The 112,214-nt window shown below is 42.9% G+C and overlaps 1 protein-coding gene across 11 annotated transcripts; it reads left to right on the forward strand.

The window, feature by feature from the left end:
* Positions 1-11,969: 11,969 nt before the first annotated feature.
* PIK3CB (phosphatidylinositol-4,5-bisphosphate 3-kinase catalytic subunit beta) lies at positions 11,970-101,061 on the forward strand. 11 transcript variants are annotated; one of them, XM_085587525.1, is made up of 26 exons: positions 11,970-12,114; positions 15,411-15,715; positions 32,216-32,384; positions 51,708-51,825; positions 64,226-64,411; positions 65,418-65,643; positions 68,342-68,565; positions 71,297-71,479; positions 71,732-71,902; positions 72,357-72,434; positions 74,986-75,237; positions 75,554-75,650; positions 76,444-76,574; positions 79,474-79,527; positions 80,216-80,404; positions 85,107-85,228; positions 86,099-86,242; positions 87,217-87,316; positions 89,359-89,537; positions 90,183-90,292; positions 90,595-90,673; positions 96,107-96,274; positions 96,702-96,825; positions 97,880-98,025; positions 98,838-98,970; positions 99,434-101,061. In XM_085587525.1, exons 5-26 carry the CDS (start codon positions 64,259-64,261, stop codon positions 99,569-99,571), a joined length of 3,201 nt encoding a protein of 1,066 aa, XP_085443651.1. In that variant the 5' UTR covers positions 11,970-12,114; positions 15,411-15,715; positions 32,216-32,384; positions 51,708-51,825; positions 64,226-64,258; the 3' UTR covers positions 99,572-101,061. The 11 variants fall into 11 exon arrangements, with proteins under 11 accessions (XP_085443651.1, XP_085443652.1, XP_085443650.1 ...); XM_085587526.1 differs by lacking the exon at positions 15,411-15,715 and having other exon boundaries at positions 12,096-12,114; XM_085587524.1 differs by lacking the exon at positions 11,970-12,114 and having other exon boundaries at positions 14,372-15,715.
* Positions 101,062-112,214: the final 11,153 nt, after the last annotated feature.

Below are 112,214 nucleotides of genomic sequence, written 5' to 3' on the forward strand. Positions count from 1 at the left end.
TTCCAAGGTTGAACCACTTTTCTCCTTCCACAGGACCTTCAGAATTTTTAATTGATGAAGCTAAAATGAGCACCTTAAATAAGCCCACAGCTTCCAGGGTTTCTTTTTTCCATTGCAATTCAGCCACTTCTCAGGCCAAGGTACAGGAGGGTGTGTCCCCTCCTGAGCTCCAGTCCCATGCCAATGCCCCTGTCCCAGGGACGCAGAGGCAAACTGGGACAGGGCTGCAGAGGGGCTGCAGCCAGTCCAGCCTCCCCAGGTGAGCGTTAGCTTTAAGGCAGCTGGAAGAATGGAGCCTGGCGTGTGTGTGACCCAGCCGGGCACAGGGGCCCAAGCTGTCCCATCCTGGTGTTCCCGAGCTGTCCCATCCCGGTGTGCCTGGTCCCATCCCGGTGTTCCCGAGCTGTCCCATCCCAGTGTAACTGCACTGTCCCATCCCGGTGTGCCCGGTCCCATCCCGGTGTTCCCGAGCTGTCCCATCCCGGTGTGCCCGGGCCGCCAGTGCCGGCCGCCGCCGCCAGGTGTCGCCGCGGGGGTTCCCTGCGGGCGGTGCCGGCGCTGGGCCGGGCCGGGCGGAGGGGCCCGGGGGCCGGGGGAGCCCGGAGGGGCCGGAGGGGCCCGGAGCATCCCCAGGGGCTCGGGGTGTCCCGGGGGAGCCCGACGGGCCCGGGGGAGCCTGGGGGAGCTCCGAGGAGCCCGGTCCCGGCGCACCGGCCGCACCGCCTGCCGGCCCGATCCCTCCGTGCCCGTCCCTCCCCGCCGCAGCCGGGCGGAGCGGCGGCTTTGCCGGCACGGAGATCACAAAGGGCGCGGTCAGGATTTCGGTCCCGGCAGATCTGCGCCTGCAGGGGCCCCGACTGTGCTGGGGCGGCTGAACGACAAAACACCGCGAATCCGAACCCTCGGTGAGCTCCGCAGCTGTGAGGAAACCTCAGCAATGCACAGGTGTGCGGTCCCTGTGCCTTACCTGTGCACACCCACTGCCACCTGTGCACACCCACTGTCACTGTGTCACCCGTGCACACCCACTGCCACCTGTGCACGCCCACTGTCACTGTGTCACCCGTGCACACCCACTGTCACCTGTGCACGCCCACTGTCACTGTGTCACCCGTGCACACCCACTGTCACTGTGTCACCTGTGCACACCCACTGCCACCTGTGCACACCCACTGTCACTGTGTCACCTGTGCACACCCACTGTCACCTGTGCACGCCCACTGCCACCTGTGCACACCCACTGCCACCTGTGCACGCCCACTGTCACTGTGTCACCTGTGCACACCCACTGTCACCTGTGCACGCCCACTGTCACCCGTGCACACCCACTGTCACTGTGTCACCTGTGCACACCCACTGTCACCTGTGCACGCCCACTGTCACCCGTGCACACCCACTGTCACTGTGTCACCCGTGCACACCCACTGCCAAGGCTGGCGGTCAAGTCCCGAGGGCGCTGTTGCCGGCTGCAGCAGATCTGAACTTTCAGCTCCGTCTCTTGCTGAGGAGAAATCAAGTGTTCAAGTGCAGCCCTGGAGAATTCCTGCCCCTGGGTGTATCGTTCCCATGGCTGACGTCCTTAGGGCTGCTGGCACATTCTCCACGGAGATTAAAAAGGTTCATTTACAAATACCCAATTGAATGTTTACTACCCTGGCCCTTGGTGGAATCGGGCCAACTAATAAATACAAGTACGATAGGTCTTGGAGGAGTCTCGGCTCAACTGAAATCTTGTGGGAATGGGTTCCATAGATTAATTATGTGCTGTGTAGGAAAGAATTTTATAATTGTAAATGTTGCCTTTTAAATTGCATTGAAGTCATGTTGTTTTTGTATTAAAAGAGCGTAACCGGTCAGCACAGAGCTGACAGCAGGGCTTATTCAATAGGTGTTAGTGCCCAAACGTGTGAAGTGTAAACAAGACTTGGGTTACTGTCTACTCTTGTTTATGTCCAGGTTTTCTCTAGACTAATTTGAAATTTTGCTGTGAAAAGGTATTTTGTTTTCCTCAGACTTGTGTTTTCTACCCTTTCCATTTCCTTCTGTAGCCCTGTGTTCAAACATCTGGACAGGAAAGAGCCAGCCTGCTATCTCCTGCATTGAATGCTTCTATCAAGTCTTCTTTGACTCACTTGTTCTCTCTCCTGGGAAATCCTGGCCTTTCAGCCATCATTTAAAATTCCCCAGGCCCTGTGTCATCAGCATGTTGAGAAGGTGAAGAAGCTGACAGCTTCAGGGCTGGTGTTTCATTCTGAAGCAGGCAGGGCTGGAATCTCCCTCGCTTCCACTTAACACTGCTAACAATATTTTCCACAAGCTAAGGAGTAGTTGTTATAAAAATAACATAATTACAGCTGTACAGTGCTCACATACCTGCCATGCCTACAAAGATTTTTTTATTTTTCTGTCCTATACCTCAAGCATCCAGGCACCCTCCTGTCTTCATTGGCCACACTCATTCCCATGACAGCTCTCCAAAGCTCTTTGCAGCCATACCCAGGTAGATTTTGTACCATCACCATTAGCTGTGAGCAGCAATGTCTGACAACAGCTGTGCCTTAGTGCTTTACTGAAGTACAATTATCTCTTAAAATGCCCAGACTGGGCTGGCCTTTATTTTATCCCTGTAATTGAAATTTGGCTTCAAGTGTTTCTAAGTACAGCCAGCAGATAGAGGCAAAACCCAATGCCTCAGCAGTAGTTCATTCACCCATTGTCCAGCAATGTCTCCAGTGATTTATTTGATGAGTGTAGCTTGGCTGTGGAGGAGATGAAGTGAACAGTGGGGTGACAGGAGCTCTGATGAAAGGGCAGGTTCAACTAAGAAGCAGCTAAAAAATTTGGAGAGTGCATGGGAGATGAGTGTGTGTTGGAGATTGGAACATACATTTCTCAAAGGACTAGGAGGGGACAGCAAAATGTGTATTTTTAAATAAGCTAGCATCCAAAATTAGTTACCCTTATTTAGGGTTATCCCAACAGGCCAACTCTCAGACTTTATTGAAGTTTGCCCTTGTAATGTCTAGATTTTTTTCCTCTTTGGATTTTGTCCAGGAAAAGTAGGGAGCAGCTATCAGTGAGTTTCCAGTAGTGCTCTGAGTAAAGGGAATGGCCAGGACATACAAAAATATGATAGCATTACTCATTTTAAGAAGTGGCAAAATCTGGCCTGCAGATATCACTGCTATTTTCCCACTTATCCAGAGTATTGGTCATATGCCAACAGAAAAAGCTGCCAACTAAAATGTTTCAAAAAAGGAAACAGTGTTTGAAGCCTGGCAGTAAATATTTTTCTTCCCCTGAAATATGTGCTGAACATATATAAAGAAGGAAGACTCAGGAGTATCTAGTGAGGTTTAACATTGTGTAATCATATGGATGAATTTGTTAACATTTTCACACTTTTTTCTTTAATAGATGAACATTGTAATTAATGGGTTTTAGTTAGAAATAGTACTTAAACACTGAAAATGAAAGTGCAATGCAGTTGGATAAATCCATTAAAAAGGCAGTGCTATAGCATTAAAATGCCAACACCATGAATTCCTTGTCAGTTTAAAATTCCTGTGCTGTTCTGCCACTTTCTTTGTTTCTCTATGCTCCTGTTTTTCCTTGTAACTGAAAACATCAGATGACCACGAGGGCTGAATGTGCAGCGGTGCTGCCTCCCAGGCTGTGTGGCTGCAGTCTCTAAGCCCAGTGTTACAGCCAGGATCCACGTGGCTGATTGTTTTGCAGACATAGTGGTGGCGTATTTCTGTATTTCTGAACTTGTTTTTCAGGCTCGGTGGCCGCCTGCGCATCGTGGAGCTCGCTGCTGAACAACAGAAATCAAGCACTTGTCAGGCAGCAGCAGCACGTCAGAGCAAAATGGAATTTGCAAGACTAAAGTTTACACGAGGCAACAACAAAATCTACTGTGCCATTCTGTGAGGCAACAAAGGTAATTTGTTATGCAACATAATGAGGACTTGTGTGTGATAGGCAGCAGTGGCTCTTGGCTACAGGGCGTTGACATCAACAAGCACATGCAGAGCTCACATATAAGAGAATTGCTATACATAGCACAGAATCCACAAGCTTGGTTGTTATTACTGGTTTTTTTCCCATCTAAAAACTTGCAGAATAAACAAACACATTGAGATTAGTCCTGCAGTCTTTCTATTTATGGGTAGGACCTTCCTCATTTCCTTTTGGGTTGGTCTGTGTCTCAGACTTGACTGTCAGCCTGGGGACCATGAGGGCAGGGTCACAAGTGTCACACATTTCATGTGGCTCTGACACATTTGGCAAGCCTGCCACCCACACAATGACAGGGGAAAGGCGAGGGCAGGGGGAGAAGTTAGACAGTCACAATGCTGTTTGCTGCTGCCCAGAAGTCTGTGCTGTGTGATCCCATATGCTCCACTGCTGCTGTTAGCACATCACTCAAGGCAGTTATCCCTTGTGGTGGGAGGCAGGGGTGCTGCACCTGCTTTGCAGACAAATTGCAGTATGCAGTCTGTGCACAGAGCTGGGAATGGAGCCCTGTCCTGGAGAGCAGCAGGGCTCATCTGCTTTGCCATTTCACCTTTCAAAGCACATCTACCTGCTGCTGTGATGGGGCCTCTGCTCTCTGCCTCCAGAGCTGGAGCTAGACCCAAAGATCCTGTTTGCTGACATTCCAGTAGTGTCTCACAACTGCTTGTGTAACTCACTGTTGGGTATGTGCTCTCCTGGCTCACGCTGAATGTTTCCCTTGTCATCCAGCTGAAAGAGTCTGCAAGCAAGCTCTTCCTGAGAGCTGCAAGGGAGAGAGTGGGCTTGAGCTTCACTGATGAATTAATGCAGGAGAAATAAGGAATCAACTCTGCCACATGGCCTGCAGAGGACTGAGCCAAAGTTGTGTTGGTAACATTTGTCCTGGCAATCTGTGGGGTTGGTTCTTTTTCTTCACTGTATGTGTAACACTGTACCTTGCTCATGACACTTAGAAATAGTCATAGTTAAGCAAACAGTGTAGTTCCACAAGTGCTGTGTTAATCTGGAGAAAATGCTTGCTTTTTACCTCAAAACCTGGTTGGCCAGACCACACCAGGGGAAGCTGCCCCTGCAGGAAGGTCAAAGAGCCCCATTGCCTGGCATGCTGTGCCTTAAGCATCATTGCCAGTGGCAGGATGCAGGAGTCCTTCTGCCTGTGCCAGTGACTCAGCAAGGGCCTGATCTGTTTACTGCTGCTCAGACAGGAGCCTAACTTCTTAGCACAGTTCCAGCAGCAGTACAAATACAGGTAAGCCACTGAGTTAACACTACCTTGGTCAAGTTACTTTACTTCTCAGTGACTTGGGGTGTACAGGATGATCATCACTGTGAACTTGCTCTGGTGCTCCAGGGATTACACACTGAAACAGCTAAAGAAAAGCAGTGAAACAAGCACTGCTTTAGTGCTCTATGGTGTAATGTTGGACATGAAACTCAGGTCAAGGTATTCAAACTAGAATGAGACTGAGAAAAATGTTGCTTTTGGTGATGGAGAGGGACCTGTAGTAGGCCAAGTGCCTGTCATTCAGCAGTGGCTCCTTGCAATAAGAGGAAGATAGGTTTGTCTGGCCCCATTTTCTAATGCTTTTTTTTTTTTCACAGCCTCTTGAACAATAGGGATGTAGTCCTGACTGAAATATTTTAGGAGCCACTGTGACAGAAATACTTCATGATGACACTGGTTATTTTAATTTAAGACATGCTAATTTAATTACCAACCAAAGTAATTAAATTAAGTCTAACCAAATTAATATTGCATCATAAGAAGCACTAAGATTCCATACTGTGAGGATAAGAAGCAAACCAACCAACCCTTTGATGCAGAAGATGCTATCTGGCATTTGCATAGATATTGTGTCCGTAATTAAAGCCATCCTTAACGTGTAATGCTCTTATTGCAGCCCTTGCTATTTTGTAGCAGTTGGTAGATCTTATAATGAAAGAGTATGAAAATATCGCAGGGACTCTAGAAAGCATTGCAGTGACTTTGCAGACAATGATCCTCTTAAAGTAAGCTCCACATGCACTCTTGCTTTTTCCCAAGGAAACTCCTTTTTAGCATCCACCAGGATGAATGCCACGGCGCCTCAAGGAAGGGCTGATGCCAGCAGAGTGAGGGCTGGCAGGTGAGCCCCGGCTGGCGCTGTGTGCGGCGAGGGCAGAGCGTGCAGAGTGTTCTCCGCAGAGCCGGGGCTGCGAGACTGGGCCGCGGGCAGGGCAGCGGCGGCTCCGGACAGCCCCGGGCCGAGGGAGGCAGGAGAGGGGAGCCAGCCCCGGTCCGGTCCGTGGGGAGGGGAGGAGAGGGGAGCCAGCCCCGGTGCCGGCCGAGGGGAGGGGAGGAGAGGGGAACCAGCCCCGGTGCCGGCCGAGGGGAGGGCAGGAGAGGGGAGCCAGCCCCGGTCCGGTCCGTGGGGAGGGGAGGAGAGGGGAGCCAGCCCCGGTCCGGTCCGTGGGGAGGGCAGGAGAGGGGAGCCAGCCCCGGTCCGGTCCGTGGGGAGGGGAGGAGAGGGGAGCCAGCCCCGGTGCCGGTCGAGGGGAGGGGAGGAGAGGGGAGCCAGCCCCGGTGCCGGCCGAGGGGAGGGGAGGGGAGCCAGCCCCGGTGCCGGCCGAGGGGAGGGGAGGGGAGCCAGCCCCGGTGCCGGCCGAGGGGAGCCAGCCCCGGTCGGTGCGCGGCTCCCGGAGGGTTCGCGCTCGGCTGCGCGGCGGAATTGTGCAGCGGCAGCGATCCCGTGGCAGACGTGCCCCGGGCTTGTCTTTCCGCCTGAGTGCAGCTGCTCGCTAATGCCCTCTGCTCCCTCGCTGCAGCCCTGCTTTCGGGAGCATTCCAAGGTCAAGGCTGTTCGCAGCGCTGTGAGCGCGGTGCTGCCTCACTCGGCCCGGCCCTGGAACGGGGTGGTTATTTCCAGCACACCTGGTGCGCTGGAATGTTTTCTCCAGAGCTTGCTCCTCCGGCCTAGCAGCAGCACAGTTCATGTCACTGTGGTTGAGCCCTGCTGCCTGTCCCCCAGCATCAGGCACAAGATGAGGAGCGGCTTAGTAAGGTTCAGCTGAATGAAGTATCACACACGGAACTTGCACTGTTGCCATCAGCAGATGACCAAAATGAGTATGAATACAACTGTTCAAAAAGCGAGTTAAGAGGAATTCTCACCTGTAAACATTTGGACTGAGATCTGCTGTGACAGCAAATGGATGTGTGGAGTTGTGTATTTTAGGCCTCTACTTGTGTTTTTAAGGCGCTGTGTTAGGGTCAAGTTCATCTCAGCTGGGATGGTGGAATTTGCTCCTTGGAGTGAAGGCTGCTGCCTCATTTCTCCCAGTGTAGACATTTTTTGCAAATGATGTGTCTGTATTGCTTTAAAGTCAGTGTTGTGCCAAACTGCACCTATAGAAAAGCCTTTCCAAAAGTCAGGAATTTTCACCATCACAGGATTTGGTTCTAACCACTAACAGAAGCAAAACCCAATAGATATTCCTTTGTTCTTCTTGCAGCAGATGTTGCAACAGGTGACTGTCAGAGACAGGATGGGTGTGGCTGCCAGGGACTGACAGGTGACCAACCAACTTAAGTTGACCAAATGGGTAGTTTTTATATTGTAATCTAAAGCCAGGTTCAAAGCAGCTGTGTTTGAGGTATTTGCCAAGTGTTAGGGCTTGATAAGTGCTGTGAGTAAGATGAAACTGAATTAACCACTTTGAAAGTCATAACAGGTCAAGTATCTAATGAAAAATGAAAGAACAAAATTAGTGGGAGCAGGAGAGTTCCCACCAGGGCAATGAGAGATCCCTGAGAGCAGTGGGCAGACCCTGCAGGGGCAGCTTGTGTGCTCTCTTCTCACAGCTGCTTGCGTCTTCTCCTCTCCTCCCGAGTCTGTGGCTTGGCTTTGCTTCCACTGTGTTTGTTGTCAGTACAAGCTGATTTGAATAGTCTGAGTGAAAACAGTTACAGTCTCAGGATCTGCCCTCAGGAGTGTTTCTGTGTTCTCAGAAGTGGTCATGCAAACAGCTCTCTCCTGGTAGTCAGTTACCTCCTAGCCCAGTTTTTCTTATTTCTTAGCTACAGAGCACGAAATACTCAGAAATCTGCTGCATTCACATTGTGCAGAGCTCACTCACTGGAAGGGAAACGTTTCAGAGTGATGTACAAGTTATCCAGGACTTGTGATTGGCACAGGGTATGTGTTCTCCTGGGGTCTCCCAGGCAGCCTTGGCAGCGCTGCGCCTCGGGCTGAGCCTCTGTGCCCGGCCTGGCTCAGCCCCGGGGCTCCCTTCACGCTCCCTGCACACTGCTCACCACCTGAGCGCTGCTGCTGCCCGAGGATGGGCACTTGGGGCTGCTTCTCCTCTTCCCACAGTGAAAGCAAAATGCTGAGCACCCCCATTCCCACAGCTGAGAGCTCCTGGGGCTACTGCAAGGCGTCAGTCTTGCACTTCATGTGTATTTGTGAGGGGGATCTTGGCTGCTCTGAGGTTTTCTTGTGAGGCTCCAGATCTTTAAAATTGTGTTAAAAAAGGAAAATGTCAACTGTAAAAAACTCAATACTCCCCTGGTTTTGGTCCATATAAAAAAAAAAAAGCAAAGAATTAAAATTAATAATATATAATTAAATATAATTTTTTCCCTATGGTTGCACAAAAAATTAGATGCAGTTGTAATACTGTAGGCAGAAATTAACTGATAATTAATAAGAAAAAAATCATACTTTAGAAGTTATTTTCACTATTTAAGTGCTAAGTGTAGCCAATATCATCTCTTGAATGACTAAATTCAAGATGGTGATACTGCTTCCTCCTCCAAATAACGTTATAACAATATGTAAAATATCTTTAATACTATTAGTTCATTAGAATTGGGCAAGCATAGACAAGCAGAAAATGCAGAACAGCATGAAACCAATTCCTTGTGGACTTCACAGGACCATCAGGACATTCTCACTGTTTATCAGAAAATATGTAAATAGCTCCTGACTCCCTTGCTTGCTCAGATAGATAGGCAAGATCTTTTCCATAAGCCTTCTTCCAGGAAACTCACCCTTCTCAAGGTGTGTGGTGAGAAATGATAGTAAAAAGAAAAAGCAAGAAGGATAAAAGGCAACACTAGATAAGGACAAGAATACAAAGGGATCCTGGGAAGCAGAGAGGGAGCGGCCTGGGTTGTCAGGATATGAAGAATGCTGAATACACTGATAAGGCTAGATGAAACCTTGGCCAGGAGTCTGTAAATTAGGCTGGGCAGACAAGCTGTCTGCAGGCTGAAAAATCCAACTGTGGCAGTGGACATACAAACAGGATTTCTTCATGGCAAGGGCAAGAAACTGAGCAAGTGGGATTTGTCTCTGCAGTAGCTCAGTACCTATTTTTACCCTTTCAGGTGATGCCGAGGTGCCACAGTTGTGTTCAGTGCATGGGGAACAGCCCTACTTGGACAGCATCATCTGTACAGGGATGGCTGGTACAGGGTGGAAAAAGTGAAGTGTTAGCCATGCTCTGTGGGAGGAAATTGGAAATTTGAATTAAGGAACTATTTCAGGAACACTTGGTGAAAAATTAGGGCCAGCAGTGCCTTGCTGCTCATTCTTCTCTGAAATTTGACACATTGGCTCCCTTGACATAGATGGTCATACCAGAATGCCCAAAGGAAGTAGAGTCCTTTCAAAGCAGGGTTTAACCTACACATGCCATAAAAGCTACTGATAAAGTGCTGGCAAAAGTCAGTCATGGAGAACTACACCTCCAAATCTGAAGACTCTGATGCAGATATAACACAAAAGCACCCAGAGTCACTGAGATTTACTGGTGCAAAACACCTCCTAAGTCCTGTTTTTCTTAGTTGCTCCTTCTCAGCTGCTTAGGCTTTATCACATCTGCCATTGATCCATACGGGTGTTAGCACAGGTGCCTGGAGGATGCCCCCATTTGGGTTATAGAACCACTACTAGATACAGAACTAAGTACTGTACTTTCTGTTTTGAAAAAAATCAACTGAACGTATCCTTTTTCCTTGAGGAAGCAGTTGTTAAGTCACAAGTACATTGGGAAAAGAAGCCAACCACCGTGTTTTAGCCTGGGTAAGTTCATCCATCCCACGTGTCCAGTGGGAAAGGAGCTGGCAGTGGTGGGAAGGCAGGGGTGACGCAGAGAGCACCACGAGTGGGCAAGGGAAGGGGGTGTCTTCCTGTGCTGTGGGTTTATGCCAGGTAAAATTGGGACTGAACTCTGACTTGTCAGTTTCTGTGACTCCAGGTGGAAACTGTGCACAGAGTGCCCCAAGCTCTCCTCCACACGTGAGGGTGAGGTTTCAATGTGCTGATGTACCTGGTGGGCACAGATGCTTATTCAAGGGGAGGGAACCAGCACCCTGCAAGAAACAGAAAGGAACCTGGGCTTTGTTCTGTGGTGCTAAGGAGGGACAGCTCTGCTCCTTCCAGAGGATAGGGGAAGAGATCTGGCACTGAGGATCCCTAAAGCACACCCATGTGCAAAGAGAGGAGCCTGGAAAAAGAAATTCCAGGAGGAGGGTGCTTCAGGTTCCTTTGTTCTATGACACTGTTTTTTCTGCCCTGCTCAGAACCTTATTTGTAGCTAGCACAGCTGTAGGAAAGGGTCCAGAGTTGCTACTGTTCATTGCAAGTTATTGCCCACACCATGCATTAAAAGAATGTCAGGCTTCAAAAAGATAATGTTGCCATGCTTTTAGCATATATTCCAACTTTGCAGATTTGAAGATTCTCATTAAACCTTTTTTGCAAGTACTGAAATTGACAAGAGATCATTAACACAAGTTACTCTGCTGCTGAGCACCACTCTTGTTGCTTATGGCAGACAATAAAATAAGAAAACAAGATTCAGCTTGCGCTGTGGGATGTTCCAGGCCTCCTACTAGGGTATTTTTTGGATTCAGGCTTTCCTTAGAGACCATGCTTGCTTTTGGTTCAGCAGCTGAGGCCACTCTTCCTGTGGGGTTTGCTCAATGCCCTCCTTTTAGCTTTCTAGTTGCCCCATGTTTGCTGGCAGATGCCCTGGCCTCCCCCCAGAATCCAAGCTGCAGCCTGCAGGAGCTTTACCCCCTGACACGTGTCCACCTGAGATGACTGGATTTGCATGTCTGTCACCATGGCACCTGAAGTTACAGCTTTTGATTTGTCAGAACACCATCTCCCAAGCAGTGGCCTGAAACTGGGGAAGGCTGGCACAAGGTGCCTGAAGTGCAGAGGAGAGTGAAGGCCTTTTTTTGGCTGGAGGTCAGCCAGACATCTGTGTGGGCAGTGGGCAGTGGTTTCTGCTGTGCATTAGAGCTGGCTTGGGCAGGGCAGAGCATCCCCTGATGTGCCTGTGGGATGCCCCTGTCTGCCTGCGGGCCGGCAGGGCTTTCCACAGCAGTTTCTGTGGCAGCTGTGGTGTTTGTGAGGAAGGCAGGCTCCGCGGCTGGCTGCCTGGCTGAAGGCCATGCTGGGAGCTGACCGAGGAGGAGGAGGAGAAGGATGGGAGAAAGCAGTGCCCTCGGCTGGCTGTGGCAGACCCGGGCCCTGCATCCCCCACATTACCTGCTGCTTTCCAGGCAGCTTCTCTGGGGGAACAAAGGCTGGCATGAAACAAAGCAGCAGATTTATTGCGGTAATCACTTTTCGTCATAGAAAGAGATAAAGGAACAGCTGGGTTAACATTTGGCATGACTCAGTATTTCACTACCAAGTGCAAAGTCATGGCTGAAAAGATTATGCTTGCAAACTGAGGGGGCTGCTGTTCCTCTGCCTGGGCAAAAGGTACAGTGTGGCTCTGGGGTACTGCCAGGCTGTGCGTGGCAGTGGCTGGTGGCAGTGACAGTGGCTGGTGGCAGTGGCGGTGGCAGTAGCAGGTGGCCGGTGGCAGTAGCAGGTGGCAGTGGCCAGCGGTGTCCCGGGACGTGGCAGTGCCCGGGGAAAGGAGGAGCTGTCCGGGCGGCAGGGGAGGGCAGCGGGCCGTGCGGGGCGCCCAGCCTGGCAGGGTCCGCGGGCCGGCTCCGGTCGGGCCGGGGCGCAGCGGGACGAAGAGGCGGTGGCGCCGGGGCGGGGCGGGCCCGGCCTGTCGCTGCGAGGCTGCGGAAGGCACGGCCCGGTAGGAGCGCGACTCGCGTTGTTGCTTTGCTGCTTTTCTGACCTCCCCCGAGCCCTCCGCAGGAGCGGGAGCCCCGACGGAGCCCGCCGGCCCTGACCAGGGCCCGGCCGAGGCTGCGGCACCGCCCGGAGCTCCCTCGGAGCTCCCTCGGCGCTCCCTCGGAGCTCCCTCGGCGCTCCCTCGGAGCTCCCTCAGCGCTCCCTCAGCGCTCCCTCAGCGCTCCCTCGGATCTCCCTCGGCGCTCCCTCGGAGCTCCCTCGGCGCTCCCTCGGCGCTCCCTCAGCGCTCCCTCAGCGCTCCCTCGGAGCTCCCTCGGCGCTCCCTCAGCGCTCCCTCGGCGCTCCCTCGGCGCTCCCTCGGAGCTCCCTCGGCGCTCCCTCAGCGCTCCCTCGGATCTCCCTCAGCGCTCCCTCGGCGCTCCCTCAGCGCTCCCTCGGCGCTCCCTCGGCGCTCCCTCGGATCTCCCTCGGATCTCCCTCAGCGCTCCCTCGGAGCTCTCTCGGAGCTCCCTCGGCGCTCCCTCAGCGCTCCCTCAGCGCTCCCTCGGAGCTCCCTCGGCGCTCCCTCAGCGCTCCCTCGGAGCTCCCTCGGCGCTCCCTCGGAGCTCCCTCGGCGCTCCCTCAGCGCTCCCTCGGAGCTCCCTCAGCGCTCCCTCGGAGCTCCCTCGGCGCTCCCTCAGCGCTCCCTCAGCGCTCCCTCGGCGCTCCCTCGGCGCTCCCTCGGCGCTCCCTCAGCGCTCCCTCGGAGCTCCCTCGGCGCTCCCTCGGCGCTCCCTCGGCGCTCCGCTCCCTGCCGGCTCCTGGGGCCGGACGCGGGCGCGTCCCCTCCCTGTCGCTGCTGGCGCTTTCCGTGCTGTGAAGAACTCCCCAGTCCCACTGCAGCGGCAGCTTCCCAGTCCTAGGTGAATCCCCACTCCCTAGGCTGCTTCTGGGGTCTCTTTCCCTTTTCGGGGTGAGGAGATGAGGAGTTAGGATTGAATAAGATCAGATGCCACTGCATCAGAAAGAAACCAGAAAAAAAAAAAAAAAAAAAGAAGCAGAAGAAAGAACAAAAAATGAAATTAAACCAAGCAAGGAGATGTGACTACAGTGGCTAATTTACCAGAAAGCAAACAGAGCCTCCCGTTGGGAAACTTTCAGACCTGAGCGAGGCCAGGCAGCCGCTGGGAGTGGGGAAGTGTGGCTGGCAGCGTGTCTGAGGCTGGCACCTCCTGCCCGCCAGCATGTGTCAGACCGCTTAGTGTTCATGACAAGAATTCACCAATTAAGCAACATTTCATCTTTTTTTCCTGAAATGTTTTCCACATGTGCTGTCCTAAAGAGCAACCTCAAATACCTCAATGATGTAAAACATTGATGTTGTCTGTCTTCCTCAGCGAGGTGCTTTCCTTAGCTGTGATTCATCACCCTGTTTTTCTTTTCCAATTAAGCTGCTCACTTAGAGCACTGAGACAATCAGTGTCTCATCCTATGAGCTGGGTTCAGCATTATCAGTGACTTTGTCCTTCAGAGTGGTTTCTTGGTAGACCAGAGGTGTTTTCAGTTTCAGGCTATTGTATTTTACTGGCAATTGTGACACGAGGGAGGTCAGTGATCTGGTAAAGCTGGAGCAGACTGGGAGGGGTCTGATAAGAGTGGAGCCTTGATTGCAAATGCTTGTGGGCTCTTGGGTTGCTTCTTGGAGCCTTCACATCCCCTCAGAGAGCTCAGGCAGTTGCCGAGGAATCACGTTTTGCTGCTAGGGCTGTTCATTGCCCTCAGACCAGAGTCGATATTGAAGGCTTACATGCAGTGCTCCTGTAAGAGTTTTTGTTCATTACACATGAGGGTCAGTGAGCTAATCTTTGACATTGTCAGAGCATTCCCAGGGAGCTCAGCCCTTCTGAGCAATGAGTGGCCAGATACTGGAGCTGAGATGCTTGAAGAAGGGCAGAATCCCCTTGCAATTCCCAAGCGTGGAAGGAGTCTGGCCATGGTGGGTATGGCTGCTGTTATTGGAGCCTCCAGTGTCCTGCTCATTCTGCTTTTCTGAGTGGCACTTCAGGAGTGCCCACAAATGGTGAAGAACAGACATGATCACCAAATATATTATTTTGCAGAAAAATTTAAAGACAAGTGCATTATTTTTGTCAACATTTGTAGTAGACTTTCTAAAATGGTGAATACTTTTGATTGACAGCTTTGACTCAGCCGCAGCCTGGCTTCCCTGGCCAGGCTGCATCTTCCCAGTGGTGTCATCACCTCCCCTCTGAGTGATCTCACACCTCGTGGGAGGTGTGCTCTGGCAACTGAACCACAGCTCCAGTGAGGCACCACTTCAAAAACAACGTTTTGTTGAAAACAAAAACATAGTAGGTCTTGGTGTTTTTAGAAATTAAATACTAGACCAAGTGAGGGCCTTTAATGGGAAGCTTTATGTTTTCCACCCCCCAAGGAGAAAGACACAATTTTCAATAGAAAAACACCATGAAGGGATTTTTTTTACTATCCCTGGGCAGCAGTTCCTAAAATCCAGTATTAGTGGAGGGATGAGGAATGAATGCAGTCAGTCTTGTCCATTTCTTGCCGTGACACCATCCATGAGTGAAGCACTGACTTGCCACGTTGTCCTGATGGGGCACTCTCTTCCCTAGGAGTGGGTGGATGTGTAAAACTTTCTGCTTTGCCCCAAAAGTCTGCATGCTGCAGGTGGATACTGCAGTCCTTTCATGCCTCAGTGGATTTGGTGCTGTTTGCACACCAGTTGCCCAGTTCCTAGGCTAGCAGAGCAGTGAGCAGTCAGGTTCATTTCTCACACTCTTGAGGTCTGTATTGGAGTTTTTTGGCTGTGGAAGTTCTGCAGGGATGCTGTGTGCTGCCCCAGGTGCTGTTTCCAAGGAAAAGCGCCATGAATGGGTTCCAAACTTGATAACCATGAGTGTCCTGTTCTACATAGTGGATTTTATTTCTTCCTTGTGTAGTGGTTGTCTAACTTGGCAATGAATTTTAGCCAAATATTTCTGGCTTGTCCTTCGGGAATCACATTAAAATCTGTCAAACAGTGTGGCTGGGAGCCTTTCTGTGCAGCATCTGGGTATGAGCAGTACAGGAAACAGGATCCTGGCAGAAACAAACCTTGTCTCTGAAACATTGTGGTTTCTCTAATGAGATCAGTTTGCCACCTGCATATCTCTGGGGTGTGACTATTTTAGAGATTTTGCAAGCATATAAACAACCTTCCTCCCTTCCATCTTTTGCTTTATTCTCCATTTCCTTCTCTTCCTCTCCGTCCTCTCTCACAGTGTTGTGTCCTTGCAGACGCTCCTTATTGCTGGTTTGAGGTGAGCATTGTTTCACAGCTATGAAAGAGCTTGCGTGTGAGACAGAGGCCTCAGGATTTCACAGCACCCCCTGAGCAGCACCATCAGCCAGGCTTTGCAGCACCCTGGTTCTCATCTCTGACTGCTGAGTGTTGGTGGTGGCTCAGCAGAGCTCAGCTCTGGAACCCTGACTGCAACATCAGATCTGCTTCTCGAGGTCATGAGCACAGTGGACTTCAATGAAGAGCTGTGAACAGTGAGGCTGAAATTCCCCATTGAGTCTGTGATCCAGGAACTCACAGGGTAATGTTGTTATTTCTTATTACCTTTCATGGAAATTGCTCAGATATAAGGAATTTATGTCGAAGGCCTAAATATTTGGGATTACACTTTATATTTATTGTCAACAGTCAAAACAACATTGGCACTGAACTTCTGTGGGAAGGTTGTGAACTATTAATTATTTTCAGTCTACTTGGCATAACATGAAGGATTATTAACATAACCAGTCTTACAGGTGATGATAAATTCAACAAGCATTATTTCTACTTTTTTAAGAGGTTGGTTTTTATTCTTATTAATCTTTCACATAGATGCCTTATTCCAGCTGACAAAAATTCCTTTTAGAGCAGACCTAAACCTTGTAATTTGCCAGGAAGTTAAGATATTTATTTAAGATAATTTTCCTCTTAATTTAGCAACCAGGGTTTTCCTTTTATCTTGTAAAAAGAGAAACATTGTGACATTACCTCAGTTCTGCAGACCTAACATTAAATTCTGTTTTACCAATCTATCTTAAGGGGAAGAACTTGTCTGTTAAATCTTTGTCTTCTCCTTCAATTAAGCACTTCCCTAGTAGGCCAGGAGGAAAGTAGTTTTCAGTTGTTTCTATATATTTACCTTCAATATTGAGTGTAGCACCCTGAATCACAGAGGTCAGCCTGGGAATGGCCGTGAGGCTGGTGAAGGGCATGTGCAGATTTTGGATTGCTGCTCTACCTGCAGCCTCCCGTGCAGGTTCCTGACAGCTGACCTGGTGCTGGCAGGGCAATGGGAGCACTGAGCTGGGAGCAGCTGAGGTTCTGTGGCTCTGGCTGTGCTCTGGATAATGTGTATGACTGTCCTGCTGGAGCACGGCATCCAGGCTGAAATGAAAGCCCAGCTGAGTGACCTTGCTGGTTTTACTGCCTCCACTGCATGTGTTCAGGGCATTTCCAAGCATGGACTGCTTTGCTGTGCAGTACAAAACCATGCTGACTCCAACAGTGTCCTGTGGGCTCAATGGCATTTCAAAATGGAGCAATGAAATATAAATTCATGTGAAAGCAACATGCCAATGCAAATACCTGTTATATTGACTGAAATGTATATGTGAGAAAAGTTAGCCTTCTAATAATCTAAATAGAGAGAATTTGTGTGTGTGTGTGTGTAGGAAAGAAAAAATTGTCAGTGTTATTTTTATTAACAGTAAGTATATTTATCTTTTTCCCCGGTGAGCAAGTGTTGAGTGTGTACTTGTAGTTAAAGGAAATTAATCTGGTTTTGCTTGTTACCCACTTTGTCTGGCACCTCAGAGAGTGAGGGTCACTTTCTATGGTTGGAAGTACTCAGGCTGTTTTTATACTGGGAGCACTGCTCTTCTGGTGACAACACACCTTTCAGTACCCCACCCTGATAGCTCTTTTATCACTGACTTGCTGGACTTCCCCTAGTCTAAACAAAGCTTTGGTGCTACTATGTGTGTTAGTTGTTTTTGTTTGAGACACAATGTTTTTTTGGTTTCTCTGAGAACTGCCCTGTGTCTTTCTTCTGATACAGATGGTTTTGTGGTGCTTGATGTCATCCAATCACAGCATCACAGGATGGTCTGGGATGGAAGGGACCTTTCAGAACCTTAGAGATTATCTAGTTCCAACCCCCCAGCCATGGGCAGGGACAACTTCCACTAGACCAGGCTGTTAAAAAAATGAAATGAAATGAATTTAATTTAAATTAAATTAAACAAATAAACTATCGTGAAAAATACTGTTTATACTAAGCTGAACTTAAGCACAGCCCTAGTGCTCAGAGCAGAGTGCAGGACATACCCTACAAGCACCTGTGTTATCTTCACCTGTCTCTAAGTCTTTTGGCTTCAATTAGACAGACAGAAATGTGTAGCAATGCAAGTAATTGCTTATATCCCTCTTTTCAACATGCCTCCACAATTACAATGCTGCAGACAAGTAAATGTCAAAAAGAAATGCCTATTTCTTTTCTTGACTTTTAACTGAAGTAACATTTCAATGGCAAAGAAATATCCATCCTGGCATTCATCTTTTGTGGTGTGGTCCAGTGAGTAACAGTGTAAACTGTATTTAAACATAGCAATTACAGAGAACAAAGGGATGGCTGAGGGAAGCTGGACATGTCTATGCACATTACCCGGCTCTTTCAGAAGGCAGCTGCGTGTCCTCTTAACTTTGGTTCCTAAAATACAGATTGGGATGAGTTTCCTTTGCGCTAATGCTCAGCTTGCAGCAATGGCTGCTTCCTCAGAAGGGCTCAAACCATCCTCGACACTGTAGGGAATTTTCTTAGGAATGACCTAGTGACTTCCTAAAGTCCCCTCTCAGTTTTTTTACTTACATTCTTCTTTTCAGATTTTCAGCTGCCTGTTTTACTTACTCTGTGAGACAGGAACACGGAAATCCCATTTTTCTTTCCCCAGCTGCACAGCCAGTGTGTTACAGTTCCACCTGTGCTGGCGGGGATTTCCTGTTTTAGAAGATTAATTGGAGTTGAGAAATTCTGAGTTCCTCTAAAAGAAACGATTTTTCTTTCCTGTGTGGAAGGGAGATTGCAGTGTTCTGAGGCTGTAAACTTGTTTAGACCCACTGATGTAGTAATTGGTACCAGTTAGAGATACTGGCTGGTTTCAATTCTGTTCTGTGACATCAATGTAAATCTAAGCAGCTGCTGTTGCTCTCTTTATCTCTTTAGAGGTGGTTGTTCTTGCAGGAAGAGTTTTTTTGTCCAGCCAGAAGTTTGTCTCTTGCCCTCCCTTCTCTCTGAGTCAAAAGGCACTATCTGTATTGTACTGTATCTCCAGAAATTATTGCCCTGGTTGACTTCAAAACCTTAATCCTGCAAGCAGAAGTGGTTTCTACCATACTTCCCAGTTTGGATGGCCCTAAGGATTCACGTGCAAACAGTTTTCACCTGTTTTATGTCTTCTTTTTTCCTCTTTTTTTTTTTTCCCCTTTTTCTTTGCCCCTTGTTGAGGTGGTCAAATGACCAGCACTTCTGCCTCACCCACTTAGCTTATCCTGCTCTAGTTCCAAAGCCAGAGGGTGAGGAAATGGCCTTTTTGCTTGGGAATTTTGATTTGCGAGTTTTTTGTTACATGCCACATTAAATTGCTTGTTTCTTGCCTTGCTGTGAAGTGTATTTGAACATCACTTGTTAAGGAGGGCTGGAGTCTGGCTTCATGCTCACTTTGCTTCTTTGGGGGAGGCAAGATGGGACATTCACAACTGGCAATTCCCAGATTTCCAGAGTGGCAGATCTCAGGCTGTTCATCTCTGAAGCCAACACAAGTGAGCCCAGAGTCATGGAGCAGGATGTGCAGAGAGGGGTGACAAGGGACAAGGAGGGACAAGAGGAGGAAGAGGAATAAAGGGGACAGTGTGTCATCTAAAATGAATAGGAGAACATGGGGAAACAGGAAGGAGTTCATGAGGGATGTTGAGGTTTCTGATCTTGTTTCTAATTTAGGCATGAGCTATAAAAATGTATGTATTCATATATTTCTCATATGACTTGCTTTGAAGGCTAGTAAGATTCTCCATGAATAAAACTCTTTGTTCCTCTCTCTGACCTGTCTCATTTAATCTTTTCAAACAGTTACCATTTAGCAGCAACTGTAAGAAGATATTTGAATTGGTCTTCTGATTCCACCCTGGCCCCCAGAACCAACACAGCAGTCAGAGGTTAATGAGAGCTGGGAGAAATAAACAATTTGGGTTGTGTGTGCCACAGATGCAGAACCTGCTGGAGATGGCAGGGCAGCAGAATGAGGGGTGGTCCCAATGGACTTTCAACAGACCCCATCAAACCCAGATGTGGCATTGTTGCCTTGAGACTACCGTGGATTTGAGACTAAGAAAGAAAGCAATTCTTAATAAACACTTGGGAAATACTATTCAATAGATTTTATTTTTCCTCCCCCTTCTGTTTCACGTCAAGGTGGAATTTTGGCCACAAACCAGACTTTTGTGGGTTTTTTTCCACTGTGTACTTAATCTCATGTCGTTTTAAGGAATTAGATTAAAATATGTCAGCTTAGCTAAAGAACATTTTTTTCATTTGATGTAACAAAAATAATTTGATAATTATTTCAAAATTCTTGCTGACAAAAATTGGAAAAATAATTTGACAAATGACCTCTGCTAAATACCTTTGCAAAGGTCACACTCAGCCAGTTTGGAGGAAAAGCATGGAAAGAAGTTGAGCTAAGGTAGTTCTTTAATAAATTTTCCTTTAATATCATTAACTGGACATCAGATAGGGAAAAAAAAGGACAGCAAAAAGATGAATTGGAAACTTTGGAAAATCATAATTAACTAGATGGAAAGACCATAAACAGATGGCATGAAGTGGAAAAGGGCAAAAGGCACAGAAGCCAACATATGCTGGGGGGCAGACTGGCTTGGAAAGATTGACTCAGCAGGATTTCTGTGTGTGTGAGGTTACAGGTGGGGGTATGTGGGAGCAGCCACTGCAGACCCAGAGTGCCAAACACAGCATGATTTTCCGGGCATTAAAAAGGCAGGTTGCTAATTAAGACACTCGGTGTCTGTCAGAAAACCTGCATGAGGCAAGCACAGTCACTGGGAGCTGGCAATGAACCTACCATGCATAAACCTGCCAGGCAGTGATGCCAGGCAGTGATGCCATGCAGGGATGCCAGGCAGGGATGCCATGCAGGGATGCCATGCAGGGATGCCATGCAGGGATGCCAGGCAGTGATGCCATGCAGCAATGCCATGCAGCGGTGCCATGCAGCGGTGCCACGCAGCGGTGCCACGCAGCGATGCCATGCAGCGATGCCATGCAGTGATGCCATGCAGGGATGCCAGGCAGTGATGCCATGCAGCAATGCCATGCAGCGGTGCCAGGCAGTGATGCCATGCAGTGATGCCACACAGCGATGCCATGCAGCGATGCCATGCAGTGATGCCATGCAGCGATGCCATGCAGTGATGCCATGCAGGGATGCCAGGCAGTGATGCCATGCAGCAATGCCATGCAGCGGTGCCAGGCAGTGATGCCAGGCAGTGATGCCATGCAGCGACGCCATGCAGCAATGCCATGCAGGGATGCCATGCAGTGATGCCATGCAGTGTCCATTGTAGTGTTGTCCTGCAGCAGCCTCCAGTGACCCTGCTGTGTTTGGGTAGCAGCACCCAAAACCTGTCCCTGATGTGCAGAGCAGCCATTTACCATGACACACTGCAGTGTCACCTGGAGCAGCACATCCCATCGGCCCGAAAGGCAGGGACAGAGCCCGTTTTTGGGTAAGGCCAGGGAGCAGCAGTGGTGCTCAGCTGGGCTCACTGCAGGCAGTGCCACAGGTGCTTGGGCAGGTGTGTTTGAGAGGTAAGAGTGAGTCAATCATCTCAAAAGGATTTATTTAAAAACTTTTTGCCCCAGACAAGAAGTGCAGCATGGGACACGGGCTTGTTCTCTTAAGCTACGCTGCAGAAGCCCTGGCAGGTACATCAGAGCAGGGTGTGGAGAAACCAGTGTTCAGAGTCCCACGTGCTGCAAGGGACAGCCCCTGCAGGAGCTGTCACCGGCTGCAGGAAGAAACACAAAGCTGCTTTTGTTGAGTCTCCCTGCATTATCATTCTAATTCGGCATTTACACAGTCCAACAGCCCCACTTCTGTCAGATACTAAGTAATTAGGATCTGTTCACATTTTTTTATCTTTTGAGGGAGGCTATCATCTGATCTTTACCAGCTTGAAATAACCAGCTTTTTAATAGAGTTCGTATGGCCAAGGCCACTATGGAACTGCATGACTGTTCCCCCAGCTGTTGTTGGAGGGGATGGAGAAAAGAGAAAACAGTAAAACAAAACCGTGCTGTTTTTCAAGGCATATTTTATGGATAATTTAGCTGAGCATCATCAGTTCTTAGGTTTGAAAATTATTAAGCCACAAAGTGTAATATCATGTTCTTTGATAGCAAACTTGACGTGCTGGAACAGGACCTTGTTTTTCATATCTGAGTGTATTTCTTTTTAAGATATATCTGTGATAATGACAATTTAAGATGTGACTAAGATTAAAAGAGGTGAAGTATGCATCTCTCTAATACTTTATTCTGACTTTGTCTGAGGAATATTTAGCATAAGAGCCAATATTTAAAGGTTAAATAAACATCTTTAAGTTAAAGTATCAAAGGAAAATACTATTGTTTAACAATAGTGTTTTAAGAGGTTATTTTGGATCTGTTATATGAAGGAATTAGCATAGGATGGTCTGGAAGTTTATAGGTGCTATTTCATAAATTGAGACTTTTTTCACTGGGATGTAGAGATTTCTTTTCCTGAACTGTTCCAGGTATTTGCTCTGTTGTTAATGGTGCTTCAGAACAAAGGTGCTTGAGAGCTGGTACTTGATACTTTTTTTTGCTGTTTTGAAACACCTGTGTAGTCCTCACTGTAACTGAGTCACCGTAACTGAAAATTGCACTTGACAAAAGGAACTCTAAATGTAGTTTAATGGCACAGTAAGGATGTCCTTGAAGTTTCAGTTTCAATGACTGAGTGCTGGTGTCCATTGAGTGGAGCACTAGAAGGCTAGGAATGATTTCTGTAGGACGCTCTCCTGTGATGGCCTCACGTCACAGCCCAGCTTCAGGAGCTGTCGCAGGGTGAGGCCTAGGTGGATCCCTGAGCTGACAGAGGTATGCCCAAGTGCTCTGCTCCAAGACGTGTGGGTGAGCACACAGCAATAAGGATGCAGACCTGTGTGCAGTCAGGTATGGAAGCATTCCCATATGCCAAATGTCTACAGCCTGTCATCACCATCCAGTCTTGGCCTTCCAGCTGGATGGGCATGTTCCCAGCTCCTGGTGGGATGTGGGATATCTGCAGAGAGGGCTGGGAGGCTGCTGCTGCCAGACGCTGCTTCATGGTGTGTGACACAAACTTATGGTGTGTGACAGGCTGAGGTCTGGCATTTCTTGCTGTACGGAAAGCCAAACTGCTGTGAAGTTGGAGGAGGTGTGGATTATCCTCATCTGTATGTGTGTGCAATGTGCACACCAAGGAGTCCTCTCAGGAAAGCCCCTCCTGGCTCTGTATGTCCTGCTTGATCCCACCTGCTGCTGCTGTGGAGGCTGTGGCAGATGCCTGCCTGTTCCCCCGGTCCTCTTCCCCCATGCCTGTCCAGGCAGGAGCTGGGTAGCACAATTCTGCTTTGGGTGGGTGGAGGGGAAAAAGGACAGTGCAAAAGCATTTCCTTTGCTGTCATCACATTCCTCTCTGCACCAGGAATTTATACCTGAGCTTCAGTGCCCTTAGTGCTCTGGATGAAAAATAAAGAGCTTTTCAGGTGAACTTTTCAGATCTTGAGAGGTCTAAACACCACTGGTCTTTCTGAGTATCTGCTTAGTTCTAACATTTTTAGAAGTCTGGAAATCAGTAATTTTATTAGTCTTTCATCAAAAAAGGTTATTTCCCAGCATAAAGAAGAATCAAGGCTGCAGTGAGTTACCCTTTCCTAGGAAAGCAGCAGTGGCTGCCCAAAGTTTTCTCCAAAGGTGTTTTTGGAGGGTTTGGTCTTTCCAGTAGTTCTTCTGTGAGGGAACTAAAAGCAGCAGGGAGTAGCATTTGGAAACCCTTCTTCAAATTGCTCCTTGCTGAGCACTGGCATTCCTGTGATAGCTGTAATGCAGTCATTACCCATCTCCGGAGCAATCTTCTGAGCAGGACGGGCTCCTTCTTGCATGGGTTTTGCTTTCTGCCTGTCCTGATTAGCCCAGACAAAAAAACCAGCATGTATCAGTTCCTGAGAAGTGCCCAGCAGTTGTCGTGTAACTGTGACCTGATTTTGCCACAGTAGGTGTAATCCCAGTTCCCATGCTCTCCGTGGTCTTTGAGCAGTCACTGGTGCTGATGTTGCAATTGTCAGACAGAGATGGGAGGCCTTGCTGGTGGGAGCTGGGATGTTGCCATTCCTTCTCTTCCAGATGTGTGAGATCAGGCACAAAAGGCTGCTGCTGTAAGCAGGGGGCAGAGAAGGCTTGGAGGAGGTTGTTCACTGGCATTTCTGCTTTCCATTTATTGCCCAAACAGGAGCATATTTCTTATTAATTTCAGTGACCTGGATTTAAATAGTGTTTCGTGCTGCTGGTGTCAGATCCTCAGCTAGGCTGCAAGTTCAATTGCCAGGAAAACAATTACGGAAAGGAACCAATCCAACTCAATCCACAGCTCTCAGCCCCATGCAGTTAACAGACATCAAATGAAATAATTTATACTTGGAAAAAGTTATAGAAAATCCATGAGGTTATGTGGTAGTAGCTCTCTGGCCACAGAGAGCAACACACAACTTTCCCAGATATTGTCCTGGCGAAGGCTGTGAGAAGATTAGAGGAAAGAATGATACATAATTCTTATCTTTACTTGTTACACTTGTAAACATGTAGAATGTGTTATGAAGATTTGTTTAGCAAAGGGTAGTTTCTTAATTAACTAATAGTGATAGTGTTTGGATTCAAGGACCAATTGGGTCCACTTGTATTGTGACTGTAAGGGCAATAGGTCCTTGATAAATATAGTATAATAGAGTGATTGATCAGCCTTCTGAGAATCATGGAGTCAATACTAATTATTACCCCTTCAGGAATGCCATGTTACAACAAGGTTACCTTCTTACATAACAGCTCTGGTCAAACTTATTGCCCAGGAATTTTTCAGAGTGGAATTTGGTGTTGTTCCCTGGGAGTTCCTTGGATACTTGACCCTAGGTCAGTCTCTCCTACAGAAAACCCTCTAAATACCAGTGGAAAATCCCATAAATTTCCTTGGGCAGTCCTCCCTTGGGTCTAATGATTCTCAGTCTCATGGAGGTGATTCAAGAGCCCATCTGCATCCCAATGGTATGATTAACCATGTCCCCTTTTGGTCAGTTGGCTCAGAACTGCCTTTGCCCCTGTTGTGGAGTGTCCCAGACAGTAAAGCAGATTGAAAATATAACAAATTGAAAAGAGCTGTGGGTCCCCTTGGGAAAAGATGTGAAAACACATATTCTCAAAATTGGGGTGGGGAACACTGTTGGGCAATGCACGACAGGAAGACAAGGCTCGTATAAAACATCCTTGGTGGGAGAGAAAACCCCCAGCTTGCTCCCATTGGAATTTGTCATCTGTTCCTGAGAGTATTACCAGAAGGGCAATTCTCCTGAGGCACCAGCCTTCCCCAGTGGATGGTGAGGCCAGTCAGAGGCTTTCAGAGAAGGCCATCTCTGAGAGGGCTGAGTTTTCAAGAGGTTTAAAATCTACTCTGGAGATGGGGCACGAGGAAGATTACCAGCCAACCTTTGGTGGGAAGTGCCTCATTAATAATAAGCTTTAGGTGCAGGAAAATTGAGGAAGATGTTTTTCCATTATCACAGGGGGGAAGCAATACCAGTTAAGGCAAGGCTTGCAGCAGAAACATTTACTGGAAGTGTTTACATGTTACTTAATACCTTGACATGCATTATTCAACTTGTGTAATATCAGCTGGGGTGGAGCAGGGAAGAATGACTTTGGCAGCAGAATTTGTTTGCTCCCTATGGAATATTTTCCTGGTGGTAGCTACCTTCTTTGGCCATGAGATACATTCCAGGAACAGAAAAAGTGTTCTTGAGCCACATTTTTATGAGCTGCTGGAATGTGCTCTGTTGTGAAGGTGACCTAGCCTTGTCCAGATGTCTGCTTCTTCTCTGAGCACTGCCACCGTGTCAGTCTTTCTCCAGAGTGGAACAGAACTGCAGAAAAAGCCCCCTGTGAGCCCTCTCCAAACAGGGGACAGGGCACTGAAATGGGTGCACTTCTCCTTCTGGAAATAAACCCCACCTTCCCTCACAGAGGGAGGCAGCAAGTGCACTCTCCTGGGCAAGCCACTTGGGCTGCAGCTCTCCTCGTGTGCCTAGAGGACTTTCTGAACTGCAGCCAAGTGAGCTGTGCCTTTCTGGGGAAAAGGCAGGCAGAGTTCTGCTCACATGAGCAGGCTGCAGGCACACCGTGAAGGAGAGGAGAAGGAGAAATAGGCTGGGGAGCGTGAAGTTCAGCAGGCATCTCTGCTTCCCTCATCCACACAGACAGCAATTTCATGATTCACCTGCTGGATGATTTTGTTTTGCTGACAAAGCTGTGATAAACAAAGACTTGCCATCATTTGCATAGTTGTTTAATCTAAGGGCATGTGACTCATAGAAATGAAACTTTCAACTTGTTGTGATAGACTGCCAGGCAGAGTGGGTGAAACACACAGCTTTTGATTTGGTTAATCAGTACCTGGAAACTTTGTAAAAAGTGATTCAGCACAAAGCTTGAGTTTCCAAAATAGTAAGGCAAGCTTAATTTCTGCTTTTGAAAGGAGTAATAATATACTTGAACTCCTATGCTGCAATATTTTTTTTTTTTTTTGCAATGTCATCTTGCCAGACTTAATAATTTTAATTCTTGTAGACAAAAAATTAGGATGATGCATCTGTAACTTGGAGAAGCTGTCTAAAATATAATTCCTAGAAATAACACGAGTCTTCCTGATTCAGGATGACTGGATCGTCTAGCAATGAAAGGCTAGAAAAATGTATTTTTAAAAATGTACTGGCATTTTAGGAGTATTCCAGGAAACTCTCCTGCACTGATTGTACAGTGCCCATTATAACTGTGCTCTGAAATGTTATTTTTTCCAAGGATGGGACTCAAGGCTCTGGATTATTGGAAGTTCAGTAGAACTTTGAGATTAAATTATTTCTGTCTGCTGCAGCAGGGAACTGAACATTCTTGCTTCTCAGCAATTTCAATGTGTGCTTGTGACTCTGTTTGCACTGATTTATTGTAGGACAGTTTCACAGAAAAATAAACGTTGCCATTAGTTATACATTAGTTAGTATTAGACTTGAAACATTGTTAATAAGACATCTGTAAATGCCTTTTGGAAGCCCATCTGCTATATATATGTATTTTTGGTAGTCCTTTTAAAAATAGAAACTCATCAGTAGTATTAAAATTACAACACAATCACCAGAGGGAAGTTAGAATCTAAGATTTTAGATAGAGATTCAAAATAATAGTCCATTTGTAGTTAGAATTGTTATTTTTGAGGAATGATGATGTATGTAGTTATTTGTCATTTTTTCTAGTGCTTACAGATTTTTTAAATTTCACAGCTTTTGTAGTTTGCCCTGCTGTGTAGGTATAGTGGTGATAAGCAATGAAATTATTATTTTGGTCACATTTTCCATTGGCTAGTGAAATGTTAATGCAGTACCTGTGTCTTATGGCAGCAGCAATATACCACATTTGCTTTTATCTCTTCCTTGGGTTTGCACATCACATGTAACTTGTGTGAGGTGAAGAAAGATTTGTGTTGGAGCAAGTTTTTCTTGATTTGCAAAGTTACATGGTCAAATTCTGAGGTGATGCCCACTGTGCCCTTCAGGTCAGTAAATGTGTTTGATCCAAATGATAACTACATCAGTGTACTTGGAGGGACAAAGACTCTGTTTTCTCTCTTGTGGCAGTTCTGACAAAACAAAGTCTTGCTAACCGTGACTTACACCATTGTGGCTGGACAATGATGTCCTCTAAGAAAACTTGACAAAACATCAGTTGAAGGTCTCCTCAAGGTGAAATTCTGAAATAATACAGTGTTTCATATCCACAGTCATTAAAACGTGTGACAGCCTCAATAGTGTTCCTAATCATTGCTGGTTTTCACAGTTGTCACATCTGCTCTGTTATCAGAATTGCCTTAACAAAAAGGCCAGCTAGAAAATAAATATGCAAAGAGGCTGAGAGAGAGATGGATTTCCTGTAATGAATCTCTTTCTAGTCTTTGCCTCTGGCTGAGAATAGTAATATGCTATTAACCCAAGAGATGTAAAACATGCCGTGCTCTGCTGTGCTTGGAAGGGTGTCAGAAACTCCTCCTGTGAGGATGAGAAGATATTTTATTGCTATTCCAGTTGTTGGTTAGCCTAATCATAGTAAATGTTTCAGAAAAAGGGAACTCCTTGTGAAGGCTGATGTTTGATTTTGGTAATTAGCAGATTGTAAAGAGGGGCTGGTAACACAGATTTGTTGAGGCAGGAGGAGCAGCTGTTACACTTGAAGTGCTGTCTCACACATTACAACCTGCTGGACATTGAAGCCTATTTTTAGTAAAAGAATAAATAAGCTGGCTGTGCCCTACTTTTTGTCAAAATGTGTCATGGGATCTTTGTATTTGATTAGAAAAGTTGGTAGAAATAACACAAGGGAACTCGGTACATCATCTAAAAACTGCCATTGCTAACAATCCAGTTATGTTAATAAAATGTTAATATTGGTTATGAGTTCAGGCCCACAAAGTAGGCAGAGGAAATGTTAGCTGGTGGGAGACTTGTCTGTGTGGGCTGTGAGGTTACACGTGGACAGAAATCCTGTTCTAGTAGGCATTGGCCTTTTGGATGAAAAAATTTGTTTTGTGTTGATGGAACTCTTTTTTGCAAAGCATGTGTTAGGAAACTGGAAAAATGAAAGACTTCATAGAGTTATTTGTATATAAAGGGTGAATATAGCAGGAAAGCCAGTTGGCCACTTCAGGATGCTGTTGATTGTTGTAAAGGCCTTACTCTTCCTAATTCTGAGCAGTTTTTTTAATCTTCACTTGCTGGTACAGATGGAGGTCCATGTACTTAATGAAAAAGCGGTCTTGTAAAGTGTGACCTTACCCAGAAACCAGAACAGATGCAGAAAAAGATACATTGACTATGGTATGGAATTAGTGACAGTAAGTATTTTCAGTCAGTTTCTCTATAGATTAGTGCTATTAAAAATGTGCTGCTCTATTACAATAGAGTTTGCATAAAGCAATCAAAATGCCACCATTTCAAAGTGCCTGCCTAGGAGCTCCTACCCATGGGTTTCTGTGCTTTGGAAGCAATAGGACCATGTGTCTTCTGGCTGTGGGTTTCCATGGTGGGTGGAGGTTCAGCTCCCAGCCCTTCCTGCCACAGCTGCAGCCTCGGGGCAGAGGGACTCTGCAGTTCCCCAGCCAGGGCCAGGTGTGGGGAGCTCCAGGGGAGCTCTGTGGGATCACCAGCACAGCCAGTGCTCCAGGAGAGCCCTGATGGGGTCAGACCTCCCTCCAGCTCAGACCTGCTGTTGCTCACCAGCTCACATAGCTTGTCTGAGCGGGGAAAAGCAGAGAGAGCTGAGCCCAGGAGTTCACAGCAGGGCTGAGTCTGCCCTGGTGGATGCATCAGCTGACTGCTGGTGCTTCTGGTGCAGCACAGCAGACTGGGAGGTCAGGGAGGTTGAGGAAGAGGCCCTGTACTTAAAGTGGCTCGGTATCACTTAAGTTAGGCTTAATATTTTAAAATAAGTGGCCTCAGACATGGAGTTCAGTGGGGGGAACAGAACAGTGAAGTGCCAGGATGGTGCCAGGATGCTGCAGTTGGATTTGAGGGGCTGCTGCAGCTGGCAGAGGGCTTTGCCTCTCTGGTTCCTGTATGCTTTAAGTTCTCAGAAAACTTTTCTAGTGAATTTTACTCATGTTAAATAACTTGGTTTAGCAAAGCACTGTTAAAAGCTGCTTGTTCTCTCTGCAGGCTGTTGTTCCATTAGCCAAAGCCAGCATCCCTTTCTCTGGTACTGCTTGGGCTGGTGGCCACTGCTGCTGCTGCTGCTGCTGCTGCTGCTGCTGCTGCCCCTGCACGGGGCCAGCTGAGACACCAGGGGCAGCTCTTGGAGACAGCCAGGCAGGGCATGGGGACCACAGCACTGCCCGAGCACCTCTGGGGGAGCGTCATGCTCACAGCACTGAGGTGGTGTGTCCTGCTCACAGCATCCAGGTGGTGTGTCCTGCCCACAGCACTGAGGTGGTGTGTCCTGCTCACAGCATCCAGGTGGTGTGTCCTGCCCACAGCACTGAGGTGGTGTGTCCTGCTCACAGCATCCAGGTGGTGTGTCCTGCTCACAGCACTGAGGTGGTGTGTCCTGCCCACAGCACTGAGGTGGTGTGTCCTGCTCACAGCACTGAGGTGGTGTGTCCTGCTCACAGCATCCAGGTGGTGTGTCCTGCTCACAGCACTGAGGTGGTGTGTCCTGCTCACAGCATCCAGGTGGTGTGTCCTGCCCACAGCACTGAGGTGGTGTGTCCTGCCCACAGCACTGAGGTGGTGTGTCCTGCTCACAGCACTGAGGTGGTGTGTCCTGCTCACAGCATCCAGGTGGCGTGTCACCCCACATCCCTCACCATGCCATTAGCACTTCTCCATGCACCCTGAGAGGCCCTGGTGGCAGTGGCCAGCCTGGATTTCTCAGGCTGGGCTGTCTAATGGCTGCAGAGATGGGGAAGCTCCAGGAGGTTAACTTTCATTTATCAGCTGAACTGGTGCAAGACCATAGCATCTTATCCTGTCATACCATTTCTATGTGTTTCAGTATTTTAACCTAGGGCATGAAATCATGTATTGGGAATCTCTTAGCATTTTCCCTACAGGAGATGAAATATAGTCTTTGACAGTTAAATCTGATTATTGGGATTTATTGTACTAAACACATGGTTTGAAATAGTCACAACCAGTATTATTCACTTGTTTAATAACACTATTTAAATTTCAGTGATTAATGACTCTACCTTCCAAATGGTAACAACCTGCTACTTTAGGGAATAGGGGACATATTTTTTCTAGTCTGGATGAAGGAGGGCTTTCAAAGGGGAGATGAAAGTTTTGTTAACAGACAAGCTACTTTTTAAATGTTACAAAGCAAACTGGCTTTCCTCTAGTGACTGCTGAGGAGAGTGACATGTTATTTGTCATACACAAGATGGTTTAAAGCCTTTTATTTGGACAGCAGTAGGCAGCAAGCTGGCAAAGGGATGACCGTGCAGTGCAGTGACCATTATTCTGTCTACTATTGCTCACACAGTTTTGAATATAACTTTTTTTTTTTAAGAAAAGAATTAGTGGTGAGAGATTCTTGTGCCATTCTGTATTCACCAGAAAACATTCCCGGGCTTTACCCAAAGCTCATTTGGTTTGTAGATGTTTCCATTGTATCACAGTTTTGGACAGTAGCAAGTTGCTATAATTTTTTAATTTTTTAAGTTTTCTAATGAATATTTTCTAAGCCCAGTATCTCCTGCCCAGTATTTTGCTGTGTTCTGTATCATTCTTCTTTAGATTTATTCTTTTTTTTTTTTTTCCTTTTCAGAATGGCTTTTTCTGCTTCAGGCCAAACATCTTTAACATGGCATTTCCACTTGCCTTTTTCAATGTCTGGGTCTGCTGTCACAGTTCTGTGATGTTTGCAAATACAGAGACAACCTAGTTCCTTTCTTCTGACCACTGCAGTGACACAGGATTCAAAGAGTGTAAACCCAAAAAACTGAAAATGACACATTTTCAAGCAACCAAGAATGTGCCCTAGGTGTACAGCTGTTTCACATGCAAAGACATGACTCAGATCCAGCCTTTTCAGACAAAGCCCTTTCATTATACTTCGAACACATGCAACAATAGCCTGGGGGGCAGAATAATGGAACATTTGTTGTTTGTGAAGGGGGGGTGGGAAAGCAATCTAAAAATAAGGAAATTGAAAATTAAAATTATATTTGAAGTCTGGTGGGTTTTTTTTGCATTCCACATAGGACATTAAAATGTTTCTTTAAGATGTTTCAAGGCAAGTTCCTTATCCGTGTCACACAGTCTGTAACAACTCCATGTGTGACAAGAACATAAATATCATGCAAGCTGATCAAGTGTAATCTGAAATATCTTAATAACTACTGACTGAGATCTCTTTATTCCCCTTGCTAAATCCTGATATTGTATTTGAAGGCATAAAATAGAAAATGGAAAGGAAATTTGAAATCAGGGATTCCAACCCTGGAGAAAAAATTGGCATGGTCAGATTTCACTGAAATCTATTAACAGAAATTGTCTATACAAGACAGTTTTAAAGTGCCTGGTGCTTTATGTGTGATAGACACCTCAAGGCATCATTACTCAAGTGAAAAAGGTGGCAGTACAATAAACAGGTTTTGAAGGCTCTGGATTGTAGCCCTCTGCTCAGTCCAGTAAGTCATTCACATCATACTTGGCTTATGCTTTGCAAAGACTGCACTGGATCCTGTAGATCAACCACCTAATCTCACAAGATCCAGTGTGAATAGCTCTTTTTCAAGAAACGTTATCAAGCCTTTCCAGTCACAAACCCATTTGTCAGTGAGGCCAACTACTGAGCCAAAGGTTCAGTGTCTAAGCCAAGACTATCCGGAATATTTAATGTCAAAACCACAAGTATCAGAATGATTTGAAAAACTGCAGATCTCGGGCTTTTTACACTACTGGATTTCATTAATGCCTTATTTCTTCAGAAATATATTTCAATTGCAATGTAAACTTTATACAGAAGAAACAAGTGGCTCGACATGTTGAACTAAACATTGTTATGTAGAACACGATCCATTTGTATGAGTGGCACATTTGCCTGATAAACCAGTTTCATTTGAAGTCTACTTTTTTTTTTTTTTTTTTTTTTTTTCAGGAGGAAGGGTGATCAAGGGAAGTTACTTCACTCTGTGGTGTGAGGTAGCAGCATGATGTTCAGGAGCAATGCCTGTGGTACTGAGCAAACTTAAGGAACTGGTTAAAAGCAGGAAGAGGAGCTGTTAATTGACACAGGATAGACAGGCTGTGAAGGCAACCGACACACGGTAGGCAAGATTTCTCATTAACTTCTGCCCTTCCACTGAGATTTGCCTAGAGGTAGCATTTGCATGATCACCATGCAAAAATCCCATTTGCTGAAGTAATAGGGGAGATCATTGTCCTTCCCAGACATTTCCAGTTAATTGATGTTGTGGTTGGTTGGGTGGTTTGTAAAAAACAACAAAACATTTCCTAGATATTTTCTAACCCAAATTTAATGGATTTCTAGTGCCTTGAGAATCGACAAGTGAAGTTGAGGAAGTAAATCCATTCCAGTTTTCAAAACTGGAATAGCTGGAAAAATAAACAGACTAAAATAGACAAGCTTAATGATACAGCATGATTATTAGCATAGGGATGTTAAAATATGCATAATATGATCATACTCTGTGGACAAGGATGTGCTACGCCTCGCCCTGTGTTCATTGAAGGCGGCAGGAATGTTGCTGCTGATTTCAGTGGGTGGGGACGGGCCCGCTGCATGCAAAAGTTGTTTCATTACCGGTTACATTCTACCTTGCCTTCCTTTGATTGCTTCTTTTAAGCCTTAGGAAACCCCCTTTTCCAGGTACTAGTTCCCATGGAATTATTCCTGACCGCTCGGCACCGAGACTCTTGAAATGAGGACGTATCGGTGACTTCATGGGCAAGGCAATAGACTGCTGTAATGGGCTTTTCCAGCTGATTGCCAGAAGGCGCTTCGGGAAAGGTGCTCTAGGACGAGCCTCTGCACCGTGCCTAGGGCGGCTGCCCCTGCTCGCAGCGCGACCGGGGGGTGCGGAAGCGGCTCCGGAGCGCTGCGAGTGCGAGCCGCTCCCGGGGAGCGCCGGGTGGCGGAAAGCGGAGCTGCGCGTCCGTCCGCGGCCGGCGGAGCGCTCCCGGAGCGCCAGGGGCGGCTCGCCAGGTGCTCCGCCGCCCGGCCCGCGGCAGGCCGGGGAAAGGCGACCCCGGCCCTGCCGCCGCCACCCCCAGCGCCGGCCGGAGGCGCGGCCGGCCCGGCCCTCCGGGGAAGGGGAGCGGCCGCAGGGGCGGGGACGCGCCGCGCCATTGGCCGCCAGGCGCGGTTCGATAGCGAAAGCCCGGCCCGGGTTGGCGGCGGCGGCCCGAGGGCGAAGCCATCGCCTTGGTAACCCCGGCGGAGCGAGCGCTCCCCGCTGGCTCCAGCGCCGCCGCGCTGGCTGGGGCGGCGCGGACACGGCGGCGGCCGCTGCCCGGGCAGGTGGGCGTGCGGGGCGGCCAGGGGGGCGAGCACGGGGCCCTGCGGGGCGAGCAGGGGGGCCTGCGGGGCGAGCGGGGCTGGCCGTGCCCGGGCTGCGCTCCGAGCACGCCGGGACGGGGCGGACCGGCGGCACCGCTCGGTGTCGGTGTGGCCGCGGCGGGGCTCCCCTCGCTGCCGGCCCGCTGCTGGCGGTGCCTCCCCGCCGCGGGCGCCGAGCTGCGCGGGAAGAGCGCTCCGATCCCCTCCGCTCCGCTTGCGACACCGCGGTTGCTCAACTGCGCGGGCGGCCCCGCGCCCTCTCCGCGCCGGGGAAGGTTCCGGAGGGACGCGGCCGTTTGGGGCGGAAAGGGGCCCGGGGCGGCCGGCAGGGCCGGGCTGGGCTCGGGGCTCCGGGCGGGCGCCTTTGTGCCCCACCGCGCCGGCAGCGGCCCCGCAACAAGTGCCCGGCGCGGCCCGGCCCGCCGTCCCGCTCCGGCCCGGGTCACCTCTCCTGCTGCCGGGCCGGCGGCGCTCGGGAGGGGCCGGACGGTCCCTGGGTGCCTGCTCCCCACGAGCGTTCGCCGGACAAGCTTTGCGCTCTGCCTAGGCGGTTTTCCTATTTTATTTTTTCCCGAGCCGAGAACTGTCTGTGATTGCTCTGTGAATTTTAAGTGGCGTTTCTATTACTCGATACTCCCGATTGTTTTCAGCTGGGTTTCTGAGCGTTGTTTTCCTTGGGAACCGCAGGAATTTGTATGGCGAAGCAGTATTTGGAAAATGTGTTTGCAGTCAGCTGCTCGCGCTGTGCAGGGCGGCGCACGGAGCGGTGACTTTGGCACTGCTGTCGTCGTGTGCTCTCCAAACAGACAGCCACAGACGAGGAGCTGCTTCTCTGTAAGGGGGGAATAAATCTTCATTACTCCCAAAGAGTTCCTGAAAGAGAAACGGAAACCTCTCATGCCAGACTCGCTGGTTTGTCTAGCTGCAACATATGTGTGCTTAGACTCATGCTGGACACTGTCCAAACTTCGGAAAGCTGAGTTTTTTCTTGGGGTGTACAGAGTTTTTTATTTGTTTTGGGTTGGTTTTGGTGTATGTTTTTTTCCCTGAACTTTATGCACTTACAGTCTTTTCTTTTCTTGTCACTGCATACACCGAAGTTTCGTTCATTTGGAACTGACAAGTGTAGCCATAACTGCAAATATTAGGTACGAAGTCTGTGCTGCCGTTGTTTTGTTGATGTTGAACTGCTTTCAGGCTTAGGAAGTTCCTAAAGCTGGAAGCCTCAACAGTGTATAATTTATGTTTTCAGGACCATAATTCAGGGTTTGAAGTGAGAGGAATGTATGAAGAATGTCAAAGAAATTTGATTGGCCTGTGTTTTGCAGTATGAGCTAGGGACTCCCACAGCTGTATGCCTTCAAAGATTAATTAAAAGGTGGAATAAAACTTTAGATCATGCTTGCTTTTAGGAAAATTGCATATAAAGGAATATTGAACATCCATGTGCTTGGCAGAGGGTTGTGAAGTCTAAGGAATGCATTAAGGCTGGGAATTAATCAGCTCATCTGGAAAGTTTGATCTGGAAGCTTCCCTTCAGACTGATGGTGATTTCCAGGTTTTGGGAGTTTCTTGCCAGCAAGCAGTGCTTTTCAGGAGAGTGGGGATTCAGGAATGGATTACTGTACAAAAATTCTTTAGTAACTGGTTTACTGGCCTTTTAAGAAATAATATCAGGGATATTGGTCACATCAAGAATGTTTTGATCTGTATTGCCTTGGAAACATGCTTTAGTGGGGGTTTTAACATTGATTAAATGTTTGGGGCATTTGGTTTTTGGTGTTTTTTTTTTTTTTTTTTTTTTTTTAATAAAAAAGACCTCATCTATACATGGTCTTAAAATAGTTTTGTTGTTTGTCTATTTAAGTATCTATTTTTCATGAGTAAAAATCACTTCCGTTCAGCCAGGTTTCACTTCCTTGGAATGTCTGATGTCATGAGTTCACTGGTTCTCCAATTGTGTATGGACTTTTGGCAGAACTCCAAATTCTAGTGTAGGAAAGCCTTCTTAAAAAAAAAGAAATTCTTTGACTCTTGTGAGGTAGTGAAGAGAGAACATGTCCTGTTCCACTACTCCTTTCTCTTTAAAGTTTGCATATGTCTCTCATATGCTCTATTTTGCAAATAATTTCAACCCAAAATCCAGTAAAAACCTGATTTGTTAGAACGCTGTATATAAGGGGAGGGTGCAGAGGAAGGAAAGTTGTTATTTAGAAGTTGTGTGGAAATGCAGGCTGATGTTTTGGCTGTTTACTGCTGTTGTGTTTCAGTGACCAGGGCACACAGTTCAAGTAGTTTAAGTGCTTTTTCACAGATCTAAAGATACACATGGAAGTGTTGCCCTTGGTTCTCTAAAGGTTGCCATCAGTTAACTTACCTGAAAATAAATGCAGGGCTTGTTGGGCTGCAGAATGTGATGCTGTATTTACTTATTGGTTTAGCTGGACTTTCCGACTTGCCACTCTTGGGAGCGTTTCCCAGCTGGCAGTTTCTGTGGAAGCAGTCCAGGACAGAAACATCTTAAATAAGCATAATTCACACGAGTGCATAGAAAAGCTTGCTTGTTTGTTTTGGTGGGGTTTTTTGTTTGTTTGTTTTTAGTGAATGTGTGTTTTCCTCAAAGCAATACTCTTGGGCTGACACACATGGTGTTACACACTGCCTCTCAAATCGTTTGCCTCTAAGTATGAGGACCTCGAATCGTGGAGGCCAGAAGTTCATACTGATTGCTTCAAATACTAATGCCTGAGTGCATGAAACAATTGGTTTTGTGGCAGTGTTGTTAGTGTCACTCGGGCGCGAAAGTTTCAATCTGCTTTGTTTTGATAATTAAATCAGATCTGGGGGCAAAGATCATCTTGTGTTAGAAATTTAACTTTTTTTTTTTGTAATTTATTTTAGTAGTAGCTAGTAAGAAAAAAGTTTTGGTTTGGGTTAAGGTGTGTACTTACAATCCAGGATGAACAGCAGGTAACCTTTGAAATAATCACAATTCAGGGAACCTTCAAGGTGAAGGGTAGGTGGATGTGGATAATGCCTGGTACTTTGTTGGCAACATCGACCAATCTGTGTTAGTCTATCAAATTTACATGCGTAAATCTTTTTATCCCAGCCTTTGGTGGAAGGAAATTCAGGAATGCGGTTTCATTTACATACATTTGGAGCTGCCGAGGAGGCCCTCATGTGCAAATGCCCGTGGATCTGTAGGTACCAACATAATTGAATTTACATACTGGCTTCAGAAGATTAAAGAAACAAAGAGTGACACCGAGGTGTCAAAACCAACTTCCTTTGAGAAGTGGGATTGGGCAGTTCTGCTTCCCCACTGATCATTTGTGTGTGTGCATTGTTACTGGTTTGATTTTGGCTTCTTTTCTGCAGCCGAAGGTTAATCCCAGCTGCTGCAGGGCAGAGGCTTTCAGGAGCTGGTTGTACACAGACTGAGCTCCGGCTGTCCTCCTACCTTTGCTACTGCCCTGCTTTGGCTTTTGGCCAAACCCTTTTCTGTTCATTCGAAAGGAAGAAAGGCAGTTGTAGCAGTTTCTTACCTTGGGTGCTCCTGATTTAAAATGATGAATTAGCAGAACTCGGGGGTAATTTTGTGTCCTTGGAGCTACATCTAGGTATAAGAAGTATGTTTAGGATTTACTTTTAAAAGAGCATAAGAATTAGGAGTACTGTAACTTCCTCCTGACACAAAATACACAAATTGCTACTCACAGCTTACTGTTGGTTTTTTTCAAGCTCTTTAAACGTCAATTTTTCATACATAGCATTGCATTAAATTTTTGCTATGAAATTGAATTGTAAAGGGTGCTTTTCTCTTTCTAAGATATCTCGCTTTTGTTTGCAAAAGTAGTTACTGTTTTTTTAAAATATCTTTGTGAATTCATCAAATATCTTAAAGGAACTTGATCAGAGATATTGAGGTCTAGTTTTATGCTTCAGTAGCTCAACTTAATATGCTGCTGTAAAAGCTGAACAGTTGTACTTCCCCTATTAGGCTGATAAATAATCTTTAATACTTCACTACTGGCAATTCTTGTTCCTGTTTTCCAGAAATTGTGATGATTTGGAGTAAAGGCTGTGTTGGGGGTTTAATTTTTGTGCTGGTGTATGATGTTATGTTTTGTCTTTGCATTAATTTAGTTGTAGGGGGAGGAACAGTGACAGCACTGTTATTTCTAATTTCTTTTTATGAGACAGAAGTAATCAGTGTGTTCTCATTGCTGTCTTTTTGGAGTTCACTTTTAGGGGCTACTAAAGGTTTAGGTTGATTTTAAATTTCTTTTCACAGTGCTCTTCTGGGACTTTTCCCCGCCATATTTGTTGTATGCAAAGCAGAAAGCAGAGGCATTACTTTGGAACTAATGGGCAGTTTTAAGTGTACTCCATTAGAGCTTGCACTGCTTGCTCTCCCTTTAGGTCATTCCTGTCCTCTCCTTGCCCCCAGGCACCATATATCCACTGGCTTTAAAAAAATAAAAAAAAAAACCTCTGTGAGAGAATTCAGAGGTGAACTGGAGAATGTAAGTTTGGAGTTGGCCTCAGGTGGCAGAACGTGGGCAGGAGCTCGTGTGGCTGGCAGAGGTAGATAAAGAGTTCTGTGGAAGTCATGTGGGTCCCTGTGGGGAAAGTTGGCTGTTAATAAGAATTTGTAAAAATATTGCCATGCCTTTACTTGTATTGTACAGTGTTGCTATGAGGTGTTTGCTAACTTTTGGTGTTTCTGGAAGTCCTTTGTGAGCACAGAAGGTATCAGGGCAATGAAATAATTAAAAAATAAGCATAAGAATAGCCAGTTGTTTATGGAAGCTGTCATGTGGACTGTACCATTAACTGACACTTTGAGAAGCTCAGTCCTGTTGTCAGGTGGTTTTGTGGCAGATTTAATGTGGAAGACCTGCTAGTGTGCAGCTACAGAGTATCAGAAGCAGTTTAAAAATCAGAGTAGGTAGGTGATTTGGAAATCATTGTACAAAATCTCTAGAAAATAGAATAACTGGTAACATCTTTTAGTCCTCAAGGTTCTTATGGGAGCTAATTCTTGAGCAGTACCTTTTTTATCTTTGATAAATATGGTGCTTGAGAGATTAATTTTAATATTGTTGCATCATTTTATTTTCTAACAAGCAAAGGTAACATTTTGAAACATGCTGTTATTTTCACTTAACAATTTGATGCATATGAGTATAGAATGTTCACAACAGAAGCATATGAAGCCTGTGTGATTTAAAAAACTGATTACATTTGTGTCACTACAAGTAACAGCCAAAAAACCCTGCTTTTGAGTCCTGCAGAGGGATGGCTTTCAGTCAGTGGTGTGGGCATTGCTGTTTAGTCCTCCAGAAGACTGCAGGTTGGTCTGTAGTTGGTGTGTACAAACCATTGGTACAGACACAGCTACAGGGGAGAACCAGGTAAACAAAGGCCAGTGTTGCCAGCCGAAACTCAAAAAACCAAGTACAAAGTTGACCTGGTAGAAAGAAGCACATAAAATGTTATTTGAAAATTGCACAGGGCACTGAATGCCCTCCCTGCTTGGCTTCATGTCTCAGATTCCTTTTCTGGTTTTGAAGAATACTTTGGTCCTTTTGCCTGTACTCTTTTCCACTTCATCTAGCTTTCAGTATTCCCAGCCTTTTTACTTTTTTGTTTTTCCTTGTACAGTTTGGCACTAAGTTTACTACTTTTGGTTAGTCCTTCTCCCCAGATCCTCCATTTTTCCCCTCCCAACACTCTAATAATTTGAGTGTGTTAACCATACGTGACAATGTTATTTATTCTCTGCTGGTGTTGAGTTATTTTTTGCATTTGGGGTTTTTTGTAGTTTGGTTTTGGTTTGTTTTGTTTTTTTTTTCAGTTCCCTTTTTGACTTAAATAGGTGTTGCTGAGGAAGGTGAGGCCCTTGAGATTTTCACACCACACGCACATTGTGTATTGGAGTTTGAAAGTCACGTAGGCTTGCATTTTTGTATTTCTGACCTTCAGTGCTGAGCATCCTACTTCGTTTCTGATACAGGGAAAAAATTTCTGAATTTACTATTTGCTTATCTGTATGCCCTGCTAAGGATGCAGTTGAAGACATAAGATATTTAAGGAGGATTGTCCAAGTTCTAACCAGGAATCCTCTAATCAAGGAAGAGTTAGTGCTTGTGTGAAGACAGCAGTGACAGAGAGACAGTGCAGGTGTGTGCTGTCCATATGGGCACGGCAGTGGCAGCCTCAGAATGGGAGCAGGCACAGTAGAGTGCTGGTCCTGGTACTAATTCATGGAGATGGACAAGACTGAATCCACAAAAACAGTTCAAATCTAGTGGGAAATAAAATTTGAAATGTAAAATCCTAAAATGATTTGGGTGAGAAGGTTAAAGATTACCCAGTTGCCATGGGCAGGGACACCTTGCAGTGTCCCAGGGTGCTCCAAGCCCCGTCCAGCCTGGCCTGGGACACTTCCAGGGATGGGGCTGCCACAAGTTTCTTTGCAATTTTACACTCGGGTAGTTTAACAACAACCTGAAAGGAGGTTACAACCAGGTGAAGATCAGCCTTTTCCCAAGCATGAGAAAAAACTGCCTCAGCTACACCAGGGAAGGTTTAGATTGGATATTAGGAAACATTTCTTAACCAAAAGTGTTATTGTAGCATTGAAGCTGCCAGGGAAGTGGTGCACTCGCCTTCCCTGGATGTGTTTAAAAGATGTGCAGGTGTGGCACTCGGTATGGTTTAGTGCTGGGCTTGGTAGCACTGGGTTAAAGGTTAAACTTACTGTTAAGGGTCTTTTCCAACCTAAACGATTCTGTGATTTTATTCTGTCTTTTGCCAGTGAAATTGAGGAATAGTGGCTTGAGCCACAAGAGCAGGAGGTGAAGAACACTTGCGTACTTCTGCTGAAGTTTATTTGCTTGTAGTAATGACTGAGGGGTGTGTGTGTGCAGAAGAGCTGTCTTGTTTCTCTTTTCATGGGAGGAATCTGTGGGGAATGCCGACTGGAAAGTGAGTAGTAGTTTCTGAAGCCTCTGGAGTGAAGAAAAACACCATTAGTCTGGCAGATTGTCAGCAGCAAATGGTACATTAATTTTGGCACAAAACTTGCTAGCAAAAATAGAGCTTTCCTTTCTGTTGTTAATAATAAAAATGAGGAGGGACTGATTCTCTGCTCGGTAGCTAATATTGTTCTGTGTTTTAGTATCCATGTAAGACAGATACATTGCGTTTGACAAAAGTACTTTTATATTTTATTAAAAATAATAAAAAAACACTTTATAATATACCAGTTATTTGCATCTGATTGCATATCTAACTTTAAATAATTTTATAATGCTATAAGCTTTTATAAGCTATGTGCAAACAACTGCAAAATTTCCCATGTGTTTAAAAGTAGACATATCACTCTTTAGATGTGTAGAATACTGACAGTCATCATGCTAGGCCAGTTTTACTTCCCCAGCACTTTGGAGGTTCTTTTTTACATGTGCTACTAGTGATAGTAATGTAGGCAGATAATATTTTTTTAATAGAAATGTTTATTTACACTTGAAGTAGGTGACCTCTAGCTATGTTGATAATTTTAGTAAGCTCAGAATAATGACCTAACTTTATTTTTATCTGAGTAATAATAACAGCAGCAACATTTTTGTTTACTGAATTGTTCCTTTTACTGTTAGGATACCATTTTTTTATACTCAGTGTCATTCTGCACAAATTAGAGTCCAGCTAACATGAATACATAACAATTGTTTATTTGCATTCTGCAGTCTGTTCTGATAACTGGGAGCTCCTGTTCCTCTGGGCGCTGTAAATAAATCTGATGTGTGAAGAGTTGCAGTGAGAGGGAAGAGCAGAAAAGTTCTGCATAAAAAGGAAAAACTGTTTAGTAGAGTTCTTCAATAAAAGCAAGTTCGGCAAGAATGTGAGGATGTAACTCAAAAAGTTGGAAGGAATGTTAAGAGCACAATTAAGTATTTTGCTCACAATTTCTTGTAATGAGTAGTCATGGAGATCTGCAGCAGCTGAATGCATATATTGGGTGCTGTCCTAATTTCTGTCACTGCAAATATGCTGCATTGCAACTCACTTTAGAGTAAACCTGCTGGGCACCACAAATGACAAAAGTCCTTATCTGTTTCTACATTTTGAATAAAGAAATTCTTTCTGTGTATTATTTCCCATACTCCATTTAGTTTAACTGAAAAGCTTCAGCATTAATTTACTTGGATGAGAAATACTGTGAGTGAAGCACTGGCTGGGGATTTGTAATAATTAGATTCTATTTCCAAGTGTGTCACAGGCTCTGTGTGAGTTCAGAGACATTGGGTTATCCTGGTGTGTTTTTATATGTGCATTGAGGGTGAGCCTGTTTCCTTTCTTTGGTGTCCTTGCATGGTAAACTTGAATTAATGTCCTTGAACAAACATAATGGATGTGATGCTTAGGGATGGGCCTGGCAATGCTGGGAGAACAGTTGGACTCGATCACCTTAGAGGCCTTTGCCAACCTTAATGATTCTATGTTTCTCTGCTGCATTTAGGATAAATGCAAACACTTAATTGAAAAATACTTTGTAGCAGCTCTGGTAGTTGAAATCGATGACAAATAAGTTTTATGTGCTTTATATTAGGATGGGGAAAAGATAAATGTATTTTTAAGTGTCCCCATTAAAACAAGATCCATTTAAGTGAGCACATGTGATTGTTCCAGCTGATGCACAGGCTTGCTTTGGTGACTGTCAGTGAAAAAGTTTTTGTCAAAAAAAATCTCCTTTATTGTGTTTAAAAAAATAAAGGAGAAATTATTCTTAAAAAGTAAGTAGAGGCAGATTGTAGTGTAGCAGCTGAACTATTTTTTAAGGATCATAAGATTAAAAAGTTAGAGTCTTTAGTGTATTCTTGTCATGGGAGTAGAAATTTGAATGATTAACCCCTTTCTATTTATAGCTGTTTTCTCTGATTTATTTCAGTTCCAGTTAACTTCTAGGTAAATTTCATGAGAAGGCAGAGCAGTTTTTGCCTTAGTCTATCTCTGCAGCTCATCATTTTAGTGTCCTCAAATTATTTTTTTAATGTGACTTTCACAAACCACAGCTGAATTTTCAGATTTATTTGTGGTTTAATAACTTGTCAGCTTTTATGATGTTCAACTACAGGATTTATAGAGGCCTTCGGTATTTGGTGGCCCCTTTTTTCTTCCCATCACTACTTGCCAGTTTTTAAATCCTGGTATATCACTGCTTAGGGGTAAATTCCTGGGGTTATTGCCTCAGAAGAATGAGAGGTGCAGGCTCTGTGTGCTGTGCTGATAAAGCTTGAAAGAACCAGACAATATATACCAATTTCTATGAAAGTTTTCCACTCTCTTGGTGCCCTAAGTTGCTTCTTCCTCGTTAATTTAACTGGGACTTGTTGACCAGGAAAGTAGCACGCTACTCTTCAGGTGGTTTTTAGCTCTATTTGTGCAATAATAAATGATTTCTACCTATGTAATCACAATTTTCTTGAAGAAGAGGCAGTGGCTAGACCCCTTTTACAAGAAGGGTTCTTCAGAAATGGCAGCATTCCTGAAGCCTTTGGCTCAAGCATGTACATTTTGGTGATTAGCAGACCCAGTTAAGCTAAAGAAAGATTTGTTGGGGTGTGGTGGCAAATGAAATGGTTTGCTGTTAAACTGTCTGTTGTTCTGTGATGTACTGTTTTCTTGCAATGTACCAGTGAGAAGTAAAATAGGATTTTAGAGGGACTTTGTTTTCTTTCTCACTTATCTTGGGAGAGATTTTGAAAGGAGTGTAGGGAAATATTTTTTGAGCTTTTCTGCTGTCAAGTATGGTGTTGAGAAATTTCTGTCTTGGTCAAGATATAGTTTGTGTGAAAACTGAAAAGCCTTTGCTTTCAGTTGCAAGAATCACTTTTTTGGTGTCTGATTTTGTAATTTTGTTAATAATTGCTTTCTTAAATACAGATGCTGCTGCTGTGACAGCTCTTGTGTGTGCCCAGGTTTACATCCCCTGTGTCCTACTGCTCCTGCAGTTTGGAGGTGAAGCAGCAGGCTTGGGTGCAGAATGCAGTGAAGGTGCCAAATGGAAATCTCCAGTGATCAGCTCTGGGAGAAGAAGCCCCTGCTCATTGATCAGGGAGAGGGTGGGTTTTGGATGCCTGTTGCCAGACAGTGCTGTAAATACTGGTGTCATGTTGAGCGACAGCAGGAGGATAAATACATGGAGCATAATGTACCTGCTGCCTCTGCTCCATCCTTGCACGCCGTGCATCTGACGATCCCAGAGGAAGTGGCGTTTCTTGGGACAGGTCACAGCTCAGGCTCTGCTCCCGCTCAGAACTTGGAAGGGAATTCCTCTCTGGAATGCTCCTGGCACCACAAAATGCTTCTGCTTCTCTCAGAACAACCTGTGGAACAGGTAGCTGGTGAATGCACTGAAACCTTTTGTTAATGAGGGATGCCAGAAAATGCCATGTAGTCTAAATTACTGAGCTGAGCACTGCAGCTGAGGAGGGTAGAAGGGTTTGGGTTGGTTTGTTCTTCCATCAAGTTTTCTGTCATTTTAAGTGTTACGTCTAAAGGAGGTGTAAAAAATGTGAATACTATTCAAATCTGACTTTTAGATCCAAATTCAGGTTTAAACTGTTGGTTTGAGGACAGGAGGATTGTCTTTTGTGTTTGGTTTTTGTTTTGGTGGTGTGTTTTTGGTTTTGCTGGGTTTAGGGTGTTGTTTGGTTGGTTGGTTCTTGTTCCTGAAACCAAGCACTCCCTTGCTTCTAGCCTGGGAGTAGTTCAGATTTGGAGTTCTTACATTATGTAGTATTATAAATTGTCATGCTGAAATTATGCTTCATATTTTAAATATTTTTTCTAAGAGGCCTACCTGAAAGTGGAGGGAGTGGGGAGCAAGAGCAGATTAAAATGCACACTTTTATTATCTGAAAGAGCTTAATAGATTTGCTTTTGAGTGTTGGCTATAGCTGGAGGTAAACTGCATTTATTAGATGCTTGTATTTTTCCTTCTTCAGCACAGGGACTATTTTTAGTGATTACTTCTAGTTTCAGGTAGTATCTACTGTATGCATGTTGTTAGTGATGGAATGCTGTTTTTATGTGGTAATGTTTGGAATCAAAGAGCAAGTTGGATTGCAGCAGCATGTCTGTAAAATGCACTTGGGTATTTCTGTATTGGTTCATAGTCCCTTGTAATCCACACTTGGGGGTTTATTTTAATCATAAAGAACAAAGCCTTTCAAGTGATACCTGAAGCAGGGTGGGCAGCACCTTCACAAAATGGCTCATAATAATTAATAACTGACAAATTGTTCATTCTTGCTTTTGAATTCTGTGCTCTCATCTATATAAATTCAAATATGAGGACAACAATAATTTGGGAACTAAATAGAAATAAATTTGCATAGTTTCACCATATTAGGGATTTCACAGAATGTAACTGGGAAGTGAAACATGGGGACATGAAAGTAGTGAAGAAAATAGACTACACAGATCACAAGAAACAGAAATCACAAGTAGTGCTACTGATTACATTTCAAGTAACTCAGTAATCGTGGTGGGATCGTCACAGAAACAGGATGAGGACTCGCTGCTTTATTTCTCTGTTTAAAGTGCAGGTAAATATTTATTCATGTAGTGACTTTTGGGTAGAACCAGTTGGTGTTTTTCAGTGTTGTTATGTCTATGATGCAGTGAGTAGAAAATGCATCAGCAATAAGGGCCGTGTTTCAGGTGTTCCTGAATTTGGAGGAAATGCTTCATCAGTCCTTATGTACCTTGGCCTTTGAGAGTTTAAGACGTTCAGAGAGAAATCATGAAATAGGTCATCATAAACTTTAGAATGGCTGAAAATATCTCATTAAACAAAAATAAGATTTCTTTATTGAATATGATGGTGCAGGGGTAATTTTGTTCTACAGCAAGTCCTTGTGTTCTGCCCAGTATTTAACTCTAGATTCAGGAGCAGCTTAAAAACAAAAGTATGGGATGTGATTGTGTTGTGATAGAAGACCAAAGAAACAGGAACAGGAATTGCTGTGCTGGTGGCAGTTAATGCCCCTACTCTTGCCCCCAGACTTCTGTCCTTAAATACTGCTTTAGATGAAATGGAAATCCATGCAGAATCGAATAATTTATTATTGCTTGCAGCCTGTTTTAGGATGTGGAAAGCTGAATTTGGGTGGCAGGGCTGCTGAGGATTTGTAGGGACAGCAGACAGGCTCGTGTGGGGGGTTCATGGACTCCTGGAGAGATCTCTGTAGGTGTCACAAGGATGTGCAGGATGCTGGGTTTGTCTGCACCTGTCTGAACTGCTGCTCAGTGGTTAGGCTGGCTCAGCTCAAGCCTTTGGGCCTCACACTTCAGGTGTAGGTGAGGATTTCTTGCACATGCACTGTAGGTGAGGATTTCTGGGAAGAGGAGCAGTGCTCTGTGACCACGGCTTCCAGTTCTTCACTGCTGTCAGCCACATGGAGTGAAGCAGAGGAAGCAGAGCTAGAGAAGCTGTGGCACTGGCATGGAGGTGAAGGTGACCTGTGGGCCCTGGGAGGAGTTACATCTTCACATGGATGAGTCTGTTCAGTGTGTGCCAGCTCTGGAGCTGCTGAGCCAGCTGGGTCATCGCTTGTGCCCCGTGCTGCATCGGAACTGGAAATGAGCTGGAAAGAGTTGCTCACTTGACTTCGTGTTTGTGGAGCAGCATAAAGCAGATCTAAGCACTTGTTTGTGAGTCATCTGAAATAACAAAAACACTGCTGTTTTCACAGAACCGTCACACCAGCCTTGAACTTTGTGCTCTTTGAACGGTAGAGCAGCAGGCAGAGTACGCCCTCCAGCCCAGAGCCTCTGCTCGGAGGAGGTTTCTTACTCTGCCCCTGTCCCTGGGAGCGGTCAGCACTGGCAGCCAGCCCTCGGGTGCTCAGGGCATCGCAGGCTCTCCCTCAGCAGAGACTTTGCCTGTCTCCTTCTCAGCACACTGCCCTCAGGCCAGGGAACGTCTGGCTGCCCGGCAGTGTGACAGGAAAATTTGCAGTCTAGGAGCCTCTTTTTGTTAAGCTTCCCTAGCAGTGACGCGTTCCCCTTCTGCTTTGCCCAGAGGCATTTCTTTTGAAGGTGACGGGGCAGGAAAAAACCAATTGAAATGTTCTGGGAAAATAAAAATGAATTATTTTTATTTAGTTTTCTGTTTGTTGAGCCTAAATAGTGCAGGTGATTCCTTCCCATCTGAACTATCTGTTCCTTGCTGCTTTAATGGAAAGTCCTTCATTTTCCAATGACAGTAAGTGCCGACAGTCTTTTGCTCTAAAGTTTGACTTTATTGTAAGGAAAAAAGATTATTTGCCTTCCAACCCAAATCAAATTGAGGTCTGAGACACAATTAGTAGGAGGGTTACTGGGTTACTCAACCTTGAGCACCATCAAGCAGAATACATCACTGTGAAGGAGCGACACAACCTCCTGCCCTCCCAGATAAATTCAAATGTCTGTAACTGACACCGTGTTAAAGAATCACTTTGTTCAAAATAAAGACTCACGGAAAGCTTGCGAGGTGGTTTTGTGTTGTCTTTCTATACTGAAAGGGAACTCAGCAACCTGAGTAACCGAGTAAAAACATGATTAATTGTGAGGTGTATTAATCTGTGCTTGTGTGAGTATAAATTAGTTTTAACCAAGCCTGTTGGGCACTGAAGGGGATTTCACAGAGGTGAGGCAGAGCTCTGGGAAGAGAGAGCAAGGCTTCCTCAGACTGTGAGTCACTGTGGTGGGAGACAGGGCTCCTGTCTTCAGTCACCCACTGCGTAAATGTAGTTATGGTATCGAGTTCTTCATGAAGACATAACTGAATTTAGCTTCAAATCATGTTTTTATCTGTTATCTGTTTCAGTTAAAGAATAATACTGGAAAATGCTAAGCAGTCTCTGCCCATCTTCAGGAATAAGAAAAGATGTAAACTGACTTACAGTTCTAACATAGATGTCTTTTTTGAACTCATTTGGTGTTCTGCTATTTTTGTCTCTGCCTTGTTTTTCCTTTTCTGTGTCTGTTCTTGTGCAATGGGAACTTGTTGCTTTATGCCTCTTCAGTTTTGGTTGAAAGTTTTTGTACAAGATAGGTGGGTTTCACATTTCAGAGAAGTCTGAGGCTTCTAAAAGGATGTTACTGGTTTCTGACCAAGCACCAGCACCTGGGAAAGTAGAACACAAAGAAGAATGCTGTCTTGCGTGTAACAATGTGCTGTCCGTTTTCAGGATGGTATTTTGTCTCTTGATGGTACTGCAGAAATAAATGCCACCTTTTAAAGGTCAGAACTGGTCTTTGCTGCTGGAGAGACTCTGGGCACTGCATTGTTGGGACAGTGCTTGTGCTGTAGAGCTCTGCTGTTTGGGTCAGCTGGCACACAACACTGGAACAGACACGAAATACTCCTTTCACATCTAGGATTTAACCTGCATTTTCAGCTGGGCACTCAGCTGTGCAGTGTGTACAAGCTGGAATTTCCTGTCATTTAGGCAGATGTGCACTGCTGTGAGCTTCTCTTTTGCTCACTGTTTTAGTTCCTGGACTTGAGTTGTGATGGCTTAATTACTGGCAGTGAATGCTCTTGAAGAATTTTATGTCTGTTATTGTTGGAACTTAAGACTGAGTTGCTTTGTATGTTTCAGTAGTTTTTAAAGTTGAAGGTAGTCAGTGTATTTACTGATCTTTCATACTTTTTTTTTTTGTCTCAAACTTGGTGAAATGGTGAGTTTCTTCATTATTACAGCAGCTAATTCAGTTTGGTATTCACTCATCCAATCTTCAGCATTACTGGGAGCATGAAATGCTCAAGGCAGCTTTGACATGACCAAAGCTGTGAACCAAAAACTCTAAAATGCCCCAGCTGTGTATCACTGTCCTAAACATGTGCTAGTGCTCTCCTGATGTCTGCCTCAGTGCTTTCTTCCAGAGTAAGAGGTTTAATGACCAGGAAGATACCCAAGAAACTGCTGTGTTATGTCATTCAGCCCACTCAGAGTTCCTTATCCTGAAGTAAACCTGGAGCATCCTCTCCAGCAAATGGATTTTTTATGTATTCTGGAAGAATTGATGGAGCAGCAGCCTGTCTGATGGGCCTAGAAATTGTTACAGAGAAGTCAAGAGGGCCACACAATTAGCCCAGTAAATTTCTTAAACTGCTTATGAATGATTTTTTTTTTTCTCTTCTAGGTTTTCTTTTCTCTGTCTTTGTGAGTGGCCTATTCCCTTGGCTTGTAATTGTTTATCTTGAACATTATGCCCCAGGAATTTTAGGCAAAAGTTTCTTATAGCTTTTCCCTCTTTTTTTCCTTGTGATATAATTTTTTTTTGGTAATACATTAATAAGTGTTTCTTTGGACATAGGGAGTGTAGGTGGAGAACTCTAAAGTTTTACTGTATTGTTGCAGGCATTCTGATTGCCACAACACAGTTTTGTTTTCTGAATTGCCTCATAAAATTGTTAATGTTTCAGAGAAAACAAGTTACGATTTACATAGAAGCAGTATCTATGTAATGAGGGTGTGATTAAAGGATTCATAAAAATTATTTTGTCAAATGCAATTTCTCATGCAGAAGTTGCAAGCTGGAACAGAAAAGGATTTCTGTTGGGTCCCTGGTGGGTGCTGTCAGAAGAAGTCATATGGATGTGGGTGGTGTGGTTTTGGCCGAGTTCACACCCAGCAGACCCAGAGGAGAGGCTGTCTGTGATGTCCAGCTGCCAGTTCTGTTTTTCCCATGTTCCCCAGAGGTGCAATGGGGAAAAGATGTCCTCAGAGAGTCCAGTTTGTGAGGCAGTTCCTCCAAGTCCTTCTGTCTTTATGCAATTCCCAAAGATGGTGCTGGCATGTTTCTTCTGTAGCTGGAGTCCTCAGCAGCTGTTGACAGTCAGTAAAAGGCCAGCAGAGTTTGTACCCTGTCTGTTTGGTGTAACCAGCCTTTGGAAAATTCTCCATTTGAGCTGTGAAGTTGGAAAGTGCCCTGGCTGCCCATGGTGTGATCTGCAGCCCATCCATGCCACCTCTCTTAACCCTTGCTCTGCTGCTCTGAAAAACGGGAAAGGTTGGTTGGTGAGAAAAACAAGGCTGCACACCCTCATCCACTTATGAAGGGTTTGTTTCTCATGCTTGGATGTAGCAATGAGTGCTTTGTTTGTGTACTTCGAAAATGGTTTAAGGTCTCGAGGGCTGGCTGATCCTCCACAGTTGGTTGTAGAGGACCAGCTTGTTGTCAGTGTGATGTGAGATGCAGAGATCCAAAGTGCTGTGAGGAAAGAAGGGAAACAGGACAGGGAGCTGAGGGGAAGCAAGACTGGACAGGAGCTGTGACTGGAGCTATTCACAATGCAGTGGTTTGTTTAAGCTGTACCATTTATAGACCCTGGGTAATTTCTGGGCACCCACCATCGGATTGGTCATCATGTATCTAGTTAGCTATTGACCTCTACAAGTTTGGAATATCCAACTTTTAGTCAAAGAATATCCTGCTCCTGCCATAGGGTTATGGTTCAGTCACACTGTGCCCCTTGTTTGAGGGGCCAGAGGTCATGCAGGATTTCTGCCTTGGGTGGAAGTTCTGTTGTCATGCCTGTTAGCTATAGCAGGATGCATTTCACACCCCCTCCTAAGATCCTGCCTGCTGGCCAGTAGCCTTTGATGAGGACTTTTCTGATTCCACAAGAGCAAATATTGACATGGCTGTAAAACATGAATTCCAGGCTGGAAGTTCAGCCTTGGTTCTGTGATATTCACACTGATGCTTTGTACTTGCAATCATATGATACTGTCTTCATTTTTCTCTAGTCTTTTTTCTTTTTCTTGTGTGTGTTCCCTGCTGTAGGCGCCTAGATATTAATTAGGAGAACTTTTTGGACTAGATCATGCCTCTATAAATAAATAAATAAATAACTCAAAGTGTGTGGATTGGCTTCTTGCACACCAGGTGAAGACCCATTTTGTGACAACACCTTTATACACCAAAAGGTTGTGCATGGAGCAGTAACTTAACTTTTTTTAGACTTAAGTACGTGGGGCAGTAAGTATTTATCCCTCAAAACCACTGAAGAGTCTCAGTTGTTTCAGAGGGTTCCACATGCCAGTTCCCAGAGGAATTCTGCTCTGTGAGGCAGTGACAGCCCTCCCTCCCTTCTGGTCACTGTACTGTGTTGAGCTCTCACGAGCACAATGGGACCTGCCTGGTGTGTTTTAGAAAAATAATTGTAACTACACTGCACTTCCCATAAACATGTCTTGTGCTTTGTGGCTTGGCCTACAAACCTGGCGATAGCATCGGTGCAAACTGACAGCACTGCTGGTGCTCAAGGGGGATTGAAGTCCTTTTTGTTCACTTCTCTTTACTGCGAGCTTGATTTGCAGTGTAGAGCTTAGGAGGATGATGCCTTGCCTCTGTGGAGATGTTTTGCCCTGTACATCTGCAGGGTGTTGGTTGGTCAGAGACCTTCTGAACCTTTCACACATTGAACTGTGAATAGGAATCACTTGTGTCATCAACTCAGCTTCTCCATAGTAGGACTATAGATATTACACTCTTAAAAAAACCAAAACTACCAAAATCCCCCCCAAACAACAAAAAACCTCCACTAAAATCAGCTTACAGCCCAGAGGAAAAATAGAAAATGTGCTTAAGATAATGAAGGCAACTCTGTCTCCCTTTTTTTGACTTTAACTGCAATGGACATCTGCTGTCTGACCCAAATTGAATATACAGAAATTTGAAAATATTTTTAGCAGCTAAGAATGCTTTTGACTAATTCATGATTATAAGACTTATTAGAATAAATTGCATATTCAAATTATTACTTCCTTTTTTGTTTCTGGTAGCAGGGTGTTTGTGGATTTGGCATTCCTATAATTGTTAGATTAATCACATTGTGCAATGGGAATGTGGTACTGTAGTATTTGAAGGCAGTAAAAAATAGCGTGATATTTTTGGGTATTTCTGCACAGAAAGTTGGTTCAGCTTTTAAACCAAATACATATTGCTGATTTTCTCATTTGGTTAATTACATTATATTGTGGTTTGCTTTTTTTAGATCACATTGAGGTCATCTCGTGGAATCTTCTGAAAAAAATCAAGAGTAATAGGAAGAAAATGTTTAATAAAAGTATCTTTACTACACAGTCAAACTGAAATAGGAGAGGTTCATTGGAGTAAGTATTACAGGGCTGGGGTTTTCTGGGGTTGTTTTCTGTTGTCTTTTGCTTGTAAAGTCAGTATGGTTATGGTTATTAGGCTTTTATTGTACTTAATTTTGTTAGAGTTATGTTAAAAATATAAATGGGCGACTCTGGACTCATTTCAGTTGGTCAGCTGGTAATGGACTCATAGATTCTCACTGAACCATCTTCCCTCTTGGGAATAGTTGTATCTTGTGAAATTAAGATGGGTGTCAGGTTTTTCTCTTGGCTGCTGTGTATGCTGGCTATGGCTTTGAGCAGGGGGTTCTCTGGTAGAGATGTGATTACATATAAGCCCCTATTTGCTGTAAAAAGTTAAAGCACTGCTTGTATTTTCCAGGGAATTTGAAAATACACTTGTTTTTTTGGTCTGTAACTCTCTAGTCATGGCTCTTATTGACTATCTTTAATTTTTTGTCACTATTATTTGTCCTGTTTTGTAGTTCCATCATTCATCAAATTTGCCTAGGCTTTCAGCTTGTGAATATCAGAGACATCTTTGCTTCACTGTTTGTAGTTTACTTCCAGCTTTTTTGAATTCTGGGCTGACACGTGTGTCTCATTTCTGATAAAAGGAGCTTCTCTACCTATTGCAGCAACTGTGGATTGCACTTTTTGCTACTAGATAAATAAACATTTATGTCTTGATATAGTGTAATTATTAATTTCTGTATACTTCATGTGCTTGAGATGAGAAATGCAATCATTTTTCTGCTTCTTTGCATCAGATTGTCAGATGTTTAAACATATTCTCCTTAGAAACTGGGGAAAAGCTGCCTATGTCTGATGCATTTTACACATGCTATGTGGTTGTGTGAATGTAATTCTGCAGGAGTCACTGGAAATAGTCCTAAATGCCTGCTTGGAAATGAAAAAGATCTAGCCATTAGAACTGAGAAGGTTGAGAAGTCTTTACAAGAAGTATATTTCAGCATATTGCTTTATTACCAAGAGGAAATGACTCCTCTTAGCTTCTTTAAATACGGATGTGTAGAGGGTGTCATAATTTGTGTAGAAAAACGTCTGTGGAACTTAATCAGACAAGAAAAGCATTTCATACTTGGTGTTTTTAACAAAGTGTTTTTAACTTGCAGAATAACATGTTTGGATTGATTATTTTCTACCTTACAGAAAAAAATTCTATAAAATTTTCAATTCAATGTGGATTTAAAGAAGTTGATGTGCGTTAGTTCCCTTTCTCTTAAGCACTTGAAAGAAATACTACATTTTTTAGTCAGCACATTTAAATTTTCATCAGTTCCTGATCTAGACCAAATGTCAAGTGACTGGTAAATACTCATATGCAGCATTCTTGTGGCACCTTATTCTGAATTTTGACCCCTGTAGTTTTCAGGAGCTGTGTTATGTGGAGTTATTTGTCTTTTCCTGCCTTATTAAATAACACAGTGGAAATACAGGCACCTGTTCACAAGGTCCCAGTGCAAACAAACAAACCAACCTATTTGCTGCCTGCACACTTAGTTTGACAAGTTAATTCTTGACTCTGGTAATCAAGTTACTAAAACACATAAACAATAAAGTTGCAGCTGAGCTCCCCAAACAAATAAAATGAAGAATGCCAACTGGACAGTTTAGTCATTTTAAATCATTGTTTTTAGGCTTATGCCAGACACAAAACTTGCTCAGTGTTTGGTTAACTTGTGTTTCTTCCCTCCTCCCCCAGCTTTTTTTTAAATGACTCAGAAAATTTCATTGTTACAACTTAAAATTAATTCAGATTTTTCTTTTTTTGGAGAAATATTTTGCAACCATTTGTTTTTAGTTGGAGTTTGTGTGCTTGTGTGCGTTTGGATCATCACAAGGTATTTTGCAATTGGAATTTTTAAATTCCAATTAGCATTAAAATAAAGTCTGGGCAGCATCTCCCTTCAAGTTAAAAAGCCAGGTGGAGTTCTTGTGGTCTTAGAAGCAGATGCTGACTCTCACAGCTGGGGAAAAGTATCCCCAGGAGCAGTCAGGCCCTGCTGAAAGGATGCTGAAGGCTCCAAAGGTAGCTGCATTTCTGGGACACTGTGGAGCCTCCATCCATGGAGACTTGCAAAATTATGTGTGCAGACTCTGAAGCAACTAGCTTTAAGTTCAGTGTTGGAGCTGAGCTTGGAACCAGCTGACTTCCAGAGGTGCCTTTCAGGCTAAATAGTCTGTAATTCCTACATAATCTTAAATATTTTTTGGTCCTTGTGATGAATGGCCAGAGCTACTTTTGGATTTATTACCTTTATCTTCATGACAAAAGGGGTTTTTAGGATTGTGTTTTTCTATCAAATGGCATTGTATTTCAACTTGTCTTTATAAATAAGTTTAATGAAAAATATATATTAAATATATCTAAATATTTGCATTAGAATTGAATTATTGAATTTCCTTCAGTGTTTGTTTAGTCCTTGACCAGTCCTGTCCATGCAGCAAATGGCTGTGAGCAGCCACCTCTGAATCTGTGATGGGGGTGTTGAAACTGGTATTGGAAGAAAAATAACTGCAAAAATCCAGATTGTGTAAGAAACAGACCCCATCAAGAAGAATGCCTGGCCAGACGAAGCCTGTAAAATGTATATTTTTTCCCATTAAAGGGCATCTTTCTACTTTGTAGGATCCATGGCATCTCTGTATGAGACTTAAGCACAAGCTGCTTGTGTGTTTTGGTCTGTGTGCCCTCCTTGTAGGTGAAAATTTCACTCCTCCTTGCTATTCGTCTGGTTTTAATTATCTCACTGGCTCACCTCCCTCTGTAGATAATGGAGTCTGTCTGCTGCAGAATAATCCCCTTTCCTAGAGGTTTTGATCAAAATACCAGAAATAATTAAAAGGTGAATCTTTTAGTCTTTGTGGGAAGAGGTATCCACTTATAGGAAAACCTCAGTTTCTGTTTTTAACTTTTCTTATAGTAGAATGTTATCTAGATATAATATCTTAATAGTCAGCTGCTGGTGAGATTTGATGGTTTAGGTCTATTTGTACTATTCCAAAGGAGAGGAAATATTAACTGTTTATATATATTTGAATGTCTTATAAGTGGAATATTTCCTCTGTGTTTACAGAGAAATAAAAAAAGTATTTTGAGTGTTAGAACAGGCAAGGAAAACCCAGAGAGCAGAACTAATTCGGGTTGATTATTTCCTGGCTTTGTTGTCAGACTGTTAAGAAGTCAGATACATTTCTTGTTGAGCAATGGGGGAAGAGGGCCCCTGCAGTTCACTTAACAACAAAATTTTATTTACAGTTTACTTAGTACAATAAAGTAATAAAAGCAGATTATTAATGCATATTTTCAGATTCATGACAGACACACATAGTCGTTCTAATAATAGCTTGGGCTGTTAGAAAGCCAGGCCCTTAGGCTGTAGTTCTGCCTACATTTCTTGAAATGATCTTAAGAGCTGTCAAGTGGCCAGGCAGCCCCGAGGCTGCGAGCTGTCACTGTGCCACTCCTCTTGCACTCTCACTGTGCTGGCACAAGCACTGGTGCAGCTTTATAAAAACACCTATAAAATGCCTGGGCTCAAATGACATCTTTATTCTGGTTCAGCTCCTCCTCCTCCTTTCCCATTCAGTCTCACTGTTCAGTCCTTCTTCCCTTGTGCCCCCTCCAATCACCTGTTTTGTTAAGCTTAGCTTTGTGTGTTTGTTTAAAATATCCAAGTGAGTGTGCCATCATTTCAATGTTTAGTCTATTCTTGGGACTGAAAATTCCATGCAGGCCTCCTGATCTGATGCCATTTGGGGTTTGCCTTCTTTTTTATTTTTATTTTTTTTTCCCCCATGATTTTTTTATGCGATCTTTCCATGACTGCTCCTAAAAGGCCTTCAAATAAAGGTCTGCTCTTATGTTACCTCCTTACTGAAATGATAGCATGTTTCATTTCCAGGCTGGGGAAAAAGGCAACTCCCTCTAGTTCAAGAAGTACCTACAGTGCTGTGCAGGGTCAAAGAGGCTGAGAACTCACCAGGTCTCATCTGTTCCCAAATTTTCAGTCTTGCCTTTCTGCACTGAACAGGATTGCCCCCTCATGTCAGGGCCCACTCTGCCCACTGCTATTGAAAATTTTCCAAAATATCTAAGTGAGTTGTTTAGAAATGCTTCTAAAGGTGATTCTACCAGATGTTTTCTCACAGCCCAGTTAATATAGAATACTGAATAACTGGGCTGGGCTTTTTTCCTTTCAGCTTTCTCCTTTTTTTCTCCTTGACTCTGTTGGTGAAGGTGTCAAATGTTATTCATATGACAGTGCTTTTCTGATCTGTTTTCTTCCAGTCCTTTGTACTCCTTCCTTCTCAGCCATGCAGAACTGCATTCCAGCCAGCCGAAAGGGAATGTTTTCCCCTAGTGTCCCCAGCCTAAGTGTGATCCAGTGATTGGATGCTTCTAAAGACAATTTCACACAGCAATATTGAAATGTGAACAGAGTTTTCCTTCTTCCTGCAACTCACTCTACTTACACAATTCAAAATGATGGCCTGAAACTATTTCTATTTTAATGTGTGTATGCCATGATTTCAAGGTAGAGCAGAGGATGGCTGTGAGAAGCTGCTGTTACTGGTCAGTATTGCAGAATTATGTGCTGCCTGTGCATTGTCAGAAGTCTGTCAGAAGCCTGGGACTTAAGTTTTATTCCCTTGTTCAGTTCATCTTCAGATGGAGCAGCAGATGTGTGTGTTTGCCTGAGTGTAAAGTAACAGGAAATAAAGTTTTCCTTCTATCACTGTTCAAGCCAAGTCTAGAAGTGGTTCTGAGTCTGGAATACCATTTTAGTAGTGTTGTTCTCTACATGTAGACTTGTTTTCCAGGAAGAAAAATTCTGAAGATAGTCTCATTCACAGCTACTTTCTAAACTATACTTCCATTGAATTGTAGAATAACTTTTGTAAAAAGGGATGACTAGAGGTAATCTAACCTAAGCATCTGTTCAAATGAAGTTACTTAAATTAAATTTTAATTTGTAACCAGTTAACATGTCTGTATTTTTTTCATATCTCCGAGTCCTGTGTAAGTTAATTGCAAATTTAGGTGCTCAGCATTTCTTGAAAACTGAGCTACTTTTATTTAGAGGCATTAATATTTGAGTAGCAACTGCATTCATTGTGGGTTTAAAACCCTGACTTCAGTTTTTAAAACTTGGTGCATAATGCTCTGGGTACACTAGAGGAACAAAGCTACAGGAGATGAACAGGAAAAATAGTCAGGGATATGGGATTAAAAAACCCCAATGAAATTATCTTTGTTTGTGGAAAACCAGCTGTATTTCATGAGGAGAATGAGAAAATCTAGATTTGATGGCTGAGAGACCACTCTTGGTACCAGTGTGAGGGAGGGAGGCCTTTGAAAAAGGCCTTTCATGTTTTCTGTACATAGATATTTTTAGAAAACTAAATGATGACATTTTTATTCTGATTTCTGGAGGAACCCTGACTAAATGGACATTTAATTTTCCATTCCATAAGGCCAACTTATGTGGCAATTGAACTAAACTGCTGGGAAATATTTATAGTACCACACGATGTTTAACTTTCTAGTCTACTTTGTAGATGTCTTGAATTCTTAAAATCTTTGCTATTGTAGGTAGATACCCATGACTTTCGTGGAGTGGAAAGATCTCTGCTTTGCTGATTTAGGCATTTGTATTTATCATCAAGTTGATTGTATTTTATTTTTTGACTTGGAAGCAATTTGGATGGAAATTCACCTGTGCAGTGGTAGAAGGCCAGAACTTCAAGTGGGTTCACTCTTTAGGGCTAAACAGAATTCCCACGGCAGGGTCGGCAGTGGCACACGGAGCACACTGGAGTTAGCAGTGTTCCGCTTTTAAAGGAGTCATTATTGCTCCTGTGTGAGCAGAAAACAGCTCTTAGCGGCTCGCTCGATATTGGAATAGGCGGTGCGTGCTCCTGTCACACCGAACCTTTAAACAAAGCTGTACTCGGTTCGCTCTGCAGCTCCCCGAAAGGACGCTGCACTCGGCGGGGCTCGGTCTCTTTCTGCAGCTGACAGGAGGAGAGGACACAGCCTTGAGCTGCGCCAAGGGAAATTTGGGTTGGCTGTTAGGGAAAAGATTTTTACTGAGAGGGTGATAAAGTTCTGGAATGGCTGCCCGGGGAGGTGGTGGAGTCACCATCCCTGGGTGTGTTTAAAGCAGCCTGGATGTGGCACTGGGTGCCAGGGTTGAGTTGGGGTGTTGGGGCTGGGTTGGATTTGATGATCTTGAGGGTCTCTTCCAGCCGTGTGACTGCGGGATTGGCGTTCCCGCGGTGTCACCCTGTGCCTGCTCTGGGGTTCTCACCGTGCCCTGCTCCGAGCGCGGCCTGAGGGAAACGGGGAACAGGGGAACGAACAGGGAAACAGGGAAACAAACAGGGAAACAGGCCGCTCCGGGCCCGTGGAAAACGGGAGGGGTTCGCATGTTCGTTCCCGGTGTTTTCCATTGCGAGCCTCGGCGGGATGGGAGGAGACGGCAGGAAGGGGAGAAGCTGAACAGCGCTGCCCTGGCTGCGGGCTGCCCTAGGCTGGGTGCGTGAAACGGCGGCGGGGAGGGGAGGGAATGGGAGTGATGAGGGGAGGGATGGAGCAGGGGTGATGAGGGGAGGGAAGGGACAGGGGTGATGAGGGGAGGGAAGGGACAGGGGTGATGAGGGGAGGGGTGGAACATGGATGATGAGGGGAGGGATAGAACATAGATGATGAAAGGAGGGAATGGGAGTGTTGAGGGGAGTGGAACAGGAACAGTGACATGAAACAGGAGCGATGAGGTGGAACAGGACTGATGAGGAGAGAGGGTCGAGCTGGTGCCCAGTGTGCCCTGTGACAGCCTGTGGCAGTCCTGGGCAACTCTCGGACACTGCCCTGGGCTGCAGAACAGCTCCCAGGAATTCGCTGCAGATTGAGGAACAGAAGAGTATATAGTTCTGCAGAGCTGTGAACTGGCCCTGATCAAGTGCATGTATTTGTCTTTAGTGTCGTCAGAAGAAATCAGACTTTTTCAAACTTTTTAAAGAACTTTTTTTCTAAATGCCTTCTAAGTTTCATAGGACATAAGTCTTCCTGTAGCCAGACTCCTTTTCCATCGTTCTACTAGGTTCTTTTCCCTTGTTTCTTCTCAAATATTTCATTTATAGCTTGCTCATCCTTTTAGTACTAGATGTTTTCATGGTTAGAAAAAAGATTACAATGATTGTGTTGTGTAAGTGCTTAGTGTTTCTCCTACTTAGAGTATGGGATGTGCTGCTGCTGTTTCCTATAAAAATGACTGTGGTCAGATTGTCATTTTGTCTGTTCAGGACAGTGAGATACTGTTCAAACACTTCTTGTGTGTCAGGATGTGGTGGCCCTTTTCACTACTGCAAGACTTCTGGTTTTTTTATCCCCTTGACTGCCACATGACAGAGTAAGCAGTAGATAAAGAGCTGTATTGATGACAGCGATGATTGTCTTGGATGTGGTGCCCAACAGTTGTAATAACTTACTACATAAAGCAAAAATCTGGATAAGCAGAGTGCCCTTAGTTTTTGCATATCCAAAACAAGTCGGCTTCTGATGCTCATCCTTTATGTAAATACTCAAAGGTTTAGTGAAAAAGAAGAGTAAATCCAGCTTTATATTTAACTTGAAGAGCTGGTGATATTTATGTGCCCTTAAAATGTGTTTTGAAGAGGCAGTGTAAAAGAAACTTATTTCATACAGAAAGTTACTTTTCAATATATAAATGATCCTTCCCTCAATCTTTTTGCCATCTGCTTGGGATGATAACATACTGATTTCATCCTGGGAGAACTGACCACATTTCATGGGTGGGTGACATCATTTCAGATACAAGATAGCTCTTCTAAAGACTTTTTCAAAGACTTGGTGCTCAGGAGAATAAATGCTAGGAGAGATAACTGGGCATCAACATTTCCCTCTGACACTGCATTATGTGTGAGTTTATAATTACCACCTTCTTTGCAGCTACTTTTACTTGTGTTTGATTAGTATTCTTCTGGATAGTTCAAGATAAAACACTGAATATTGCATTGGATTTTATGTTGGTGTTCTTTTAACAACAGAAAAACCAATCTGGGAGGATGAGTGATAGGGGATTTGTGGTGAGTTCAGAAGTAAAGGATTTAATGACACAGTGCGAGTTTTCATAACTGCTGCGTTCTTCAAAAGGGTGGTTTTAGAGGAACTTATCTGACAGATAAATGTTGAGCGTTGACTACAATTAAAGTGGATTTGGTGCTTTCTAATGTCTAAGTCTTTTGCTGATATGATAAGTTTATTTCAAAGGAGAGTTCATTGCATTGTTCCTCCATGTCTCATTTTTTGAGAGGAGAGGCTCTCTGTGAGCATGTTCTTGGGCAGCTCTTAGTTTCAGGATAACTTTACAATCTCCCCCCTGTGCTTGCCCTTTGTAATTCCGTGGTCAACACTGTTTGATGTCAGATATTTGCACCTCCTGGATTTAATTCCTGTACGTGTGCAGGTGAACTACCCGGCACAGGTAGAATTGAGTTCACCAGCTCTGGCTGCAGTGCTGGAAGGCCTTTGCAGCTGCGTGGTCCTGGGCTCTCAGCAATGTCCTGAGTGAGTCACGGTGGATTTGAGCTTGGCACAAGTTAGTCTTGCTTGCATTCAGGAAAATGGGTGAGTGGTTTAGAAAGAGAGCACTGCCCCAGCGTGTAACCACAGCCTCAGAAATCCTACTGATCCTTTATTTTAGTCTAAAGAGAAGTCTGAAACTCCTGGGGATGTTCTGAATGCCTGCGGTTTGTTAACTGGTACAATGCAATGTTCCAGTGGTTCTGTTGTTGGCCCACACTTGTGGAAGTGTTGCCTACATTTTTTTTTTTTCGAAACTGGTTTTGTATCTGCTCTGTATAGCCTGGACATGTGATTTTAGTCCTGTTTTGGTTAGGGGGAAAACATGAGGGAGCTGCAATTCACATAAAAATATATGCAGCTTACTTTTGACTGCATCTATCCCTAAACTGTGTTAGAAATCAATGAAGAAGCAGCCTGCTTCTGGGAGCTCCTTTTTTCCTTTGTTTTTTTTTTTTTTTTTTTTTCTTTTTCTTTTTTTCTTTTCCAGGTGGTCTTGTTAGTTAAATGATGAGAGGTACTTTTGCTGGGAGGTGAGGGGAATGCTATAAGGTCTCCCGGCTTCTGGAATGAGGCTGTTAGCACCAGAGCAAATTATTTTTCTGCCTAGAGATGGGAAGCCCTTTAAAAACCACAACAGCAACACTCAATTGAAAAATTCTGTTTTAGGGCTTCTTTATGTACATTAAATAAATAAAAAACAAGATGAGTGATAAATTTGCTTCTTCTGCAGATGCTCTACTTATCTGTGTTCCACTTCTTTCTATTAATATAAGTAGCTCTGGCAGAAGTGCTGGTATATTAAAATACAAATTGATTAGGGGGGAGAGTGTGTGGGCATGCACACATATATATGCATCTGAAATTTGCACGTTAAAGCCTAGAGAAAATTTACACTTTACATTGGAAGGTTTGAACGCTATCAGTACTACCTGTGCCTTAGAAAAGCATTTTGTATTGGGCTTTGCCCCTGTGAAATTCCGAGTCATTGATTAGACACTTGAGGAGCCAAGGTTAAGTGCTGGTTTAATTACTTCCTTCTTTTGTAAGTGAGGTTGTTGTTACTGTGACAGTGGGCAGGAATAGCTATGAGCTTAACAGCCTGAAATAGATTTTTTTTATTATTTGAATTGTTGTTTTTTTCCTTTAGCTGGCAGTTGTTTAAAATGTCTCTGGTGCTGTTAATCACAATCCAGATGGCTTTTTGCCTTTGTTTCAGTTCCTAGATGTGATATTGTGAGTTAGTCACCAGTGCCACCACACATGTCCCAGCTGGGGCCGTGACTCATCCCCAGAGCTGCTGTGGGTCGGCAATCTTGTGTTTCACAGGGTAAAACCTGGTTCTCTCTTGGCCCCTGTGGTGTCAGCTCTTGGGGCAGAAACAGGGTGCTGGCTGCAAAACACACTGACCTGCTTCCTTGAGGAAGGAAATATTAAGTAAGTGCCTGAAGGCAAGAATAGCTCCTCAGCATGCTCAGATTGGTGAGATGGCTTCTCTTCCCTTTTTAACTGAAAAGGCAAATGGAATTTTCAAAGACTGGTGTCTGTGCTGGAAATGTGTAATTATGAACAAGTATCTTACAAGTACTTTATAACTCTGTGTTGTGGTGTTTGGGCTCCAAACACCATGATATGGAGCATCATTTTTAAGTCCTGTTTCTTTGAACATTTTAAACTCTTGTTGATGCACTGAAATGGTTTCAACAACTGCAACTGTGAAAAGCATCTGAAACGGGATGAAAATAGAAGAGATACACTGAATTAAAGCAGGAATGAACTATATACAAAATAACTACGTAAAACAGATGTCCTTGCTGCTGTACCCGTCCAAGTAATGCTTTGTAATGGAAATACTGCTTTATTTTACCCTCATGACCACAGAAAATAACTGCAAATGTGTGCATCCAAATATGAAAAATGTACAGTATTAGGTTTTTTCACTGACTGCTAATTTCACTTACAGCAGAATTGCAGCCAGCATTTTATGGGTACAAATAACTGTATGGAGGATAACAAATAGTACCCCATTAAAAAAGCAGCTTGTGAAAAATATACTGACTGGTAATGAGGAATTAGATATTTTGTCTGGGTTTATTTTTTTAATAGATGTTGTGTTATTCCAATAACAGAGTCTGTTCTGGGTGTAATGATGGGATAAAATTTTATTTCTTTCCTTTTGACAGTCTAAAGTTCACACCCCATGCTAAACTTCATACATCCAATGATGAATTTGTAAACTGTGGTAATTCATATAAAATACCTTCATATCTGATTTGTTATTTTTGCTATACTACCACCTCCAATTACTTCTGCTTTAATTCAGTCTGCTCAGTGTAGTAAATTTTTTTGGATGAAAATGTTGATAGAATGGTGGTAAAACTATTATTTGGTAGTGATAATGGTAGAAGCTCCCTAATTATTGCTTCTATTGAGAAAAAAAAAAAAAGCTTTTTCTTACATACTTATGCTTTCCGAAATTTAAAGGTGTTTTATTTGGCATGTTTGAAAACTCTGCTATGTTTTTATCTGGTACAAATAAAATATGAAGTGATCCATGCATTAGTGCAGTTACAAGATGTACTGGCAACTTGTGGTGGTCTTAAGCTTTGTAAGGCCAGGTGGAAAGGTGCTGGAATGATTTGGGTCAGTGTATGAATGATTTGTTACTCAGTGTATTCACAGGGCAGTTAGAGGTGGGATGGGGTTTGTTGTCAAATACCTGAGGCAGCTTTGACCTGACAAGTTCATTTTTGTGCTGCTGGCATCATCAGTTAGCCATTGTTGGGAAGGACTAATTGAAATGTTGGAAAGCTGCTAGTGGAGTTGAACATTCTGACATTTTCTGTTACAAAGGGTGATCTCCCACATCTTGTGCCGTCCAACAAGAATTCAAAAGATGCAGGAGTAACTTGACTATTAAAGTGCTTTGTTACAGTGTTTTCCAACGCTCCCCATCCCTTTGACAATGAGGAGCATTGTCTGGATGAGGAGGAGGTAAATGATTCAGTGAGCCACGCTGAAGGGAAAACTCAGCTTCATAGAGTGGTAATCAAAAAAGACTTGGAAAAACTGGTGGTAGCATTTGAATGAATAAAAATGTGCTGAAATACAGAGGACAGGCAGCAGGAAGGCAGAGGAGGAGCCAGAGGAGATCATGGGCAGGGTTTCCTCCTACCCTGCAGTGGGTGCAGTTCCCACCGTGGGTGGAGTTCACTGATCGTTCTCTGAGGGTGAAAACAAATTGAGATAAGTGTCTTCAGAGGAAAATGGCACTTTCTAGTAGCGTCAAAGAAAATTTCCTGCTATTAATAGACTTTAAAGTCGAATGTCATTGGCCACATTCATGAACAACCAAGAGGAAATTTGCAGAAAATAAACTAATGAAACTGAATGTGAGTTTTCATATGAAATATTGCCACTCTTCATCCATGAAGCTTATTTTGGTTGTGTTTTACACATATAAGGTTTTAGATAGAACTTGAAATTAATTTCTAACTTTGTTTTAGCCAACATCTAATTAGTTTTTTCTCTTATTACTTAGTTTTAATGATATTAATATCTCAGCAATAGTGCTTTGCCAGGCAAATGCTTATATTATATTAAATAACATTAATGAGTAAAACTATGCTTATGTGTTTGCAATACTGGCATTTGAGACCTCAGAGTTGTAAGCTGAGCTGTACAAAGCAGGCTTATGTAAACCTTCCAAAGACTTTTAAATGTGTGTCTAATTATAGAAGGTTAAGTATACTGAATTTTGTTGTTTTTTTTTTTTTCCCTAAGGCCATGTGGTTATGATATTATTGAGATTCCATAATGCCTCCTGCCGTGACAGACAGTCTTGACATCTGGGCAGTGGATTCACAGATTGCTGCTGATGGCTCAATATCTGTGGACTTCCTGTTGCCTACTGGAATCTACATCAACCTGGATGTCCCTCGAGATGCCACCATATCTCAGATTAAACAGGTAACCCCAAATGGGCAGTTAACTGAGGTTTGGAATGAGGGCTGTTTCTGATTCTGGCATGCTCTCTGGCAGATCAAGTCATGAATGTTAGCAAGCACAGAATGAGGTACTGACGGCACGTGCCCAGCAGATTGATAAAGAAGTGTGTCTGGGGGGTTAGCACTGGGTTTGGGCAGATGGCAAGGTTTGGAAAGTGGCTTCTTGCTGATAGTTACAGTTCAGCAGAGGTTATTCTAATAGCTCTATATTAATATTGTATTACTACTCTGAACCTTTTTCTAATATGTTGGTAATGCATTGTTTGCTGATCTAACATTTCCCTGATTAGACGTTTAGTGCAAAAGGCACAGATTGGGCTTCTGTTGACTATTACGAAAGATAATTGCTTTAAAAACTGTTTTGCAAATTGGAGCATCACTTAAAACCTGAGGGAATATGCAAACAAAGGGAAGGGGAGAATGTAAGGAAGTGACGGGGACACTAAAAAACAATCTAAAGACCTTTGATCAGATAATGGCCACGTGAGGACATTGGGAAAAGTTACTGAGCAATTAGGCAGTGAATGAATTACAGCACAGACTAACCTACTCCTAATGTATCAAGTGATTTCAAGTGATAAAGATTTTGAAAACAAATATGTGAGTGAGAGCAATAAGGGGTTTGAACTGAACTGTCTGGTTTCCTTGCTGCTTGTGGCACATGGAAACTTGCCATCAATATGTACTGGTGATATGTAGCAGTTTTCCAAAGAAAAGGAATGCTGATGTTAATTACAGAGGTCTGTCTTGGAAATCACTCAGGATAGAGACTAGAAGTGAGACAAAGTAAACATATAATGATTTATAGTGATAAAAATTTTAAAAGTTAGCAAACATATTTTGTTTCTATTTTTTTGGGAACATAAATGGAAATGAATGTTACCTTCAGTGCCTTAAGGTATGTCCCTATTTTCTAGTTTTGTTTTTGGTTTTTTTCCCCTTCATTTATTTCTTTGTTTTCATTGCAGCTGTTATGGAAGCAAGCACATTCCTACCCACTCTTTCATCTCCTCATGGAGATTGACTCTTACATGTTCTCATGTGTGAATCAGACTGCTGTACATGAAGAATTAGAGGATGAAACACGGAGACTTTGTGATGTTAGACCCTTTCTTCCTGTCCTTAAACTAGTGACAAGGAACTGTGATCCAGGAGAAAAGTTGGATTCCAAAATAGGTGTCCTTATAGGCAAAGGTAATTCCATTTAATTTTTTGAAAAATGAGGTAAAACTTTGTTGTGTATGAGGATCTTAATTAGGTGGATAAGAGTGGATTAAAAAAAACCCAAAACTGTTAAAACTTCAGTATTGCCCTTTGTCAAACAAATACTGATATAGTTGGAAAGAATTTAAATACTCAACATGAAATACATACAAGTTATTTAAGGCTACTTTCTGTATTGCATTACTACATCAATTTTATTTTATTTTTATAAAAATAAAAAAATTTATTTTATATTTATTATTACATCAAATTTTATTTTGTAGATGAGGAGAAAATATATATTATTGTTATTATTATTATTACTAAGTGAAGAACAGTATAATCCTTGAGAATTGTTATTATAAATAACCTACCAGCAAACTGGATACTCAGAAGGAACTAGAAATTATTATGATTTTATTATATGTGGTGTCCAAGTTCGTTAACAATGATTCTTGGTTTTGCTCTCAATTGTGACAGTGATTTTCATCAAACAATGAAAAGCTATTTTTAAAGGTTTCACAGTAACTTATTCTTGATGTTATTTCAGAATTTTCAGCTTTTAAATCTACTCTGCTTGGTTATACAATCAAGACTGACAGGGTCACATGAGGTCATACCTCTTGTTTTAAAACAATGAGCCATTGTTAGGTCCCTTAAAAAGACTGCAGGTTTTGTTTAGATTTCAGTAGTACACTGTCTGCCTATTTGTTAGAGCTGACAATGGGAACAGTTTAACCATTCAGACAGCTTCGGAGAGATTCACATTCTGTGATTGAATATTTAATGTATCAGAGCTGTGTGAGACCTTGCCTTGAGCAGCCCCTACTCTGTACCTTAGCAGGGAAAAAACTGTGTTCCTGTCTGAGCTTCTAAACTTAGTGCTTTGTTCTCAGAAGGTGCTGGGTGCTTTGTGTGATTTGGACAATGTCCTTCAAAGTTCATGAGTAAAGATAAAGACACTTGCAGGTCCTACACATCCTGAAGTACCAAAAAGTCACAACTTTCTCTTGTATCATAGGAACATGGGATGGCTTGGGTTGAAAGGTCATCTCATTCCACCACCCTGCTGTGGGCAGGGACACATTCAACTGGACCAGGTTGCTCAGAGCCTGTCCAATCTTAACTGTGTCCAGGATGGGGCATCCACCACCTCTCTGGGCAGCTGGTGCCAGTGCCTCACCACCCTCCTTGTAAAAAAATTCTTCTTTACAAATTATCTAAATCTACCCTCTTTCAATTTAAAAACTCCCCAAAGGTTGCTTTTCTCCAGGCTCTCTCAGCCTGTCTCCATTGCAGAGGTGCTCCAGCCCTCTGAGCCGCTTTGTGTCTCCTCTGGAGTCTCTCCAGAAGGTCCCTGTCCCCATTCTGCTGGGGCCCAGAGCTGGCTGCAGTGCTGCAGGTGGGGTCTCACCAGAGCAGAAGAGAGGGACAGAGCCCTCTGCCCTGCCCACCTACCCTCAGTGCTTGTGGTGCAGCCTAGGATGTGTTTGGCTTTCTGGGCTCTGAGTGCTCATGGCCAGGTCATGTCCAGCTCATCCACCAGCACCTTCAAGTCCTCTGGGCTGGGCTGTTCCCATCTGCTCATCACCCAGCCTGTGTTGATACTAGGGGTTGTTGTGACCCAGGTGCAGGACCTTGTGTTTGGTCTTGTCGTATCTCAGTGGGATTCCCATGTGCCCACTTCTAGAGCTTGTTCAGGTTCCTGTGGTTGGCATCCCCTCCTTTGTGTCACCACACCACTCAGCTTGGTGTCATCTGCAACTCTGCTGAGGGTGCCCTCTGCAACTCTGCTGAGGGTGCCCTCAGTCCCTCTGTCCATGGCATTAATTAAGCTAGGTAATAACACTGGTGCCAGTACACCCTGAGGGACACTGCTTGTCACTCATGTCACTCACTGGGACTCTGAGATGTTGACTGTGACCCTCTGGAGGCACCCATCCGACCAATTCACACCCACTGATCACTGATCCCCCATCAAATACATCTCTTTCCAATTTAGAGACGAGGAGATTTTGGGGCCCATGTCTGAGGCATTACAGATACACATAGGTGGCGACCACAGCCGTCTCTTGTCCACTGATGTCACTCAGTCACAGAAGGTGACCAAGTTGGTCAGGCAGGACTTGCCCTGTGTATTCTTTCTTTACATGTTTTGGAAAAGGAACTATACTGGTCTTGGATTGGTAGAAATTTCAGTCATGTCATTTTGACTTGGGTAGAGGATTTTATTTTTTGACTTTTAAACAAAATTAAAAAGGATGATGTCATCTTTCTGGGTGATTAAAAAAAACCCTATATCTTGAAAGCACTTGCGCTCTGTGGTCTTTACGATACATTTACTGTACTTTTTAAAATTTACTCTTGTGAAGAGAGACGTAAAATTTTCCAAACTACCTTGAATTCAGGGTAAGGTTGGATTTTCCACTTCAGAGTACTTAGGAGATATGGTGGTTCTTGTTTAAAATAAACACTCATGCCAGGTTGCATGGGAGTTTTGCAAGTAACTTTGGAAGAGCACTGATGTACAGGACAATGTAGAACCCAGCTCAGCTTTGAGCATTCATTTTGGATGGGATGTCTGAAAGAAACCACCTGTCTCACCTTAACTTAAAGATAGTAACAGTTCAAATGGGATGGGCAGTATTTGTACAGCTGTGTATCCTTTTGCTTCCTTGAATTCTTTCAGGTCTCCATGAGTTTGATGCCTTACAAGATCCTGAAGTGAACGACTTCCGAGCTAAAATGAGGAGGATCAGTGAGGAGAAGATTCAGTCACTTGTGGGTCTCTCCTGGATGGACTGGTTGAAGCACACTTACCCTCCAGAGCAGGAGCCTGTTATCCCAGAGAGCTTCCAAGATAAGCTCTACAGTGGAAACCTTGTAGTAGCTGTTCATTTTGATAACTGCCAGGTAGGAATGGTTGTTCATGTTTCATGAGCTGTTCTTGATCCAGGTCTGAATCGGCATGGATTGCTCAAGGATATAAATAAAATAGAATACTTACATTATGGTACTTGCTTTAAAGTGCAAATCTTTCACTTGGATCCTTGAATCTTGAAAGAAAGTGAGGATGTAAGCCCACAGTAGAGAATTGAACTTCTAAAGGCAAAATGTACAGCTTGTATCTTCTATATTACTTCATGTTTGTTTAAATATAAAACATGGTTCAAAGTTGTCAGGACTTGTTTTGCCAACTGTTCCTCTGTTGCTTCACTTATATTCAGTTTTAAGCTCAGTTCATCAGAGTTTGCTGGTAATTGATTGGCACTGTATTCAATGCACTTGTCTCTGTGTGTGACTCACTGAACATCTTTGGGGTTTATATGCTAATTAGATTGAAAAATATTTTTTTTAAAAAAGAAGAATCAGTATTCCCTTTACTAAAAGTGCACATGGAAAACCAAAACATTGATATGTAGATTTGGCTTTTCGTTAAGGCTAGAAAAAACATATCTTATTTTTAAAATAAAACCCCGTTTAGTTTCTACTAGGAAAACCTGAAATGTTTTAGCATGAGTTTTTATGATGTTGAAGTTGCTCTGACTCTGCTTGAGTTACTGGCAGCTTCTGTGACATTCTAAGGTAATTCCCATTACCCTTTTTGTACTCTGTTCCTTTGGATAACCATGAATGATCAGCATTGGAAACCTTAAAAATCTTACAAGTGTGTAAATACATCAGGCTAGATTTGGTGTCCATTTTGACCCAGGTGCAAGTGGCTGATTTTCTAATGAGTCAGATGAGTTTAGTTACAAAGCTGAATTATTCCTAGCACTGTCCTTTTAAACTTTAGAGGTTTAAAATGGTACACACATCTGCCTCTGGAGATATAAATGTAGAGGCAAAAGCTAAGTTTGGCCACCAGTAACCCCAGCTGATGTTGGATGCATAGGTGTTTTATGACAAAACCTTTTCCAGTCCTCTTCAGCTTAACAGAGAATTTGTGTTGTCCAGGAGTGAGATTATCTTCAGCCCTTGATTAAATACTGTATCTATATGTCTATGCTGACAGGACAAAAACAATGCAAAAGTTCTTGCTGGTGCAGAATGTATTTACCTGCCACTATAATAGATTAGGCCGCTGACATTTCAAATGTTTCAAATGCTTCTGCTGCCAGCTCTGACCTTCAGAGCTATTAACAGTTCAAATCTGAGCTGCTTTTTAGAGCAGTAAGCTCTCTTCTAGACTTCACTACTTGCACTGAGCACTGGAGTCATCCCAGGAGAGTTAGAAAGGAAGGTGTGGGGGCTGTTCTGTCAATTCTTGCAGTTGCAAGATTGAGAGAAGGAAGTATTGAAGTAGTTTTGTCTGGAAGGTGTGGGTGAGCTGTAAGAGCTCTGTGGTTGTCGCTGGAGCAGGAGAGACTGCTCCTCATCTCTGTGACATGTCTGTTAAGATCATCTGGGGAGCAAGGCAGCTGTCAGAGAGCACCAGCTTCCTGGGAAGAAAGTGTTATTCCCTGTCTACCACTAGCAGTTATGGCAGGAAAAGAAAGCCTTCACTCTGTGGCAGCTTTCTGAATGGGGGAAGCTGTTGTGAACCAGGCAGAAACTGAGAAGACACAGAATTAATTTTGTGTGACTCTGCAGAGTTTGCTTCTTCCATTGAGGCAGCTTGGCTTCTTACCAGTTATTATATAAATGAAGTATTTATTTATATAATAAATATGCAGTATTTATATAAATAAAGCACAAGTCAAAAGAATCTAAGCAGACAACACTGCACATTTGTCAATAACTAGGTTTAGGTTGCTCACATCTTCAGAATTGGGCATATAAATAAAAAATAAGAAAACCTGAAAAAATGAAACAACAAAACCCCATTGCCTCCTGAATCAACCTTTGCAACTTTACCTGTAAAAAGCACAATGCGGTAGATGAAGGGAGATGAAAGGTTTCACAGAAGATCTTGTACTTTAGGAACTTGAAATTAATTTAAACCTCCTTTTTAATTTACAAAAGAGAGTACCTTTTTACCTTTATCTTTTTAGAACACATTAAAATTAGAGATACTTTGGAAATAGGTTGAGAGCCTCCAAGGGTTTTAATTAAAAACTTACTTTAAAAAATGCAGTCTTTTCATGTTACGTTCAGAATGCTACAGGTACTGGCCACTACTCCTCTTTTCTGCTCTCCTCCCAATGTGGTGGTGGTTTTCTATATACATTACATTTACAATTTCTTCTACTTTCTTACTTGAAGCTTTTTCTTCTGAGTTCTGTGATACTTAGAAAGAGGATAACTTGCTAGTCGCCAGAAAGATGAAAAATTAACACATCTAGTACTGCTAAATACTTTGAAATGCATCATAATTTATTGTCTACCTCATTCAACATTCCAAAATACAACCTTCTAGGTCAATACATTGCTCTAGAAGTCTTTAAATCACTGCTAAATCAAATAAAGGCCTATGTTTTTAAAAGTATTGCTGATAATATAAATGTTTGGGAATTAACTTCTTACGGCTTTTAGGGTGTGTATTATTTTGATTACCCTAAACATACAGACTTTTAACTGTTAATACAGTCTGGATTTAACAGTTATTATTTCTACCTATTTTCTTACGTGTGTTACAGTTTTAGCCTTGTGTGTCTGCCTAAGACAAGTTTGACCTTCATTATTCCTGCTTGTGTTTTGTTAGGATGTATTTAGTTTCCAGGTGTCCCCTAACATGAATCCCATCAAGCTGAATGAGCTGGCAATCCGAAAACGTTTGACTATCCATGGAAAAGAAGATGAGGAAGTTGATCCTGCTGATTACGTGCTGCAAGTTAGTGGAAGGCTGGAATATGTCTTTGGTGATCACCCATTAATTCAGTTCCAGGTACACAGAGCTTTTTGGAACTTGATGTAACAATTCCCTGCTGCCTTGGCCAAAGGTGCTTCCTCCCATCCCTCCTATCCCATTACTGAACAGCAACATCTCCCTCCTCATGTCTGCAGCCCCTTGCAGTTGTAAAACACATGAGCACCATTCCCTTTGTATCTCTGTAATGAATTCTTTGTTTCTGTGGTGCGGAAGTTGCTGCGGGAATAGTCTGTTGGCTGCTAACAGCTGTTTTCCCTGGGCTTTCAGTACATCCGCAACTGCGTGATGAGCAGGACCCTTCCCCAGCTGACCCTGGTGGAGTGCTGCACCATAAAGAAGATGTGTGAGCAGGAGATGATTGCCATAGAAGCTGCCATAAACCGAAAATCCTCCAACCTTCCTCTTCCTCTGCCACCAAAAAAAACAAGAGCAACAACTGTGAGTTCGTGGGGAGAATGTCTGATACCCAAAGGGAGCAGTGGCTCGTGGGATATAAATCACAGTGCCTGGGGTTTGTGCTGTGCCTGCTGTGTTCCAGTGTAGGTCACCTGGGTCAACTCAGAGCCTCCTGTTGCTTGGAAGATTTACCTCAGAAACATAAATGTGGACAGATCTTTGCTCAGTTACACACTCAGGAGTTACGCAGAATGAACTATAAATTCTGGATTGTGAGGATGTGATGTATGTTCTCACCCCCAGCTCTCTTCCAGCTGAGTCTCCTCTTGTAGCTATGATAACCAATTTATCTTTGAGGATTTCAAATTTATGTTTTTAACTGCATTTTTTTTTTTTGTTTGTTTTTGATATTTTTGCTTAAACTGCTTGGCTTACGAAATAGGTCTCAATGTTACTGTGGTGTAGAATGAACTTGTATCTTTGTTTCTCTTCTCAGAGTGTGTGGGACATTTCTAACCCTTTCAAGATTATTCTATTAAAGGGCAATAAACTAAACACAGAAGAAAATGCCAAAGTAAGTAACCGTGTCTGGTATCAAAAGACATTCTGTTCATTGTTTTCATGATTTTCAATGCTAAGTGAACTCAAAATAATACAGATTTCAGCATTTTTCATGATTCCCAATTGCATTGGTAGCACAGGTCAAAATCTGATGTTTTTGCTAATATGTTCCTTTATTACCTGAAGTTGGATGTGTGCATTGGAGTATTGCATTCATTGTGTCAGTATTACATAAATATTCATTAGTATTTGATTTTTTTAAAAATATGGTTTCTCTAAAATGCTGGTAGTGGTGTGAAATTAGATCATTTTAAATAGGTTGTCATAAACACCTTACACAAGTAAATTAAATATTAAATGTGTTAAAGTGCAACATGGTATTTTTGTAGTCCTGAATATGTTCTGTATGTCTAAACTTGGACTGTGTGCTTTTATACAATCTGTCTTTTATTTTCTACACATGAGGAACACAAAGAAAGAAAGCTGGAGTATCATTTCCTGTAAAAATATACATGACTGGGCTACTGAGTGCTGTACAGACCACAAGTTGTTAACATGTGGGAATTTATTGCACAGCTACTTTAATGCCCTTAATGCCTTACAAAACACTTTCCTGTGAGGTAGAGCAACATTAAACTCCTTTATTTTGTTCAGAAATCAGTAAATTGTGTAGCTAATCCTGTAGATAAGGAAAATACTCAGTTAACCATTTATATTTGCTGTTCTCATGCTTTATTCAGGATACTTGGTGCATCTTTTTCATTCAAAACTTGTTACAACCTCCTTGTAAATTAGCAATCCTACAGTTTGATCAACATCAAAAAGTTTTACATTACAGATAAATGATCCAAAGCTACATTTTAATACCTGAGACACTGTGAATGTGGCTGCAAAACCAGGTGCTTCCCTCTTCCTTATCTAAACCATTATTTAGCTAGTTCCAATATCTTCTTAACTCTGTTCTGTAGACTCTTAAATTTTTAAAAGGAAAGATTAAAGAGCTATCAGGAGTTTCTAGGGTGGATTTTTTCATGCTTAGAAAAGTGACTTCTGGTTAATATCAGTATGCTTTTAGGGGAAAAACAATGAAAATATTTTCTAAGCTTGAGAAGAAACAGGAAAAAAGCAGGCAGTTCTTTCATATTGGCACCTGTGGGTACCATCTAAATGTTATTTAGTATTTTAAATGCTTTTTAGTCTCGAAAAATTACAAGTCCTGTGGTAACCTAGAATAAGAATGAATGCAGTGACCCTGCAAACCTGTGCCTGTTTCCCGGCCTTGTCTGTGCACAGTGTTACAAAATTGTCACTGTTTAGAATGTATTTGTTTTCCAGCCCTGATTCTAAGGCTGTTTAATTCACTGGCATTGTTCCTGTAGCCCCACTGTGCTGTGGATAAGCCAATATTCATCCATTTCTGCTGAACCCACCACCAAGGTTCACAAATGCAGTGTTTGTAGTGGGGAACAAAACATTTGTCAGCTGGGTAGCACTGCCCCAGTGTGAGCTGGGTGGGGACATCCACCTAGGGCACAAGTGACCTCTCCCAGCAGTCCAACACCCCATTTTCCAAATACATGACATTGAAAATGGGTGGGTTTTTTTTGTTTGTTTGTTTGTTGTTTTTTTTTTTTGTCTTCGTCTTTGGCCACTCCATCAGTACACACCATTTAATTTGTAAAAGGGGCATATCAGAATGAAAAGACGAAAAATTAGGATCCAATCCCTTACATTAACAGGATCAGAAGTCATGGAACTAGAGAGATGAATTTTTTTTTTCCCAAAGCCACTATCAAATTTAATATCTCTCTCTTTCCCTTGCAGTGCTCAGCAATAATATGATAAAGGGTATGTGGGGAAGGTTGATTGAGGAGCAGAGGGAACCTGAAACATCAGATCACTTTTACACATTTAACATTGAGGACTTCTTTTTGGTGTTGACCAAAAGATTACATTTATGGGTTTTTGTCTCTTTGTGTCTCTCACTGATATTTTGGAAGGCCACCTGAAAGAAGCTGGCACATTTCACTCGGCAGTTTTCTGTGTATATATGTTATTGAACAGAAATGTAGAAATTAAACAGAAAAATGAAGGACGATCAGAAAAACATCTTAGCGTTGACCTGTAATGAGTTTAATTTCAGTGCCAGTAACTCTAGCTTCTTTGTCGAGTTCTCCTTCTCCTTTTCTGATCATTGTTCTAGCTACCTGGTTTTGTTGGTTTCTGGGTACTAAAGACAAAACAATCCCTGGAAATCATGTACATTGCTGTTATTATTACAGGTGACTCCTGTTAGGGTCAGCAGTGTTCCCTCTGTATGTTTTTAGAAATAGTTTAAATAAAAAGTGAGTTATTTCTTAAGCTGAAAAAAAACCCCAAATATTTCTCATTTAGAAGCACAAATTGGTTATACCTGGAGATTTGAATTTGTATTCAGAAAACTAGTCTTCTTCATTCTGCTTAGTTGTTTGATGAATTCATATGTATGTATGTTCTATATATTATTCTATGCAGAATTTTGTAGTTCTGTGACGAGCTTAAAGTCTTTCATTTCTTTATGGCAGGTTCATGTTAGGGCTGGTCTTTTCCATGGTACAGAGCTCCTTTGTAAAACAACTGTAAGCACAGAAATATCTGGGAGAAGTGACCACGTTTGGAATGAAGTGCTGGAATTTGAAATCAATGTCTGTGATCTGCCAAGGATGGCAAGGCTCTGCTTTGCTGTTTATGCTGTCATGGATAAGATGAAAACTAAGAAGTCCACCAAGGCAATGAATCCTTCCAAATACCAAACCATTAGGAAAGCAGGAAAAGTGGTAATTATTTAATTTCTTTTCCTTGAGTGACCTCTTAATTATATCAAAATGAGCATCCAGAAATCTTTCCTTGTCCTCGCTTTAGTGCTCAAGAATGCAACATGAAAAGAAAAGATATTAAAAGCAGTGTATGCATTAAGAATTGCACATCTTTTTATAAAACTTTTTATACTTCTCAGTGATTAATTTCTTTTCTGAAAGGTATCACCATTTGAAAGAAACCCCAAGCCACCGTCTCAGTTTTATGTATTTTGCAGTGTTTTCTGTGTAGTAACATTTGCTGGCATCTCCATATAACAATTCTTTCCTTTGGCAGCATTATCCTGTAGCCTGGGTAAATACCATGGTCTTTGATTATAAAGGACACTTGAGGAATGGAGAACTGGTACTGCACAGCTGGTCATCATTTCCTGGTAAACCTCAGCTTTTCAGATTTGGACTTTGGGTTTGGGAGAGAGTGGGATTCAATAGCAGAATATTTACTGTATGCATGTTCAGTTCTCTTGTAATAATCTCTTTATATTTTTAATTTTTCTGTGGATAAATCTACAACATTTTAATCTCTTTCCTGAAAGTATTGTTTAGCAGGAAAGATGAAGAGCAAGAAGCAGTGTTCTAAAAGTTTCATCTATTATGGAAGGAAAAACACATAAAATAGATACATGATTATATCTGGTCTTATTTGCTTTTAAGGTACAGTTTAGATTTTATTTGCTACCTATGCCATGTACCCCAAATTGAATAGATCAATTATAACATAAGTGGTAATATTTGCACCAGCAAAAATTGTGTATTAGAATTTTGTATTGTTCTCTGATGCTGAGATCAAGTAGTGGGAGTGTCTGGAGCCTCGTGCCACTCTGATCCCATCCTGAGGAACCCTATCCCAGCCTGGCTGGCCTGAAGCTCTGCTCTCCATTTGATCCAAAAGATGTGTCCTGCTTTGCAGAAGCTGCAGATCTCACTGGCATTTGTTTCACTGTAGGGATAGCTCAGCTTCCCTGGACTGTTATGGTTCCTTAAGGAAATCAGTTTCTCATGGGGTGATAATCCAACATTTGGGAACGCAGGAGGCAGTTTATGCTGGAAATACAGAGCACTGCACTAAAAGTATTGTGCAGCAAAACATGCTCTGTCCATTTTATAAGAAAGTGATTTCTTACTGCTTGCTGGCCTGTAATATTAACTGTTCTATCTACGTTTCAGATGAACTTGAAGAAATGTTGAATCCCATGGGAACCGTCCAGACCAACCCTTACACTGAAAATGCAACAGCTTTGCACATTAGATTTCAGGAATACTCAAAACAGCCTATTAATTACCCTCCCTTTGATAAGGTAAGGGATGTCCTAAAGAGCAGTCATGAATGCTTATGTGGAAGTAGTTGTATTTTCTTTTCTTTCAACTCTGCCTTTTCCAGTGAATTCCCTTTTTGCTGCCTTTTAATCACGGTACTGCAGTTTGTTAAACTTGCACTGCATGAGTGGCAGTGCTTGACTTCAGGGTCTATTTTGAAGATGTACACTTTTAAAAGTGGGCTGTACATGGTCTTTTGAAAGTCGAAAGCAAATCAGTTTCCCATATGAATGGTCTTACAAAAAGCTAAATTTATCTGCTATTCTGGAAACCTTCAAACTGTTCTTGCCTGTGATCTGTAAAGATCTGTTCTCTCTTGGTACAAATGTGTGTTAGCCACTCTTTGGGACACTGCCCTGTGAGCTCAAGTCCTTTAAAGGATAAATGGACTTCTTAACACTAGGTGCAAAGGGCTTTCTGAAGGTCTGCTCTTGGACTAAATCCACTGAAGTGGCCCTGCAGTTTTCTACAGATGAAGACAAGAATCTGTCTCAAAAGGAAGTGTATATTTGGAATACATGTGGTTATTTCTGTAGTGTGAAGGATAGATGGAAAGTTGTTCAGAAATTAGAAAAAAAGTTATGATCTGAAAACAAGTAATGAAATAAGTCTTAAAACAGACTGCTAATGATACATTATAAAAGTCAGGCTTAACTCACATATACATTAGTCTGAATTTTGGTTTGGGGAAAGTTAATAAAAGCCTAGAAAAATTGCTTCTTTTTTTTTTGGAGGATTTTGCACCTTTGAGGGGCATGAAAAAAAAGTCTGAAATTGCCAAGTTTTATCGTCTTGTTCAAAGTCAGATTTGGGATTTAAGGTTCATAAAAATGAGATCAAGTAACAAGACAGGGTTTCTTTTGTTTCAGTTTAGGTGAGTAGCATTTCCCCCTCCTTGTCAGCACAGTACTTTTTCTTTTACTCAAATTTTACAACATTGGAAATGCAGTAAAAGCTAAACCAGTACTGACAATTGCTGCTTTATTTATGGCTGACCAGTTAATGCTTCATAGTGGACATACTTTATCCAATTTTGATATTGCTTTATTTGTAATGCTTTAAGGTTTTTGCTCGTTACACTTATAGGTATTTAGTTTTGAAAGAAAAAAAATTGATGTACATATTAGGCTAAGTAAAAGTGTGTATCTTTAGTAATCACATATTTGTTCTGGCTCTGGCGTTTCTTCTCTTTGTCCCTGCAATACCAAGGTCTCAGGAAGTTAAAACCCTGGGCTGAATGCAGCCAATAGATTTTACTGGGTGAGATAGAGAGTGTAGTGACATTAAGGTAGGGTCTAATGGTCTTCATCCCTTGTGACTTTCAGCTTCGTTTAACTCAATCTCCTAAAGATTCTTTCGGTGAAGGTTCTGTTGAATGAGGAGTGATGTTGCAGCAGCTGGAATTACATCAGCTGAGGATCTGTCTCACAATGCTCCAGCTGAGACTTGCTTGCTCTATGGCTGCTTCTTATTTTCCCAGTGTTGTTGCTGGTTTGTGCCAAGAAAACAAAGAATCAGATGCCAGATTTTTGTTTTGAGAAACATAATGTGCAAAAATAGATTAATCTTTTCAATCATATCATTAACCTACTTGCACAGTGCGGAGCTGTTTGGGACTGAGAGAGCAAAAGTGCCTGGACCAGGGATAAGAAACTTGTCTGAGACAAGAGCCATGGTGGGACTGGTCCATGGCCAGTGCTGCAGGCACATCGTGGGGCTCAGGATTCACTTGAACAAAGCTGGACTTGCAAAGACTTTGAAAATTTATTTGCAAATAGAGTAACTCTGCAAAGCACGGGGAGCCAAGAATCAAACACAGAATTAGGACACTGTGGTTTTGTTTATGCATGTTTTCACACACAGTATGTAAATAAGCTTTTTTAGCCAAGTAGCAGATGTAATACATGATGTTAATGAGAGTTTCATACAGAGAAATGAAATAAAACAAGTTAGGATGCCTTTCTAAGGATTTTAGCTGCTGGGTATTTATGCTCTGATTATTGCAGACTTTTGTTGTTTCTCTTACTCAAGTCTTGATGGACCTGTGACCCCCAGACCAGCTGGGGTGCTGTTGTGTTCTTGGCTGACAGGAGAAGCAGAGCTGTCAGGGAAATGAGATGCTGGAGCTCCTTAGATTTTTTCTTTATTGAGATTTTATTTCATTATTTGTTCTACAAAGCAGCAGCATCTGACAGCTGTAGACAGACATACCTGGCCAGTTTAGCATTGTAACACCTGGTTTGGTTGCAGTAATGTGCAGAATGCACTTTGAAGAACTGCATTTACTTCTAGACTTAATTCTCCATTATGGGTTATTGCATGAACCTCAAAAACCAAGTAAAATGTTCAAAAGAAAAAAAAAAAAAGGAAGAGGAGATCCAAGATCTAGAGAAGTACCTGAACACCCTGACTGAGATCGTATGGGCAGTCTGAGAGCATGGTGAAAGGACTGGGTTTGTGGATTCTTTCTGGGATTCAGGGCTAGAAGCATGGATCCATGGGCATGGAAACAGTGCCTCTGGAAACTGCACAAGTAGAGGTGAGAATGCAAAGGATAACTTAGAGTTGAGGAATTGGTTTGCTGTGGAGAAAAATAAGAAGCAAATGCAGAAACAGAAAGCAAGATGTCATCGGGAAGGCTGTTTAATTTAGGAGTGATGAAAAAGGAAATAGTGGAGGTCATCATAAGCATTGCTGTTCCTGATCTCCCTAGGTGAGAAAAGGGACACTGCACACAAGTCCATGTTATAACACTGGATATACACAACTTCCTAAAAGATAGCAACATTTCCTTATCTTCTTTGTTTCTGTAATGCTTATTCTAGCAATGTAGTCAGATTTGGGGTTAAATCTAATGTATTTAAAACCAACTTCTTGCAGATACTTGAAAAGGCAGCTGAGATTGCAAGAAACAGTGACAATGCTGCAATGGCGGTGAGCATCATCTAAAGACTATTTTAAAATTAATTTTCTGGGGGTTTTTGGTTCTTATCTTCTGCATCAATCTAGAAATAAGTCAGCTGCTCAAATAGCAATTCTGGATCTGTTTTCTTATTCACTTCGATGAACTGCTTTAAAATTCAGATATATATATCTGCTTTTTCCAATATATTTTGGACTTGTCTATATTTTGTCAAAAAGCTTTACATACTCTGGATTTGGAAGACAGCTAATATTTACATTAGAGCTGAAAAGCAATTTAGGACTAGAAGACCAAAAGTGTCTGCCTACTTGGCAAATGTGTTTTCTTTCGACTGTTGCGAAAGTACTTTTTTATTGCTAATGAGAAGAAATTATTATATATGTATCTAAGTTTGCTCATTTGAAAAATAGAAGAAGAAAGTATATGCATCCTAAACAAGAGTGCTCCGTGATGGAGTTGGAAAACAGAAATATTGCCATCTAGCGTCCTTAACTCTAAAGTTGAGTTATTTTTTCAGAAAGTTCTGCACACTGGATTTGGAATCTGTTACAATGCCTACAGTAAGGAATCGGAAAGAAAGGCACAGTGGTCATTTCCTTGTGCTTCATGAGTTTTTATCTGCTGTATACTTGCTTGTATTTGAGCTACCATACCATAATCTTAATGAATTTATCAAATTACACATTTCTCATTTCCTAGGGTCGAGGTGGTAAGAAGTTTTATGTTGTGCTAAAAGATATAATGGAAAGAGATCCTTTATCTCAGCTTTGTGAAAATGAAATGGATCTCATTTGGACTTTGCGGTATGACTGTCGTGAAAATTTCCCACAATCGTTGCCAAAACTGCTGCTCTCTTTAAAGTGGAACAAACTTGAAGATGTTGCTCAGGTAAGGGAAAAGACAATGATGGTGGGGAAAAAAGCTTAAGTTAAATAATCAGTAAACAGGATTTCTTTCCCAAGTCTAGCCAGTTTGAAATGGTGCTATTGTGCAGGCTGGAGTTCAGTGTCTAACTTCTGCAGCCTGGACATGTAAAGAACTTATTCTCTCAAAGAGAATCCCTAAACCAAAACCAAAATGCATTTCAGGGGTCCTCTGAATGATGAGAAAAGCACAGTGGATATTTATAGAGGCTAATGTTAAAACCTTGTGCTCAGATTTGGTGTTAAAAGCAAAAATTTCCCATACTCATCCAGTGCAGCCCTGTGGTCCAGCACAGTCCAGTCAGCCTGGACTAGGCTGTGTCCAGCTGAGTTGGGAGTATCTCTACCAGTGGAGACTCCACAGACTATGGGCAACAAAGTCCAGTGCTTGACCACCCTTACAGCAAGAATGTTTTTTATAAGGCTATTAAAAAAAAAAACAAACAAACCTTTGTAAATCAAGATCTGAAATAAAATTTCTTATGAAAATTGTTAAGGTGCTCAAATACTATAAAATCCATATCTCGGAGTGGGCAGTTAAAAGTAACCAAGGCAGACAGATGGTTTTTCAAAGATATGTGAGACCCACCAGTGCTACAAAACACATAATTCTTATCCTGTCTCTTTTACCAAAGAGTCTCTTTAAAATAACTTATAAGGATGCAAGGCTGGTGCTGTGATACAAGGTGCATTTTTAATAAAATTGTTGCTTTTGTTTGCTGCACAGACATGCAAGGTTGTTTCACTACACTGTAACAAAGTTGGTGTTGCTGCCTTTTGCTGTATTTACCCAAATAGAATCCAACTCTTGGGGCATTTTTTGGGAATAGGTTGAACTTTAATACAGGAAAAATTATATGAGCTGATAGTAAGACCATCCCTGCTTGATAGACTGGTTTTAAAAGTAATAAAACAACAGGTTCCTGGACTGGTATTTTAGTCAGATTGTGTACAGTGAAGTTTGGGCCAAACTAAAAAGTCTGGCCCAAGTTACCAAGCACATGTGTTGTTCTGGTCTTCCTGCAAGAATTCAGATCTAAATGACATAAATGCTCACCTTCTCACAGACCACTACACTGACATAATGTTCATGTCTTTTCCTGAGCCTCATTTAAAAAATTTTCAACTACCTTTTTTGACTTTCATAAACTTAGAGCTAAAAAGCATTTTCTGTGGAGGGTTATGACTGATGGTATAAAACTCTATTGCCCCTTAGTATTCTGACCTTCACCTGTTACAAGCTATGTGTTCTGGGAAGAAAAGGCAGTCCATGAAAATCTATCTTCTGTCTATCCATTATATGATTTTTTGTGATTATCCAGTCAGTCAGACTCTTAGTTTGCTCCAGCAGAGTTCATTTTCTGCTACATCTTTCCTCCTAGCCAGGTGTATATGTTCTGTGAACTTCTGAAAATAAATGGCATTTCATCCCAGTTCCTTGTCAGTGCCATGAACACTACACTAACAAAATTGAACACTCACACATTCCTTGCTCACTTGTGTTCTTTCATGTGCAAGAATCCTGTTCCTTAGTAGTTCCATTACTTCTGAATTTATTGCCCACTATTAAAAGTTATCTGGAAATCAGAACTGTAGAAAGACAAGCAGGAACTTGTTTGTTCCTTAAAATATGTGAAATAAAAGGCATTCTGAGTGCTGGGACTTTAAAATATGGCCCTTGGTGGCAGTTTTGAAAAGTTACTTCAAGTATGGATATTAGCTGACAGTTCAAAGTCCTTTACACTTGGAAGCATTAAATATTATATATACATAAACCTTTTTATTTAAACAGATGGCTGAAAATGTGTTCTTGTCTTGTTACTGTTTACTTTCTGGAAGGAATATGGTATTTATGTTTGCCTATCTATAGACAATAGTGCAGTTTATATCGTAATACTGGTTTTGGCAATGTGAAGAGTCTGAAAAATGAGATCTTACTTTAAACATGCTGAATATTTCTGTAGTACACAGATATGTCAGTACTCCTAATTATTTACTTTACTTTTTCAGGTAAGGCAAGACAGCCTCCATAATTTTAGGAATTCCAAAATTATCAGGACTTATAATTTACTTCCCATTAAAATTAAATACTTGCTGTACCAGCTGTAGTTGTCTGCTACAATGTGCACACTGTTGTACCAAATGTTGTTTTAATGCCATTTTTAGATGTATTGTAGTAAGTCTTGACACTTCAAGAAAGAAGTTCAAAAAACCCTAAACACAGTACAACAAAACAATACAACCCAAAGAAGCAATCAAATATCAGCTGTTTATAAGAAAAAGCAATCAAACACCAGCTGTTTTTAAGCAAATGGACTTAATAACTATATTTTTGTTTTTATTAATCCAGCTTAAAAATAGTGAGGCTCTTTTAGAAATGGACTCTTTGGTATTTGATTGTAGACTATCTTTAATCTGTTAGTTCAGTGGTCCATGAAGTTATGTCCAGTGGATTCAAGCAGCTTTCCTGAATTATTTACCATGATTTACCAAGCCCTCATTGGATTTGCAGGACTTTAGCAGAATGGTTACACTGAAGGAATTGCCCTTCCTGCTGCCATAACCTCCCTGCTCAGCAGAGTAGCATGGTGGCAGAACTTGTTATGAGAATTCTTAGGCAGTATTTATTCTCAAAGCAGAATTAAAACAAAATAAAATTAAAATAATTAAAAAAAAAAATCCACTTACTTCCACTTACTTAATCATCATTAATGAGAAGTAGAGAAAGGACAACTGAAATACTTGAAATAATTTTAATAAAAATACTGACCTGTGCTTAATTTTATTGTCTCATATAGTCTTCTTAGGGAAGAAATTGTGGTTATTTCTTTATAGGAGAAAATATTGATACACCAAGGCCAAATTGAAGTATTCTCTGAAACATGCCTTGTTCATTCTCATTGTAACCAACTGTACAATGATTTCAGCAAAGGGATGAGCTCTGTATTTTCAAATCTGCTTCCCAGCAAATGTACATTTACTGTAAAAAAGTCATGTGGACCATGACTTTCACTGCCTGATGTATGAGGCATGTGGGGCCACGGGAGTTCATTTTCCAGACTATTTCAGGTTCTCCATTTCAATCATTCAGTATTAACAAAATGTCTCTATATTTTTGCTGTTTCTGCACCTGATTTACAGTAGATGATGTAGAAATTCTGATCGTTTTGGCAGAGCTGCTGTTCACATTTTCAGTGTCTGCCTTGTGCATTAAATATGTACTCAGGGTTAGTATTGCCTGCAGTGCTTCAGTGCCAGTGTTCCTGCTATGGAAATGTTGGTGGCTGCAGTCCTTGACATCAGGACTGGCTTCATTGACCCTTGCTGGGTCAGTAGATTTTGGAGTGTACTTTTGAGTGTGTTTTTCTGTGGGAATGTGACATCTATGTTTGAAACACCTTTAGTTTTACTTTACATCATTATGGATTGTGCATGTGTCCATACCTGTATTTGCCCATGGAAACAGTTTAGATGATCCTTTCTTCCTTTTGTGGAGTTGTAGCACAGCCCTGGTGTTGTGCTATGATTCTGCCCATTTCTTGCCTTCTGTATTTCACAAAAATGATGACTCAGTTCAGAATCTGCCCCCAAGGTGTATAAATGATGTTATAAACGTGCCTGTTAAATGTGGGCTGAGAATGTGAATTCATATTAGTCCTACTGGAACTAGAAGCAGGAGCGGATGGGTGACATTGTAGAAATAAAGGTTTTTCACTGCTGTAAAGTCATTATGAAATCAGGAGAAAAACAAGATCTTCTTAATTATTCAGATTTTATAAGTTGCTATTGAAATATAAGATAACCTGTGTTACCTAATTTGTAGGGGAGGGTGTTATTATCATGACTTGCTCCTACAGAAACATCTTGTGCTGTTCATACACTGAATTTATACTAATATGCATTTATATTAATGTGCATTAAAGTGTTTATTTGTATCTATAGTGCACTGTTTCAGTGATACAACTCTGTACATATTGCTCTCAGCAGGTAGCTGTGAGCTCCATAACACTGCAATAAAATCAATTTATTTTGTGAGGCCTCTAAATGTTCTTCTTTTTGGTAGTCCAAAGTTATGCATCACTGTATTCTGTCTTTTTTTCCAGCACATTATTGCATCAGTCTAGAGATTCTTCATTTGTTGTAATATCTAACCTGACTATTTTATTTTTCAATTTAAGCTCATTGCTATTCACAGTGAATGTTCAAAAAGGCTCCATCAGCTGAAGTGGATAAATAATAAATATTTTTGGTAAAGAAAGCTCTCTCTCAACAAAAACCTTTTTTTTTTTTTATCCTTAGTAGAAAAGTTTCACTATTGCTAAAATGGTTATACATTTATGAAAGCACTTACAAAACATCATATTTTTATTGAATGTCTGTTTTTAAGCCATACATATCTGGTGTTACCTAATTTTTGTTTACTGTGCATTGTGTCTGCATGTGAAGAAACTGGTTTTTCAGACTAAAAATAATTTGCATAATTTTAAAGAATGAGAAACTTAATCAGAAGTGGGCCCAGTTACCCCAAATTATTTCTTTCCTCTTTACACCCTGCCCCCCCCCGCCCCCCCCCCATGGCAGCTGGTCACCATCTTCTGTTCATTTGAGTGCCTTTATGATCAGTGAGACCCACCTGTGTCCTTACCTGTCACTTTTTTTTGGAACAGCTTCAGGCCCTCCTGCAGATCTGGCCCAAGCTGCTGCCCAGGGAGGCTTTGGAGCTTCTGGATTTCAACTACCCTGACCAGTACGTCAGGGAGTATGCAGTGGGGTGTTTGAAGCAGATGAGGTAGGTGAGGGTTTCTGGGAACTTCATTCTTTCTGCTCACAGGATAAAAGAACCCCAAGAGGAAAGAGCTGAACACACTGCATGCCATGAATAAGTGGCCAAATAAAGCAGTCTGATTTCTGGAGAGACTCACTGGCAGCTAAATAAAACCACCTTATTCTGACACCTTGTAGGAAATTATGATTATTTTCCATGTTGCAAGGAGAACACTAGTTCACCTTTGTCCCAGAGAGGACTGGGTGTTCATCCCTTTCTTGGGCAAAGGAGAGAGAGAAACTATGAGAGAAATGTTTTAATAACAAAGGGAGAAATATTCCTGGAGTCAAGTACTGTAACACCTGGCACCCAGCCACCTCCACTCTGCTGTACCATTTAATAGGAACGTGAGATGCAGCATGTAATAAATAATGGGAGAATTACAGAGAGCATTGGTTTGATTCACAGATTTCTTCATTCTCTGCAGTTCTTCCCTTATTGTATTTCATTTGCTCTTCTCTGTAACCTAGGGCAGGACTTGTGTAACATTATCATTACTGCACTTTTCCTGTCCTTGAATTCTGAATTCTCTGTGCTGAATAGTTTAGTGATTCATTTTTAATGGTCAAGGATAGACTTTTGGAGCAAAAAAAAAAAAATTTTTGACTTCTTTCCAATCCAAACAAGGAATTTGGGTGCTTAAAATTCCATCCTAAGAATGCATCTGGAATTATTTCCATCTGGAAGTTGCACTAAGTTGTTTGTTGTCCTTCTCTTTGTGATGGAAAAACTGGGACACACTCTTGGTATTGAACCAAATTCTGTCATTATTGGGTTTGTCATATGCACTTGAATTTCTAAACTATCATTAATCTTTTGTGTACCTCATCCTAGTGATGAAGAGCTCTCTCAGTATCTTCTCCAACTTGTACAAGTCCTGAAGTACGAGCCTTTTCTGGATTGTGCACTCTCCAGGTTTCTCCTGGAAAGAGCACTTGGTAATCGGAGAATAGGACAGATGTTATTCTGGCACCTGAGGTAGGAGATTTTCCTTTCATCTTTCTGAAACTATTGAGCCTGACTGGGCTTTCAAATATGATTTCTTGAGGATTTTTCTAAATGAGCCATTATCATAGTACCCCACAATTCCTCTTCATTTATTTATCTTTGGCATCTGTAGATCAGACCTCTCATTAAAAATAAATTAGAGTGGTCTGTAATCTACTCTTGGATGAAAGTATTCTAAACTGCATTCAGCTCTGACTACCTGATGAGTTAGGTTTGTAAATACCCCTAGTGTTTGTTTTGGCTGTGGGTGCAGTAAAAGCACAATATTTATACCTCATAGTTGGGAAAAAATTATTATTGTTGAAAGTCTAACAGAAAATAAAAGCTGTTCTGTGTATTCTTGCTACTTTTGATAAGCAGTTTCATGAATGGCAGAAGCCTTGGAGAATGGACTGGAATAGGTTGGATAGGTTGATTCTCTCTTTAGAAGACAATTTTAACATTTCTAGCTAAAAAGAGCAAGTGTTGCATGAAAATGTTTTGGAGGCTAATTGGCTCTGGTACAAAATTCAGTGGTTTGTTTCGAAGTGTTGTCCTTCAGGTAAATTGGGCTTTTCCCTTACAAAGAATGGCGAATGTGTTGTTTAAAGTCAGCCCTTCAGTGACTTCAGTGCTGCTCTGAATAAAAGAGGGTCCTGAAGCAGGTATTCAGTCACCAGCTCTTGGCATGACCCTGCTGCCCCTCGAGCAGCCCTGGGCCTCAAAGCAAGGATCCTGCATCCAAACTGGCCTGTCCTCATCATCTCTAGCACAGAGGGGTTCTAGCATCTAGGAAATCTGGCTTGTTTCAGCTACATGACCATGAGGTGTTCTAATGTTTGATGTGACCATGGGGTGGTCTAACATTTGTTTTGGGGTTTTTGTGTTTGTTATGGGTTTTTGAGTGACTGGAACGATGCAGTTGTGTGCATGCTGTGGTCTGATGAGCAGCTTTTCCCCGGCAGGTCGGAGGTTCACATCCCCGCCGTGTCGGTGCAGTTCGGTCTGATACTGGAGGCTTATTGCAGGGGGAGCGTGGCTCACATGAAGGTGCTTGCTAAACAGGTAGGGACTTCCCTTCCCTTTCCTGTCTCCCTGACTTATCCAAGCCTGGAAGCCCCATCCTTACTCCATTGCTCCGGGCAGGGTATTGGCTGCCTTGACAAAGTTGGGCAGTGCAGAGGAGAAGGAGGCGCAAGTAACACAGGGAATTAAAAGGGCTGAGTGATGGAGCAGCCTCCATGGCACAGAAGGCAGCCAGGGCTGTGGGGCCTCAGGGAGCTGGTTTTACAGTGCTCTAAGACCTGTGAGACACCTTCAGCACTGTCTGTGTATTCTGGACACAACAGAGGCTCTCTGGATTAACTGAAGAAGGGCTTCTGTGCATTTCAAGTTTTGCTCCCTGGAAGGGTAGCTTGTTCTAAATTTTACCTAGATTACTCCAGGACTACTTCCTGCAGCTTTGGCTTTTGTTAAAAGGTGTTGCAAATCACCCAAATACTCATTTTAGTGTTAATATAAGTCTGTCATTTACACACACATACACAAAGAGAGAGAACAAAGGAGGGATATGTTTGCTTTTAAATACCCTAGTAAGCATGACAAGTTTGCTTTTGAAAGCACAAGTAATTGCACCACCAGATCATTAAGAGATGCTCACAATTCATGTTTGAAGTCTCTAATGTGGTTTTAGTGAGTTAATTTAGATTGTGATCTTAAAAATATTTGAAAACTGGTCTCTTTTTGGAGTTAAAGTATTTACTGTATCAGGCCACAGAGATTCACTCAGTGAATGAGTAACTCTGATTGTGGTGTTTGTCTGCATTGAAACTGCTTTGGGAGCGTGTGGAACAGGGATGTTCTGTTGTGCTCTTTATTGCTGCAGCTCACAGGACATGGAAAAGACCATCTCTTCCATGTGTGCTCCTTAGCATTGTCAAAATCATGAAAAGAGTAGGTGGTGAAATGCTTTAAGTAATAGATGTAAGGTCAGTAAAGTTTTTGTGCACTTTACAGGAAGCAAATGTCAGTAGAATCAAAGAAGGGGCAAAAAAATTCCCAACTGTGCAAACACGGAAGAAATTCAAAGTAGAAATACTTCAAAAAGTTCCTGTTTGTACAACACAGGTTCCATTTTGTTCCCTTGTCACTGATGTTTGTACAGCTCCTAGAATAGTGGAAAAGCAGAGCCCTTTTGGTTTTGACAGATGGCTGACCTGGCAGGTCTCCACTGCCCAGTTTTATAATCAAACTCCATACAATTTCCACAGCATCCTGCCTGGCAGGATTCAGACTGTGGGAGGGGTGACTTTTGACTCAGCACCTTGTAAGTCAGGCTGAAGCTTCCTTGTATAGAAAAGAGCTTTCATGATTGTTGCATTGCTGCTGCTTGCTAGAGAATCTGTGTATCGCTCAGCACCTTAACTGGTGCAAGCACAGCTGATTGTTAGAAGAACTATTTAGTCAAAAAGTTGCTGAGATGCAGAAGTTTTATTTGCTGTATGTGCTGTCTAGGTTTGTCAGAGGGCTTTGCTCTGTCAGTGTTACACATTTACATCACCAGTTTCCTTAGAGATGTTGGAACAGTAAAAAACTTGGCAAAACAGAAGGGGGAAAGGAGTTAAATCCATCTATATTATTGCAAATAATTGCCTTGACTTTTTACACACTTCGAAGGTAAAAATTTTGCTTAATTGTGATGCTATGATTTTAAACACTGTAGGCAATTAAAGCTTTTGTGTTACTTCAGAATGCCTAGGGGGCACCTATGTTATGTGCTATGTTGAAATAGGGAACTAAAATTTGTACTTTGAAGAAGGAATATGTGTTAATGTGTCATACATTAAATGCCTCATTCTCTTTTTTTTGGAAATGTCAGGTCATGCTTTTAAAAGTGACTCAAAGTTTAGGAGATTTCATCTCATCAGTGTCTCTGTTAATTATGAAAATGGTATTTTTGAAACTTGAGCAATTGAATTTCCATCCATTATTTCCATTTTTTTTGAAGTTGTAGAATTATTTAATACTTGGTTTTGTTGTGAAATGGAATTTCACATTGTTACATCTCAAATCAGAGCAATAACTTAATGATAAAATATCTCTTTCAGGTGGAAGCCCTCAATAAAATGAAGACTTTAAATAGTCTAATTAAGCTGAATGCCATGAAGCAAAGCAAAGCAAAAGGAAAAGATGCAATGCATACGTGTTTGAAACAAAATGCTTACAGAGAAGCACTTTCTGACCTCCAGTCTCCTCTGAATCCTTCTGTTATACTCTCAGAGCTGCAGTAAGTAAAGAGTGAGCACAGTTTCACCATAGCTTTGCATGGCAGCAGTAGAGCAGGAACACATTTGTGTCTGAACTTCCTCTGGCTGCATTGTTCAGCGCATGCTGCCAGAAGGAACTTCTCCTGTAGTGACAGAAGCTCTGCTGTGCATCTTCTGAGGTTAAGGTATCAGGTAAATTGGAGGATTTTTTTGATCCAACATGAAACTTAATACTCTCTTAGTCAATGCATTACCAGGGCTAAACATGTTTAAATGTAAGCCTAAAAGTGAATTTTACTGCATTCCTGGCTTTTGTTTTTAACAATAAGCACAAAGGCCACAAAAACTTTCCACAACACTTAAATATAAAGTTTAAAATTTGATGGAAAAGGATATAAGGAAAACAGTTTTCTCTGAAAATGAGTATGCTTGATTTAAACAGTAGAGATACATTCACTAATCAGTATCAAATACATTCCATATGTAACAAATGTGTTCATAGCTTGGTGAGTGCTTGTGACATAGCAGCAGAATGAAAGCAGACAGAGCATTTAAGTACTTCCAGACTGGAAGTCTACCTGTTCTCTTATGTTCTGAACCATGTTTAGATCTTTTCAGGTGAATTATTCCTATTTAACTAAGACTTCTGTTACATTTTCTTCTAGTGTTGAGAAGTGTAGATATATGGATTCTAAAATGAAGCCTCTCTGGATAGTGTACAACAACAAAATGTTTGGAGGAGATCTTGTAGGGATCATCTTTAAAAATGGTGATGGTAAGAAATGCCATAAACTTTCAATTTTTTCTTTTCCTTCTTCACTGTCATGTTTGCACTTGAACTGTGTTATTCTGTATTGCCATAATGTAAGCATGGATTACTCTGAGATCAGTAAACCAATTAAGCATCTTCTGGCTGAGTTTCAAAGCATGGACACAGCCAGTCAGGATGATTTATTTATGATTAATACCACTTTAACCCTTGAGCTGAGTGAGTATTTTTAGATCCCTTTTTCTGAAGGCCTTGGGAACTGGAGGAAGTTTGAGGAGTTGAAGCAGTGGTGTCACCTCTTGTTGCAGATCTCCGGCAGGACATGCTGACGCTGCAGATTCTGCGCTTGATGGACATTCTGTGGAAAGAGGCTGGCCTGGATCTCCGGTAAGGAGCTCCTGAGGGCTGCTTTCTTTGGATGGAGGGTCTGCTTTGAGAAATAAAGCTTCCCTGCTTTTAGCACCTTCCCCGCTGTCCTTTTTCTACACATCTGGGGTGAGCAGAGGTTCCAGCTGTTATGGCCAAGGTGAGCAGGCTGTGGGGAGTGTTACCTCTGCTCCTTCCTGCTGTGAGCAGAGCTCTCATTGCTGCTCACACCAGCCCTTAGAGCCACTGGGAACATCTGCAACCCTGAAGTCACCCTCTCTTGCTGGCAAATCACAGTTTGGATGCCAGAATGCATTTTTCCAATCAGAAATATCTTTGTATCTTCCAAAGTCCCTTGCATAGCAGCTTTCTTACTTTTGTATCCTTGAACAGGTAAACATGACTTCTTTGAAGGGATACTGGAGTATTCCTAAGAACAACAGTATCAATCATTGCTCAGTGTTAATTACACAACCCACTAGTACATGGAAAACCTTTTCACCCAAATTTATGAGCCAGTTTTAGGTAATATAATTCACAAATTCCAATTGGACTTTAGGAAAATAGTCTTAAAGAAGGTACTGGGTGTCACACAATTAGAAACTGTTTTTAGCCATAAATTAAATTTTGTATGTCTGTTCGAGAGCTGTAATCCTCTGTGTGTAAGTTCTGTTTACAAGTCTAGAAGTTCTTACATTTAAATATTGCCTGAAATACTTCATACAGATTCCTGCAGGTAATTTCAAATTTTTTATGGTTCAAGTATAGTAGTGGGAAGTACTTAAGGCACGTAACAGCACAGGTTAGTAAAATTATCCATTCGTTACTTAGGATGCTTAAGGAAAGGCAGGAATGTGAATTACAAATTGTTTCTGGAAAGCTACAGTTGTGATGAGATGGTTGAGTGTGTGTGAAGTTGAACACTGACTTGAGGAAACCTTAGGTCATTTATGTCATTATAAAGTGACTGTGGGGAGGCTGATCCAGCATTTGGGGGCAAGGACAGCCTCTGGCAGCTGTGGAATCCCAGATGAGGCATTTCTCAGTAGCTGCCTTCCCAGAAGCTGTTTGTGGTTCCAGCCTGGGCCACACACCATGCCTAGCAAACAGGAACAGTGATTAGAGTAATCAAATATGCTTTTCCTGACTAAGGCTTTTTTTTTTTTTTTAATGCAACAAAGGAAAACCAAAAAGAAGCTCTGATATCCAAGATTTTTCTTAAAACTCTGTGAAGAAAAAAAAAGTAGAAAGGGGAAGTTCCTAGTGAGAATTGAAGTTCTATATTTGGCCTCTTCAATTTGTTTGCTTAACTGGGAGCATCTTCCTTCCATTCATCCTGTCATAGCTACAATTATGAAATAAAATCCTGGGACTGAGGCAGGGTTACAGTTCAGTGTCTGTCAAAGAGATTAGTCAGGCACTTGCCAAGACTCTGGAATGACCTTTCTTAAGAACAGAATTGGCCAAAACAACACTCAGAACACCCAGAGCATGAGGGCACAGCCAGCAGGGTGAGGTTTTGGCATCTCTGTGTTTATAGCCTGCGTCTCTCTCAAGAAGAGGCAGCTCCAGAATCTATGAGCCAGCAGTGGTGGAGAGAGTTCTGTGCCATATTCATGAGTCAGGACTCAGTGGTTACTTTTTGCTTGGATGAAAAGTATGGTCTCAAATGAAAAAGTAGTATCAGAGCTGCTTTCCTAAAAATACAGTGCCACATGCCCATACCAAAGAGTGCAGTCCTTGCTTCTTGCCCTGTATCATCCTTTCCCTGAAGTTATTTCCATTTGTGGATGCACAATGGATTTTGCACTTTTCAACTTTTTTCCACTGTGAAGAGTCTGATAACTCCATCCAAGTAAAAGAAGGGCTTCTCACTCGTGCCAGCAGTGTCAGAGCAGCCCTGGCTGCTGCTGCTCCACATCAGCTGTGTTTTGGCACAAGCAGATTGTCCAGCTTCCATGAGGCATGGATCAAATGGCAGCCAGTGCACCACTGAGCTGGGGACAGGATCACTGCCCTTCTAATGGCCCTGCAGTCTGCACTCAGTTCTCTATCAGTGATTGAAAATGAAACCTAAACTCAGTCTGTATCTAAAGCAAGCACAATATTCCCAGTGGGATTTCTCAACTCTAGAGAGGAATACCAAATATATATTGATTTTGAGAGCTGAAGGAGGAGGAATGTTTGCTTGTTTGTTTAACTGTCAAGTAATTTGTCTTATGGGTGACAAACAGGGCAGGAGGTGTATCAGAGAGGACACTTGTGTGCAGGAGGATGGCACCATGTGCTCCTGTAAGTCCTTCATCCTGGGCTCTCCCTGTGTGGGCAGAGCTGAGGAAAGCCAGGGCGTAGGGTGGATCTGCTTCCCAGAACAGGACCAGCACCAAGACAAACATTGACACTTAGAGGACTCTGCCTTTGGTCAGTTTACCTCAAACATCATCCACACGGCAGAGAGAAATGAACAAAGCAAAAAGTATATTTTTTAGTTCCCCACACCTTAATTTCTAAGACAAACTTGTACCTGAACACTGAGGAGGAAGTAGATGGCATATTTCAAATACATGTCACAGCAGAGGAGCACAACATCTCTCTTCCCAGGGATGCTGTGGGGTCTGTGGTACTGCACCTCTCAGGAAAATCCTTGTATAAGAAAGTGTTTGGGCTGCTTTAGCTCTGTTACAGCATCAAAGTTGTGTTAGTGGAGAAATGAGTAAAGTAACAGCAACAGAAAATCATGAATTTGAGGAGTTTGAGCTATGGCAAGTCGCCTTTGCTGTGGTAAATTGTCATAAAAGTATTTGATATTTGGTTACTTTTTGACCAGATGCAGGACATTCTCCAAAACACTTTTTCATTTCAGTGCCTGTCTATACTGGGCTTTGATTTTTGTCTCCCTTACATGTGTGAGATCTGAGGTTACATGGTGTGTATGAGTGAAATCAGACTTCATAAACATCCTGAAAAATGTATTTGTTACAACTCTTTAACATGTCATAATTTTTAAACTGTTGGACCTGAAGTTATAGAAAATGTATTGATAAATTACCAGTATTTTGTATGTGTTTGGAAGGGCACTGCTTTGGTGAATTAAACACTTGAAATAAAGAACAGTTTTAAATGAGTGAAGAGAATTTTCTGTCCTGCGCAGGATTTCAGTATTGATGTGTCCATGGCTTTTGCTGGCTTTAAAAAGCAGGGAGCATATCCTGATGACAGATGCTGAAGTCAGAAAGACCAGGATGAGATGGAAAGGGCCCAGAGGATTTGTCCCTAACTTGACTCCTGTCAAACTGTCTCTCTGACAAGGATGTTTTTTCCTGCAGTTGTAAGCACACAGCTCTCCAGGGGCTGCAGGCTTTCATCATTGCCTGCTTTTGAAGGGGAAGTTGTTGGCCGTGCGCCCGGCTCCACCGCAAGCGGGGTGGGTTGCGGTGCCATGGAAGGAGGCCAGTGTGCACTTTAACCTGGCCAGCTCTGGCTCCCATTTGTGGTGTGGTGATAAGGATGGGCAGAGCTTCCCCATGCCCAGGGGCAATCCCAGCCACCCTCCTGCTCCTGGAGAGCCACTGCACTGGGGACAGGGCTGGGACTGGGCAGGGCTCAGAACAGAAACAAGAAGAATGTTCCGAGCCTGCACTGCTCTGGAGTTGAGTGGTCTTGAAATAGCCTGTTGAATCTGGTTTTCAGTGCACTTTGTTGCCAGTAGGGAAGAATCCCAGTCCATATTGTGCTTCTGATGTCTTAGGATTTTAGCTTTCATATTTTTCAGATCCTGTAGTGCATTAGCATCTAACTCCAAACTCCATACAGTGTTAGTTACTGTCTTCACATTTTGGTCAGATAAAACAATCCCTCTGGGCCTGAAGCTCAAGGATACTTTACTGTCTGAGGCCCAAAAGTATTCAAAAAAGTGATTTAGGGGAAAGCAAATTGGGGGTAATTGACTTAATTAGCTGAAGCTGTAATTGGAGGATTAACCCCTGATATGTCAATGGACCAAACTCACAATTGTCTGAAAAACTGGTGCCCATTGTCCACCTTGGGTGTAGCCTCTGGGAGGCTTCTGACTGCCCAAGGTGTAGCTATTGAAGGCCTTCAGTAAATACCCACTTTATTCTCTGAATCTTGTCCAGCCTCTGTTCTAGGTAGCCACTCCAAGACACCACGGCTTGCTCCACTTCAGTTGTATTATCCCCTTGGTGGAGAAGCTGCTCAGTTCCCTGATAGCTATAAAGCCTAAAAAGTTGTGTTTAATTTCATAAGGAATTTTATTTCTTTTTCTTCCATAGCTTGGGATAATAGGCTGTGTCAATTTAGAGATGTGGTTATGCTTTGTAGCTATTCAACTTAATCTATTAAACTCTATATATAAAAATACTAATGACAGCTGCACCAGCAGTGAAGTTTTATATACATATATACATATGTATGTATGTATGTATGTATGAAGGTAGTACACACATCAGTTTTAATGTCCTGCAATTGTTTTATACAGCTCTGTAAGTCAGTGAGTGTTAGCCTATACCTTTTGTGCTGCAGTGTAGATTTTTGTTGGTATTCATTGTCTTACCCATGGACCATGACCATAATTGAGATCATATTCTTGGCCTGAGCTGCCTGGTACAAGAGCAGACACCTCAATTTGTGATGCATTGCCTTTGATAAGTTTGCTGTAAGTTTCCCTTGCAAATGCTGAGCTCCCATCTCATGGGGTGTTGCCATTCTGTTGCACTTTTTAAGCATCTGGAGGGAGGAAATGTATTGGAAAAAAGATACACTTAACCGATTTATGTACATCTCTCCTTGATTTTAACCTTTAACTGTGTCTCACTGTAATGCAGTGACATGGTAAGTGACCAGTGCATTCACTGGTCACAGTGTGTGAATGCACAGGTGTGTTCTGAGATACTAAGCCAGTTAAGAGATGTATTCCTGTTTTCCATTGGGTTTCTATGCTTCAGTTTAGTAAGAGCTGGAAAACATTCTTTATGTTAATATTTAGAAGGATCTCTATCTAGCATTTTCCCTTGAAGTAGGAGGATGGTGGAAAAGGATAAGATCCTCTTTTGCATTTCCAGCAATAATTTATGAGGAGTGAACTGGAGCAGGTCAGGGTCTGTCCTGGCAGGAATTCACAAATGCAGACACAGGGCTCCCTCTGTGGCTTGTCCTGGGAAGTTACAAGAAACTGGGTTCCAGTAAAAAACAAAAATTAGGCTTTTTAAAATGTCTCTCTTCTTTGCATCTATATGCATAATAGGAAAATGAAAATTTTAAATGTATTTCTGGTCTTTAACCTTTACAAGAAATTCCTGTATACTACCTCTTGAGAGTTTGCTGTCCACATGCGTATTCAGCCAAAAATAATGAGTATTCATCTCCAAACACTGAATACACTAAAGAAGCATTTTGCAGTTTTAGGTTCTGATGTGATTCTGTGTTTCCTTGCAGGATATTGCCCTATGGCTGTTTAGCAACTGGAGATCACTCTGGCCTCATTGAGGCTGTTTCTAGCTCAGAAACTATTGCTGACATTCAGTTAAACAGCAGCAACGTTGCTGCAGCTGCTGCCTTCAACAAGGACGCACTCTTGAACTGGCTGAAGGAATACAATTTAGGGTAATTTCTACACTTATTCTCTCAGCTATAGTATAAGCTACAAAATTTTCTGAAATTTCTCTTTTGTTCTGGAGGAAGGTGTGGTTTCTTGCTAATTGCTTTTTTAGCATATCAAATTTTGCCTGAGATTCATGGTACCCTTGGGCCTGGCATTTGCAGCATTTTGGCTGTATGCTGTTGAGTAAGTTAGATTAAATTTGGCAGCACAAACAAACCTATGAAAACTACATGAATCTCAAGCCTTGGTGTTGCCTTCCATACTGCATGTTCCCCATAGCTACCTTTACAGTGTTTTTTCCTCAAGTAATTCTGGTTTTACAGCATCCTAATGGACTTCTTGTTTAAACAAGCAAAAATCCTTTTTGACACCAAAGCATAACATGAATTTCAACAGTGTGCACTAATACAATTTTCTGTGTGGTTGCAGAGAGGACTTGGATCGAGCCATTGAAGAATTTACCCTGTCTTGTGCTGGCTACTGTGTAGCTACATATGTGCTGGGAATTGGTGACAGACACAGTGACAATATCATGGTCAGGAAAAATGGGCAGGTAAAAATCCCTTCTGTAGGCGGAATGCTTTTGGTGTCCTTGGTGTGCAAGAGTTCTCTTGAGAACATGTAATTTCTTTGGTGCCTTGGTGAAAGGAAAGTCGCACAGGGTTAGAGCTGAGGTCTGTGGTTCACTGAGGATTGGAGAGAGCTTCAAGGAAAGGAAATGTAATGCTGGGGGAAGGACAGAGAACAGCCTAGTCCATCAGCAATTCTGTATGGAGAGAGGCTGTTCTGCAGAGCTTTTACAGACAATCCAAGAGGCCTTATAATGATTCCTATTAATTGAATAAAAGTGGTCTTCAGGTATCTTGCAAAGGGCTGCCCTTAAAAATCCATGAACTGCATTTTGGAGCAGTGTGGTTTCCCTGAAGTGAGTCTGTGCAGCTCAGCCCTGCAGAAATGCTCCGTGTGGAGCCCAGCACCAGCACAATGCTGTACACTCAGAACCTGGGAGAGCTCCTAGACATGTGCTTTCTTTATTGCTACTCTGTAATGTAACTTGTCTGATTTAATTGAAATTATTCTTCCTAGAAAATCAGGAAAGATTATAAAATTGAGAGTTTTACAGACATTTGCAGTATTCTTTTTAAGTTTGTACTTTCTTGAAGAAAGCTGGAATGCCCTTAACTTCAATTCTAACATGGGGAACTGCCACAGGGTCCTTCAGATTACCTCAGCTCTGCTACCTTTGTCTCTATCCTTGTGTGGGAAGGTCTTGGATGTGATGATGTTGAGCCTTGTGCACTCATCCTTGGGCTCATTTTTGTCTGATACTGCCACCAAGATGTCTCTCTTTGGAAGCAGCAGCCTAAACTTGAGAGAATCTTTTGCTGCAGTGGTCACTTAGAAGAGTACGGATGTTATTACTGACTTTAACTCTTGAAGTGATTTAGAACCAAATACTCCCAAAGGGTAGAAACCACAACCTTTTGGAGGTTTTGGAGAGTAACAGCTGTTCTTGATACCTGTGTCCTGTAGAGACATTTAAAAAGTGACACATTTCACTGGAGAAATTATTTTTCACTTGTTTTTTGTTTTGTTTTTGTTTTTAGCTCTTTCACATAGATTTTGGGCATATTCTTGGAAACTTTAAATCCAAGTTTGGAATTAAAAGGGAACGGGTACCTTTCATACTCACGTATGATTTCATTCATGTTATTCAACAAGGAAAAACGGGGAACACTGAAAAATTTGGTCGGTGAGTGTTACTTTGATCTATTTGTAATTGAATTGATAATTTTTAGCATCCCAGAACCTACCTGGGGTTAGTTTGCTCATTTGCACTTGTGTGGAAGTGTGCCGACATGCATTTACAGAACTATCTACTGCTCTCCCTGAGCTGGAATGTCCACAGATGACTTCAGAACCAGGAGCTGCAGCTCTGCAGTTGATCCCCACAGCAGGAGGTGGCAGGTTACGCTGGGCTCAGCTCTGCCTGCAGCAGCTCTGGGCCCTAGGCAGGGCTGCCAGACTGTTGTTCAAGCACTGCCCTTAGGAAGAGGCTCCCTCCTGCCCTTCCTGTCCATCAGGGCAAGTTCATTGTGCTGCCCCATGCTGGCCTTGCTTGGATGCTTGGCCACGAGGAACCATGTGCTTGTGGTCCACCAGCCCTGGAAGCTGGTTCAGTTTTGACCATGGAAGGAATTAGAAATGACAGATATTAGAGGGACTGTAATAGAGCTTTGGCTTTTCCACTGTAGCCCACCCCATAGGATCATCAGGGCATTTCACCTAACAGATTCTCAGGGAGGTGGGACCATGACCCCTGGCACTTTGTTCTTTCCGAAGAGCAGCTGGAGGTGTTTCGTACCGAGGGCTCGCTGGGGAGGAGTGGGATGTGTCTGTGGGAATGCACAAACACAGGTTCTGTGGGCATTCTGTCCTCTCTGTGCTGTTGCACAGGCTGTGTTTGTCAGACAGCTGACAGAGTGCAGGTAACAGTAAAACAGTAACAGTTGCAGACACTTCCAGTGTGTGACTCTCCCTGGTGTGCTCCCTCCGCCCGCACAGGTTCCGGCAGTACTGTGAGGAAGCCTACCTGATCCTGCGCAAGCACGGCAACCTATTTATTACCCTCTTTGCACTGATGCTGACTGCAGGGCTGCCAGAGCTCACCTCTGTCAAGGACATCCAGTATCTCAAGGTAAAGTAAGAGCTACAGCTCAGCAGGACTCAGCATTTCTCCAGGATGTGATTTTTTGATGCCAAGATGAATACATTTTCATTGTTTTCCATTTCTGTGAAGATTTCCACACAGTCCTTGAAGTTTTCTTTTTCAGCTGTATAGAACAAGGTCTGTAGTCAGGCCTAGTGCTCAGAGGGTGACGATCTGTGCATCTTAAATGGAGTAATCTCAGAGATATTTTACATCTTGGCACAAGCATAGACCTAGAAAGGTGAAAATTATTTGCTTCATTCTCTTTCAGTTTTATTTTTAAACCCAGGAAGATATATTATTTAAACCAAATGATGTATTGCTCAATGAGTAGTAAGCAAAAAAGTGTCAAAGGAGAACAAACCACACTGTGGCTTGCGTTGAAAGGTGAGGGAGGGTTTAACTATGCTTTTTAAAACTCCTAACAGTCCTTGTTTCCCTGTTGCCTTAGGACTCCCTGGCCTTAGGGAAGAGTGAGGAAGAAGCACTAAAACAGTTCAAGCAAAAGTTTGATGAAGCTCTGCGGGAAAGTTGGACTACTAAAGTGAACTGGATGGCTCACACTGTCAGAAAAGATTACAGGTCCTAGGAGATTCTGGCATTTGCACTAAGCTGAAGGTTACCTTGATAAGTGTTTGTAAAGGGTTTCTGTGGTATGGACCAACAAAACTTCAGGAGGCACTGGGACAATGCTCTCAGGCACAGGGTGGTTCTTGGAGAGCCCCACACAGGGCCAGCAGTTGGACTCTGATCCTGATGGGTCCCTTCCAGCTCAGCACATTGTGTGCTTCTATGACCTGATCCAAAACAAGAACGGAAACGACAGCGAAAACAAACAGACTGAAATAATTCCCGAGTCGTTTGCACTCCGCTTCTGAATGCTTGATTCCAAGACTGTCTCTACAGTTAGTGAACATCCTGGATAATCAGTTCCTGCTGACTTTGCACGCTGAGAGCTACTAGGCATTTTTAAAAATTCTTTGGTACTTTATGGAGGTGTAAATATTTGTTTTTATACGTTAGGGTAATGTGCTCTAACATATCCTCAGGAGGTTTGAAGATCTCTTACAGAACTGTTCTTTGTTTAAAGTTAGGACTTGAAGAGTACATTTTTTTTATATCCTAATCTGGCCATAAAATGAGCATATTGTGTATATTTTTCATATGACCTCTGCCCTGCTGGCACAGATGCATTAATTCTACTGTAAATAGCAATGGTATCACTGTACTGCAGGGAGCTGCTTCATGTCTGTGCTGCTGCCGAAGGAAGGGTGGGTGTGTGGAGGGTGGGGGAGACCTGACAGAGGTGATGCAGCATCCAGATGTTCAGGGCTGCACAGCTTTCTTCCTCTGACTTAAGACACAAAAGAAGCCCTTCAGAATGAGGAAGGTTAGGCCAATTCCAGACATGCCTGAGAACCCCTTGTTGGTTACAGTCACTCAGCCTCTGGGGCTTTGCCTTCAGCTCCCAGAGGGGCACAGTTTGGTTTGGCTTCAGCAAGAAGTTCCTTCCAGCCTTACACTGAAATTCCTGTCTCAGATCAATCCTTCCCTGCGAAATGTACTGACCTATGTAAGGGATGTTTTCCTTAAATATACTACACAAAGTGATTTTTAAAGCATGCATACCAAAAACCCCAACTGGTTGGTGAAGCAAGAGTTTATGGGGAAAGATCATTCCAAGGAACACCAATGCAGTCACTGATTTTATGACTCTATTTATTAAAAGCTTGCAGGTATTTTGCTTTACTGAGATATATATGTTGAAGATGGTTGCTGCAGAAACTGGATTTGTTTTAATTTATTTAGTGAGGTACCAGGCTTTTGGGTGCTTAAATGGAGAGCAAATTTGTTACGTGCAATAGGGAACTGCTGGTTAAAAGATGTAACAAATTGTTCCTGAACATCAGCAAGAGAGGTTTAACTACTGCCTGTTCTCCAAGGAACACTGGTAGCTCTTGATTCTTGTGGACATTTGAAAGAGAATTAAACATATATATTTACTTTTTGACTAAACACTTGTTCTGCATAGAAATGTTGGATGGTGTATGAATTTAATTAAAGTAGGTTTTACTTTGTTGAGAGTGTTTTGTTTTTGTTATTTTGGGGTTTCCATGTTTATTTTAGAGGTTAAGAACTTACCGGGAATCAGTTCTGTGTAGGGCATTGATTCTCATCTCCTCACCCTATGGGCTTAATCTGTCTGAAAAGACTTCTAGAGTATTTTAAAAGTAACAAGTGGTATGTGGGTTGGTTTTGTTGGGTTTAGGGCTGTTTCTTAAATATACAATATAGTAGCATTTAAAGTTTGCCATGTCCTTTTTAAAAATTTTATTATTTCTATAGCAGATGGCAGGAAAGTTAAAAAGAAACTACATTGCAGGTGACAGCTCTGAAAAAAGTAATGACATCCTCAGGTAATTCACAGCATGTAAATTTGCATAAGGAAGCCTTCTGCACACATTCTGTTTTTCTGTGAGACAGAGCACTTGGATATCTCTGGTCTTGCTGAGGGAGACATCAGCTTTTCCAAGACTTTGGGATGAAGTTGGTGAGTGCCCCTTGGCTGCCTGGGGCTGGTGTGCATGGGCTCTGGCAGGAGGGAGCACAGTGGCATCTCCATTTTTTTCCTTCATTTCCGTGGCTCCGAGGGCAGCTGGGTTCCCTGTCCCACCCCAAGCATCCCGTGGGACTCAAGGCTGTGCTCAGGCTCCCCTCTGCACTGCTGCAGGGGAGAGCTGGGACCTGCAGGTGCAGGAACACCTTCCCTGCCTCCAGCAGGGAAGTTACCTCTTTACTGCACTGACTCAAGAGGTTTTGTGGTGGTTGAGGGGATTTTGGATGCCAGTTTAATGCAGGTTGTAAAAGTACTTGAGATGGTGATAAAATCCCGTTGCCTCTGTTCCTTGAGGAATACTTAGAGGTGATTAGGAAATACTGCTTCTGCTCAGTGTTTGTCTTCAATGGTTGTGCTGTGTTTGGTTTTTACCTTCTCTATGTTTACTCTTGGCAATTAATTAACAAGAATGGGAAAAGAAAGTTAGAGACGAGTTAAATGGTCTTTTTTTGTGTTTGGCAGGAAAGACAGTGAAGCGTTTTCCTCCTGTGAATTATCTTCAAATAGCTGAGAAGAGATCCCATCTCAAAGCAGTGCTTCCCAGGCTGACTTCTCAGAGCTGAACCCGGCAGGGAGCAGCATTTACCAAGTCACCAAAGCTGATTCTGTGAAACTTTCAGGTTAAGTTTTGAGTCCTGGCTGGCTGAATTGTATTAGTAAAAAGATCACCACTTTTCCCTGGTTTTTGTCATACCTGTGGCATAAAGACTTTCATTCAGAAAATAAATAAATAAATTAACTGCTTTGTGAAAAGTCAAAGGAGACTTTAACCTTGACACTGTCATCCAAGACTAGGTTTTGGTACATCAGTCCATTGATTATTTCTGTACTTTTCTCACAATGCCCAGCTCTAATACTAAATTGGTAAGTTAATTTGGGCTAATTTGGAGCATATTATTTTAGACCACTTCCTGAATTCAGAAGTCATCAAATGGTTAGATTATAATAAGATAATTTAAAGATTTTGTGTTGGACCTTCAGTTCATATGGTCTCATGTTAATTACCTTTCTTTCTATATGTCCACTGGAAAAATGACTTTTCCTTCTCAAGGCCTTCATTGCATCTGGCAGAGGGGAAAGCTGCTTGGGCTGCTTTAAAAACCAGGGCAGAAATTGAAATGCAGTGTGTAAATGATCTTTATTTGTTCTAGTTTATGATTGCATGATTGCTTGATGGGTTTACTTTCTACCTTGAATCATTTATTTTGTAACAAACGGTGACAGCTGCTGCTTTTACACTCCTGCTTGTCCTGTGTTGGATTTCCAGGGAAAGAGCTCCCATGGATTTGCCCCTCAGCTGTGGAGCTGCCTCCTTTCCCTCTCATGCTTGTATTGGTTTGTATTGGTTGTTTTGGCAGTGGGGTGTTAGAGGTTGTCAAGTCACTCACATTCCAGCAAATGCCTTGGACAGAGCCCATTCCTGTATTTAATATAAAAGAGTCCACTATTCCTCTTTAATCTCCCAGAGCTATTGAAATCAGATAATTAAATAGTAGAGGCTCTTAATAATTGATATGTCAGGCTATAGCATTGCTTTATTCTGTTGGATGGTTTCAAGCCTAAATCTTTTAAATATGTAATCAGTTTTCTATTATTATTCTTTTACAATATACTGTATTGGTGTAATTACGTGTTTGAGCCAGCTTTAAAATCTAAGCCTGAAATCCTCTGCTAAGATATAATAATTTTAAAAATTACTTGTCTGGCATGACACTCCAAGAGCTGAGGGAGCAGAGCTGTTCTGGTGCACCAGTGTCAGGAGGTGCTGCCAGTGCCCTGCTGCTTTTGGGCCTCATTGTTTGCACGGGGCTCTGGAGTTTTTGGAGACAAAAGGGGCTCACTGTGGTGTGGCTGATGAGATTAAAGCCAAGCTAAACTCAAGGTGTGGTTCTACTGCCTGACCTCAATGGACACACCTTAACCTTGGTGTGGTAGGAGCAAACACAGCACCAGCAGATCTCTGCAGCAGATTTTGGTAGCCAGTGCAGGCAAGGTGCAGTAATTCACCAGCTGCTGAGAAAGCAAGTATAAAACTGTTGGTGCTGCCTCAGTGCATAATAAAAATGTTGTAGTTACTCTCCCCAAACATGATTCCATGCCCAGTGGAGGAGAGGGGAGGTGCTCCTGCCAGGAGCATTGGTTCATCCTGATTGACTTTTAAAATGAATTAAAGTGACAATCAAGCACCATGGAAATATAGTTTTGGAGGGATTAAGGCCCTTGTAGCACAGGAGTGTTCATAAAATCTCATTTCTGGCTTTAGAAGTCTGCATTTGGGCAGGAAGTCTGGGCAATTGCTGGCAATGTGCAGAACCAGTGAAGTCTGGGCAGAAGGGAGGAACCTGGCAGCAGTTCATTCCAGTTCGTGAATCCTGCCTAAGGCTTTCTCTTACATGAAATTCCTAATGGGTTTTGCCCTGGGTGCTTCCAGCAGCTCGGTCTGGTTCCTGAAATGGTCTCTGTACCTCCTGCATGAGGAGCATTGAGTGTCTGACATTCCACAAAGGGAGATGAGCACTGTGGTTCAAGATACTCTGGAGCACAGCGTTGTATATGTGGCTCTGAACTCCTCCTGCTGAAACTCTTTTCCTGGGGGGATGGAAACAAAACACAAGAATAGATGTTGTAGCTCAGTCCAAGTATTCCCTAGGGATAGGAAAAAAATCTGGATTCCAGTCATCTTACCAGACGTTCATTCGAACAAAAATGGAACCGCTCCAAAAGAGGAGTGGAAAGGACAGAGTCCTTTTCCCTATGAACTTGTTACTTTCAAATTTAGGAAAAGGAGAAATTAAATGAAGGTCCTAATGTCCCAGCCTGTGTTCTTCTGCTTAGCTAAATAAAAGAACCCACAGCCATTAATATTTATAAAATAAATATTAATAGCTGTAGGAAACGAAGTCTGTTTAGCTTGTTCTCTACCAAAGAGCAAGGAATTAATCCTGCACATAGATTTGTGCCCCTTGGCATGTGAGGAAAAGGTGCATGCTGCTAGACTTGAGACTCTTCCCGAGGCTACTTCCACCCTTCACCTCTGCTTGGGAATTCCACAGTGGTGAAGTCTTTTGTACACCTGGACCTTAATGTCACCCCCCCTGCCCCAGAGCCTTGGCCTGGTGTCTGGAGATGTACTACACTGTTTGAAGAACTACTTAAAAATACAGGTCAGGCTTTTAGAGCTCAAAGAAGGCTTAAATACCTCGTGAGTTGTGATTGTCGTTGCTCCTTTTAAGGTGAGGTGCAGGAACACAAGTGAGATGTTGAAAGCCTGTGAAAGTTTGGAAATTCTAGGAGGGAACTGGGATGCAAGCTGCAATCCTTGTGGCCAGGACAATTTTTAGAAACCCCTTTCCCCCATAAAGTTGCATCTCAGAGGTAGTTAATTTAAAAATAAAACGTTTAATATTCTAGACCACAAACAACACTGAAGCAAACAAAGGCATTCCAAGAGGCTCTGCGTGTAATCGTCACGCGCACGTTTGCAGCTCCATGTTTCCTTGAGAGGAAAAGGAAAGCTCTGGAGGATATTTCTGAAACAATTCCCTGCCCTTAACAGCTGAGAGATGTTTAGCTTACACCTCTGTTTACCGGGTTTGCGCTGGTTAAATGAGCGGTGCTACAGACTGAGCTGCGGGGCGGCCGCGGCCGCACGGAGCGGCTGCCGGGGGGGACCCGGCGTCCCGATGGATCCAGCCGCGGGCTTGGGACGCGCTCGGGGCCCGCAGAGCTTGTGCGGGTTCAGCGGGGCAGGGCTGCGCTGTCGTAGTGGTCGAGCAGGCTGTGTGCGATGAAGGCTTGCGAGTGCAGGGTGCCGCAGGGCCGGCAGAGCAGGATCTCGCAGCCCGGGCACATCCCCCGGCAGCGGCGCGGGGCTGCGGGCTGCGCCGGCCAGCGCGGCTCCTCCTGCCCGCCGCCCCTCCCGTGCCGGCGCCTCCGCTTCTCCTCGGCCAGCGGGCTGCTCCCCTGCGCGCTGAGCCCGCACAGAGAGGGGACGGCCTCAGCCCGCGCGCTCCTGGGTGGATTCAGGCAGCAGAAGAATTAGTGAGTTCATAAACCATTCGATTTATGAGCCCTTCCAGAGCCTGTACCTGTGACACACTAGGAGAGCGTGCCCTGCGTGGCCACCTGGAAAAGCAGGGATGGACAGCAAGAAGGAGAGTCTGGCTCTGGTGCTGTGGTGGTAGTGACAAGCCATTAGTTTTAAAGCACAGAATTAATAAAGGATTTTCATCATTTAAACAAAACCATAAAAGAGTGGCATCAGCTAACGGGGTAGGAGCTTCTTCTGTGCGTGACTGTGACATGAGCCTTGTGTGTTTGCATGAGCAAACACACAAGACAAACTCCACAGAGCTCTGGGTCTGACCCCATGCTCCCCTACATCATCACAGAGGTTCTTGTCCCACTCGTGTGCACCAGCAATGCACAACAATGCTGGCCAGTAAAGCCAGCACTGGCCAGTATTGCGCTGGCCTTGGCCAGAGATGGAAGAGCTGAAAGAAAAGTTCTCCTGATCAAATTACATACCCTTCTGTTCTACCTACACAGTCCCTTACAGAGCTCATGGATCAGTGCTGGCTGTAGAGATGATCTGATTTGGCTACACCACTATGAAAAGTCTGTAAGCTCTGATGGCTCCAATGCATTTAAAAACCACTGCCATGCACTGTGTCTGTAGGAGTAGGTCCAGTAAAGTCTGAAGTCTGACTCTCTCCATAAGCATGGGAGTACCAGGGGAGATTACTAGATCACTGTTCAATTTTTAATTTTTTTCTTTTATCTCAGACTGGGGAAAATTCATATTTATCACTCACAAATAAGGATCAATGTTCAGAAAACATGATTTTACTGTTTCAATTGTATTTGTCTGCCTCCTGAATGCACTCTTCAGTGAAATTATGAACAACAGAGAACATTTCACAGCAGTAATTCACTTCTTGGATGTTTGACTATGTTTCTAGTCCAGTTCCTCACCAGTGCAGCAAGAAAAATCCCAAAACCAAGCCCTTGGTATTAATTGTGCTGCAATTAGATCAGTCTGAGGGAAAAATCTGGCTCTCAGGTTCATTTCTTGCTAGTGTATTTTAATCTTCTGTGGAGCCTGCAACCAGCTGCTGTGGCTATCAAGCCTAATGCAGTTAGCTGAGTAATTGTGGAGACTTGCGTGCACTTCCTGCTAAGATGGTAATTTCATGATAATTGCCAAAGACAGAGTCCTTTCAGGAGATCTGTAGGGAAAACAGCTCTTGGATGAGAAAAGACACTTTTTGGAAACCCCTCCTTGATCTTAGCATATACTCAGTTTACTTCATATTAAGGAAGAATAATTCCAGGGAGAAAGACCCAAGAAGAGAATTTCAAACCCTGTAAGGACAGTTATGATACCTCTAAACTAATACATTCACAGAGCAGTAAGTGAAAATAATTTTTGCCTCTGCTTACTTAAATTAAAAACCCAAATATTTATTATTTGTTTATCTGCTTGTTTCAGTTCCCCTTTTCTCCTTCTAATTGAAAAGAGTAGGTATAAAGGCACTATTGCAGGAGCACAAGCATTAATTATGAATTTTCAGAAATTTCAAGTAGCATTAACTTTGTTGAACAGTGATTTTTGCTGCTGCCCATGCATTGGCATTTTCCATTACACCCCAGAGTTACAGCTCTGGTGCAACAAAAACTTGCAGCAAAGCGGGGTTGTCCCAGTGGCAGTGCTGGTGTATACCTGGAGAAACAGAGAGCTGCCCCTGCTAATCTCTTGCTCAAAGCATAGGGAAATGGATGTAAGATAAATACACAGACACACCAGACTTGGAGAAGTTAATTTCATCTCTAGTGCTGCCAGTGACTTAATAGTTTTAGCTCATGTTGTTTAATTAGCCTCTGTTTCCTCATTTGTGAAACATTAATCCAACAGAGGTAACAAGGTGTCTGTGGCTCTTCCAAAGCTGCTCTGGAAATACTCACAGAATTTCTTGTTTGAAAATGTATGCAAAATATAATCTTGGATGTACTTACAGTTTCTTTTTTGGAGACCCAGAGAAGAGGCTCAGTCGAGAAAATCTCTTCTTGAACAGCCGCTCTCGCTTTTTCCGGCCATGCTTCCCCTCTCCTGTGCTTTCTTCAGTCAGCTCCTTCTTTCCTTTGTGCCGGCTCATTTTATCTGTCATACCAGCAGCACCTGCGTAGCTGGAAGCAGAAGTCTGAGTCTGAAAACCTCTGCTTTGCTGAGTTGTACTTGGTGAAGTCTGGATCTGCTGCTTTACAGACCTGAGAGGGTCCCAGGCACACAGGAGTTCAGTGGAGATCACTGAGCAGCCGCTTTCCATCAGATGAAGCAAATACCTGCTCTGAAAAATCCTGCAGGCACAAAGTGACTCTGGATAGTCTTGCTCTATTCCAGATAATTATGGAAAGTAGGCTTGGACGTTAAATAGAATGAATATTTCTCTCTGCATGCTCTCTTTCGTGATTGAGGAGTTCCTTAAACCAAGAGTAGAGGCAGCTTGTTTGACACAAGCGAAGAGCCAGGAGCCAGGGAAACAGCTTTGTGCAGGGACCAGAAGCAGTGAAATAAATGTGAGATGGAACAAATGCTGCTAGGCAAAAACAGACCTCTGAAAAGATGAAGAAACAACTGGGGATTTTAGTTAAGGCTCAGAAATTTTTTTCTTTTGATAAAGCAGTTGATTAGCCTGCATTTCCGCGTTGCAATGCTTTGTCTCCAAGAATTATCCCTTTGGCCTCTCTGATCAAATTAGTCCCTCTGCTCCACATTTCATATTTGGTAATTGCATTAACTTTTAGTTGCTTGACTTGGAGGGTCATGCTCCCCCCCCTCCTCTGTCTGTTGTCTTGTTCCTGTCTGCTACAAATACTTCCCACAAATCTTCTAAATCAAACCACACAAAGGCTTAAAAACAAAATTGGCAACAATTTTTAACTTTTCTTCTTTTACTCTTCTCCCTCCTCAGCCCCTCACAGACTTTTAAGCAGAGTTCCCTGTACCCAGTTTTTACCACAGGGACACACACAGGCAGGAGGGAGTGGGCCTCACTGTGCAAATGCTTGGTAGGATCATACCTGCAAAGTTTTCAAAATTATCCAATAATATACTTTAACAAGAACTGTAAATCCTTTGAAGGAGCACAGAGCATCACACCTTGCTACTCAGGCTTGCTAATGAACTACTCAGGGTTTTAACAGAACCCAGGTAAGCTGGACCTGGATCTCTCAGAGAAATGGCAGAAAAGACAATTTTTGAGAGGAATTACAAATGCTTTACTGACCTGTAAAAGGAAATGGTCACTAAAGCACTAATATGCTGTGAAGAAATGAATAGAAGTTGTGAGTGAAAGGAAATCACACACCCCACAAATACAGATTGAGGTTTTAATTTGCGACAAAATAATCTGCAAATGCAAGACCCATTTTCGGCAAGCAGTGGTGCTGAAGTGAAGCTCTGCAGAACAGACCACCTGTGGCTAATAGAGGCAGCAACTGGGCAGGCAGGCATCTGCCTTGCTTCTGAGAAGTGAGCTGCAAAGGCTGGCTCGTTCAGTACCAATTCCACTTTTCTAAAAAGTCAAGAGAAGAAAACAAACTACTTAAAATAAACATGTAGAACTTGGTGACAAAGGATTGAAGATACATAGAACAGATATTTTCTTAATTCTTTCGAGCAATAGTTTCTGAGAAAAATGTACTTTGCACATGTCTAGTGTTTAATTTCTCTTTTAAGGATTAATTTGTCTGGCTATGATGAATTTCCAGTGGCATAAGTTCTGGAGATTTAGGGGGAATTCCTCCTATACTTTGTTTAAATGCACTGCCAGATCAGAAGATTTGAAAATGCAGCATTTGAATAATTGATTTATTTGCCTTGCTTTTCTTTTCTGCTTAAATCTTGTGAAATTTATTTACCATTACTTTCTATAAACCAATTAACTGCTCTCAGCCTTCTTATTTGGCACTAACAGTGTTTTGTTTTGTGAGCCAAAGTAACCAGTACTGGTGTTACTGTGGCTGGCCCTGAGATTTACTCTATTGTATGGGTACTCTATAAAGCTGTGGACTACATGATGACTCCTCTGTGTGGGGATCCTACTTGCAGATCCACAAGAAAATACATTTCCCTCAGGTGAAGATCATGTAACAGCAGTATATAACATTTTCAGGAGCCTCAGTGTTCTATCTCCAGGTTGCCCCTAGATAATTATAAGCAAGCTATAGCACCTGCAAGACTCCAGGTGCCAGAATTGATTTCCACTTATGGTGGTGGTTGGTTGGCTTTCATTCTGGAACATCCTCAGCAGTGTATTGGTGGCTCTGAAACTGCCTTCATAAACAAAATTTTGCTTCAGGATAAAATACAAATTATGGACGGGATAAAACCCCAAGAGTTTACAAAGCAGACTGGTTGTTTTCAATACCCAAGAGGGGCAGGATGAAGATGTAGGAAGTTATTTTCCAAAAGTGGAGCATTTCCATAGCCTCCAACTGCACCAGCCCTGATCCTGCTGTTGTTGTTACACCAAACAGAACAAGAGGGAAAATCTCTGTGGCAGTGCAAACAGACAGAGCAAAAGATGCCAGACAGGAAAGGAGTTCCAGATAAAGTACTTGAATAGCAACGGGGGGACAATTTCTCTGTGTCACCAGGATGCAGATTTTCTGATTCAGTTCTGTGACTTAAATGACATTTAAGCTGTTTGGACTCATTCTGGTCATACTAGTTTTGCCACCACAGGGTGTCTCTGCATCTCTTCTAACACCAAAGGGTTTGGTGGCCTTTAATGGCAATCTGCAAGCTTCAGGGAATGTAGGGCTATAGGAAATGTCCCCCAGATCAGCTGTGGCTTTTCCTCAGGATTGTGAGCCTTCTTGGATTGGAATGGTGATGCCTTCATTAGCTGGTACGAAATTCTATTTTTAGCAGCTACAGTGCAATGATGTTGTTTAATCTGGTTTAGAGACCTCTCTGTTACCACTCTGGAGGAAGCCACAGCCAGATGATCTGGGGCACTGGGGTAGCTTCAGCTGATTCTGCACTGTGCTCACAAGGTCTGAGGTGTTTTCCCTGTAGTGGAATGCTTCTGCTAATTTCTGATTTCTAAGTTTCCTGACTGCCATTTCACCTTTATGCTTGTGTGGATATTTTCTGTTCCTCTTCAATAGGGATAAAGGTGGCATGGGGTCAGCACAAACACTATCATTTGCTTCATTTGCTCTGGATAGTTTGTATAATAAAACTTTTCAATATGTTGGATTTGGAGTCTTCCAGGTTTTTTTTTTTTTTGGGGGGGGGGTTGTTTTTTTGGTTTTGGTTTTTTTTGGAGACTTGTGAGCTTTGGTCTAGCACCAGCACTTGTTCCACCCTGCATGGGTGGAAGTGAGACCACAGAATGGGCAGAAAGGTCTGGTGGAAGACGTCTCTGTCCCAGAAGCTCCTAACCTCACAAGTCAGGAATGACTTGTTACTTTCTCAATATTCAGGTGTGGCTTGTGTTTAAAGATGAAGGTGAGAATGTTCCTGGTATCAGGTTGTGCCTGTGTTTGGTGCTGGCCTGAGTGTGGGTGCTGCTGTGGCATCACACAAATAATCACGTAAATGTATCATATAAACAATCATATATATAATATATGACATGAATGTATCTTTATCTAGGATAGCTGAAAAGTAAACTCTCCTTGGCACAGAAGGAAGGAGAAATTCCAGATGAGAATTGCTGAGCTAAGTAATCTGTGGGTGGATAAAGTTGGGCATCTCCTGATTGTCATCAGGGCGTGCCAATTGGTTGAAACTCTATATTCACATAGAGAAAATACAGTTTGAAGTGTTTTTTACTTCCATCAGGAAAGGTTTCTATGGCCAGGCTCTCATGAGTGTGATCTATGATTGAAAAACCTAAGGCTCGAAGTGGTGCCCAAAACGTCCAAGTGATATTTATTCATTCATGCAGACAATTGGCTCCAGCAGAAGAGACAGAATGCAGTGGCAGGAGGTATGAGGAGTCTTTAATGCAGTGAACAAGCTCTCAGGCAGCAGAAGAGAAGGGAGAGGTTCCTGTGAGTGTCACTCTGAGGAGTTCCATACTTCCCCAGGGAGCTGGATCCCTTCAGAGCTGACAGCCCATGGCTTACATCTGAGCCAGGCTGTGATAACACCTGAGCCCAGATCTGGGCAGGAGCTGGGTGTCCTGGTGTCTGGGCTGTGGGTGCTGTCACATTCCCTGGCTACATTCTGCATGAAAATACTCAGCTGGCCGATAACAAGCTAAGAAATTTGCATTGATGCCTTGCTCACTCCCAATAACTGGGGTGCTTTTGCCTATTGCTTTGAGGAACAATTCACCTTTTCTTAGATTTCCACATCAGAAAGCACAGATTTGATCTGATGACACTGTTGCACTTTATTCCCAACAGGCACCCCAAGATTTGAGGTCTAGGTACCTAGCAAAGCTTGCTAGGTACTTGCCTTACCCAAATACCTGGTTGGAATGGCCAGGGCTGGCTGCCACTGACACGCGTGGAAAATTAGTGAAGGCAGTGACAGGTGAAGCATATTTTCACAAATGAACAAGGTATCATTGGGGCAGCAGTGTTAAATACCACTTCT

This window comes from Lonchura striata, chromosome 9 (genome assembly GCF_050655825.1).
Source record: "Lonchura striata isolate lonStrDom1 chromosome 9, ASM5065582v1, whole genome shotgun sequence".
Classification (NCBI taxonomy): domain Eukaryota; kingdom Metazoa; phylum Chordata; class Aves; order Passeriformes; family Estrildidae; genus Lonchura; species Lonchura striata.

Excerpts from the sequence above, each read along its gene's own strand:
- PIK3CB (XM_085587525.1), top strand. The coding sequence starts at position 64,259 with ATGCCTCCTGCCGTGACAGACAGTCTTGACATCTGGGCAGTGGATTCA. Across the intron at positions 76,575-79,473 it reads ATTACCCTCCCTTTGATAAG|ATACTTGAAAAGGCAGCTGA; the intron begins GTAAGGGATGTC and ends AACTTCTTGCAG. Across the intron at positions 86,243-87,216 it reads ATGTTATTCTGGCACCTGAG|GTCGGAGGTTCACATCCCCG; the intron begins GTAGGAGATTTT and ends TTTCCCCGGCAG.